The sequence below is a fragment of the Dermacentor andersoni genome, chromosome 5 (assembly GCF_023375885.2).
Source record: "Dermacentor andersoni chromosome 5, qqDerAnde1_hic_scaffold, whole genome shotgun sequence".
In the NCBI taxonomy this organism is placed as follows: Eukaryota; Metazoa; Arthropoda; class Arachnida; order Ixodida; family Ixodidae; genus Dermacentor; species Dermacentor andersoni.
The window spans coordinates 59,129,198-59,273,376 of NC_092818.1; the positions used below are offsets into that span (position 1 = coordinate 59,129,198).

The 144,179-nt window shown below is 45.1% G+C and overlaps 2 long non-coding RNA genes across 3 annotated transcripts; both read right to left on the bottom strand.

Annotated features, from left to right (window-relative positions):
• Positions 1–3,047: 3,047 nt before the first annotated feature.
• LOC129384625 (uncharacterized) lies at positions 3,048–18,497 on the bottom strand. Of its 2 annotated transcripts, none has more exons than XR_011894736.1 (4): positions 17,978–18,497; positions 16,174–16,279; positions 13,595–13,664; positions 3,048–6,231 (listed from the first exon to the last, which is right to left on the bottom strand). It is a non-coding gene; the product is annotated as an uncharacterized lncRNA (long non-coding RNA). The 2 variants fall into 2 exon arrangements; XR_008612326.2 differs by lacking the exon at positions 17,978–18,497 and adding an exon at positions 17,109–17,368.
• Positions 18,498–32,554: 14,057 nt separating this feature from the next.
• Positions 32,555–87,446, bottom strand: LOC140218345 (uncharacterized). Its single transcript, XR_011894619.1, has 4 exons — positions 87,277–87,446; positions 87,110–87,209; positions 69,173–69,385; positions 32,555–32,835 (listed from the first exon to the last, which is right to left on the bottom strand). It is a non-coding gene; the product is annotated as an uncharacterized lncRNA (long non-coding RNA).
• Positions 87,447–144,179: the final 56,733 nt, after the last annotated feature.

The window sequence follows — 144,179 nt, forward strand, 5'->3', positions numbered from 1 at the left end:
CGAGGAGGCAAGGGAGGAGGTCTGCGTCTAGCCATTGGCTGAGTGCCGTCAGCTGGCATTTTTTGCGCCATTTTCTCTATGTATTCTTTTTTCCGCGTCTCGGCGCACTCGTCACCATGACAGTTGACTGTCGAGCTTACGCGGCGAGGCTTTCGCAACGGATTTCGTATGTTTTGGTTAAGTTTCGTGGCTAACCGCGTCATTGAAAAACTCAGTTTTTGTATTGTGTTATGTTAGGGATTAGTTTTAGGAGCGCTGGAGGTGCAAACGCGTACAAACGGAGCTTTTCTCTTTGTTGACGGGGTACGGAGCTCAGGCATGGGTAAGCTTATGGACGGGTGCTATTCTCGCTGCTCGTTCAGATTTGTTTTCCTGATCACGCAATCCTCAACAGGTGCCTGAAGCCATAGGCGGAGAGTTATCATTTTCCGGCCGGGGCTGGGGCCCTACCAGCTTTCCGTTCCGAACCCCATGTACATATATACATATATCAAGTAGAGCATCGCACGCGTAATGTGAAGACGTGGGATCGTTGCCCACCTGCAGCAAATTGTTTTTTCATTCATTTTCAATCCTATTAATCTATAATTTCTTTATTTCAATTAGTAAGCACAAGTAATTTCCCCTGTGTTGTCCTTGGTGTCTTTGTTGGCTTCTTATGATATATGTATATATATTTCTTGCACTTGAAGAAACTTCGTGTGACCTCGAAGGATTGAGCGCTGAAGCGACGGCGTTATGTGAGTATATACAAGACATCATAGTAGGAGACCGGTCAACTTCACAGCCTTTGTTTTCTCGGTGGAGTAACCTTCCTTCGTGTAATTGTCGCGCACATGGCTATCACTAATACTGCATAGCCTTTCTGGCGGAACAGCAGCCTCTCTCTCTCTCCCTCTCTCTTTTTTCTTTTATTCCGAGTACAAGCGCTGCTGCGCATGACTGCTGTTGATTCTTATTTCGAGTCAATTCGGCTTGACTCGGCAATTGACTCGCCGAGTCAATTCGGCGAGTCAATTCGGTTATTGAGGGAATTATAGAGCGTTCCCCAACTATCACGCACCAAGACTTAAAGAAGAGCAGTTACATTACTCGAAGAAAACTTAGTGCATATTGTGTCCAGCACAGCGAGTAAGCGCCAGTAATTATTTGGTTACTGAGATTTACTTCAGTAATTGCAATTAATTATATAACACGAGAAGTACTGTCCTAATTTTCAAAGTGTCAATTAGGCATTTGTAGGCCCCCCAAAATGGCATTTAACTGCGGTGTTTTCAGTAATGGGTGGTCCTCAGTTTTTGCGCATGTACACGCGTTTGTTTGTTCGTGTGCGTGCATGTGCTTACATGTAAAGCAACGCATCATACGCCTGTAATTTCCTCGGGGCAAGCGTCCTCAAGCATTTGGGTATCCTGCTACTCCCACCGACTATTTCTGGACACCAAAACAGACATACTTAGAAAATGAAATTGGTGCTTCGTTACATATAGCATCAAAACCCCAACTCCGCAACTTCATTCCAGTTTCGTGACTCATATGCGACATCCAAGAGACATCGACGGCTTGCAAATCTTGTTACGTTTATAAGATCTTTCTCGAAATTTCGCCTGTTCTTCTGGGGCCGATCACGAGGCTTTTCTTTCGTAAGTTCCTCATCCAGTTGCACGGCCCGGCTTCGCTAATAACAATCCCTCTATCGCAACTAGGTGACAGCTGCTCTTACGAGCAGGTCTAGCATGTGGTGTGCACCTTTTTGTAAGAGTTATTTCATGCACCCTTCATAGCGCACTTATAGCAACGGCCCATCTTTCGACGCTGCCTCTCTGAAGTAGGTGTTTTAGGCCTTTTGAGCATCAGTTGGCGCTAAGACGGTAGCGAGGACTCTTCTGCTGCTCCGACGGCAGCCTTTATACAGCTGCTTTATTATGGTGGCGGCTTAAGAACGAAAGGAGTGTCGCGGGCCTTTCCTGACATGCTGTTTTACAAAGCGTGGTTGTACCATCAAGTAAACTTTTTTTTTTTTTACCAGAGAACTGACGCCAGTTCATAGAATGCTCCCGACGTCTGTTGTCACGATCAGGATATGCGAAATAAAGATGAATGCGATTTCCAGCCAGGGCGGACGGTAAAGCTTTGTTGATATAATAATAATGCATTCTTAACAAGAGCGAAGTCCTATGTCTTGAGCGAGCAAACAAATTTCCGATAGACTTTTAGCAGCGACACATAGAAATCTCCGCACTGGCGTCACGTGACAATTTTTTTATGTCTGCTTGGTGTTGTATGTTTAGTGACAAAACCAGCGCTACACTGTAAACAAGAAAACACCCAGATGGGCGTTTTTTGCTTGTCCTCTAGCGCATTCCCTTTTGTACATCTTTTTGCTCCCATTGAAAGGGCGTACGATAAAACTCCCATTGACGTGGGCATTAATTGGGCACACAACGGGGGTACCTAATACGCCCACTTCACCCCCCCCCCCCCCCTATTTGACTGGGAGGTACAATGGGAGTATTGTGAAGGAATTAAAGGCATTTTAGTTTAGGTGCGGCAAGCTCGTAGCGAAATGCATGGTGGCGCGGGTCACGCGCTTACGCAGTACCAGACGGAACACCGCAGGCCGAAATGTCGAACGCCGGCGATCAAGGCTCAAGGGAACTCGGCCGTCCGTGAGCTGCCACCCGAGCAGGCGTCGCACCTGCTCGGAGCGAACGCCGGCGTCCGACACCTTGGCCTGCGGTGTTCCGTCTGCTGCTGCATAGGCGCGGCGTACCGCCACGAAGCATTTCGCCGCGGGCTCGCCACACGTGGTCCAATCGACGGCACAGGGCCACCGCTGAATCGACCAAGTCACGCGCACACGTGGTCCAATGGCGAATGAACCCGTCACCGCACGTCTTCATTTTTTTTCCCTTTCGCTGATCACAGAGCCCCTCTTTGCAAAGCTTTTATACAGTCGTCCTAGCTTATCGGCAGTGCCTCCGAGGCCAGCAAACGCCTTCGAGAGCAGTTGCTACTTGCTGAAAGGAAAAATGCACGAGACACACTGACAGTGAAGAAAATTTATTTTACACCAAATGTAAGAAATATAATATGTTCACTTCCGGGCCCAAAAGAAAGCACATTTCTGCCCCAGTAAAACAATTGTCTGGATTTTAAAAAAGAGCACTGTACGTTGTAAGCATGCCAGTTGCTAGTATTCTACATGTCCTAACACAATGAAATTAGTAAATGAAAGAAATGCTAAGAAATCTTATCTCCTTTCATACTGAACTGTAACTACAGAGCCATGTGTTTGAACTGTTACTTTGTACTGACACTCCACACTTTTGCACAGACTATATATTGAGCTCGCTTGACTAAGAGTAAAACTTCATTTGGCCTAGTTGGTACATAATTCTGAACTTAAAACTTACAGCGCAAACACCTAAGACGAACCGCAAAAGGCAGATACGACAGACGCTGGCGCTAACTGACAACTTCTTTATTTCTTCGTCGTCGATGCATATATATGCCCTAGGCTATACAACTGCACAGGCGCACACATTACATTACAGAGATCTCCCAAATTATCACATATGCAAACGTAGGCACTCAAATTCAGATGGGTGCAGGGACAAAGCTATGTCACTGATGCAATTATCATTTTGCCTTTTTATGTGGTAGGCCTCTAAGGCGCAAGCTCATTCATGCTTTTGCCAAGAATCGACGTCCCATCAAGTCGTGCCTCACAATTTTTGCAAGAGTTTATATGCGCAACAATGTGCACTCTTCTATCTACATTTTTGTTTACTTTTTGTGCATGTTCCCTGGGCGGTCCCTTAAACACATAAGGTCATCTATCAACTCAAGAAAATTGCTTGCAGGCATAGTGTTCCTTTGGCGTTTTCTGCACCGAACAAGCTTTTAAAGCTATGCTCCCGCACCTGCGGAGAGGGCAGAGGAGGATGCCAAATTCGGCATGATGCTTCATACGTGTTGTGCGCGGTCGGCGTGGTTTATACCATTCACTCTCATGTGGTAAGACATAGCTTGGCTAGATAGGGCATTGCGTCAATGAACGACTCAGGGAACATGCGCAACAAGTAAACAAAAATGTAGATAGAGGAGCGCACCTTGGTGCGCATATAAACTCTTGCAACAATTGTGAGGCACAACTTGATGGGACGTCGATTCTTGGCAAAAGCAAGAATGAGCATGTGCGGCTTGCCTTAGAGGCCTACCACAAGAAAGGCAGGGCGATAATTGCATTAGTAAGATATCTTTGTCCCTGCATCCATCTGAATTTGACTTCCTACGCTTGCGTATGTGATAATTTGGCAGATCTCTGTAATGTAATCTGAGTGCCTGCGCGGTAGTGTGGCCTAGGGTTTATATTGCATCGACGACGAAGAAATAAAGAAGTTGTTAGCACCAGTGTGTGTCGTATCTTCCTTTTGTGGTTCGTCTTAGATGTTCGTGCTGTAAGTTTAAGTTGCTTGACTAAGCCATTCCTAATTAACAGTGGCTGGTATAATGAGGCCGATCAGTTGTATTTTGCATGGACTAGCACACAAATATGATAAATGTCAAAGTACTAAATTAAGAAATTGGGACTCATCACAAACGAGCTACATAATTTAGTGCTGGATTTCTGAGCAAGCTATTAAAAATTATTGTCTTTTACGAACCAGAACCCACCTTCTGATTATGACACATGCCATAGCGAGTAACCCCGAATTAATTTGGACAACCTAGGGTTCTTTAACATGCACCTAAGTACATGGGTGCTTTTGCATTTCGCTCCCACTGAAATGCGGTTTTGTTTAAGACTACATTTACGAAAGTTCCAAACACGATCCCCCCTATATTTTTACAGTGGGTGCTCTTTAAATGGAGCCGCAAGGTGCCAGGGAAATTGGTTCCATTTACCAGGCATTATATTTACTGAGAGACATTGCAGAGAGCCAACCAATTATCAGGATGGTGTCCTATTTAAGCGGCAGTTTCGAAGCGATTTTCGTTTATTGAGGTTCCACTGTAGTCCATAATAGTGGATGAGTTGTGTTCTGCATGGACACATTAGCATGGCTACCATGTTTAGTTGAATATTGTGCAAGCAGCAACATTTCACTGTACCCAGTGCAATATATAAAGCCAGCAATGTAACATGTTGCAAATGCAGCCACGAACAAGTACCTTCCCTGATCATATCCAATAGCAGCATCTTTAGACGAAATTAGTCATGCTTTCTCCCGTTTAAGTGCCTTGTTTTCAGAAATCAGATCCTCCTTATCACATTGACCTCCAATTGTGTCATTCCCCGAGCTGAGGTCATTTGAGATTGCATTTAATTGCCCTTCAAATAGCATATTGGTCTTATTTAAAAAGCACATGGCATCACAGTGACCACCTAGACATAGAATTCGAGCTGCAACACAGTAGCAAACATTCTGAGGTAGAAGCCTAACTATTCTTTTGAATTTGGATGCATGCTCAAAACACTGCTATGCAATTGCAGACAGGGCTGATAGTGTAGCAACCAGGACAGATTTAACGGACATAAAGGAGCAAAATTGTGTAAGCTTCGAATTATTATTCTCTCCGAGGAACCATGCTGTCCAATTATAAAACGGGGATCAAAATAAAGTAATTGGATAGCAAATCTGCATTTCATTAAGTAAATAAAATACTGTTCATGCTACCTTCCAGGGTGCACACTACATTCCCTTTCCTTGAATGTGAATTTGCTACCTTTCCATGGGTTACCAAATGTATAGGTGTATTGTTGGTCAAGGGTGGTGGAATGGCTATAGGTCTCAGGCTAGAGGAAATATTTCGAGAAGGAGACTTGCCAGGTTGAACAACGAATGTCTCAGGCTGGAGCCATTTGGTTCTCTTGCAAAGATGTTGCCTCCAGCTTGAGACTTCCTTTGTTGGACAACTGTTGATGACTAATTTCGCCATCTTTTCATTTACCCTCGTCTTATTCAACCTATTGCTCCACGCAGGAGCTGCACTTTCTTTAAAAAATAAAGATATTAATGAGCTCAAAGGCTTTGTGCATGGCTGCATCCCCAAGTGCAAAAATTTGTTTTCAATGAATGACAGAGTTGGTACCTTTCTTGAGAATTCAATAGAAAGAACCAAAAATTAAGCTAACAGACTGGTTATGACGACAAGTAAACATGAATTGATGTGGAGTGCCATTTCTTCATTTTGCACCAGGCTTGGGGCCAGCCAGACTTCTTCCTAAAATTGAGAAAATTTTTCTAATGAAATACATATTAATAGCATTCTCTTCATAATCTGAAAATTTAAAAACATGGTTATTTGGTTATTCATATTTAGTTGGGAACAGTGCGAAGGACACTGACGAAGTAAGGGCTTATGCAGTAATGCCACATAGTGCTGGCTGAGAACAGATTCAATTTTAGAACAGACAAACAGTTAAGTACTTTGGAATGCTTCCTAAAAGCCATAAAAAACCAAAGCAGGAAGCAGTTGTACAAAATAATGTATGTGCATGAAAAATGCATCTGATCATCGGTTCGCAGACATGTATGACATTTGCTTGTCAGTTAACAAAACATGTGTTACACTGAAACATTTCTCCTACAATTTGGCAATTCTGTGGGCTTTCATTATTGCTCGGGTCAGTTGGTTGCTGTTGTTACTGCTACTAGTGTACGGTGAAGTGTAATGTAGATGGGCAAGTGCTACTGACAACTATGAACATTGGCAAATTTTGCTGCACCAGGATAACGCATGCATTGTCCCACTGCAGCGAAACTTTCCAGTAAACATTCACAGTTGTCTGTAGCACTTTCCCATCTGTCTCGCCTCACACTGTTCCATCTATAGCGCTTCACCATACTGTAATATGCACCACCTACACACAATTCTACCCTTCTGAAGTTCTTACTGCTACTTCGCACTCGTCACATTCAGGCCGCCAGGCGTACTGAGCCCAATGCATAGACTGGCAGCTCCTGTCATGGACTTATTCTGGTGTAATGGCACCACAGAAGCAAACGAAGACAAAGACATGCAGGACACAAGTGCCTAACCTCAAGTCTCGCTTTAACAAGAAAACAGACATCATATACAACACATAGTGACAGGAAGTGATGTCATTAATTCAAAAACAAATTCTTTGTGCAATGTAACTGAGAATGACTGATGCATTTGTCCTTTTCGTGCTAATCTGGCAAAGCTTAATTATCTTATGTACATCTGCTCATAATTTCTGGCTACGAGTTTTGATGAACACAGGAACGAACCAATCTATTTTGCAGTGCATCACTATGTGCGAATGAGAGTTATTCCACACAAACTTCATTAGCCGCAATCTCAAATTAATACAATGTGTGTATGCAATGCAAGCATGACTGGATGGGAATGGCTGACTGTACATAACCTCCGTTGCACAGTGCACCGCCTGCAAATTGTGCTGCATGCAACAAATTAATTTGTTTTCCTGGCTTGTCTTTTTTTCTCATCAGAGCAAATCTCTCATCACATGTTTCATACAGAAAAAAAATTTTTGCCCGTAGAGACCAGCTACACAATTACCCATGAAAATTACAAATGCATACGAAACAACTGCAACCACTTTTTTACTTCATCTCATTCATTATATTCCATATTCATGCCTAATTTAGTTGCGCAAATCATTGTTTTCTCAGGCCCTTGTTAGGAGAGTTTTGTGCTGTAATAAAAGGCAGAAGCCAAAAAAAGGAAAAGGTTGGTTGTGGTTGAAGCACAATATGCATCTAGTGAGCTAGGCCGCAAGCGTTGTGTAGTCTGCTGCCATCATAAGGCCGTGCCTACATTGGACAGATGGGATGCTCTATTAATGCGAAATCAGGGAAATTGAGGGAGTATGAGTCATCCGTGTGAAACAATCCTCCATCACACAATGTTGAATACTGCAAAGAATGTGACTGCGGTCCTGTGTTCCACAAAACTTGCGTTGTAGCCAGGTATTACGACCTGACAACATGCAAGGTAATTGTGGCTTGCAACATTTAAAAAGTATGACGAATGTATCAGTGATCCATTAGTTGCACTGCATAAAGAATTTCTTTTAACAGATATCATCACATCATGTCTCCACCTGTTATTAAATATTGCCTGTTTCCTTATTTTAAAGCTTGAAGTGAGATCCGGTGCTTGTGTCATGTGCGTACATATCTTTGTTTACTTTTTGTGGTGTCATTACACCAGAATTTATATAACCAAATGGCCACACACTGCTTTTGTCACGTTATAGTGGTGCTTGCAAAGCCTCCCAAACAGCAGCCTATTTGGTAAAAACATGCTTTTGTAAATATGCTCTTCCAAATAGAAAAGCTATCAAGAAGGTAACAAGAATCAAGAGCATTAAGTTAAATCCACTGCAATGCTTTACTTTTTTGCCTTTATTCCTTACACCTAAGTGGATAAGAAAGAGTGTGAATGTTACAAAAATGCACTAAATAAGTTGTTGAAATTACGCAAAAATGTTAACGCAACTAAGCATAGATTTATGTGCAATAATAGACACCAGTCTCAGTTTTTTTCCTTCTGACACAAACATAGTATATCTTATTCCTTTGGCATGAAGGAAAGCATATGTAGACCAGACAAGCTTATATTTGAATGAGAGCCTTCACGATTAAGCACCACTATAATGTGACCATAAGAGTACATACACTGTAAACAGTGCAGATGACAGCCCAAATTTCATAAGTGCAACATGTTAGCGAAAGCAGCAACCATTAACCCAGAAACTAATCAAATCCCACAAAATAACAAGCAAAAAAAAGAATAATGTGTCAGCGCAGCACCTGTTCTCAGAAGTTACAGAAAAGTGGTATGCTTGTTAACAAACCTGAAACCACGGCACATTTGTATCTGACCACCCCCTGCCTCTTTATGTGCTTTCGTGCCTTTGACAAGGCATTACTGGATATTTATTTGCTTGTCTGTTGCAAAAGCACATCAATTATTAGTCAGTGCACATTGCACCATGCCATTTATCTATGTGGACTCACTTTGTGTCCTTAGCACTGCTCTCACCTATTCAGAACTAAGGATTGCAAAAAGACTTGTTCTACTTAAATCTACATGCCTTAATATGTGGGTTCTGCAGTTGAAATAGGGTAATTATAAGTAAAATGCATGACATGTTCTGATGAACTTTGTTATCATAATCTAATTGTTTATTTGGGCACATAACCAGTCAGATCATTTGTACTAAAACAAGAAAACAAATTCAACACACTGGTTTATACTGGTTGGTGCTCTATTGACTTTAGTACACACATTGAACAAACGACAGGCAGTGAGGAATACCAACAACCACTAACTTCCACACGGCATTATTGGTCACATGTGCACAATATAGCTACAAAAACCCAAATGAAAGTAGACAAAGAAAAAAGTACATTTTAACAGAAAAAGAACAAGACAAAAAAACTTCTTTTGGTAGCTAAGTCACAATCAAGGTGTAAATGACAGCTATAGTTTGGCAAGCACACATGTAGTTACTTTGCTCAGTTCCTCGATATCCCAATTTCTTGTTTGACAGCAACACAAACGGGACATCTACGCATATCTATTGCACATGCCATTTTTGCTCGCTCCAAAATCCTTGCGTGGTTATTCATTTAGTGCCTGCTTCGCCTGTACTGGCATTGCAGGGGGGGTATACATTCTGTGTAATGTAACTTACATTCAAATCAAGCACACAAAGCAGGGAGGGAATTATCTTTCAAAACTATGCAAACAATTGTAGGCTGAAAAACCTTGCAGCCCCTTTGGTCCAAGGAAAAAACAATGTGAGGCATCACCTATAAGTAAAAGGAAATTAATAAACCTTTTTAGTGTAATCTCTTTCTTGTGAGGTATGATGATAGCCTGATATGAATTTCTCTATCTCTACATGTTTGGAACAGTATATGCTTGAAATAATTTTAACTGAAGAGATTTCCCAGTCTTTTAAATCCTGCCATTGCAGCTTACCCTTACTCTCAGTAATACAAAGCCTTTTAGTATGACTTCCTATTACAAATCTAACTGCCATATTTTGAACATTTTCAAGCAGACCAGCTGACGCAATATTATGGGGATTCTAGCAAACATGTACTTATTTGATTAGTGAATGCACATAAGCAAAATACAGCTGTTCTTTGAGGTTTTCGGGAAGTCAACAAAATGTGTATGGGTGGACACACGACAGCTACTACACCGATAAGCATCGTGGCCAACCAAAATTAAGTTTATTCCTATATGGACGGGCACGGCGGAGTGTGAGCAGACAATGGTCGGCTTTTTCTGGAGTCATATACAAAGGAACCCCAACATAACGAATGCACTAAAATCAGCGATTTGGTTTGTTGTACTCAGATTCGACCGTTTAGTCAAATAAGTACATTTGCAAATGGATTGTTTTCCCACGGAAAGGGCCGCAGTGAGAAAACACAAATCTGAATGAGAAAAAAATTTTGAATTTGAGAGTCAGCGACCAAAGATACGGTTTCACGGTGTGTTAACGATACCTTCACATAGGTAGCATGAAGCAAACCCAGCCTTGCTTTCGCATCCACCCTGTCCTCTTTGATACTGCCACACACAGTGGAACGACACTATCATGAAAAGTGCTGGCAGTGGAGGCGAATGCTTTGTCTGTCTCAAACTTCAATGCATCTCTGAAACTACAGATTATGCAACCCCGTGTACTAAACACATGGGAAGACTGTGCACATAATACCACGCCATATCAGCACGTCTAGTCTTTCCACACGCAGCAGATCACCTCTAGAACAGGGTGTGCAGGCTGCAGATGTGCTCAGATGCGCTCACAGCCATGGCGCTAGAAAAGAAGACGCACGGACTGGGCCCTTCTGAGGGCCCCCTTAAAAGCTCAGTTTGTCATTTTTTGTTTCTGTAATAGGCTAGTGATAAAAGTGAATTTGCTTCATGCCTATTAAGAAATGTTGTACACATGGTAGAAAAATTATGAAAGTAGAACATTTTATTACTTTTCACCCCTCTCAGTTGGAATATCGTACAAATGCATAAGCAGCCATTTTTGCCTTGTTTCATCTAAGATGTTTTTTTCATGCTGAAAGAAAGGCATGTGTTTAAAAAATAAGCTTGGTTGCAACATGTAAAGGAATTGTGTAATGTCACAAGGGTTCCTGAAATCAAAATATATTTGTGATTTCTTTGCGACTGGAACACTCAAAAGAAAAACGACCTTTTAAACAGACTAAAACAAAGCCACAGCACATGCACCCATACTAAGCCAGGGACTGTATCAAGCTGATATGAGAAGACTTTCAAGAAAGAATCTTTCCCGGTTTGGTAAAATTCTTAAAACAATGGTTAATACCTGGCCCCACGCCTTAAATCTAGAAGGAATAAAGTTTTTAAGCTACTCTGTGTTCTTTCTTGAACCCAACAAATGTGCCTAGAAAAATGGGTCAAGTCTACATCTTGTCACATCTGTGGCAAGGTGTGAACAAAAAACTCGCTTTAGCTGGCTGCAGTGCTCCCTGCGATGAATATTCAGGCAGAAAATTGTTACCCCAGTGTGACTGTGCACCCAAGAAAACAAAATGTGGTAGACTACATCAATGCAAACGGAAAAATCTTTAGTCCATGCTTGCTGGCAACCTGTGTCTGTATTGGCCTCTAGGAGAATTGTGGCCCCCACGTGCTGGAATATTTCCGTGGAATAGAAAACATTGTGTGATACCAGCTATCAAGTGCTACCACCAAGTAGCTACCAGCTACCAGCTATCAAGCTATCAAAAGAGCTATAGGCAATTTTGCTGCAATAACAGTACTGTTTTTATAGCATTCGTTGTGGGGAGTGCGGCTTGCCCCTTTTGCCGGAGTTCTTGCTGAACGGCGATTTATTATCAGTTTGTTATATGTGGAACTTGAACAGCTTATATTTTTGTCTCCTCAATCCACACTTCTGCTGCACTTTTGTCAGCATCTCTACACAGGGTGTCTTGACTGAGGTCATACCAAGTAAGCACGCTACAAGCCTTGTGTGCATCGTTTTCATGACTCTTTCGATGACCAAATTTCATTTTCAGTGACTTCATCAACTAAGTATCTAGCGGCAGCTTGAACATGGGTACTCATGAGAACTCGCACCAGGCTTGGTCAAATACGTCCAGCACTGCAGCACTGAGTAGTGAACCATGCTGTAAGAGTTGGCAACTAAATTGCCACCTTGTGATTGAAACTTTTCATCCTTACAATCAAGGCTTCAATTGCCCAGCCAGCGAGCTGCAGCAAAGGTGTGAACTATAGTCATAGTCATCTGATGTCACATTCTATGTCATAGCGATAGCAGGTGATCCTTCCAGTGGTGGCCCTTAAGGCCAACAGGCATCCCTTTCTATGCACGTGCTTGTGTAGGACTGGGGAGATGGTGCCAGTTTGTTCTTCAGCATTAACACTGTTCATGCTGTATCAGGAACACATTTTCTTACTCAGTGCAATAGCCCTTGAACCTACATAATTGCCAATGAGTCCTTTGTCGACCAACCTTTCCTTTGCCATGTCATTTGCTTCTGCCTTGATGTCACAGCAACTTCAGCTATATGAAGCAATGATGGTGTTTGAGTACCCACACAGCCTTGCAGCTTTCCAACCTGAACATTGCTTCATTAAAAGCTGACATGATTTGGTCTCAGCAGACAGATCAGAGTTAAAAAGAAGCCTTAAACTTCTTTCAAAGTCATTCTAACCTTGTCAATAATCCCGTGCCTTTTGATGTGTTATTCAGCATTGTCAAAAGCAAGTCGGCTCTTAAAAATCAAAGTAACAACTTTGTGAGGCCACCTACTAGGCTACCACTGTCTCTTCAGCCAGCCTGAAGTGTCTTGCAGCCATAAAAGCTGGAGTGCACAAAAAACGACAAAGAAAAGTGTGGCAGACAAAATGCTCATGGAAATCCATATGTTTATGGACTGTTACACTGACTGAAAAAAATGGTGGCTTCCCAATACAGTCTTGATGTACGTAGCTGTTTCAGTCACGAAGAAACAGCCAGTTGCACAGTCCTGCACAAGCACAGTGTACAGATGCCCATGGATTAAAATTTGTTGTGTGTGCATGTGGTACAGTGTACCACATTTCATGTTCCTGAGGCTGCAGTACACTGGGAAGACTGGTTGCAACTTCAATAGTAGGCCCTTAGAGTATTGCAGCCCTTTGTTCATATTTTGCTGCAGATTGTATCAAATGCGACTGCAAACTGTTTTGCAGGACACGTCAGTTCAGTTCAAGCAATTAGACAGAGTAACCCAAGAAATAGTTTAAGCCTCGAAAAGGTCTTAATACAGTTTCTAGTTTAGTACAGGTTTTCGCCTGATGTTTTGGCTTCTTCTACGGTATAATGCTGTTGCTTGCTAGGTACTGGTGGTGTGATGTACACACTCTCTTGTGTTGCTATAACGACAACTTGTAAAAAAGATTTTCCTTCCTAACAAACATTTGGATACAGTGCCTGTGAGCTCATCTTTTAACCTGTTTTTCATTTGATCTGTGCATTTACATTGAACGTAAACTAGAAAATATCAGTACTGAGAATCACAAAAGAACACACCTGTGTAACGATTCCGCCGAGATCGTTGGAGTGGTCCAGCCACAGGATGCAACGCAGGTAGAAAGGCCTCCTGAGTTAAAGCAAAATAACAATCGTTGTAAGATGCGAATAAAAAATTTTATTCTGTGAGGCTTTCGGCATGTATACTAATTACCACATTTGTATGTAAAATAGTTTTGCATAATAGCTGAGCAAGGTTAACGTCTCGCCCTGTGACTGTCAGCCAATGCTACTCATGGCAATGGTGGCAAATATGGCACATCCTCTCAAATGTAACTTTTGTGGGTTACATGAATTTAAAAGAACTTAGGTTTACATAATACATAACACCTGTGGTTAGAAGGATGTCTTGCATGCAGCACCAATGCCACAAGTGGCACTGCTTAACACTTCCAGGGCCAGACTTAGTACATAAACAATACAAATGTGCAACAAAGTGAACAGGTGGTTAGCTGCTGCTATAACTCCAAGACTGCATGCATCATGTAGATGTGAATGCAGCTCCCATCAGGAGCGAGTTGCCCTTTAGTGCACTTCACTTCTCTTCCTCTTTTGTCTTCATTGCATGTTGGTGCCATATGGTAATAATGAACAAAAATTAAGCACTTCAGTTCCCATTCTTGTTTTACTACATGCTGTAAAGTCATCTAAGTGCGCTTAATACTCTTAAGAATGTACTTTAGCCATTTTGTCAATATTTTTCGCTTGGCTTCACTACACCTTAATGTAGTGCAAATTCTAGACAATGCTTACAAAAATACCTACTCCACACAATAACACCTCCAATTAAGAGTACACAGTCTATGGCTTCGAGATGTGTACATACATACTTAATACATGGTTACAATGAAAATATAAGTGGCTGTTCTAATATGCACACTTAGCATACTGCATAACAGTCACCTGGTTCCAAAATGGCTTTTTGTTATCACACATAGGACGGCCACAACTATAAATTTAATTCTGGCAGTAACTTAAGCCACGGCCAAAACCTTCATAGTGCAATCAATGAAAATTTTCGAATTTAGAGCAGTTAGACATAAACAGGGCAAGTAGTTTTAAAGTGTTAAATAATGAACTGTTATGGAATATGGCGGTAGAAGGCCATGCGCCTGAAACATAGGTATTGTTTATCATATAAGCACATTCTTATATTTTTGCTTACTTCCCTAGGGATTGCATCAAACAGTTTGCTTGTGTAAATTTTGCTACGTGGCTGTATCGTATTAGCCCTTATCTTTTCACATTTGGCTTACTGCAGCTTTATGCACATGCATAAAGCTACTACTGCTGCCACTCTACTGCTACACTACTACCTATTACCTACACTACTACCTTCAGCTGAAGGCCAAGTACTATGCTGTCCAACATACATGCATTTAACAACACCGAACAGTAGACAGAGAATGAGCAACTCTTTTAAAAAGTGCAGTTCTTTGGAGACACATTGATATATATCTGGAAAACAGATTTTTGCTAAAATTATAACTTAATATAATTGGTACTGAGCATAATGCATCTTGCAATAAACTTGCATTTACCGGACACCACTATACACACTGCGACCTCTGCAGCTTCTCCACAATCTGGCACAATGTGCTCAAGCTGCCTGTAAACCCTGGAAGGGGTCTATGATAGTTTAAGAAGCTTAGCAAACATGAGAAGGACCTAAAATGAAGGTCAGAGAAGCAAAGCAAATTTTTAACCATTCCTCTCTATGTTGCTATGAATGTCAAGGTTCCAGCAAATGATGTATTTGAACTGTATTTTTAATTGTGCAATACTAGAGAGCACATTTTTGCAATAATAATGTGACAGAGAAGAATGACAGAAACTAACTTAATAAATATTTTTCGAAACTTGCATGAGGTTTTCGTCATTATGCTGATGCACACACCTGCATACCTCTACTGTGAAGTCTTGTTTCAGTTTATTTTATTGTCACATAGTAATTTACACCATACACTTGTCCTGAAATACATCACGTTGGGCTCCTTCAGTATTTTTTTCTTACTGGAAACACACATGCCTATACAGGGCAAGCACTCAATACATGCAAGACTGCCACGGGAATGGCCACTCGAGGTCGACTGTTAGTACAGCGCAAGAGACGAGGACTGAAGGAAGAACACAACACAGGCGCTGTCACACAGAAACATACTCAAGGCACTTTGCGAGATTCTCAGGCTTCTTTCATGCTCTAAAAACACATTATGTAGCACATATTGAGCCACAGATAGCTGTACTGGGAAATTTTCACGTTGCTCTACAATTTTATAATTAAGACTTTTTATCTAATTACATTTGAGAAGTTAATTAATTGATTAAGACTAATTAGGTAATTAGGCAAAATGCAGCAAATCCAAGTATTTCCAAGAGACAGGAAACAACATTACATAGGTTCTGTGCAGCTAGGTGGCATATTCATATTTTTAAAAGTTTGCTAAAGTTACGTGGGATAGCCTGCATACCTCCTATGGAACAGGTGTCACACCAATCACTCTAAGTAATGCCGCTAAACTAGCCATTGCGCTCAAAACATACAGGGTAAAAAAAGCAAACTCTAGGTAAGAGCATACCAAGGCCTCTATTGCTGAAAAGGGAAACTGATGGGAGGCACCCGATCTCCGGCCATGAAGCTGCTTCATCCTCACAGTTGGCAATGAAACGACCGCAGCCGCAGTCCTGAAATAAAAATGAAAAATTTGACACTACAATGATCACACAGAACACAAAAAAGCTGGTCACAAGCTTATCTTGGAGAACATCTGCTGCTACATTAGGTTTTGTATATTCGTCAGCTTATTGTTAAACTAAGCTTGCCAATATTTTATATCTTAATGGCTTTGCTCTTTACAAACCAATACCTTTGCCCAACTCATGCACATATGCACTACTTAAGCTATGAGATGTTTACTGATCCCTTACAATGAATGGCTTCTAAGACAAATTATTTCACACAAAAGGATGCATAACTTATGAGTGTTACTGACATTGAATACCAAGGTAGTACCTTTTTTTATAGACAATGGCGGATTTGAAGCACATTTTTCTCACAGATACAGGTTGATCGGTCTGCCTTTTTTTTTTCACCAGCAAGAGAAATTTTGTTATTAATACTCGTGCAATATAGGATGACGCTGTGATGTGTGATATGATCCTGAGTTGAAAAGCGCAACTTCTTTGTGTGAATTTGGCACCTAGAATTCAATACTAAATATCTGTACCCAATACGCAGTGGCACAGCAGCAAAGTAATTAAACATTAAACAAGTTCAGGTATCCAGAGCACAGCGCCAGCTGTTGAATAACAACATTGCACAAGCATCGACTATATAGATATAGCCTAGTAAGTGCACCGCAGGCGTAGTGGCGGCCTCAGCAAAGAACACAGGCATGGAGCGACGCGCCCGTATGACCTATCACCGGCAATGCTATCGCGTAAATTGATATATCTCGTCACGGCACGGGCACAGTTTTCTGCCCGCCGAGGTGCCGCCGCCACTGGTACTCACCTGCTCCGGCCGCCGAGGTTCAAGTGACGGCGTATCCAGTAATCTGAACCCAAGCAGGACACCTGTTACCGCCAAGCAGTACGCTAACAATAAAGAGGTTCTTATACTCTGACCGGCAGCTCATGCGGCGTTCACCCGTAGTGCCGTTGGAAGCTCACCACACGCTTTTAATACCACAAACGCGCCGCCGACATTTCACGCCCGTAGATCAAAGTCGACGGGCGCAGGCTCTACATGCTGCGTGCCGCAGTCGCGCACTGCCTGCACAATCAACGACGTGGGTGCGAAGAGACACAGGCGATAGAAAGGAGCGTACTGGCAAATCTGCACAATGCGCGCTAAGTGGGCGACCTACTGCACACAATCGCACGAGCTAGGGGATTGGCGCCACGTACGCGCCAGCTAGCAGATACCGCGCACAAAGAAGCGCCGCCGGTTCTCGCTCAAATGATCGCTGTACAAACACTCACACACGCGCACCGCAGTAAACCCTTAACGAGCCGCCACATTTTCAGGCCGCGGTTAGGCGGCGAAGCTTAGCTAACCTCGCACTGCACGTAACTATTGTGGTAGTGGCTTGCGCTTCGGGGATCATGTCGAATGCTCACATCCGCCCAATTAAAGACGCGGCAAAGTCCCTCATTATATAAAATTCTAATTTTTAAGTACACTCGCTTGACTCTGAGCACTCAAGTCGATTCGATTACGACAAAGCTCGAAGAAACACAGTGATCGTGCAAAATGGTTCTGGACGGCCAACTGTCGCACCATGTTGTACCGAGACCTTCAATAAGTCATATCAGCGCGTCTCCTCACTTAGAACACATGCACACTCATAGAACATGTAATAATCGTTCAAAGTCACTTACCGTGGAGTCTTGGGGGTTCAAAGCAGTGAGAAACATCAACCACGGTAGAAGAATGCGCCGTCGCTGGCAAATGGCTGCTCGATCGCAGCTTTCAACGCACGCGCGCGCGCTCCGAAGGCTGGTGTTCCTCCGCGCGTAGTTCCGACTTCGGCGTCCTCTGCAGCACCAAGGCGCGGCTACTCCGAACAGAAAAACAGCGCCGACACACATTGCGCGGGATATTTCGAATCTGACTGCAGAAATAATCCTACTGAAATTGTCGCTGCGGCTGACTGCCTTGTTGGTCATGGCTGAGTTATTCCTTTCTCTGTTTGGCTCGTCTCAATTTCCCCTACGCCACCGTTATTCCTTGAAAACCCCCATTTTACAACCGCAATGCCCCATCAAATGGGGTCGGGGGTACAATAATGGTTCTAGCTTATTTTACTTCTTCTCGTGGGAGTACTCATTTTAAGCTAGGGGGGAAAAATGGCATATCAACTGTTAAAACGCCCATATGGGCTCATTTGTGTTTACAGTGTAGGTCGTATTCAAAAGTGTGCACTCAATAAACTTGGGTATTTTTGAACACTTCGTTAGCGGACAGACCAAACGACAAAAGCTGTTACGTGTCATTTGTCTTTTTCCCGCTACGGTTATTATTCAGAACGGAAAAAATATATAATGCTTCTGCTTCATTTCTGTATTCATAACCAACCGTCACTTGTGAAATTAATCCAGATTCACTTTTGGAGCAGCAATCTAAATGTCCGCATAATATAGAGTGTCTATTTAATGCACCTGTATTATGGGTTTGGAGAATGGAGTGATGGCGAGAGCGGCAAAACCTTGTAGTACTGAAGAGTTATTATGTCTGGATAGTTTAACTCAATAAAAATTGCGCGTGCGCTTTTGTGGGCCATTTGTCGCTGCAGAAATTGGTTTCTCTCAACAAAAGAACCAAGAAGGTGGCACCGCAATTTATTTTCACAGGCCACATCGAGGAGGAAAATATCGGTAATGGCTCCGTCGCAGGAAAGTGCTTGACTTGTGGCACACGTCATAATCGGTTAGCCGGGCATGAAATTGCTGGGCCTGGCATGGACTTATATGCCTCTGTATTTGAACACGTGCGCAACAGGGAGCCTATTTCTTTGCGGCCGTTTTGCCTTTCACTAAGGTTTGAACAGCCTGTTTCCCATTGTTCTTATTTAACTTGCATTAAAGAGTCAAACGAACAAAAGAGGTGATCGTCTGCTACCGTTGGGTGCGCGGTGTTAGGGCGAAGCCAATTTTTATTGAATGGTTTCTTGAGTCAGAATAAGGCTCAAACGTCAGGGTTCTGCGATATGTTTAGCCATTTGTTGGGCGAAAGACAATAATGTTTGCAGATTGAACTCTAGTTGTAAGCTGCGTAATGCCAAGGACTACACGAATCGTCGGAGGCCGAGAAGCGCACGTCCATCAGGCTGGTGGGTCCCAAGCAGCTCAAGGCGCGCTTTGTCATTTTCCTATTTCCAATTTCTGAAGACGTCGAACGAACGAATGAAAGAACGAGCGAGCAAGCGAGATAATGAAAGCACGTTTTCTTTTCCGAGCCTTCCATTACCGCTTCTAAAACTTCGCACACATCAAAGCTCACGCGACGCCGGAAGACAAGGCGAAACATTACGCTAACTTCACCTCGCTATTCGAGGCTACGCCTTGACGCCACTCACATTCAAAACTGGGCTTGTTCTTCCCCGTCATCCCAGGAGCAATCGCTAACAGAAGCATCAGTTGCTTCCCATCTTTGACTGCCGATAGCGTTAGTTATCTGATCGTTGGCCCACGAAAGCGACGAGATAGGACAAACTGGATTTACTTGGAGAAGGATGCTTCACGCTAAACATGTCCGCCTTGTCACCGACACTTCCAAACCACTCTCACACCATAGGGTTACTGGTGTCGCTGTCTTGAAGGTGTTGCGCATTTTAGTATAACTATGCATAAGATATATATAACTACGCATCACCCCGCGCATTTTTCACCGATCACGCTGCCCTTGCTGCTACAAGGCCGCCAATACGCAGTGTAGTCGATAAGCGTCACTGGGCGGCGTGGCGGGAATGAAAAAAAAATTATTGGGTTGTACGTGCCAAAACCACTTTCTGATTATAAGGCACGCCCTAGTGGAGGACTCCGGAAATTTAGACCACCTGCGGTTCTTTAACGTGCACCTAAATCTAAGTGCACGGGCATTTTCGCATTTCGCCCCCATGAAACTGCGGCCGACGTGGCCGGGATTTGATACCGCGACCTCGTGCTCAGCAGTGGCGGGAATAAAGTTTTCTTGATCAGAGTACAGTACGGATGATTTGACGTCTTATTGGTTTGCACCAAAACGGTAGAACACGAGCGCTCATTATTGAGGGTAATTCAATCGGTCCTCAAAAAACGTACCAGAAATCGTAATTGACAAGATGGCCTATTTTATTTGGCGCCGTACAGCTGCTTTGCGTCGCCAGAAGAGCACTGTGAAGTTAAACAAGGACATAGGCACATGTTCCATATCACAAATCTAGTGCTGCACAACCAGTTCTCTCAACGGAATGACAGTACTACAGGAATGAAAACGAGCACAGAGGAGCGCGCAAGACACACGCAGGCACTGTACGCATGTTCGCGCTTTTTTTGATCGCGTTGCAATGAACGAACAAGGGGAATTCTGAACACTCACTCACATTTGATGGGGCTGAGTCGTAGGTAATCATGGTGATCGTCGGGGCAAAAAGCCGCAAATAAAAAAAAGCTAGCACAAACAAAAATATGAAAAGGAAGTCGCAACTACGCAAACAGCGCAGAAAAGTCAGGCAAACCACACGCACCAACTACAGCAATGCACCGATGATTCGACAGTGCGAACGCGTATTCATACAAGTAGACGCACGGAAATACACGCTTACATTGACATTAATCGTACAACTTATAAAAAAGTTATATAATGTTATTTGTTAGCAATTGCTGCGATTTGCTAGTGTATGAAAGCTTTCTGCTTAGCTTCTTTGATGGACTATTTTCTTCATTGCAATAGCGCAGTGCACCGGCCAGGCGCGCACGGACTGTGCGGGAAACTGTGTAAATTTCAAAACATCGTAAACGTCGTGCCATGTGCGCGCATACAGTTTTCATCGTTTGTATTAAAAAAAAACAGAAAGAATAATACGTGCAGCAACCGGCGCGAACTGAACTATTGAGCAGAAAAGTACAGCACTTTCGGTGCTCGTGCTTGCTATTTCGACATTCTAGTACACCACAGACCACGATACACCACAGATGGTCTGTCGTCCCATTCCTTAAACATTTGTGCGTGTGCTTCTGCACTACATTTGTTACCGGAGAAGTATAACAGCGCAGATTGTGCTTGGCGGCCAAGCAGTTTTCCAGCACATTGGCCCGCAACCCGACTACGTCATAGAAATGACCCTGGTCTCCAAACAAAATACGTATTAAGCTTTACTGTACATAAGGGTTTAGTTGGCGGGAGTGCCACCACGTGTCGTAGTCAACTTAACTTTTCAAACTTCGCGCGGCGACCTGGTGATGACTTCAACAAAAAAAATAATAATAAAAAAAAAATAACAGCTATGCCTGTGCATTGAACTTCACCAAAAAGTTTGTCCCACCGGCGTTATCAGCGTTCTTGATAAACAGTGGCCGCTCGTCGGCAGGAAATTACTTGTCATCCTAAGAACGTTTAGTCGCGACGAGGCAAACCCAGTGGTGATTGATTCCGCACTTTTCAGTGACTTCCCGAAAGGCAGCCATGGTTTTTTTTTTCAATGCTGCGGAGTCAAGTAGCTGGGATAATCGTCGGAAGCACTTCGTGACAGCTTTAGGTCTGGGCGGACTCCTATATCGCCTATTCAAATACCTGTAAAACGTAGAAACGCTTTCCTGAGGTAACCACTGGGCCGATTCTAATGAAATTTATTGCCTTTGAAAGAGGATGTTAAATTGTAGTGAATATTGGAAGTGGAATTTCGGATTATTTCTTGATAATTTAGAAGGAATATTAAAAAAATGGTAAGCTTGAAAAAAGTAGAAGCAGGACGCTGAGAAATTCGCAGCTCTGCACCTAGCATATATGTCGCAGTTCTGCAAACTGTACCCATGAAAACATCGAAAGCGGACGAATTTGATGTGGATTTACATATTACGTGAATTTATTACATTATTTACAAAGATATCGCAAATATTCTACTCGCAAATTAGTGGTATCTTTTAGGGTCATGTATAATAAATAAATTTTCTCCGGTTTAGATTTACCTTTAGGTGCAATTGACGAAATTATGATATCCTTTTTGATTTCTTAGTTACAGATAGTTTCGTTTTCTAAAAATATGTATCGTTTGCCAATTTTTGTAAAAAAGGATGACCACCGAACTGAAAAATTCGCAACCAACATTAACTATATTTAAAAGTCTTTCCTTTAAATGCAACAAACCTCATCAAACTTGGTGCTGTGGTTGCCGAGAAGAACAATTTCTCAATTTTCGTGAATTTAGACAGGAGGCCCGAGCAAAAGCTTTCGCAGTGAAGCGCAGAATCTACGAGAGACATCAATGTGGACAGCCTTTGATGTTAACGTGTCGGTTTCGTTAGGGTACCCCGTATTATTTCCCTAGCAAATTTGCTTTCCGCACTGATGGGCTACCGCAGCAGCTGGAAATCGAGAAAAGATGTGCTTAGGTATTAAGATGGACGAATGAATAAGTTTGTTTTGCACGTTGGGGCAAAATGTATGACAGAATAATTGTGCGATCTGTTTCTTTTTCGTTGTCCATTAGCATGTCATGGCCGAAGATGCTCACGATATAATGTCACATTTACTAGTCGCGGGGCAACGCACACCTTTCGGCATGACACATACAGTACTTGCATTTAGTTGTCAAAGCACTGCCCTGCCCCGTTATTCACGTGCGTGAAATATGACCATTAATGAAGATTATTGTGCAGTAATATATGCAGGATGTGTCTGTTGTCCGTATACTCAACTATGATGTCGTTCTGCACTTAGAGCCGCAATGCAGACTAGCAGATATCAAACGCCAAAAAGGCTGCCCGCGTACTCAAAGGCCTCGCGCACAACCCCTCACACTTACTTGCATTCAAGGGTTGTGCGACTGTCGAGGCCATCATTAAGCAATGCTGGCAGTTCGAGGAAAGTGACAGTCGGCACAGGAGACAATTTGTTCGCATCGATATTGCGTGAAAATCGTATGAGCCTTCGAATAATGACACCGTAGAGTGCAGTTTAATTAATGCAATGATGTCCACGTCCCAAATTTCAGACCAATGCCTCACCTTACAAAGACTCACCCAGTAAGAGTGAGGTCAAAGCATTTCGCTTATATGTGTAGTCACCCGATAGTTGCCGGGCGCTGGCGTCGGCCATAGGACCCACTAGACCTCTCTTCAACAGTTGCCGCCATTCTCGCCTTATTCTCTTTGAACAACCAATTTATTTGTCTCGAAATTCTGAACCTGATCGAGCGATCAAGGCATCGGTTCATCAGATTGGAATGCTAGAACATTGCAGTGCAATGTAAGACGCTCAAATGTGATCTAGAATGCACACTAGTATTCGCTGCACGCACGCCAACTGATTAGATGACGTGTTTTCGCTATTGAATCTGTGACAACACTCTGGATATTGGAACTACATGCAGGCGCATCCTGAACTAAACGATAACTTTGGAACAGTGGTTAAACGCCAAAGAATGTTCCCCCAAAAAAGTAAAAGAAAAGAATTTTGCACAGTTGCTTTAAATATTAGCTGACACATAGTGCTCGTAGTAAAAGGGCCCCCAAGACTGAATAACGTCGCCGATATGCCCCAAAAATTCAAGAGCTAAACATTTTCCGATTACTGGTATTTATGAAACCAGTATTTCGTGTGCCAATGTAGCCGCACAGTTCAGGGACCAATCCCACCATGGGCACTGTGTCGGAACTCATATTTCCCGTGATTGTACGTATGTAAGCAATAATTGTCACAAAACCACATTATTTTATTCTTTGGGTCTTAGCATTAGACAGCCGAAATTTGTGCAACAAAACCCTCATCATAATGCTCCACTGCTCTTCGTTCTAACGTGCATGTCCACGCTGCTCAATATGTTGCAAAATATTGAAACTGTATCCAAGCTTTACCCCCCAGGCAGCTGTTTTTATTCCTAATGAGGCCAGTTAGCCAAGCCTGATGTCAGCAACGCTCAGAAATCTAATCGTGAGCGCGCACCTTGTGTGATTTACTGTTCCCTTGAGGTGCGTGTATAATACAGGAGAATCGATTTTGAAGGCTTAATTGTAAACGCATGTGCACGGTTGGACAGATGCGTTTAAGTTCACGAACTTGACTTGCGCGAACAAGACCAGTCTGAGCTTTCACACCTGCATTATAAAAAGCCTACTGCATCTTCAGTATACCGGCTGCTTTTAACTGCACCAAATAAAACATATTGAACCAATCCAAATATTGGTGACACCGTTCCCTCACTCGATTTTTGAGATTGGAAACCTCTAGATACGGAGTAAGTTGAGAATTATTGCGCCTAATTAATGAAGCTACGTTAATTACCTTTTCAATAATTGATCTTAGGTGGCTAAAGCAAATGAGCACTTTGGAGCCCGTCTTCGAGATTATGTAGCCGAGCGAAAAAGTTTTGATTGAATATGCTTTTGTAAGAGCTATCCGAAGAAATATTTTGCAAATAAGCGCTCTCTTAAAGCGTAACTGACACGGAAAAGTCACGTCTGTAAGGTAAACCTCACAGCTCTCTGCCTTGTGAAATATTGCCACCAATACTATAGCTCCGCAATGATGTACCTTGGGGCCGGTCCGCTGTTCATTTTTGTTCACGTTGTTTTTTCGAAGGCAAGCCATATAAAGTTTCAATGTCAATATAGTAGTGAACGTGTGCCGCAGACAGTTTGCTTGGTCGCAGAAGCGATGCATGACGCAATGATGAGGCAGATTTACCGCGTTGCTAGCAGCAAGACTGCGCTGCCGCCGAGGCAAGGAAGATAACGAACGTGAACAGCTAGATAGCTGCTCACGGAGCCGTGCCGATGGTGATCCATCGTGCCATCGTGACGAAATCAGGGACGGCGATATTGATGGCTGAGGCGCTTCTTTTTTTTGCGTCGATTTCGCTTTCAGAAAGAGATAATGCTACAAATGCAGTGTCATTCGTTCTTGTAGATGTAAATATGGGTTTAAATAACCTCTATAATCCATTCGTATTGGAGAGTACGTGTAAGCAGGGAAATGCTCGCTCGCTCACACATGCACACCCACACACACACGCACACATATACACACGCGCACATATACACATACACAGAGATACGACACAGGTTCGCCCATATACACATTATCACGCGTCTACGCACGCATGCACACGCAAACGTGCTTAAGATCGCTCGCGCATATACGCACTCATGCACGCAGATTCAAATACGGATAATCACGCACGCGCGCTCGAGGCGTGCATGCTATCTCTCCTCCACTGCTGCCTCGGAAAAACATGCGCGTGCACACACTGAATGACACTCGCTCTCCAATTACCGTTCACACTCCAGCTGTAATAAATCGCTTTACGGTTTAAATTTCGCAGTTCAAGTCAATGTGTCCTCCGCTGAGAGCCCGCAAAACTATTTGCGCCTGTCGTGTGGCATAACCGCCCATGCCTGAGCGAAACACTGTTTTAACGCACCACCGATGTTTCGACCAAGTGCCATAAGTGCATATCTTTTTAAAAGGGACTACCCTCTTCGCGCAGTCGGTTGAACTTGTTCATACTCGGGTGCTATATCAAAGTAAAATTTTCTATAATTTTGCCCATTCATTTACACATGTTCGTTGCCATGAAGGTACACAGAATGGGGAAGACGTAATCTCTAGAATTCCAGAGTACGTCCGTGTTACAAGGTACGATAGTTTTTTTTTTTTCATTTTTTAAGGTAACACAAAGACATTCGCATGCTTATTATGTTGTCCAAGGAGTAAAATCTGATTATAAAAGTGATGACTTCATAAATCAGCAACACACTACTCCCTTTAGGAAGGAAAAACAGAAAATATAATATTTGAAGAGCACCGCTGATAAATCAAAACCGAAACCAAATGTTGAGCTTGGTGTTGTTGCCATCTAGTGAGAGGATGTGGCATTACAGGGACCCTGAAAAGATTTTGACGATTTTGTACAAATGTACTGAATCGTTAGAGTAGGTCCTTCTTATCATTAATTGACGCATATAAGTGCTTTGCATAAAGCGTGTAATTTATTATAAGCTGTTAAAAACGTACATCGCTGCCGTTCGCAGCACACTGCTCGGCGGTCGCATCGTCGAGCAGCACACTGCTCGACGATGCGGCCGTATGGTGAAGAAGGCCAGTCCCTAGGATCCTACTTGTCTAAAAACTCGCTTGCACTATTCGCGATATACGGGTTTCGCTCGCGATAGGTAGGATTTGCTGGGCTTTGCTTCACCGCGATAGGTAGGTCGTTATTGTTTGTACATTTTATTGCCTCTGGCCGTGTCAAAATGTAGGAGAGAGAAAAAAAATCATTAATAAAAAGAGAGGCCATAGGTGGGCCATTTAGGTCCGTATGATAAAGCGACATAGCCTCAAATAAGTTTGTGGGCATAATAAATTATTCTGCTGCAAGCAATACACAACACGGTGTTCCGCGCTCAGCTCCCCTGCTATGTCCCCCTTCGCGCGCAGTTTTTTTTTTTTTTTTCGCGCATAGAGCAGACCGGAACGCACATACTAAGCGCACTCTAAAGCAGAAAATAATTAAGACGGAGTAGTTCACTGAGCTTCGCGTGACGGCATGGAAGACTGATAACCCAAAGTTCTCGCTTGTAAACCGATGCACTGCTTCATCTTAACTTGTATTAATTGCAAATACTGTATTTACAGCTGCGGAGCATTTCATTGATCTTCGTACCTTTCGAAATTAAAATTGTATTGATATGCATATGTATTTTTATTGTGTTGTTGTGTAGCATAAAATAACAGGTATTTGACAACTTTCTTCATTCCCTGTACGCCACCCTGATGAAACTGCTCGGTTTTCATTTGATACTGGATTAAAACCGAACCCGAAGAGCGGAGGACTTTATGTGTATATCCATTTCGTTTGCTTATATTTGTGCGATTCCTGTTAGATTGTTTTCGCTCTTTCTTCTACACTGAACCCACAGCTGCGGGTAAAAAGAGGTAAAAATACAAGGTGCTATCGTTTTGTATGCGTTTTATATTTTAACCGTGTAGTTCTTTGTTCACAAGCGTTTATAAGGAGAACTTGCGACATGGATGCCTTTGCAGATACAAATGTGCAAATCTAGGGAGTAATAATTGTCATGCGCTGAAAATTTAGCTTCAGGCGTTTGTTGTTTTTCTTGTGTGTGTGCACATTGTCTAAAATTATCAGATGAAGGGCGCACATAACTAGTGCTTATATAAGCTATTATAGAGCATTTAGCTGCACTAGCCGTGTTGCTAAATGCATTTAGCTGCACAGTGCAAGCAATTCACGGACAGAGAATGTTCCATGAATAATATAAGCCTAACGTCTCATGAATTGATTTGCATATAATTATAGAAAGCACAATATCCTTCCTTGTCTTTCTTTTTTTTCTGTCTTCCATGTTTCTCTCCCCTTCAGAAAACACTTCCAAAGTCACTGACTGCCTGGGACCGCAATTTCACATGCAGTGGAAACGACGGTAATTTAAGCGTTTTGATAGCAGAAGCCTTTCCGTTTAGCATATTTTTTTGTAGACTCGTAATCTGCTGATATCCATGCGTAATGCGCGGCACGTAGTAGATTTTCCTAAATCGGATCAGTAAACCAAGCAATTGGATCATATTCGCTCGAAACGGTGCGTAAGTTACGGTTAATACGAAGGCAAATTTCAAAATGTGTGAGTCAATCTGTGTGTCTGCAGTAGAACAAGTATGCAAGGTCTTCTAAATATTATAAGACTGTTTTACTAATGGCGCATAATTTAGACCGCCATCCGTAGAGAAGTTGAACTGCCACCCACAACAAAGTTGCTGAAAACAAGAAATTCTTTATAGCTAATCTCCATTCCTAAGTAAATCTGCGTGTGTAAATTAGTGTCTGTAAGAAATTCCTTCAATCCTTCAATCACTGATGAATATGGTCTTTTGGTTGTTATCCGTTATGCTATACTAGGTGTCAAGAGAACGACACTTAACACCAAGGTACTATTTCCGGCAATTTGAGGGCATATTATGTACAATGTGTGGCATCGCCTCTATGTTTGGGGATTAATTCGTATATTTGCAACAACTCACTGAGCCCTCCTTTTATGTCAATGTTCATGGGTTATTTCATTTTATTTCAATTTATTTCCTACTTCAATGAGCAGTCGACCTCGGGAAAAAAAGCCGTGGCTTGACAAGCTCTCGAGGTCCACAAGGTACGTTGACAATGACACCATCGAGCATGCGACAGAAAGACGGGATGCAGAAACATGAAGCATGATTCACATTTTAGTAAAAAATAGAGTACTTCTGCATTATTAAACAAAAGCACCAAATAAGGCAGCCGTATAAGATACACACAAAACGACAAGTAAAATACAATATTAAGAACTTCAAGAAAGCAACCTTAGAAGAATATATACAGGGATAACAGCACTAATTCGATTGCAGCAAATGCATTAATTGTAAGGTTAGGTAAAAAAGAAAAAAGCGATAACAAGGTTTTAGATACACAAGTGTAAAAAACCTAAGCAGTATCCAAAAGCATAGCGAGACACGCCCAATTCATGTTGCGTTTCAATGCACAATTCCAAGAAAAAAAAATGTTAGCACACATGATCAAGATATGATGTTTACGTACCCGCAGTTTGAAGACAAAAAAAAAATGTTAGCACACATGAACAATATATGATGATTACCTACAGGCAGGTTTCACTACATATTTACTCAAGCTACGTATTTCACTATTAACCGGTACTTCAGCAAGAATCAGCCAAACCGTATATAAAATGAAAAGAAAACACTTATAGAAAGAACGCACGGAGGTCGGCATTGCTGCAATATGATGGCATTCATCATAGAGGCGGTTCAATAATGCTGGAAGATAATATTTAAGCATCTGTTGCCCACAGTCAGTCCGTGGTGTGTTAAGAGTGCAGTGTCTTGGAAAGAGTAAAGGTGTGCCGGCAATAGTAGTTCTAGATTAGTTCTGACAGAGTTGAAACGTTGTCCTGAATTTCTTGTTTGTAGCGTAAACACAGACGTGTATCGAAAAGACTGAATATTCGCGGTACACTGCTGTCGTGGATGAAGTCTGCGGACAGGTAATCATAAGGTTGCTAGAAGGCAATTCTTAGAGCCTTCTTTTGAAGGAGGTGGATTTTTTGAAAAGTAGTGTACGGAGGAGTTCCCCATACTAGGTTACAGTAACGCCGATGCGACAGGAAACAAGCTTGAAACAGAACCAGTTTAATTTTAGGCTTGGAAAAAATGACGATACCGAGAGAGTATGTCAACAGCACGAGCAACCTTAAGGCATACATGATCTACATGGGTATCGCGGAGCAGTTGTTCGATAAACGAGATTACTAAAGATTTAAAACTCTTAACAATCTCTGTTGTACTCGAGGCATAGCAAAGTTTTGTGGAGAAGCTTAGTAACTTTCCTTTCGATCGAAAGAACATTGCTTTCGTTTTTGAAGTGTTTATTTGTAATGCATTGCATTTTACCCACTGGGCAAGCACTGAAAGAGTTTGATTTGCAAGGGAAATGAGGTCGTCTGGGCTGTTCCCGTTAAAGAAAATGCTCTTGTCGTGTGCATATGTTATAAAGTATGCATTCTTATTAATATCAATCATATCATTAATGTATAAATTAAATAGAAGTGGGCACAAAATACTTCCTTGCAGGACGCCGGCCTTAATTTGTGTCATGCGCGAATAATCCCCATTGATATCACCCTACTGATACCTGTGTGATAAATAAGAGCGCATTCGCTCCCGAAATTGACCACTGGTACCACCTCTGAATTTTGGCAAGAAGAGTGTGATGGCTAATGCTGTCAAAAGCCTTTTTTGAAATGAATGAAGACACCAAGCACAATCTTTCTAGCTTCAGATTTTTTCTAAAATAAGTACTTACTACGCTTCTAATGCAGTTTCAGGTGGAAAATCCTTTTTGAACGCCGTGTTGAGAACGGGTGATAATACTATGGTGATAAAAAAATTGGTGCGGACGCTTAGCGACTACTTTATCAAGTCCCTTGAAAAAAACTGGTAAAAAGCATATTAGTCTATAGTTAGCGATATTGTTGCGATCCCCTTTTTTCAAACATTGGTATTAATCTAGGTACTTACTGTAGTTGCATTTGCGTGGAAAAAAATGTGACATTTGAGGCAAGGATTAAAGATGCGAGCCAATGGAGGTGAAATTACATCTATAACATACTTAACAGGTGCGATCTTAAGCCCATTCGAATCACTCTAGATACGATTGTGTAACCTCATAAAAACAGATTGAATATCTGCGTTGTCAACTGGAGTGAGGAAGGCACTGTAGGAGTTGTTGCGATCGAGATATTCAGTCGCTTTCGGGTTACATGGTGAAGGCGAATTATCAAAGAATGATTCAATAAATTCATTAACCAACTCGGACTTACTTATTTCAACACCAGTCACCGTTAAATTACCAGGAGCTTTTGTCGCGCTAGAAGGGTTGATGTTGGCCCGCTGTTTCCATATATCAGTACGGCCACTACTACTCTCAAAAATGTCAGTGTAGTATCTTTCCTTAGCAGTTCTAATATCACTATTTAATTTGTTGCGATAAGCTTTGTAGTGTATCCAATGATCAGGCTCTCTCGTTTTAATAGATGTCCAGTATGTTTTTTACCTCAATACGACGCAGCATAGAAACTGAAATCCATGGTTTTCTAATTCTTCGTTTTCTTCCCTTCTTAAAGGGAAAAATATTCTTATACAAGGCTGTAAACTTGCCTAAGAGAGTGTCATATGCGTTGTTAGGACACATTATGGAACAAATGTCGACACATGACTCATCTTCTACTGCTCTGCGGAAATTCTCAACTCTATTCTCCCTGACTACTTGACGATAATAACCCTGATTAGGCTATCTCTTCGCATCGTGCTTTTCTTTACGCATATAAATGCCCACATGGTCGCTGATGTAACTGCAGATCACACCTGTTTGAATGTGTGCCACGTCAAAACTAGTAATAAAAAGATCAAGTAATGTTGCCATGATGGTGGAAGTAGCACGAGTGGGCTCTGTTATTACATTTGAGCAGCCATTTGAGGCAAGAACAATTTCAAAATTTTTCCTAATAGCATGATTACCCAGCATATCAATGTTAAAGTCACCGTCCCATACAATATTACATTTCTTGTGATAATTGAACTGAAATGAGGTTAAGCACTCCAAAAAACCATTCTCAAGGAGGACAGCAAAAAACTGAAAAAGCAGTACAGCTGCAGAGAACTGTCAAGACTTCACAACAATCAGTAAAGAAGCTTAGGTCCGGCATTAATTCCCATTTCGTAGATGATTCACGAGCAGGGACACGCCACCACCTTCCCGTCCATTTTTGACGATTTAGGAAAAAATTTTTCATATGAGGGCAGCGTGAACACATAGTCGTTCATATACCAAGTCTCAGATTTTATGACCACTTCAATGCCGAAACCAAAGCTTTCCGGTAGGGTAGAAAACTCATCAAATATATTGCAAAATTAAAATGAAAATATTTAAATTGTGCGTTGGACAGACATGGAACACCAAGGTTAATTTTTAAGTCGGCAAGAAAGGCTGAATCAGGCATGTTTGTGCTTTTTGAAGTTTTCAACAGTTGTCACCCAACTGGTCTCAACATGAGTCTTGATCACTACAAGGCGCAATAAGATCCTAGTCATGCACTAAAGTTATGCGTACAGCCGTTGACGACTCACTTTGCTTTGCAAGAATTTTGCCATTGCTTGTCCGGACGAACCTCCAACCTGCTACTTTTTTACGGGCAATGGCCGCACCGAGCAACTTATTCGCTTGAGTCAGGTGTTCGTTAGCGAATACTGACGTGTTAGGGCCATCAAATCCAAGGGACATGTATCACCTTTGGTGACCTAAACAATAAACTCAGCTTATATTTCGTAGAAATAGGCGGCAGGATATGGGTGTTGGTTAGGCGAAGTTTGAAGTTGTAGTTCAATTAGAGTGCAGTATTTGAAGGGGGGGGGGGGGGGAGTGAGGGCTTGCTATCCTGCGAGAATTATAAGCGCCGTTGAGGGAAAATTTAATAAAAAATAGGGGGAGCATAATGGCTGATATTCATGTGAAGTTAAACGTGCGAGGGCGAAGTAGGGCGTTTGTTAAAAATTTCGCAATCAAGTGCCCCAAAACTTTTTTATGCGGGTGAGTTTGGGAACGGTTAACTAATAAGAGAGTAAAGATATAAACAGCGTGCTTTAATTGCGGACAACTGTTCGATGAGGCAACTTTGCTGCCAAATGGGCTGCGATTCTGCAAGGTCGCACAAATGGGCTGTGCTTTCTTTTTGCATAGCTGGAAAGTGACATGCATTTTAAAGCGAATACCTTTCTTTGTCTCTTTAAATCACTTTTGTAGTTCTTCGATGGTTAAACTCAGTAAGAAAAACGTCCCTTTGTTCTCTGGTGCCAGCTTTTCGCTTAAGTTGACAGTCATCTTCTTATGCTTCTGGCCAAGTTATAATGCGAATCACTCTTTGCCTCATTCTTGGCACTTCGCGGTAGTAGGCTAGTAGGTTCCGGTCTTGTCTCGCTGTAAGAAAAGAATGCAATTGTGTGACCGACGTAAGAACCGAACTTCTGCCCTCAAACACAGCAGCCGGGAGCTCAAACCATTAGGGCACGGTCCTTTCTTTCTTGGTGTGTATTTCTGCCACATATGACTTCCGCGGGAAACAAGCAGATAAATGAGCTAAGTCTCTTCCAGTTGCAGAGCGATGAATGCCCGGACAACTAGCACCATGGAGTTCCTCTTCATTATTAAAACGCGTGGCTCAAGTTTTGGTAAATTTTCACAAGAAACACTAAAATGGTTGTAAAGATAAGCACATTACCTATACAGAATATCAATCTGGACAACATTCACTTTTTTGTATAGATAGTTTGCTTGGACGATCGTTTGAAGAAATTAAGCCGCTGATAAAATTGTTGGTTCAGAATTTCTACCCAACATGCGTATTTTCTGCTTGCTATGTGTTGCAATGAGTAGAAAAATGTCAAATTGTAGATTGCCACAACTAGTTGGCACCAGATGGCGTTCGGAATGAGGATTTATATCAATGTTCTTGTGACGACGTCGTTGAAGCTTATTCCAATATAAAATTCATCCCTGCATGCTAGGAAATATAGATAAATAGTTTAAGGTACATCATACAAGTTAAAATTAATGATCGCCATGAAAATATCTCTTGATAGTCAAGCCCTGACAGGCAGTATTTATAAATTTAATAAAAAGATTACGTTTTTTGTAGATGAAGGGCTAGGCAGGTTACGCACACGACCTCGTACAACCTCTATTCGTAGGCCAAACTATATTGAGCAGTATAATGGTGGCCCCCCCAAAAAATAGATAATAAATGTCTGTACCGATTGTTTCGTAATATACACTGCAAATATTTCTTCGAAAACCTCAATTCAGCAAACGAGACCAGAAATACACTTTTTTATTTTATTTAGAAAATACTGCAGGCCATCAGGAGGCCCTAGCAGGAGTGGATATAAATACAGTCAACTTATAGAAAAATACATGCAATTCAGATGGATCAATACAAAAACACCAAGTATTGTAACAGCAACAGCAATAAATAAGGTGGAAAGTGTGATAACAAAAACAAAGTAAGAGAGGGTGTTGTTACACCCATATAGGCTCTAAAATAAATAACAACGCTGAAGACCACTACAACTCTTCAAGCACACAAAAGTTAGGTTAGGCTATACAATGAGGCTCAATGACATGGTCGCAAAAAAAAAATTGATGAAACCACTAGGATAGGTGAAACATACCCGAGTTGATCGGCAAGAAACCTAGACCTGTAGCTTGAGAACTGTAAAAAAATAGAGCTGGCGAGATACCGACTGCCAAACGTAGAGATGTACTAAGCCCTACCCACTTGCACTACCCGATTTGAAAAGATTATCTCGTCTCATAGCTTCACAACTTGCAGACCATGTGAAAGTCGCAAATACGCGGTGAAAATGTTGAACCTAGGATCTGGCACAGTGTAGCACATGCAATAGGTGAAAAAAGTTTTGTTGCGCAGAGCATGTAGAGTGTCTCAGCTTTGCTACAAAGTGAAAGACTATCCAGTACAAAGGATTTAGCATAATGTCCAAGGGCTGGAAATCTGCCTTTTCAATAGTGCGTACTTCTGTGCATTGCATGGAACACCGACGTAATTAGAGGCACCACAGATAACTCTTATCTAGCGAATGGAGTAGGTGTAGGCCAACATCGCCCAAATTACAGACGGGAAGTTTTTAATAGTTCATCTCTGCTCAGCAAACAATAGGCCAGTGCTCCATAGTACGTACAATTTGTTCAATGCTTGGCTCATCTTTTCAAAAAAAGCCATATTGTCTGCATATGCTAACACCGGTATTAGCACGTTGTATGCATGAATGCTATCAGATGAAAGAATGCTCAAGCACGGCGGATCTAAGTGAAGAGAGAAAACAGGAGGTGTGACACAGAACAGCTCTGCTTGACCGAGAAATGGAAAGATATAGGCTGCTAGAGATGGCGATTCACAATCAAGAGGACAGAGCGATGTTTGTAACAAAGTTGCTTTCCTTTTAAGAAAGCGTAATCAACATCAGCTTCTAGAAGAGAAAACATACGCGTAAATGCATGGGAAACAGGATCAAATCCTTCTCGAAATCAACTTGAAGTAATGCGAGTTGCCGCTAAGCGTTTTATCAATAATCAAGAATATTAGGAGATATTCGGATATTAGTATACAGCAGCCCTTTAGTTTACACGTTTGTTATCGTTCAATAAGCATTTACATAACAAAATGCAATCTAATGGACAATATTTTCGCAAAGGTGTATAGTCTATATTGCACACCGCGATGAACCTATAGCCCTCAGCATCACATAATTTATTTAGATCGGTACTTTTTCATTAAACATTGTGTGGCTTTTCTCTAGGGACTGTCGTTTAGTGTTGCTCTTGAAGCCCTCGGTAAAAATTCTCAATAGTATGAGGCAAAACGATTCTTAAAAGCTCTGTAAAATTCTCCTGAAGCCCCACCCGGACTTGGTGTTTTCGAGATAGGCAGCTGATCTATAGCAAATTCCACTTCTGGAGAGCAAGAGGACCGCTTACTCTGGAATTGTCTTCACCTATTATTTGGCTAGTAGAAGAAATGAAATGGTTTTGAAGTTCAATTTCCTCGGTACGTAGATTAGTGCTATACAGTGCATGTAGTGATTCTGAAATTGGATCATATTATCATCATTCGTGCTTGTTACCAAAGTGCCATTATAGTGTATTTCCGAATTGGTTTCTGCCTGTGAGGGTTGATGCTCATCTAACAATGTCTGATGGTTTGCTTTCTCGCACAGTTGTTGAGCGAGCGAATAACGGCACCTCAGTAACATTCGGCGCCATGTTCTTGAAACTGACATTTAACGTTGGCGATTTCGTCACTGAATGAACCTGACCCCTTGCACTCTATCTCGTAAAGACTCTTAAGACTATTTACCAATATTTCGTCTTCGTTCTTCCTACAAAATGACCTCATAGAGCCTAGTTCTATAGCGACTGCGCGCATCTCTCGCCTAAATAGGTCCCGTGTAGCAAATAAAGGCAAATCATCAGTAAAAAAGTCATGAAAAGATTGCACACAGTGCCCAATTCTTTATCACTGATGTGTGCTAAGTTTCAAAAGTGCCTAATGCACTCGGAACCTAGTCAACCTTGAAGCGCGAGGCTGTTAACTAGCAAGTATCCCATAAGCACAGGTGTTCCACCAGGTTTAGGCAAGGAAACAATAATTTCAAAGAGTGCAACTCTCTTCGTTACATCATTAAAGGCATAAACATTTACCAAACGTCAGGGAACATCATACAGCACAAAATCACAACAGGTAAAGCACCCTTTGGCGACAACTTGATAGGTTAAGGTAGACTGTGGAGTGTGGCGTTTAAGAAGCAAAAAGCAAGCCACCGAGACACCAACAGAATGACACACAGGTGGTATAATTAGGCTGAAAAATCTGCATGGCTTTCTTAGCCTCTTCATCAATGTCGATCTTTGTCTCCTGAAACGCAACAATGTCGAACCATCTGCTGGGAAGCTATAGGCGATGTTGGTCCTTTCTCTGGTAGGATCTAGCCCCGTCATAAATGCAACGTAAGAAATGTGAGGGCGACGACGGTTTTATGCCACTATTTGATGCGGTCTAGTGTAGCCCACCAAGCAGAAGCCCCCCTTTCACCAGCACCAGGTCTTCTGGATCCATGACGCCGACATCTCCCTTTGTGTTTAGAACACCGACGGTGACGTCGGTGTCTTGAAGCACTCAGCTTGTCGCTTTTCTCAGACGAAACCGAGGTGTTGGTGGCATGGCATTTTGGAGTCGTTTCCTCTAGACTAGTAAATGCACCATCGGCACGTACGGGTGTATGGCCTTGACTGTGTGGTTGGTCATCTATGCTGGTCGTGGCACTAACAGCTATTTTGGTGGCACTCTGGTTGTTGGTTAGGTTGACATCCGGATTCCCCATGACGCAGCGGCAGCTGCTCACTCCGACACGTTCTCCTTGCTCTTCTCAGATGATTCGACGCAGGTTGTCGATATGTCAGCTGGCAATGGCGTATTTACTCTGCTTGGCTCCACAGTGTTAACTGTTGGAAGGTCACCTCTAGCATCAAGGACCTCTGTGGCTTCCTCGATATGCTCGTGCACAGCATCATCCTTAGGTCGAATTCGGTGTCGTAGATTCTCGGCGTACGTCACTACACGTTCCTCAGGGAACGTCCGTAGTGGTGGCAATCCTCACACGGAAGCCTTCGCTAATGCCTGCGGATATATCAAATCCTATGGCAAAAAAGATGCAGAGGTGGTCTAGCAGGGATAAAAACGACGTTCTGTATGCCGTAAACAGTCAGCAGATGGGGAGTGTATCGCGACGGTGACGCCCTCGGCAAGTGAAAGCACATTTATATCAAGCGTCTTTATGTCGTCCATATCATCCCATCTGCCAACTTTCTCCAGTTACTAATGTAAGTTTCCGAACCGCCAGAGTGCTTCGCGAACGTATACGTCTTCCAACCGTTCCTGATGCCAGATGAGCGTCATCTTAAGCTAAGCTGGATCGACATCTATGACGACGCAGTGGCAGTTTTCAGCCAGCACTTTCACGAGCGCAAGGAGTTTGGCCTTCGCTAACGGTGACTTGCACGTGACCCTTCAGACGTGGACAGCTGTAACAGACCAACTGCACTTATTTCCTATTGTCTATAGGATTCCGTAGGGCATCTCGAATGTCGACCTCTGTACGGGCCGACACCAAGGTTAGCTTCAAGAAATACGGATTCCAAGACGTGGAAGTACGATGCGGTAACGATTACTGCTGGCGGGAGTCTCAGCAGTCCTCGGCTAAGGGCCGATAAATGCCCTCTATCGGAAAACAAAGAACACGACCATTCAATACGTTGTTTCGCATGCATGCTTCTCTGAATTCAAAGCCAGCCAGCTCTTTGAAACACTGGGTGCGTGCCTCCCGTACCAATCTGTCTTCTTTCCTTGTGACAGCTAGCGCTTTGAGAAGTCATGTTTGACTGCACAATTTTTGGAACCAGCCCACTTTGTTCAGTGCTTCCCTCGTAGTACCTTACGCTACGTAAAGGCAGTGCGACGCTGGACGGACTTCATGATCGCACAGGTTATAGCATTTCTTCGCCGAGAAGTGCCATCGTCTTTTTAGTATTTACCCTATGAAGTAGCTAATGTACGTACGATCTTATAGCACGAGAGACTGATGACGTCACAATACACACTTCTCTCGCTTACGCTCATTCATTATGTAGAACCCAACAATCGCCATATCATAGGCTCGCTTCGAACGGCCGGTGTAGAAATCATGTCATTGCCGTGATACTATCATCTACAAAGAGGTTGCAGTAGTGCCGCAGTCGCCACACACATGTACGCTCTCGATCCACACACGCCAGCACTCAATTTACAGGAACACGTTCGCCCCCTAGTATCGCTTTGGGGAACCCAAAACAATGCTGCAAAGCAAGGCACCTGCAAAATGCTTCGAATAACATAGATTTCTAGAATGCGTGGAATCTACCCAACTTTTTTTTCTTCCGCAGCAGTACACGCTTCCTGCACCTCGATATTTACTACTCAAGGCCAATGGTGAAATGACAAGAAGCAGTGAATGCAGCGAGCATGGGCATTGGAATGGGCGCGCTCATTTCTTGAGCCCTCCAATGAGCTCCATGAGCCCTCCAATCAGTTGCTTTGTCTTTTCTTTAGTTTATGACTTCCTTTTTTGTCCCTTTCTGTCTTCACTACTACCGATTAATTCTACAGAAAAAAGAAAACAAAAACGTTTTCAAGGACACTGCGCGAGCTTTCTTTTTAATTATCTCTTTTATCTCAAGGCTCTGCTGAGCAACTGCGTTGCCGCAATAGCTTTCTCAACTTATTGTGCACCGAATTGGGAAATTGAACGGGAGATAAAATGCTCTGTTTTGTACGTCGAACGCACGTCCTTTTCTTCCCTGTTTCTCTCATGTTGGTATTGCACAATCTTTATAGAACTATTACGGGCCCCTCTAATGGGTACTTCATTGTCAGTTACACAATCAGGCTATTTCTCCGATGATAAAACGGCTATTGACGAGGTGGCATGTGAGGCTTATACGGAGCAAAGAAGAAAATCCCCAAACGCTGCGACATCGGTCACTCAATGATCATCCCTGAACACATTTCTTGCCGCGTTTGTGGTGCAAGCATCGTATTGTCGCAGGGATCTTTCCCCAATCAAGTTCTGAGTACCGTGGTGCGCTTTCATGAGCTTTATCGCGTCTCTGTGAAGATAGCACCGGGGCCTAGAGAAGTGCTTGCTGAACCAAAGCTGTTGTCTCTCGGAAGGCTACAGTTATGTTATTTTACAAACTGGGATACAGCGCTTAACTTCCGGGGAATTTCACCCACAATAAATGAGTTTGTGTGCTGTCCTTTGAATACTACTGCTGCGATGCCGTTTTATTGCGATAGCAATTACGTGGACAGTCCAGGCGTATTGCTGCCGTCATCATCACCATGATGTTTCGTCTTAAGTGCAAGAACGACAACATCGTCGCCATGCGCCAAATGCTGAGTGTGCGAGTGAAGAGAGACAAAGAGAAACGCAAAGAAAGAGAAGGAGGTTAACCAGAGATTATCTCTAGTTGGCTACCCTGTACCGGGGGAGGGGCAAAGGAATGCGATAGGTGAGAGAGAGCAAAAAAAAAGTAATTAAGAAAACGATACACCCACGCACATACACGCGGCGTGAACTGTTTCTATGGGCACTGTCACGCAGTCTGCGAAAGCGTTCCTAGTGTTACTCAGTGCCATCGTCCAATCCTACCTCACACAGTGTGGTCACAATTTGTCAAAAAGTCTCGTGTCGTTTAAGCAACGCAGCAGCGCCTTCATAGCGAATCACCCTGATGTTCACGTAGGCCAGTTTACAAGGATGTTGTTTTCCGTTATTGGATGCTTGTCCAGTTGGTCTAAGGTGGCTGACAGGGCTACACTTTACGGATTGAAACGAGGGCACTCACAAAGAAGTTGCGCGATTGTTTTGTTGCACCCGCGAAAGTAACGAAGGGGGTTGTTGGCCATTCCGATCACGAAGGAAAACGCATTTTAATGTGTTACTCCAAGTCATAGACAGACTAGAAGGGTGCAGTTAGGACATGGAAGGCCGGCTGGAATACAGTTATGTAAATTAGGGTCCAGGTTACGGAGGCGTGAACGTGTGAATGTGAAGAATAAAGGCGACGCGTGAAACTCGTTTGTACTCCACCGCGTCGGATGTGCACAATGCCCTTTGGAGCTCTCTGGGCGTCTAAATATTTTAAGGCAGTTTGTCGTGTGCGTATCATGGCTACGCACGCTTATATCGCATTCCGTTTCTCTACCACGGGTGCGCTTTAAAACCACGGCGCTGCAGTTTTTGATTTTCTTTCCTTTCTTCTTCTCCGCCCTTAAACTGGCTCTCTTAACTACTACACGCAGAGACAAAGCAACAGAGCGCGCATGCGATCCCATATATATATAGAAAACTATCAGTCATAGCTCTCGTAGCATAGCCCTCTGGGCCGTTTCCTTTTTTTTTTTTTCTTTCGAAAGTAGTCCTATTAGGGTTATTATAATTACACGAAGGTATTTCGCCGTCGTCAGCAGCAGTCCTTGGTATAGTTATTCTGGCGGCTAGCTTCCCACGCTATGCGTGCCGCCATCGCACCTGGTTAAGCTTTTCCTAGACGCTAGAGTTATGCTTTGTCCGCGCAACCTTGAGCGATCGGAAAGCGCGTTTTCCCCTCTTGGCCGGCGGAGAGGGGATGCTTCGTTCCGGCCGCGAAGCTCTCCACATCTCTGTAAGGTGCCTTGGGGTGGTCCCGTGCTGAAGATGCCCTCTCGGTGAGCGCATATTTCCCCCCTCATCTTTTAAGAGGTTCAATACATACAAGCATTTGTCTCGCAAACCAGATTTTTTTCAAGGGAATTTTCCACGTCTCAGTAATTTCTCTCGTCGTATTCGAGTGCTGATTGCCGTGTTATAGTTTGTTTACGAAGCTTTCCCTCAAGTCTAAATATTTTAAGGCAGTTTGTCGTGTGCGTATCATGGCAACGCACGCTTATATCGCCTTCCATTTCTCTACCACGGGTGCGCTTTAAAACCACGGCGCTGTAATTTTGCTTCAGAGACTTTCCTTTTCTTCCTTCTTCTCCGCCCTTAAACTGGCTCTCTTAACTACTACACAAAGAACAAAGCAACAGCGCGCGCATTAGATCCCATAGATGAGATGCATATTTACAATTAGTATTAGGGTTATAATTATATTCGAGTGCTGATTGCTGTGCTATCGTTTGTTACCGAAGCTTTCCCTCAAGTCTAAATATTTTAAGGCAGTTTGTCGTGTGCGTATCATGGCTACGCACGATTATATCGCATTCCGTTTCTCTACCACGGGTGCGCTTTAAAACCACGGCGCTGCAGTTTTTGATTTTCTTTCCTTTCTTCTTCTCCGCCCTTAAACTGGCTCTCTTAACTAGTACACGCAGAGACAAAGCAACAGCGCGCGCATGCGATCCCATATATATATAGAAAACTATCAGTCATAGCTCTCGTAGCATAGCCCTCTGGGCCGTTTCCTTTTTTTTTTCTTTCGAAAGTAGTCATATTAGGGTTATTATAATTACTCGAAGGTATTTCGCCGTCGTCAGCAGCAGTCCTTGGTATAGTTATTCTGGCGGCTAGCTTCCCACGCTATGCGTGCCGCCATCGCACCTGGTTAAGCTTTTCCTAGACGCTAGAGTTATGCTTTGTCCGCGCAACCTTGAGCGATCGGAAAGCGCGTTTTCCCCTCTTGGCCGGCGGAGACGGGAGGCTTTGTTCCGGCCGCAGAGCCCTCCACGTCTCAGTAAGGTGCCTGGTGGTGGTCTCGTGCGGACGATGCCTTCTCGGTGAGCGCATATTCCCCCCTCATCTTTTAAGAGGTTCAATACTTACAAGCATTTGTCTCGCAAACCAGATTTTTTTCAACGGAATTTTCCACGTCTCAGTAATTTCTCTCGTCGTATTCGAGTGCTGATTGCCGTGTTATAGTTTGTTTACGAAGCTTTCGCTCAAGTCTAAATATTTTAAGGCAGTTTGTCGTGTGCGTATCATGGCAACGCACGCTTATATCGCCTTCCATTTCTCTACCACGGGTGCGCTTTAAAACCACGGCGCTGTAATTTTGCTTCAGAGACTTTCCTTTTCTTCCTTCTTCTCCGCCCTTAAACTGGCTCTCTTAACTACTACACAAAGAACAAAGCAACAGCGCGCGCATTAGATCCCATAGATGAGATGCATATTTACAATTAGTATTAGGGTTATAATTATATTCGAGTGCTGATTGCTGTGCTATCGTTTGTTACCGAAGCTTTCCCTCAAGTCTAAATATTTTAAGGCAGTTTGTCGTGTGCGTATCATGGCTACGCACGATTATATCGCATTCCGTTTCTCTACCACGGGTGCGCTTTAAAACCACGGCGCTGCAGTTTTTGATTTTCTTTCCTTTCTTCTTCTCCGCCCTTAAACTGGCTCTCTTAACTAGTACACGCAGAGACAAAGCAACAGCGCGCGCATGCGATCCCATATATATATAGAAAACTATCAGTCATAGCTCTCGTAGCATAGCCCTCTGGGCCGTTTCCTTTTTTTTTTCTTTCGAAAGTAGTCCTATTAGGGTTATTATAATTACTCGAAGGTATTTCGCCGTCGTCAGCAGCAGTCCTTGGTATAGTTATTCTGGCGGCTAGCTTCCCACGCTATGCGTGCCGCCATCGCACCTGGTTAAGCTTTTCCTAGACGCTAGAGTTATGCTTTGTCCGCGCAACCTTGAGCGATCGGAAAGCGCGTTTTCCCCTCTTGGCCGGCGGAGACGGGAGGCTTTGTTCTGGCCGCAGAGCCCTCCACGTCTCAGTAAGGTGCCTGGTGGTGGTCTCGTGCGGACGATGCCTTCTCGGTGAGCGCATATTCCCCCCTCATCTTTTAAGAGGTTCAATACTTACAAGCATTTGTCTCGCAAACCAGATTTTTTTCAACGGAATTTTCCACGTCTCAGTAATTTCTCTCGTCGTATTCGAGTGCTGATTGCCGTGTTATAGTTTGTTTACGAAGCTTTCCCTCAAGTCTAAATATTTTAAGGCAGTTTTCCTAGCCTCTAAAGCAGCTCGAGTTCGCTCTTCTCCTCGAGCGGCCATTTTTCCTAGAAAGTATGCCTTCCAACCGACTATCGCGGACAACATGAGTCTCTTTCCACGTAAGTGTGACGCTCGGAGCAGGAGCTGTGGCGCTTGAAAGTACCCTGGGGCCTGACGAACCAACCGACTGAGCTATCTTTCCGGGCAACACCGAAGGGTCACGAGTTCAAATCATCTGTTATGTTCCTTTTTTTTTTCGCCCCTTTTTCTTTCTTTTTTTTTCTTTCTTTTAATGTCTTTTCCTTTATTTTATCACTGTACGGGAACCCTCCAAAAAAAAAGAAAAAAAAAGATATACATCTTCAAATATGTATGGCCTCACATGTGCAGGTCATAAATACCAGGTTCTCTAGCCGAGTGCCATCCATGTGGTATAACCGAGCTCAGATTGGTCCACCTTGACTGATCAAATAGGGCACCACTGTAGGTTAAATGAGGCGTACAACTCCTGCGGGACCCGCCGTGGTTGCTCAGTGGTTACGGTGTTAGACTGCTGAGCACGAGGTCGCGGGATCGGACCCCGACCACGGCGGCCGCATTTCGATGGGGGCGAAATGCGAAAACACCCGTGTACTTAGAATTAGGTGCACGTTAAAGAACCCCAGGTGGTCGAAATTTTCGGAGTCCTCCACTACGGCGTGCCTAATCAGAAAGTGGTTTTTTCACGTAAAACCCCATAAATTAATTTTTAATTTAACTCCTACGGGGACGGTAGAGTATCCGTCTCCAGTGCAAGAGGACCGTGATCCAAATCCCGGTGCCGCGCAATTCTCCACCGGAAAATACAAAAAAAAAAAAACCGTGTGTTGAGAAAATTGCACAAACAGGCCTGGAGTGCGGCCTGATCCCGGTGACTAGAACCGGTAACGCACTCTCTCACCAGAGCAGGATTGGCCACCCTGGTGCAGTACTTGGCCACAACCTCCTATATGAATACAACAATCGAACCCCGGCCCTCAGTCCCCAGCAGCCGCGAAGCAACTGACCACGGCGGCGGTCAGATCTGTGACGCTGCAGAGGGTGCTAAGAATACCTGGCTCCGGACAGGCCGCCATTGGAATCGGAACCTGGCAACGTTTAACGTTAGAACGCTATCTAGTGAGGCGAGTCTAGCAGTGTTATTGGAGGAATTAGAGGGTAGTAAATGGGATATAATAGGGCTCAGTGAGGTTAGGAGGACAAAAGAAGCATAAACAGTGCTAAAAAGCGGGCAGGTACTGTGTTACCGGGGCTTAGCGGAGAGACGAGAACTAGGAGTCGGATTCCTGATTAATAAGGAAATAGCTGGTAACATACAGGAATTCTATAGCATTAACGAGAGGGTGGCATGTCTTGTTGTGAAACTTAATAAGAGGTACAAAATGAAGGTTGTACAGGTCACTTCCTGGTCATGATGACCAGGAAGTCGAAAGCTTTTATGAAGACGTAGAATCGGCGATGGGTAAAGTCAAAACAAAATACACTATACTGATGGGCGACTTCAATGCCAGGGTAGGCAAGAAGCAGGCTGGAGACAAGTCAGTGGGGGAATATGGCATAGGCTCTAGGAATAGCAGAGGAGAATTATTAGTAGAGTTTGCAGAACAGAATAATATGCGGATAATGAATACCTTTTTCCGCAAGCGGGTTAGTCGAAAGTGGACGTGGAGGAGCCCGAATGGTGAGACTAGAAATGAAATCGACTTCATACTCTGCGCGAACGCTGGCATCATTCAAGATGTAGACGTGCTCGGCAAGGTACGCTGCAGTGACCACAGGATGGTAAGAACTCGAATTAGCCTAGACTTGAGGAGGGAACGAAAGAAACTGATACACAAGAAGCCAATCAATGAGTTAGCGGTAAGAGGGAAACTAGAGGAATTCCGGATCAAACTACAGAACAGGTATTCGGCTTTAACTCAGGAAGAGGACCTTAGCGTTGAAGCAATGAACGACAATCTCATGGGCATCATTAAGGAGGGCGCAATAGAAGTCGGTAGTAACGCCGTTAGACAGGAAACCAGTAAGCTATCGCAGGAGACGAAAGATCTGATCAAGAAACGCCAATGTATGAAAGCCTCTAATCCTACAGCTAGAATAGAACTGGCAGAACTTTCTAAGTTAATCAACAATCGTAAGACAGTGGACATCAGGAACTATAATATGGATGGAATTGAACAGGCTCTCAGGAACGGAGGAAGCCTAAAAACAGTGAAGAAGAAACTACGAATAGGCAAGAATCAGATTTGTGCGTTAAGAGACAAAGCCGGCAATATCGGTACTAATATGGATGAGATAGTTCAAGTGGCTGAGGAGTGCTATAGAGATTTATACAGTACCAGTGGCACCCACGACGATAGTGGAAGAGAGAATAGCCTAGAGGAATTCGAAATCCCACAGGTAACGCCAGAAGAAGTAAAGAAAGCCTTAGGAGCTATGCAAAGGGGGAAGGCAGCTGGGGAGGATCAGGTAACAGCAGATTTGTTGAAGGATGGTGGTCAGATTGTTCTAGAGAAACTGGCCACCCTGTATACGCGATGCCTCATAACCTCGAGCGTACCGGAATCTTGGAAGAACGCTAACATAATCCTAATCCATAAGAAAGGGGACGCCAAAGACTTGAAAAATTATAGACCGATCAGCTTACTGTCCGTTGCCTACAAAGTATTTACTAAGGTAATCGCAAATAGAATCAGGAACACCTTAGACTTCTGTCAACCAAAGGACCAGGCAGGATTCCGTAAAGGCTACTCAACAATAGACCATATTCACACTATCAATCAAGTGATAGAGAAATGTGCAGAATATAACCAACCCTTATATATAGCTTTCATTGATTACGAGAAAGCGTTTGATTCAGTCGAAACCTCAGCAGTCATGGAGGCATTACGGAATCAGGGTGTAGATGAGCCATATGTAAAAATACTGGAAGATATCTATAGCGGCTCCACAGCCACCGTAGTCCTCCACAAAGAAAGCAACAAAATCCCTATAAAGAAAGGCGTCAGACAGGGAGATACGATATCTCCAATGCTATTCACAGCATGTTTACAGGAGGTATTCAGAGGCCTGGAGTGGGAAGAATTGGGGATAAAAGTTGATGGAGAATACCTTAGCAACTTGCGATTCGCTGATGATATTGCCTTGCTTAGTAACTCAAGAGACCAATTGCAATGCATGCTCACTGACCTGGAGAGGCAAAGCAGAAGGGTGGGTCTGAAAATTAATCTGCAGAAAACTAAAGTATTGTTTAACAGTCTCGGAAGAGAGCAGCAGTTTACGATAGGTAGCGAAGCACTGGAAGTGGTAAGGGAATACATCTACTTAGGGCAGGTAGTGACCACGGATCCGGATCATGAGACTGAAATAACCAGAAGAATAAGAATGGGTTGGGGTGCGTTTGGCAGGCATTCTCAAATCATGAACAGCAGGTTGCCACTATCCCTCAAAAGGAAAGTGTACAACAGCTGTGTGTTACCAGTACTCACATATGGGGCAGAAACCTGGAGGCTTACGAAAAGGGTTCTGCTGAAACCGAGGACGACGCAACGAGCTATGGAAAGAAGAATGATGGGTGTAACGTTAAGGGATAAGAAAAGAGCAGATTGGGTGAGGCAACAAACGCGGGTAAACGACATCTTAGTTGAAATCAAGAAAAAGAAATGGGCATGGGCGGGACATGTAATGAGGAGGGAAGATAACCGATGGTCACTAAGAGTTACGGACTGGATTCCAAGGGAAGGGAAGCGTAGCAGGGGGCGGCAGAAAGTTAGGTTGGCGGATGACATTAAGACGTTTGCAGGGACAACATGGCCACAATTAGTACATGACCGGGGTAGTTGGAGAAGTATGGGAGAGGCCTTTGCCCTGCAGTGGGCGTAACTAGGCTGATGATGATGATGATGATGATGATGATGATGATGATGATGATTATGCGTGACTCTCTTCAGAAGCATTGCAGAACCTGCAGCCCTTTTCTTTCTACTAAGATGCGAGTCCATTGGGGACATAGATATAACTGTAGAGACGAGGGAGTAGAAGAGGCAGTTCCAATACAGGTGAGGGGTAGGGGTAAGGGGACGTGAGACGGCAAGGAAACCCTAATACCATATGCAAGCGGTTGCGGGGAAACTGGATAAGCTCAAGTTCAAGGTACGCACGGTACAGTACGTTGCTGCTATTTCTGAAAAATAAACTCCATGCAAATATGTCAAACGGATAAACTACGCCTGGCCTGCTGAAGCAGAGCCGCATTAATTAAAGCGCACCGCAGGGTCCATGCGATGCTATGGAAGCGGTCGACCTTCAAATCAACACTTCTGTGCCCGCCAGGGTAGCTCTGCGGCTATATCATTGCTACAGGCCGCGTGTTTGATCCAAACCGCGGCAGCCGCATTTCGACGGGGTGGTAATAGAAAGCGCTAGTGCACTTAGATTTTGGGACACGTTAAAGAACATCATGGTGTCAAAATTAATATGGAGTCCGCCACTACGGCGTGCCTCATTATTCGATTGTGGTTTTGGCATGTAGAGCGCCATAATCCAATTCAAGTTTATTACTTCTGCCACGGTGGGATGTGTCATGTGAGGCGATGACAATGCTCAATCCTCTCAGAGCTTATAAAATATGGCGCGCAACAACGCCTTAAGCAAACAACTCTCCCTGTGTGATGTTGCCTGCGCCGATAACCAATAGTAGTGCATGCAAGGTAGCGTTTACCATCAACTCACCACACTCGTGTTAGGTTAAACGTTGAAGAAATTAAGCTTTAGCCGTCGACATCACCGCTAATTATCCTCAGTCAAAGCATCCACCACGGAAAGCTTCGCTTATATCGATTTCCACAGTGCGTGGGAGCTGCATAATTTTATAGTAAATAAACATAAATAAAATTCATTGAAAGCAGTATTTTAACACAGGATGCCTAGCACATCAACTGATGCTCCTACCTTTTATATCATGAGTGCTTGTCCAGTAGACCAAATAGAACTTCCTTAAGCCTTTCTGGTGTGTAAGGGAGCCGGTTTGGGCGCTTAGCGCCTTTTGTTGTAATATTATTAGACGGACACTGCATGTAATCATTCGCCGTCGTCGATAATTCCACATAACAGTACTGACTTTAATTTTAATACGTTTTTGGAAGAACTGCGCGCTAGCTGTCTGCGTCAGAATTTGAATGCCCGATCGCGAAGTATGTGTAAGCTTGTTTGTGTTCCAGTCGCACAGACTGGTGCAAAGAAGCAGCTGTATCTAAGATCTCACGCCAGCCAGATTTGCTTGCTGGAACTAAATGTAACGCAGCTATGCTGACTCTGCCAGTTCGTTCCATTATGTTGGCACACGTTGTCGCCACGATAGTACCTCTCGATGTGAGGGTTCGGTAGTGAAGGACAGTGTCCCTCACATCGCACAAACATGCCTCCGGTGGTAATTGTGAGCACTCCGGCTGAAAAGCTCTTGTGTAACGCGAATCGCACTGAAGCAAGGAGGGCCCGCGTACGCGCCAAGGCCACTCCGCGGTCCAGGTGCAAGAACAGCGTTCTGCTGCGTGTGCCGCGCACGCTGCTACTGATGCCATTCAACGCCGAGGGCGCCCAGACGCGGCGCTGCGGGAATAGGAGGAACCAGACTAAGCGACAACGCCAGCAAAACCCTGCGGTTCAAAAGCGATAAGGGGAATGCACGTCCTGCCCGCCACGGACATGCCACAGTACAGGAACGCCACGCTAACGGCAATGTGACAACGCCGGCAAGACCCTGTAGTTCTAGCCGATGCTGCTTGCGGTCTTCCGAGTTTTCACTGTAAATGTGTGTATGCCCACATCACGCGATGTGCGTTTACTTAGCGTGCTTACGTTTGCTGCAATTCATACTGCTACTGCAGCTAACAGCCTTACTTCGGTTATTGTACTGACATGTTGCTGCCGTATTCATTTTTTTCGCACTTATGGAGAAATTTTCCCGTCTGAAATAAATGTATCACTAAAATTGGCCAATGACCGGATGAAAACAGAGGACGTCTAACAGAGAAGCCTGATACTGTAACCAACACAAAGGGCTCTTTTCCCCAATAATGGCGTTCCCCTAATCTCATAGTAACTTTCACATGTTAAATCCTGGAGATTGTTTCAGAATAGTTCACACGTCACCTTGCGTGAAAATGTCCGCTGATTCCGAAACTAGCGTAGTAAAAATTTGAGTCCGGTGATTCTGCTACTCGCCTTACGCGAAGGGTGACGCGACAAAGTGTGGTGTGCAGTGATTTCGCTGCTACCTCACCCACAGTTCACTCAGAAAGACTGCCTTTCATCTACTGCAACTGGAGGTTGAAACGTCTTCCAACATTTTAACGCGAATATGTGTATGATTAAGGAAGGAGGAAGGAAAACTTTATTTGGTCCTGCAAGTAGTGATAATTAATCACTAAGCGGGCCGCTCCCACGTCGGGACCGGAAGGCCAAGCCTCACGGCCACGTCGTGAGCCTGCTGGACAGCCCAGAATTGTTCATCCAGGTCCGGGCTGCGAAGTGCAGCCTCCCACCTGGACGCATCCTTGATCGCCAAGTCTTCAATTCTTTCGCAAGACCAGAGCATGTGTTCGAGCGTGGCTAAAGCACCACAATCTTGGCAATAAGGCTCTGTATACGTCTCTGGATAAAACATGTTCAGTCTCCGTGGGCAAGGATAAGTACCAGTCTGTAGTAAGCGTAATGTAAGTGCCTGAGCCCTGTTTAGTTTAGGAAGCGGCAAACTGTAAACCCTGCGATTAAGAAGGTAATACTTCGTGATTTCATTGTATGTGGAAGGGGAGTCTCTGTTCTCGGGGAGTACCGCCACGCCGTTGCGCGGGGCAGAGCGGAGGGTAAGATCTCGCGCTGCCTCATGAGCGGACTCATTGAGATTCGGAGGGGCTCCCTCGATCATCCCGAGGTGAGCCGGGAACCATCATAAATAGTGTTGAGAGATCTCACATGTCTGCATAATTTTAAAAGCAACCTTAGCCACCGAGCCCTTCTCAAAGGCCCTAACGGCCGACTTTGAATCGCTATATACAAAAGGCCTGCGCCTGTCAACCAGGGCGAGCGCGATAGCCGCTTGCTCCGCGACCTCTGGCCTATCAGTCCGAACGGTAGCAGCGTTAACGAGACTTCCCTCATTGTCCACGAACATTATGGTAAGCACCTTTCTCTCCTCGTTAAAAGAAGCATCGACGAAGCCAACCTTCTGATTCCCATCATGAATGAGTCTCAGCAGGCAAGCTCCCCTGGCCTTTCTTCTACCAACATTTCGCTCCGGATGCATGTTCCTGGGCAAAGGCTTGACGTGATACCGATTACGGACCTTCACGGGAATACCGACATCAAGCTGCGAAATATTCTCCTGAGGAACACCTAACTCTCTCAGAATCTGCCGACCCATGCTAGTCGTAGAGAGACGCACCATCTGCATCCTCTCCTGAGCCTCAGCTATCTCATCCAAGGTATTAAGAATTCCCAGCTGGAGAAGTCGGTCGGTGCTGGTGCACATTGGCACTCCCAACACTTTCTTCGTGATCTTCCTAATCTGCGTGTCAAGCTTCTCCTTCTCCGATGGTTTCCACTTGTGCATGGCCGCCACATAAGTAAAGTGATACAATACAAATGCGTGAATAAGTCTAATGAGACTATCCTCCTTGAACCCCATCTGCCCGTTGGCCACCCTCTTCACTAGGCGTACCGCATTTTCTGTCTTGGCAATGATCTTCTGGATCGTCAGCGTGTTGGCGCCATTCGACTCAATAATCATCCCCAGAACCCTGATCATAGGCGCAGCGGTGGCGTACACTGTAGAACACCCGCCTCGCGTGCAAGAGGTCCATGGTTCGAATCCCGGTGCCACGCAATTCTCCACCGGATTAAAAAAAATCCGCGTGTTGATAAAATTCCATAAACAGGCCTGGAGTGTGGCCTGATCCCGGTGACCAGAACCGGAACGCAACCTCACCAGAGCAGGACTGGCCACCCTGGTGCAGTAATAGGCCACAACCACCTATATGAACACAACAATCAAACCCCGGCCCTCAGTCCCCAGCAGCTGCGAAGCAACTGACCACGGCGGCGGTCAGACCTGCGACGCTGCAGAGGGTGCCAAGAATCCCTGGCTCCGGACAGGCCGCCATTGGAATATGAACCTGGCAACGTTTAACGCTAGAACGTTATCTAGTGAGGCGAGTCTAGCAGTGCTATTGGAGGAACTAGAGGGCAGTAAATGGGATATAATAGGGCTCAGTGAAGTTAGGAGGCCAAAAGAAGCATAAACAGTGCTAAATAGCGGGCACGTCCTGTGCTACCGGGGCTTAGCGGAGAGACGAGAACTAGGAGTCGGACTCCTGATTAATAAGAACATAGCTGGTAACATACAGGAATTCCATAGCATTAACGAGAGGGTGGCAGGTCTTGTTGTGAAACCTAATAAGAGGTACAAAATGAAGGTTGTACGGGTCTACGCCCCTACATCCAGTCATGATGACCAGGAAGTCGAAAGCTTCTATGAAGACAAGGAATCGGCGATGGGTAAAGTCAAAACAAAATACAGTATACTGATGGGCAACCTCAATGCCAAGGTAGGCAAGAAGCAGGCTGGAGACAAGACAGTGGGGGAATATGGCATAGGCTCTAGGAATAGCAGGGGAGAGTTATTAGTAGAGTTTGCAGAAGAGAATAATATGCGGATAATGAATACCTTCTTCCGCAAGCGAGATAGCCGAAAGTGCACGTGAAGGAGCCCGAACGGCGAGACTAGTGATGAAATAGACCTCATACTCTGCGCTAACCCTGGCATCATACAAGATGTGGACATGCTCAGCAAGGTGCGCTGCAGTGACCATAGGATGGTAAGAACTCGAATTAGCCTAGACCTGAGGAGAGAACGGAAGCAACTTGTACATAAGAAGTCGATCAATGAGTTAGCGGTAAGAGGGAAAATAGAGGAATTCTAGATCAACCTACAGAACAGGTATTCGGCTCTAACTCAGGAAGAGGACGTTAGTGTTCAAGCAATGAACGACAAACTTATGGGCATCATTAAGGAGTGTGCAATAGAAGTCGGTGGTAACTCAGTTAGACAGGATACCAGTAAGCTATCGCAGGAGACGAAAGATCTGATCAAGAAACGCCAATGTATGAAAGCCTCTAACCCTACAGCTGGAAGACAACTGGCAGAACTTTCGAAGTTAATCAACAAGCGTAAGACAGCTGACATAAGGAAGTATAATATGGATAGAATTGAACATGCTCTCAGGAATGGAGGAAGCCTAAAAGCAGTGAAGAAGAAACTAGGACTTCGCAAGAATCAGATGTATGCGTTAAGAGACAAAGACGGCAATATAATTACTAATATGGATGAGATAGTTCAAGTGGCTCAGGAGTTCTACAGAGATTTATACAGTACCAGTGGTACCCACGACAATAGTGGAAGAGAGAATAGTCTAGAGGAATTCGAAATCCCACAGGTAACACCGGAAGAATTAAAGAAAGCCTTGGGAGCTATGCAAAGGGGGAAGGCAGCTGGGGAGGATTAGGTAACAGCAGATTTGTTGAAGGATGGTGGGCAGATTGTTCTAGAGAGTCTGGCCACCCTATATACGCAATGCCTCATGACTTCGAGCGTACCGGAATCTTGGAAAAACGTTAACATAATCCTAATCCATAAGAAAGGGGACGCCAAAGACTTGAAAAATTATAGACTGATAAGCTTACTGTCCGTTGCCTACAAAGTATTTACTAAGGTAATTGCAAATAGAATAAGGAACACCTTAGACTTCCGTCAACCAAAGGACCAGGCAGGATTCCGTAAAGGCTACTCAACAATAGACCATATTCACACTATCAATCTAGTGATAGAAAAATGTGCGGAATATAACCAACCTTTATATATAGCTTTCATTGATTACGAGAAAGCGTTTGATTCAGTCGAAACCTCAGCAGTCATGGAGGCATTGCAGAATCAGGGTGTAGACGAGCCCTCTGTAAAAATACTGAAAGATATCTATAGCGGCTCCACAGCCACTCTAGTCCTCCATAAAGAAAGCAACAAAATCCCTATAAAGAAAGGCGTCAGGCAGGGAGATACGATCTCTCCAATGCTATTCACAGCATGTTTACAGGAGGTATTCAGAGACCTGGATTGGGCAGAATTGGGGATAAGAGTAAATGGAGAATACCTTAGTAACTTGCGCTTCGCTGATGATATTGCCTTGCTTAGTAACTCAGGGGACCAACTGCAATGCATGCTCACTGACCTGGAGAGGCAGAGCAGAAGGGTGGGACTAAAAATTAATCTGCAAAAAACTAAAGTAATGTTTAACAGTCTCGGAAGGGAACAGCAGTTTACGATAGGTAGCGAGGCACTGGAAGTGGTAAGGGAATACATCTACTTAGGACAGGTAGTGACTGCTGATCCGGATCATGAGAGTGAAATAATCAGAAGAATAAGAATGGGCTTGGGTGCGTTTGGCAGGCATTCTGAGATCATGAACAGCAGGTTGCCATTATCCCTCAAGAGAAAAATTTATAATAGCTGTGTCTTACCAGTACTCACGTACGGGGCAGAAACCTGGAGGCTTACGAAAAGGGTTCTACTTAAATTGAGGACGACGCAACGAGCTATGGAAAGAAGAATGATAGGTGTAACGTTAACGAATAAGAAAAGAGCAGATTGGGTGAGGGAACAAACGCGAGTTAATGATATCTTAGTTTAAATCAAGAAAAAGAAATGGGCATGGGCAGGACACGTACTGAGGAGGGAAGATAACCGATGGTCATTAAGAGTTACGGAATGGATTCCAAGGGAAGGAAAGCGTAGCAGAGGGCGGCAGAAAGTTAGGTGGGCGGATGAGATTAAGAAGTTTGCAGGGACAACATGGCCACAATTAGCACATGACCGGGGTAGTTGGAGAAGTATGGGAGAGGCCTATGCCCTGCAGTGGGCATAACCAGGCTAATGATGATGATGATGATGACGATGATGATGATGGTGATGATGATGAACCCTGATCTTATCAACCCTAGGTATGAGACCGCCATTTCTTGTGCGAAGCTGAATGCTCAGCTGGTCCACGGGGATCCATCCATCCCGGGGTTCTTTTTTTTTGTTTTCGTCGCTAGAAAGCTGCCACCAGGCGCTACTGCTACTAGGCGCCCGCCACGTGCACCGCAGGGTTCACTGCAGCGCCGCTAGATGGCGCTCGCATCCACGGCCGTGGTGGCGCCGGCCGTCCAGGGCCAAGAAAAAAAAAGAACCAGGAAGCTCCATTAGGCACATGGCGTTCGCCAGAACCGTTTCCCGGTAAAGATTACGGTAGTATGGGGAACCAGCGCTGTCTAGGAGGCGCTACGGCAGTTTGAGTGTAACTCAAATATGGTGACAGCGTCCGGCAGGCAGGCTACAAAGATTGCACGGCCTACTTAACGATAACAGACGTGCACCTGTATCAATGTTCGCTTAGATCAATGCGCCCAGAAGTTCTGTTCCTAGCCATACGGGTTGCGAGAAGCGCATGCGCTGCTACGTTCTAGCAAGTCGCTACCCAGACAGGTCAGAAGCTGGACACATGTGCTTCAATATGATTCTGTGAATTTGCTGATGCGAAATTGTAGCATTGTGCTACTCTAAACTTAGGCCACCACTCGCTAGGCTGTGTTACGGCGCTGCTATTGGAACGCGAAGTTTCAGCGCTGATTGCTCATACGCTCCAGTTGCCGGGAAGTGACAACAGTAGCATACCAAGGAGAAAGCGGCCTTACTACCCTTTCATATGTAACTTAGGAACCTGCCTAGCGACTGATTTCGTTTGTGTTGCGATTGCGCTATGGGAAGACCACGCACAGTTAGGGTTACCGAAGAGTAGTGTGAACAGGATAAGCGGCTACGGGAACAGCAGCGTCAATATGGACAACGGCTTCGTGCTCAGGCTAGGCAGGATGTTAGGGTTCCTTCCCAAAGCAAGCCACCCACAGTTAGGATGCCTGAAGAGCAGCGCAAATACGATGAGCGACGGAGAAAAGAGCAACGTCAATATGCACAATGGTGTCGTGCTCAGGCTTGGCAGAACCCTGATACGTCAGATTTTGACGCCAAAGCTTTGCTGGCCAACCACCTTCGCAGAATGTACTTGAGCCCAATTTTTTTTTTTGAAATTAGGCTATGGAACCTACTTACCTACCTACAGAAAAGTGCCAAGAATGATGCAAATTTTCATCGTCATCAAACTAATTTTATATCCGCTGTCAGGAAGAAGGCGTCTTCCAGGGATCTACGATTACCCCTTTATTTAAACATGCACCTCAAAATTTTCCAATGTCCTCACCCCACATAACTTACGGCCGGGGTCGACAGCGCTTCCCTGACATTTGCACTTATTGTGTAACTCTGCTGGTGCACCGGTTATGTGCCCTAAGCATTAGTTGGCCTGCCCAGCTTCATTTCATTTTCTCCTAACGTCAACTAATATATCGATTACTTTAGTTTGTTATCGGATCCATACTACTCACTTTCGGTTTCTTAAAGCGACACCATAGGCGAATACTAACCCGCTACCCAGCCGGAGAGTCGTAACGTTGATTACGCCATCACCACGCTTTCAGGCCGTCACTGAGTGAAACGGCGCCCGACAGACGGTGGTGTAGTGGTTTGCAGAAAACGTAAAATCGCCAGGCCGTGCAGAAGCGAGCCACGATAGGGTGGTGGATTCTCCGCTGCAGCTACATTTGGTCAAGGGGAGTGGACCTTTCGCTCATCGCGCAGCATCACATGGAAGTGGCATTCTCTGCTACTTGCAGTTTGTGCGAGTTTCGCGAGCCAGCGAAACCCGCGCAGCATTACGCGATAACAAAACTACTGAAAAGCGAAAGCGTGGCTGGCACATAGTCCAGCGAGAACGAAACCTTTCGACCGACCGGCGTCGTTGTCAATGGTAATGTAAATCAGTTATTTGTTATAGAATTTAAATCTAACCGTGTACTGTAGTTACCTCAATATCTCGACTACTAATATTATCGCAATTACTCGTGATAATATTGACGCCTTAGAGATTATCGAGCACTAACTTATCTACCGCTTTAGCTTAGCTTAATATTTGCCTTTAGTGTCCCTATAACGCTTCAAATAACACTTTATTGCGATAGCAAATAAATGGACACTCTCGGCGAATTATTGCCGTCGGCATCAGTGTCACCGTGAGGTTCCTTATATATTAGATATATGATGCTATATGCCATGCCATGCTATATGATATGCGGCATGTGCGGGTTATTTTGCCACACCACTCTAGCAATAAAGTTGCTCATACGAGGCCTTACATAATTGAAGAAATTATTCCACAGAATTTTCAGAATGGCAACCCGCAAACAAATGTCATGGAATAAAACATTGACAGCGCATGCGTTTTATCTGAAATCTTATCATACCTAGGAATAAAAGTGCGAAACAATGACAGAACTGGAACCTGAAAATGATAAAGTTTGATTGGTGCGTCTGTGCACTACCTCCGGCATCGGCCCAGTACATAACTTTGAAACATACCCGGTAGGGAAAAAGGGGTGGTAAAGTCGTGAAGACGGATGTTGGCTTTAATTAACAGACAAATGGAATCGTCCGATGGCAGGATTCACACAGAGAAACCCTGCAACAGGAGCTCGTTTTTACTTAGCCTACGTTGACTTCAATTCATATTGCCACGACAGCTACGAATCTTACACTTTGTGTAATATTCTAACATGTTGTCATTGCATCCTTCGCTTCGCCCTTGTGATAAAAACTGTGATCTGTCTTTTTTTTTTCATTCCGTCGTTGTTGTTTTTTTGCGGCATCCTTAACTTGTTCTCGGGCTTCTTTGTTAACGTGAGAGTTTCTGCCCCGTATGTTATCATCGGTAAAATGCACTGACTGTACACTTTTCTTTTTTAATGACAGGGGTATCATCGCAGTCAGAAATTCATGATGCCTGCCGTATGCACTCCAACCAATTTTAATTACTACGTTAACTTCCTTCTCACGATCAGGGTCTATTGCGAATAACTGATCTAGATATGCCTTTCCCCACACATATATTCTAGAGGCTGGCTGGCGATGGTGAATTGTAGTTTCCTTTCCAGGCTATTGAATACTTCCTTTGCCTTCTCTATATTAATCATGCAGCCAATCCTTACAATTTCGTGGATAAGATCATCAATCATTAGTTTAAATTGATCTCCAATGTTACTGAACGGGACAATGTCATCTGCCAGCCGAAGGTTGTTGAGATATTCCCCGTTGATCCTCATTCCTAAGCCTCCCAAGTCTGAGAGCTTGAATAGTTCTAAGCATTGTTACGTTTCGCCTACAACGCGCGGTAATGCCGGCGCGGATGCAACGGACGCCGGGGCTTCGTTCAAAGCGGCGGACATTTTGGCCCGTTCGACGCCGCCGCAACGCCTCCCCGCCAAGCGTGTCCAGGCGTGTTTCAGTGCCACGTGTCTTCTTGTGTGCGTGTGTGTGTGTGTGTGCCCACGCTTGTCAAAGCGCGGCAACCGGGGAGCGGAGCTCCCCAAGTGAGGAGCCAGCAGGTCTGTCCGTCGGCGGGTTGGCGATGCGTCACTACACTCGGTTCAGCAGGTCTCTCGGCTCGACCGTGCGCGCCGTCGTGGGCTCATGCTCCGCCGTGTCGTGGGCTCATCCCGTGACCTTCCTTCTGGCCCGCGACGCCGAGAGTATAAGAGCAGCTGCCCCCGGACGCCAGGAGAGAGGCTCCGATTTGTACTGTTGAGTTACGTGCTCTCCCGTCTCTCCACTTCGGTCGACCTGACCGGCCGCTCTTTTGCGTTGTTAGAATAAACAAGTTGTTCTGTTACCAGTCTTCTCATGCTTTGCCGGGACCTTCAGATGCTTCCAGTGCCCCAGGCCGCCAGGCCAACGCTACCCTTGGGGCTTGCGACCCATTCGCAATAACGGGCGCCAGCACCGAGACCCCAACAAACTGGTTGCCAGCGGTGAGATCGCGACAACGGAGGCCAGCAGCGAAGAGATGCGGTTGAATGTATGCTGAGCAGCACAACGACCATCCGGGAGCAGTGCAACGAGCCCTGTGTGATGACTGGTTGCCTGCAGCGGAACGACTGCGCTGAAGTCTTGGCTGCGAGGTTTGGTGAGTGCGGGACTTTCTTCTTCTGAGTTTTGCCAGGCTTTTGTTAGTGTTAGAAACAGAGCTGGTAATTGTGGTTGTCGTTGCTGCCGTGTTAGTTTGCGGCAAGACAATAGTAGGCAGTAGAGAAAGCAGCATTCAGAGCAGCCATGGATTTGAAGTCGTTGCGCAAACCGATATTGCTGGAGCTTGCAAGAGAGTTGGGTCTGGATGTCTCAGACAAACTCAGAAAACCAGAACTGCTAAGGGCTATTCTTGAGTTAGAAGCTGAGGATGACGAGCTGTCGGAATGCCTTGAGACCATTGAGGAGAGGGAGCGTGAACTTAAAGAACAGAAAGAGAAAGATGAGCGTGAACTTAAAGAACAGAAAGAGAAAGATGAGCGTGAACGAAAAGAACAGAAAGAAAAAGAAGAGCGCGAACACGCTTTGGAAATGAAGCGTCTCGAGGTAGAGATGGAACGCGCTCGTAATGGAAGTCAGGCACACGGTGCAGGAGAACGAGTATTGTTCAAAATGACTGACCTGATGCGGCCGTTTAAGCTTGGAGAGGACATTGGTTTGTTCCTGGTTAACTTTGAGCGAACGTGCGAGAAGCAGGGGTTCTCTCGGGAAACGTGGCCACAGCGCTTGCTCACTTTGCTACCCGGCGAGGCGGCCGACGTAGTCGCTCGCTTGGAGAGAGAGGAGGCAGAGGATTTCGACAAAGTGAAATCGAGTCTGCTAAAAAAGTACCGGCTGTCAGCGGAGGCGTTCCGTCGGAAGTTTCGGGAAAATGAGAAAGGCAAAAGTGAGTCATATACAGAGTTTGCGTACAGGCTTATGTCAAACATGCAGGAGTGGCTCAAAGAAGAGAAAGCGTTTGGTGACCAAGAGAAAGTTCTGCAGTGTTTCGGGCTAGAACAGTTTTATAGTCGGTTACCTGAGAACGTGCGGTACTGGGTCTTGGATAGGCCAGACGTTAGTACGGTGGCTCGAGCCGCTGAGCTAGCCGAGGAGTTTGTGACGCGTCGGGCTCGCGGAGCTAAGGACGGTCAAAAGGGTGAATTTGGCTCCAAGTTTGAGAGGCCGAAGTTCACACCCATGAGAGCAAAGGGGGATACACGTAGTGCGGATGCGAGTGAAAGCAGTCCGACCGAACGTACGGAGACGGCGGCAACCGAAGCCGAACGCAGAAAGCGGTTCGAGATGAGGCAAGCGCGCGTTTGTTATACGTGCCAGAAGCCGGGTCACTTTTCGGCGCAGTGTCCAGAAACAAAACCAAAAGTCGTGTTTTTGTCTTTATGCAGCACTGACGAGAACATGAAGCTTCTCGAGCCTTACATGCGAGACCTCCTCGTGAACGGGAAAGAGTGCCGAGTGCTTCGCGATACCGCAGCTACGATGGATGTCGTTCACCCCTCTTACGTAGAACCCGATATGTTCACGGGCGAGTGCGCATGGATCAAGCAAGCAGTGGAAGCTCATAGCGTGTGTCTGCCGGTAGCAAAAGTGCTTATTGAAGGACCTTTCGGAGCACTTGAGACGGAGGCCGCAGTGTCATCTATGCTGCCCCCCCAGTACCCGTACCTATTTTCGAACAGGTCCGATGACCTCCTGCGCGAGAAGGGGCTTTTGTTTGGTGAGGCTAGCGTTCAGGCCTTAACCAGATCGAAGGTTCGGGAGCTCGCTGCAAAGGCGGTAGTTGCGGGACCGACGTTGTCAAACAATGAAAAAGGGTCAGAGGTGCAGCAAGCTGATATTCAGAGCACGCCCGAACTGAATAAAATTGAGCCTGTAGCGTTAAAGGCACCAGATACTGGAGAGGAAAATCCCGACACGGGAAAGTTAGAAGAGCTGTCTCCAGATTTGCTCATCGCGCCTACGTCAGACGGACTAAACAGGTTGCTAAAAGTCAGCCGGTCGGCTTTGATAGCCGAGCAAAAGAAGGATGGCAGCCTAGAAAACATACGCTGCATTATCAAGGAAGGTATCGCCAAGAAAAATGCTCGCTTTGTGGAAAGAGGTGGGGTCCTGTACCGGAAGTATCTAGACCGCAGGGGAGTGGAGTTCGATCAGCTGATCGTGCCTCAATGCTATCGTCAGGATCTGTTGCGCTTATCGCATGGGGGTTCGTGGTCCGGACACCTAGGAGTTAAGAAAACTAAGGACCGTCTCTTGCAAGAGTACTATTGGCCAGGGTGTTTTCGGGACGCAGACCACTTTGTGAAGACATGCGACACCTGTCAGCGGGTGGGCAAGCCAGGGGACAAATCGAGGGCGCCGTTGAAGTTGGTACCTATCATTACGGAGCCTTTTAGACGGCTCGTTATTGATACAGTGGGACCTCTGCCAGTAACAGCCACGGGGTACCGACACATTTTGACTGTGATCTGCCCAGCGACAAAGTTCCCTGAAGCAGTGCCGCTTAAAGAACTCAGCTCAGTTGAGATAGTCAATGCACTACTGTCCATATTTGCGCGAGTTGGTTTTCCTGCAGAAATCCAGTCAGATCAGGGTACAGTGTTTACTAGCGCTTTGACGACAGCCTTTCTCGAAAGGTGCGGGGTAAGGCTGTTACACAGCTCAGTGCACCACCCCCAGTCGAATTCCGTTGAGAAGCTCCACTCCGTCATGAAGCGCGTGTTGAGAGCATTGTGTTTTGAACATCAAACTGACTGGGAGCTGTGTCTGCCTGGAGTGATGTTTGCATTAAGGACCGCGCCGCATGCGGCTACGGGGTTTTCGCCAGCTGAGCTGGTGTACGGTCGCTCGCTGCGATCTCCGCTTCGCATGCTTCGAGAATCATGGGAAGGCAGGGGCGACGACCCAGTCGTGGTAGAGTACGTGCTTAAGCTCCTCGAACGCTTAAGAAGGGCACAGGAGTTGTCAGGTGAAGCAATGGCAGAGGCCCAGCAGAGGGCCAAGGTTTATTATGATCGGACAGCCAGGGCCCGTCGTTTTGAGGTGGGCGATGAGGTCATGATATTGCGCACATCGCTAAAGAACAAACTCGACGTGCAGTGGGAGGGCCCAGCATGGATTGTTCAAAAACTGTCGGACGTTAACTACGTGGTGAGTCTGCCAGGAAAGCGGAAAGCACAGCAAGTTTACCACTGTAATCTGCTCAAACCCTATAAGCAACGGGAAGCAGTGGTGTGCATGATGGTAAACGTTCCCGAAGAGCTTCCGGTCGAGCTTCCGGGACTAGGCTCAGTGACGAACAGGAAAGACACCGATCAAGTCATTAGTGACTTAATAAGTAAAGCATCGCTGTCGCCTGAGCAGAAAACCGAACTACACCAGCTCTTACAAGAGTTTCAAGGTCTGTTCTCTGAGAGGCCTGGTAGGACTTCTGTCCTTACTCATGACATAGAACTTACCTCCCCAGAGCCAGTACGATCCAAGGCGTACCGGGTGTCACCCCGCCAGAGCGATATTATGGAGGCTGAGGTAAAGAAAATGCTACAGCTCGGTGTTATTGAAGCAGGTGAGAGTGATTATACCTCCCCTTTGATTTTAGTTGAGGTACCGGGCAAGGAACCTCGTCCTTGCGTCGACTACCGCAGGCTTAATTCCATCACTAAGGATCAAATTTATCCGATCCCTAACATTGAGGAGCGCCTTGAGAGAGTGAGTAGCGCTCAGTTTATTTCCACCCTAGATCTTGTCAGGGGTTATTGGCAGGTTCCACTTACAGAAGAGGCTAGTAGGTATGCGGCGTTCATTTCACCAATGGGGACATTCCGTCCTAAAGTTTTGAGTTTTGGTTTGAAGAACGCGCCATACTGCTTTTCAAGCCTCATGGATAAAGTGTTGCGGGGACAGCAAGAATTCGCTTTACCGTATCTAGACGACGTAGCGATATTCTCCGCATCCTGGCCGGAGCATATGGCCCACTTGCGGGCAGTGCTAACCCGCCTGCGCGATGCGGGCTTGACAGTCAAGGCTCCCAAGTGCCAGTTAGCACAGGCCGAGGTTGTCTACCTCGGACACGTGATTGGTCGGGGTCGACGCCGCCCCTCTGAAATAAAGGTGGCCGCTGTGCGAGACTTCCCGCAACCGCGCACGAAGACCGATATTCGGTCTTTCTTAGGTGTCGCCGGCTACTATCAGAGGTACATCCCCAGGTACTCTGATATCGCGGCTCCCTTGACGGATGCTCTAAGAAAGACAGAGCCGCAAACAGTCGTCTGGGATGAGACGAAGGAAAGAGCTTTTAGCGCCCTAAAGAGCGCCCTAACAAGCCAGCCTGTGCTACGATCGCCCGACTACACAAAAGGGTTCGTTGTTCAGTGTGATGCTAGTGAGCGAGGCATGGGCGTTGTACTGTGCCAACGGGAAAATGGAGAAGTAGAACACCCCGTCCTGTATGCTAGTCGTAAGCTGACCAGTCGTGAGCAGGCGTATAGCGCCACCGAGAAAGAGTGTGCGTGTATCGTGTGGGCCGTTCAGAAATTGTCATGTTACCTAGCTGGCTCGAGGTTTATCATTGAGACGGATCACTGCCCTCTCCAATGGCTGCAGACCATCTCTCCCAAAAATGGCCGCCTCCTGCGCTGGAGCCTCGCTTTGCAACAATATTCCTTTGAGGTGCGTTACAAAAAGGGGAGTCTCAACGGTAACGCCGATGGCTTAAGTCGAAGCCCCTAACGTGGGAATCAGCCTCAAAATTGCTTGTTACTGATGTTTTTCTTCCTGAGGCAGGATTTTTAACCTATTGCTTTCGTGTAGTGTTTCAAAGTGATGATGTGCTTTCTAGTGCAATTTTCCGATTTGTGGACGCGTTCTGAGTGCTGCTAAACTACTGTAAGGAACTAGGCAGCAGTATAAAAGGGGAAAGAGCCTGGCAGGGCTTAGTGAGGGTTGTGCCGTGCTTGCTGACTGAGCGGTTGACTTTCGGCGTAGTTCTAATGCTTGCCGGAAACGAGAACAAAAATGTCAACTCTCCCGAAGTCACTTTGCAGTGTCCTGTGTGCACCTGAACGTGAGAACGAGGCCTTCTCTGTGCGCTGCGCTCAAGAAACGCCAAAGGACGCCCGACTTCGGTTATGAGCATCATCGAGCGACATCCCTCCGGACAGCGGATGCAGTCCCCTGACCATCGGGATCTCCTTCCCCCGGCGGGGCGGTCTGTTACGTTTCGCCTACAACGCGCGGTAATGCCGGCGCGGATGCAACGGACGCCGGGGCTTCGTTCAAAGCGGCGGACATTTTGGCCCGTTCGACGCCGCCGCAACGCCTCCCCGCCAAGCGTGTCCAGGCGTGTTTCAGTGCCACGTGTCTTCTTGTGTGCGTGTGTGTGTGTGTGCCCACGCTTGTCAAAGCGCGGCAGCCGGGGAGCGGAGCTCCCCAAGTGAGGAGCCAGCAGGTCTGTCCGTCGGCGGGTTGGCGATGCGTCACTACACTCGGTTCAGCAGGTCTCTCGGCTCGACCGTGCGCGCCGTCGTGGGCTCATGCTCCGCCGTGTCGTGGGCTCATCCCGTGACCTTCCTTCTGGCCCGCGACGCCGAGAGTATAAGAGCAGCTGCCCCCGGACGCCAGGAGAGAGGCTCCGATTTGTACTGTTGAGTTACGTGCTCTCCCGTCTCTCCACTTCGGTCGACCTGACCGGCCGCTCTTTTGCGTTGTTAGAATAAACAAGTTGTTCTGTTACCAGTCTTCTCATGCTTTGCCGGGACCTTCAGATGCTTCCAGTGCCCCAGGCCGCCAGGCCAACGCTACCCTTGGGGCTTGCGACCCATTCGCAATAACGGGCGCCAGCACCGAGACCCCAACAGCATACAGTGAATAACATTGGCCTTTCTTGATTGGTGATTTTCTACTTTTCTTGTGGTGAAGCAAGGTAGCTGTGGAATCTCTGTTGACATTCCCCGCGGTAGTTACGTATGTGTCCTGTACATCTCGAATACGAAATGCTTCTATCAGTGCTGGTATCTATATTGAATCAAATGCCTTTTCCTATTCTGTAGAACGACAAATAGAATGGCACTTTGTTCGATACGAATTTCTCTATTACATTGTTGGTGGCATGGTCGTTATCTATTGTAAAATATTTTTCCTGAAGCTAGCCTGCTCTCTTCGTTGACCGAAGACAAGTATTGGTCTGATTCTATTGGAAATTATCTTGGTGACTATTTTATGCAATACTGAAAGCAAGGTAATCGGCCTATGATTCTTCAATTTTTTAACATCACCCTCTTTATGGATTATAAAATTCTGGCATTCCATACGGCCAACATTGGTTTACACTATCGGTGACGCATTATTTTGTTTTATGAACGCGAAGCGAGAGAGGAACCTACTGACCTACCTGCCCCGAAATTCCAATCATAACGCAAAATAAAGTGTTGCATTAAAAGGTGAAAGCAAGCCGCGTGACATAAGGGTAATACAGTTCCTCGGTTCCTCATGGAAGAAAGCAAAGAATAGTCATTGCTTGGCGGACGCCAGTCTGGACAGAATTAGAGTTTCTACAGTGTTAGTGATGCCGACCTCATGGCCGTATGGCGACGTGACATTTCAACTTCGCCTACCTCCACTAATAAGGAAGTAATCTGAAAAAAAAATCCTTCCATCCTTTATGGTTAAACGGCTTGCCAGAGTGCAAATGACAGTGTAAAGCAAAAATTTCCTATGTGTCCTCATGCTAAGCCCTTTAAGTTGCCGCAGCTTCAAATCCTGTGTACGTTGCTTGCCTTCCATTGCTTGTTACCTGAATTTTCGGTCATGGAGCAGCTGATATACCAACTATTCGAATGTTTGGTTGCTTCAAGCCACAGAACGAAGTGCAAATCATCCGTTTTCAGTGCAACATTCTTGTTTCCTTCTCCCAGTATGTGATGAATAGTGGGGAAAACAAGGACGATTTCCCTTTGTTCTTACCTGTCTACAAAGAGCAGATATGCCGCCCCATCACGCAAATCCTCAGTGTTGTTTCAACCGTTGAACTTGCTGTTTCGAAAGGACCAGGGAATCAGCCCTGCGATTCTATCCAACTTTTTGCATTGCCAGGGCTCCATAACGGTGCTTAGATGATCAACAAATAAGAACGAATTCGGCGTCTGGCACGTAAAGGGCATAGAAAAGAGCAACTGCCCGCCTTTTCATCAGTTACTTCTAAACTTTCTTTCACGCCAGACGTTAGCAGACGTCACTGTGGCCATAAATACGATGGTGCGAACAATTCCAATGTGTGGGGGAACGATGCACTGGAGGAGGAAGGGGGGGGGGGGGTTGTGTTACTGCCGGAAACAGAACAAATCCTTCGTGGCCACATTCCCGGAGTGCGGTTGTTGTCAAACCTCGATCGCAAATGGTTGGCGATCAGTTGGCACCGGCTGCGCCTGATGACGGCCGGAGCCCCCGCCGCAACAGGCGAACAGGCGATTCTTGCTACATGCAACCACCTGGCATTCTTTATCACACTAAATTCAGTACCTCGTATAGAGGGTAAAAATCGTTTTGGCTTCAACGTTCATTACCCGTATGTTCATGTTAGATGGCAAGTACGATGATGTGAAGAATAAAGGCGCAATAAACCTTCGTTGAATTGCTAGATTTCAAGCAAAGGGCTGCCACCGCTGTGAAGGCGCTCTGATATGTGCGCTGAATAAAGGCAGCTAAAAGCCAAAATTGGTTTCGCAATAGCACGATAGAAAACCCTTGCATCACGCTAACACACCTTCCTCTTCTTGAAGTTACTGTTCTTTGCAAATTATAAGTTCCACACCATGGGCGCTGAGCCACCGCTGCGGGTCCTATAAAAATTCAATTGCGAGCGAGGGCCAGTTTACGGTCAACCACCGCCATTTATACTTTGTGCGCCGTTACTTGTTTCCCATGTAGTACCAACTCGCGTAGCCTTATGGGCTTTTCTACGTTGAATTGTTCTCTTACGATATTTTCTAGGAAAGTAGTGATTCAGCAATTTGTTCTCACTTGGAAAAAGAAAAATTTTAACTTCAAAGTCACTGGAGGTCTGATTTCGACACTAGCTATAGCTGGTGTCCAATAATGACGACACTTCCAGCACTCGTTGGAACTTCGGGTAACCGCAGTATGGCAATACTAGGCCTTCTAGCTCCGGAGGTGCAATTCGTGATTGTGAGTTGCGCGATTTACACATGTACTATAGCAGATTTAGTTGAGTTCTTCATCACAGTGAGCATCTAATATATTCTTGAATTTTTTCCAAAAGGAAGTACGCGCGTAGGACTAGAATAAATGCAGTATGCCGAGTATTTCTCGGGCGCATGAGACCTGTGAAAATGAGCATATTTTTTTTTTTCAGAATGTGAACGCGTGCGAGAACTAATGCTGGTAGCTACACCTACAAACAATAACATAAATGGCCCATAACCCTCAAGCAAGTTGCAACGGTTGTTGTAAGCAAACTTACATTCCCTGTTGCGAAAGGCACACGTATATGAAATTATGAATCGCTTTACTTTATGCGCATACGCCAAATAAATAACGCTGGATTTGTAAGAACGGCTTGTGGTCGTAAAAACGAGGCATCTCCAGCCAGCGTTCATGTTTCGCACACAGATGAGCGGCTTTTGAGACTAGACTCTGTGAAAAAAGTAGATGTAACATAAAAACCGAAACAATCGGAACAATGCGTGGATGCACGTATTTGTTTCCTTTCTTGTCTCGTCCTCGCGCAGCCGCCTAAAAGTTGATACAAATATATTCGCGTAAAAGTTCCCATGAATCATTTATGCTGTTATAAAAAAACACGGGAAAAACAAATCTGGCAGCAGCAATACTTAAGTGGTATGAGTCGAAATAATAAATGCAACACTATGTTCGCAAGCGCAATATTGTGCTTATTTGCTGTTTTACGCTCCACCGAGCACTCCGCTTGAAACTTTTTGTCTTTATTTTTCTTGCATATTTTTCTTCTTTATTCTTGGGGGGGGGGGGGGGGAGGAGAGAAGGGGCTCTCGTTTTCGCAACTCACATCTTGTTTCAGAGCACTGACCCAAACAAAACCATTGTGACACGTCAAATCCGACTTGCCACAGTGAGCGCAGAAAATCTTAAATGCTTTTGACGTTCCCAGCAAAACAATCGATGGGCGATAATGCGTGCAAAGAACTGATGCAATACGAAGAAGCCATGCGGAATACTTTTCTGCAACGTCGGCTGCAATAGAAGTGCGCTAAGACAAAATAAATGTCTCGTTTCTGAATGCACTAGACGCTTTTGAGCAAAGAAGCACACCGCAGAAAAACAAAAAGATCTATCCTGACCATTTTCCGGTGACAGTCATACAATACATGCAAGACCCTGTTGAACAGAGACAGCTGAAAAAAGGAAAGGGCAATGATTAAGGCAAGAGTAAGCTATCGCCAATCACTTTTGCGGAAATTGTCAAGGTAGAAGTTTTGTGGAATGAAATACATTTTTAGATCTACGTTAAGGCCCCATCCACCTTTTAAGAAAGACATTTGCCGCAAGCAGGACACACACACAAAGGAAGAGGCATTTACGTCGAAACGGCCCCCAATTCCAACGAGTATATTTAGGGTGTAGACCCAAGAATACACAGACAAAACTCGCATGAGCAGGCAGATCATAATACTTTGGACATACAGTGGTCAAATAATCTCCCCTCTCATTCATAAAAAGAAGCGATGTGTCACTTATATAGGTAGTTTTCCTTTTGTTGTATTAAGCTTCAATTAACTCACGTATGGCCTGATCAATGCGTCTGCCGAGAATATTTATCTCACCGAAACGGGGTTGGCACATACAGGCCTCTCAGTGGGCGGGCAATGCGCCACGCCATTTTTTCTTAAAATACATGCCAAGTGGTTATAACAGCCAGTCGCGCGGAAATTTTGCGTGCATTTGCCGGCCACTTTCACGATCGGAAAAAGTTTTTACGTAGCAAGTATTGAGGAACAGAAAGCTGGATCGTGAGTTTTTCATGCCGCTCTACAATGTTCTCATTGGCACTTTTCATCTATCTATAATATTTGATAAGTTGATTAATAATTTAGGACTAATTATCTTATTAGACGGAATGAAAAAAAGATACTTTCAGTATCTCCAAGCAAATTCAACAGGGAGAGGCGGGCTAGTTGGTGGCCGATATTGGAATGCGTCATGTAACCGCGCAAACAACAAAGGACAAATAAGGAAACACACAGGACAGGCGCGGACTAAACGCTTTTCCCTAAACGCCTGTCCTGTGTGTTTCCTTCTGTGTCCTTTGTTGTTTGCGTGGTTACATGATGCATTCCAACATCTCCAAGCAAAGGCAAACAACATTACCTTGGTCTTGTCCAGCTACATGACATTCGCTTGTTTTTCAATTCTGGCTAAAATTAGCTGGGACACCCTGTTCAATTTGTAAGGTTACAGGTCACACAAACACTGCGCTGAAAAACTGGCGCGGAGGGTCGAGAACATTGCCCGTCCTGCCGAGGACGTGGCCCTCAATGCCGCCCATTTTGCCGCCTCCCCTAGCCCTGCGAACACGTCACCATCAACAATAACGTGAAACGACATTACTGTCAGGAATATTATAGAACTCACCTATTTTCGCTCGCCGCCCTGGCAGCCTCCATCCTCGCTTTATGGGCCATTTTGGCGCACTAATTGCGCCAGCGGCAGGTCGTTTTCACCACAGGCCCCTGTTCATTCGGAACCATCGCAATGTCGACCCGCAGCTCGTTTACTTTGAGCAGCACTCATACGTGGCGAGAGCTCTGGAGAAGCCCTCGCCAGGTGTGGAGGCTGCTCGACAAAGTGAAGAAGAATAGCCGCCTGTTCTTTACATACTCGTGGACCTTGTGTCCACATTCCGTAGCCTTTCTAAAAATCTTTAAAATTTCAGCCGGGCCGCAACACAATAATATAATTAGAGGCAAACATTTGTCTTTGCTTAAAGCCGACGTCAAATGCTCACTTCGATTTTATTACTTCATGCTTTAGCTTTTTATACCGTTAATGTAAAAAAAAGTCAAAATTGCGCTTACATTACCGGTGTCGCTGCTTCGTTCTCTTAAGAGAACCGTCAGTCCAGGGACACCTGACCGAAGAAGGGTTACCGTCGCCGTGATCCCTTTGACGAAGCTGTTGTTCTATCGTGGTGTTTCCCTATTGAATGATGCTCACTGCCTTGACAGTTCTCGATCAACTGTTTTAAAAATTTTCCTCCGGTGTTATTTATGATTCTTCTTAGCTCTTCTCTAAAAAAAAAGGATCACACGTCATACGCTACATGCATTAATATAACCGTCACTGTATAATAAAACCCAGGGTAACCACATAACAATGCTAGCACTAAACGCGCAATATTTACTCACCTGACTCTTGCACCTCATGCTTACCGGAAGAAGCGTCTGAAATACTTCTCAGACGATAATACTGCAGTGTAGGTCACAATTAGTGGGGCTGCATTACGGACTCGTCTACACGCTCGGTGATCAGCTGTTCGTATTTAACAGAGGCCGCCATTCTGCCTGCGCTGAACGACGTGGATTGGCAGCTGATTCGACAAATATGTGGCTACTGCTTATAATATGGGAACACTTGCATTTGCTTTTCTTTGTGCTACCGTGGTTTTTGCGCTGTAAGTTTTGAAAACAAGTTTTTTTTTTGCCCAGCATTGAAGTATGCTTTTTTTAAATGTCTTTTTACAACATAAATTTTCTATACAGCCGCGGGAAAAGAGAAAAAAACACGAAAGAAACTTCTAGACAACGGAGGGAGATTTTCATCGGACTATTCAAATAAACGTTGTGCACACGCACCCACCAGTTTTAAAAGCGTTGACGTCACTCGAAAAGGCATTGGCATGAAAAGAGGCATTCCTAGAAAATCTCACCCCACCATGCTGCTCATTTTCAAAGGTACGTGTTTGGTGCATGCAAATGGAGCATGTGCCTAAATCATTTCACAAAATTTCAGACGTTTTCGATGTGAACAAATGTGACAAAATCGATGACATTATCTATGGATGAGCGCCCACGCGGGAGGCAGCCATGGGATCTGGGCGCACGTTGTAATTTTCGTGTTACCATTACAGGCGCGAAAAAGTTAATGTTTCTGTAATATGAGGATTTATTATAAGACACTATAGGCGCAGTCTGGTTGCACCGGCAGTACACGAACGCTGATCGCGCGCACAGCCGACAGAAGAGCGTTTTCTTCGTCCACCTATTCACTACATTTCAATTATTTTCCCGATGCAACTGGCTAGAGAGATGGGGCGATACGATGGAAAATCTAACTGTGCTTTACCAACTTGGAGAATTGGAACCAAGCGGCTGCATTTTCATTAACGTAGAGCCAAACCGTTGTGCCAATACTGGTTGCAATGGTTTAGTAGCATGAGTCGTGCTTTCTGCCCAAGATTTCCGAGTGCCGCATAAGTAACGCCGTCCGACCCGAGTGACGAAGAACATCTCCAAGTCGTCAGTGCCGCTTGAAGCTCCTCCACCGAAAACATTATATCCATGCGGGAGTCCCGAGGCAAAGGAGTGACACATGGTGTAAAGGCGCGTTGGGGCTGCTAGCTTGCAAGTCTTGCAATGTCCATTTCTGTTCCACCTTGGCGCAAAGCGAGAGATTTGAAAGGACCACGCTGTTGCGGTGATATTCCAAGTTCACGCACGCTTCTCCACATCTCAGATAAGCGCTGACGTGGATCCAACGACTCACAGAATCATTTCCATCTTTGAGATTGTAGTGCATCACTGCGGTGTTGGATCTTCTGGTGCATCTGTCTTGCCTCTCTCAGATCGTGGACGAACTTAGTTAACCTGCACGTTCTTTCAGCCCGCCGGCGAATCGATCACAGTCTTTGCAGTTCAGCTTCAAGTTCTTCATATTTCGGGAAAGGCTCAAATCCGCGCGGAGCCTCTTGCATGGCTTTTTGAATTTCATGTTCCATATAGAATTGTTTTCTTCCTAACATACTTTCTCAATGTATGACAGAAACGACGTCCAGTCAAGTCGTCGGATAGTCGTGGTGGAGTATTTAAATAGTTGCTTGAGCTTCAAGTATGCACGAATATGGTCGCTTCCATGTGATTCCATGTCTGGGAACCATTTCATGTTTCGTTCAAAACGCCGAAACACCATGGTCAAATTTAGGAAGCTGTTACATTTAAGCCCTCGTAAATATGTCGGACTATAATTGTTGATGCAATAAAGACCTTGCTGTGGGGCAAAGGATGCTAAGTTCCTTCCCCCGTAGTCCATCTTCGAACACCCTTAAAACGCATGGTGAGCAGTAAAATCTGCAGTGAGAATCGTAGGGTCGCGTGTCGCTGATAAAGCGTCCTGTAATCGTTTATAGTCAAAGTGACTTCAAGGAGCAATGTAGACAGCGACCAGCGTAATGACCGTAAGTTTCTTCATTATTACATGTAAACAAATGTACTGGTTGCCGTCTTGAGGCGGTACTGGGCGCAACAGGTATGACAGTTAACATCTAATATGGACAATGATCTTGCCCACATCCACACACGTAGAGGACATGAATGCCTCAGAGCGAGATGATATATTACCCGCCGTGGTTGCTCAGTGGCTATGGTGTTAGGCTGCTGAGCACGAGGTCGCGGGATCGAATCCCGGCCACGGCGGCCGCATTTCGATGGGGGCGAAATGTGAAAACACCCGTGTGCTTAGATTTAGGTGCACGTTAAAGAACCTCAGGTGGTCAAAATTTCCGGAGTCCCCCACTACGGCGTGCCTCATAATCAGAAAGTGGTTTTGGCACGTAAAACCCAATAATTAAAAAAAAAGATGATATTCTTAACGTTCGGTTCGCAAATTACGGGGATGTGAAAAAGGTTTTCGAAGACTAATTGTCTAAAATCTGAAATTCTTGATTTGAGGCCGCGGGCATTCCACCTGAATAGAGACGCTTCTTGGCTTCCTTGTGGAAGTGCAGCGAGGGTGGGCCATGGCGATATGCGAAGCTTTCTGAAGCACTGTATTTAGCGTGTCCAATACTTGCAGGGTGCTATACGAGCAGCCGGAGTGCTCATGATTGTTAGTAGAAGCATGGCATTCGTGAGTGACTTCAGCATAGGAATCAATTGTGAATCCTTGTCTCACACGTCGTCAGCTGCAGCTACATTGGACTTTAAGGGTCAAGTCATGTGCTGTGACTCTGGTGTTTGGCATGTCTTCCGCAGCGCTGGCCACACATCCCTTGATGAAGCATAAATAGCATGGCCGCTTTTTTCGCTGACATTCGTGCTCTTATTGGCGACAGGTAGAACAGGAGGCGGCGTTGCCGGACGAGGCATCTCTCTTGAACCGGAATAGGATTTTGTAGACATTCGTTTCCGGGAGCGATGTCGCCCTATTGCAGCAGAATCATCTCCTTGTGGTGAGCCGTCGCTGGCCATTTTCCTCAACATCTTCTGCTCTGTCTTTAGGCGTGGACAGTCTTTTGACGATGCAGCGTGCGAGTCACTGACAATTATGTCTTCAAAGTTCAAAAAAGATGTATTCCGCGATAACAGCAGAAATTTTAAACGAATGCGAATACGCCCTTTTCCCGAAGGAGTCACGCTTCTTGCTGGGAAATATATTACGGTATAACGTCTCTACGCCAGACGCACTGCGTGCAACTTACCGATTATGGCACGTCATTTCTGTATTGCATCAATGATGAACGCGCCGAACCACCACTGCAACTTCACCACGCTGCAAAAGAAAAGGAAAAAGATGATAAGAAGTTGTTACAGATCCCACGCACTGTAGGAACCTATGTTATGTGAAGCACTTTGCATGTACCTGGTTATGCAGCATTTCTTGAGCTTCCGCAAGACGATATCAGGTGAACCAATGAGTTCCTGTAAACGGAGTAGTTGTGCGTGTGGGTCGCGCGCGTAGGTGTGCGTGACAACAGCAGCGCGAAGACAACCAGGTTGTAGACGATCCTATGACAGCAATAACACGATTTAAACGCTTTACGTTTGACTCGAGTGTACGCCATGACGATTGTTGGGTGTTATGTAGGCAGTGGACAAGCGTAGGTAAGCGAGAGAAACATGGATTGTGACGTCATCGGCGACTGCGTGTTGCACAATCGTACTTACATATGGCTGTTTCAAGTGATGTACGTGTTAAAACTACGATGCCAATTTTACTTCGGCAAAGAAATGTTAAAATTTGACTGAATTGGGCAATTAGTAAGCCTGTGCAGCATGTTATCAGTATTTTAGCGCGTGGTGCTGGTGGAGAAAACTTTATTTTTGTCCAGCAATTTAATAGGGTGGATATCACCCATCCTGGGCATCTGCCACGAGCCCTTCGGCTCTGGCTGTGTCATCGGCCCGTTTTACTGCCCACAGTTGATCTTCTCGGGCTGAGCGGAGCAGCGCAGCACACCAACGCGCACGGAGGCTTTCGCTAGAGGTTGTCTCCTCGTTGCTACTCGTGAGCCCATTGCATTCCCAGAGCATATGCTCAAGAGTTGCTCTTGAGCTACATAACCTACATTTGTTTATCTTGTATATATCTGGACAAATTATATTGCGCATTACTGGGTTACAGTATGCACTTGTTTGTAATTGCCCCCACTGGAAAGACTGCGATTTACTTATTTTTTGATGAAGGGGTCGATAAATGCACCTCTGCATTTTGATATGTATTGCTATGTCATTGTATTTGGTTGATTTTTCTCTTCACTCCCAATCTCCGCCCTCTCTTTCTTCGGCGGCCCCCGACTTGACGGCACCAATGTCTGCCGCAACTCGGTCGGTTAGCCTTCGATCAGCGCTGTGTGCTGCCTCGTTGCTTCCGCCGTCCCCTGGTGAGGTCGGAGTATGCGCGGATGTCCATAGTAATTGAACGTTTTGGTATTTTGTTTTTCTAGCTCCTTTTAATAATATGTGCAGTGCCTCCGGGCAGATTGGGCCGTTTGCGTAGTTGCGAATTGCTGCCTGCGAGTCACTGATTATTATGTATGCTTCCGTTTGCGTTATCGCTACTGCTGTCGCCATTTCTTCTGCTGCTTCTGCATATTCTGTCTTTATTGTGACGCTTGCTACACGTTTCTTTTCGTGATTGACTACGAGTATCCTGTCCTGCGTTTGAGTCTAGCTGCGTGTAGAAAGGCTGCGTGTGCAAGAAATGTTCAAATTTGAGCACCCATTCAGCTACATTCGTTTGCATCTCCGGCATTTCAACGAAACGGGACACAGATGCTCAAAACTATTCGCGGTCAGCTCTAAGATAAGTATCTTCATTGTCCACAGCCGTTTAACATTGTCACATAAAAATAAAGGTGATCGTGGTGCTATAGTTAGAGCACCCGGCCACTGTGCTCGATAGCAGATATTCGATTGCCACATCAGTCACACACTATTTTGTATCACAGTGAAGCTGTCAGCTTCTAGTCGGTCGGCCACTGTGCTCGATAGCAGAGATTCGATTGCCACATCGGTCACACACTATTTTGTATCACAGTGAAGCTGTTAGCTTCTAGTCGGTCGGGATTTTTCGTGTCCGTGTGCTCAACCTTGGCTCACCGCAAAACGTCGGACAATCCGGAAGACAGTGCAAAGCGGAAAGCGCATAGTGTGCTGTTTCTTCAAGAGGCATCACTTGACGTCATTAGGTTACATCACCTGTCGATGATGTCGCCTCGTGAAGTCACATTTAACGTGAAGGCGTCATCACGCCACCTTCGGTGTTATCATGTCATTATGGAATGTTTGAGGTGATAAAGTGATCATGTTTCGGTCATCATGTCAAACGTTACATCACAACTTGGCGGCATAAGTTATGGTACCATCGGATGTGAACGCCGGATTTCTCGCTTCATGGCCATCTAAGCATTTTGTATTTATATAAGATACCCTCCACAGCTTCGATGAACATCAACTTCCGCAGGGCCCGGATGACGAGACATCTTTAAAAATGTCAAAGTCTTTCTTAGCGAGTTAGCACTGCTTCCCTGAATCAGGTATGTCTAGCCTCCTATTGTGAGCCGATACCGCGGATAGTGCAGCCTAAAAATATGGGCGGATATGTGGCCCTGGGACTGCTCACCTCCGTGATGTTCTGTGTATATAATAATAAAGGGAAGCTTTCTTTGCGTCTTCATTGGGCTTTACGGCTGCTGCTGCTGTCCGGCACACTGCGTCTGCGGAGTTCAAGTCAGAAAGGAAAGGCGACACGTGAAACTCATTTGGACTCCACCGCGTCGAATGTGCGCAATGCCTTCTGGAACTCCCTGGCCGTCGCCACATTAGCCTCTTGACATCTCTAACTATCCGTGACTCCCCTCAGAAGCATTGCAGAAACTGCAGCCCTTTTCTTTCTACTAACGAGCGAGTCCACAAGGAACATAATGGAACTGTAGAAAGGGGGATGGAGAAGAGACAGCTTAAATACGTGGGAGGAGGCGGAAGGTGACGTGAGGAGGAAAGGAAACCCCAATACTATACGACAGCGATTGCGTGGAAACTGGATAAGCTCAAGTTTACGGAACGTACGGTACAGCACGTTGATGCTATTTCTCACAAATAGACTCCATGCAAATATGTCAAGCGGAAAAACTACGCAAGGCGTGCAGAAGCAGAGCCGAATAATTAAAGCGCACCGCAGGGTCCAGTCAACGCAACTGATGTGGTCCACCATCAGATCAACACTTCTGTGCCCTCCGCAGTAGCTTTCCGGCAATGCCATTGCTAGAGGTCGCGGATGTAATTCCAACCGCGGCAGCCGCATTTTGACAAGGGGCGTAACAGAAAACGTACGTGCACTTATATTTAAAGAACATCACGATGTCAAAATTCATCTCGAGTTCACCACTACGGCGTGCCTCATAATCCGATTGCGGTTTTGGCACGTACAGCCCCATAATCCAATTCAAATTCAATATTTCTGCCGCGGTGGGATGTGTCATGTGAGGAAATGACAAGGCTCAACGCTCTCAGAGGTTTTAAAATATGGCGCACAACAACGCGTTAAGCAAACACCGCTTCCTAAGTGCTCTGTGTACTACGCAGCCAAAAAATAGTGGTGCACGCAGAGTAACGTTCACCGTCAACTAGCCACACTCGTGTTAGGTTAAACGTTGAAAAAGTTAAGCTTTAGCCGTCGACATCACCGCGAAAAATCGTCAATCAAAGCATCCACTACGGAAAGCTTCGTTTACATCGATTCCCACAGTTGGTGGAATTTGCATAGTTTTTCAGTAAATAAACATAAATAAAATTCTTAGACAGCAGAATTTTAACACAGGACGCCTAGCACATCAGCTGATGCTCCAGCCGTTCGATCATGGGTACATGTCCCAGTAACCGGAATAGAACATGCTTAAGCATTTTTCGTGTGCAAGGGAGCCGGTTTAGGCGCTTAGCGCGTTTCGTTGTAATATTATTAGACAAACACTCCATGTAACCATTCGCTGTCGTCGATAATACCACTTAACAATACTGACTTTATATTTATTACCTTTTCCGAAGAAATGCACGCTATCCGCTTGCGTCGGAATTTCAACGCCGGATGGCGAAATATTTGTAGGCGTGTTTGTGTTCAAGTCGGACAGATTGGGGCACAGAAGCAGCTGTATCTGAGACCTAACCTTAGACAGCTTTGCTTGCTGGAACTAAACGTAACGCAGCTATGCGCTCTGCCAGCACGCTCCAATATTTTGCCACACGTTGTAGCCGCGATAGTGCGTGTCCGCGTGAGGGTTCAGTAGCGAAGGACTGCGTCCCTCACATCGCACAAAGATGCCTCCGGTGGTAATTGTGTGAACTCCACCTGAAAAGCTCTTGTGTAACGCGAATCGCACTGAAGCAAGGCGGGCCCGCGTACGCACCAAGGCCATTCCGTGGTCCAAGTGCAAGAATATCGTGCTGCTGCGTGTGCGGCGCCGAGGGCGCCCAGACGCGGCGCTGCGGAAACACAAGGATACAGGCTAAGCGACAACGCCGGTAAAACTCTGCAGCTCAAAAGTGCTAAGCGGGATCACGTCTTGCCCACCATGAACATGCCACAGTGCAGGAACGCCAACCTAACGGCAAGGTGACAACGCCGGCAAGACCCTGTAGTTCTAGCGGATGCTGCTTGCGGTCTTCGGAGTTTTCTCTGTGAATATTCAAATGCCCACTTCAAGCGTTGTGCGTTTAATTAGCGTGCTTACGTATGCTGCAATTCATACGGCTACTACAGCTAAGAGCCTTACTTCGTTTATTGTACTGACATGTTGCTGTCGTATTCATTTTTCTTTTTGCACTTATGGAGAAATTTTTCCTTGTAAAATAAATAAATCACTAAAATTGTCCAATGGCCAGATTCACACAGAGGACGTCTAACAGAGAAGCCTGATATTGTAACCAACCCAAAGGATTGCATTCTCCAATAATGGCGTGCCCCTAATCTCATAGTAGTTTTCACGTGTTCAATCCTTGAGATTGTTTCAGATTATATCACACGTCACCCTGCGTCAAAATGTGCGCTGATTCCGAAACAAGCGCAGTAAAAATTTGAGTCCGGTGATTCTGCTACTCGCGAAGGGTGACGCGATAAGTGACGCGAAGAGTGACGCGATAAAATGTGGTGTGCTGTGATTTCGCCCCTATCCCACCAACAATTCACTCAGAAAGACTTTGCCTTTCATGTACCTCAACTGTGGGTTGGAGTGCCTTCTAACGTTTTTCCACGAAGATTTGTATGGTTAAGATCTAGGGATTTCTTCGTATTCGTCGACAGAAAACTCGAGCAATCACAGCACAGACGCACGCCCCATGCGCAACTGAGTTCATCGCAGCGCCGCCAGATGGCGCTCGTATCCACGGGAGCGGTGGCGCCTACAGCTCAGGGAAAAGAAAGAAAAAAGAAGCAGAAAGCTCGAGAAAGCCAGAAGAGCATGCGCTGCTACGTTCTAGCACGTCGCTACCCAGACAGGTCAGAAGCTGGACACATGTTCTTCAATATGAGCCTGTGAATTTGCTGATGCGAAATTTTAGCATGTGCTACTGTAAACTTAGTCCACCACTCGCTAGGCTGTGTGTTACGGCGCTGCTGTTGGCACGCGAAGTTTCAGCGCTGGTTACCTATAAGCTCCAGTTGCCGGGAAGTGATAACAGTAGCATACGAAGAAGAATGCGGCATTACTATCCTTTCATATGTCACATAAGAACCTGCCTAGCGACTGATTTCATTTGTGTTGCGATTGCGCTATGGAAAGACCACTCATAGTTAGGGTTCCCAAAGAGCAGTGTGAACACGATAAGCGGCCACGGGAACAGCAGCGTCAATATGGACAACGGCTTCGTGCTCAGGCTAGGCAGGATGCAGCGATTCCTGCCCAAAGCAAGCCACCCACAGTTAGGATGCCCGAGGAGCAGCGCAAATACGATGAGCGACGGAGAGAACAGGCACGTTAATATGCACAATGGCGTCGTGCTCAGCCTTGGCAGAACCCTGATACGTCACATTTTGACACCAAAGCTTCGCTGCCCAACCGTCTTCGCAGCGTGGATTTGGGCCCAATTTTTTTCTTGGAATTAGGCTATACAACCTACTTACCTACCTACAGAAAAGTGCCAAGAATGATGCAAATCATCATCGTCATCAAACTAATTTTATTTTCCCTGCTAGGAAGAAGACGTCTTCCAGGGATCTATGATTACCCCTTTATTTAAACACGCGGCTGAAAACTTTCCAATTTCTTCACCCCACATAACTTTTAGCCGACGTTGACAGCGCTTCCCTAACATTGGCACTAATTGTGCAACTCAGCTGGTACACCGGTTATGTGCCCTGCGCATTAATTGGCGTGACCAGCTTCATTTCATTTGGCGGTTGAGCCGGTTTAGATTGTCGCTAGTAGCCACAGGCACGAATAAAATTGTGTGGTCCGATGACTTTCGCCTCGGGACCACAGTTGTCTTACTTGTGGAAGGAGATGTCCTGACGAGTCTTCTCTTTGCTTTGCGCTTTGCTACATCTGTATAGCTCAAGGCGCTTGTTCCGGCTCAGATAAAAGATGTAAGGATCAACGCCTGAAAGAACATTCTCGCTATAGATGTCACAAACCGCAGCGCACTAGACGTTCTGAGTAACGTTAAGGTGCTGGATAGCGTCAACGTACGCTGCTACAAGCAAGACGGTCGTGACTCTACGGCTGGTGTGGTGTATGACGTCGACAATTCCATAAGCGATGCTGACCTGCATAGACTCACTAAGCTAGCGACAGAGGGAATTGCCATATTGCAAGCCCGTCGCCTGGGGAATTCTCACTGTGTGAAGTTAACATTTAAAGGTTACAGCCTACCGTCACATATCAAGGTCGGGCATTTCCGACCCGTAGTACGGCCTTTTGTTCCAAGGCCGCTTCAGGGCTGGAAGTGTCAAAAGACAGGGCACGTTAGTGCGGTTTGCACAAATGGTGCCGTGCGCTCACGATGCTCTGGGTCGCACAGCTCCGATGCATGTCGTGCAGAAAACCAAAAGTGCGCCAATTGTCAAGCTTCTCACGATGCGTCTTCAAAGAATTACCCACGTGTGAAAAATGAGCTTAAAGTCTTGAGGCAAGTGGTCAGAGATGGTTCGTCACACAGGGACGCTGCCGCTAAAGTGGGACGTTGCCGTTCACATTGCCGGAGATCTAGAAAACCCACTGCTATTGCTAAGGATGCACCGCGTCCACTGACAGTCCACAAACTTCCACAGACAACTAGCAATACTAGCAACCAGCTTCCTAAGCAGAAAGTCTCCAATAACATTGCCTCATGCGAGGAGTGGAATAGCACACCCTGACAATCACGGCGTACCGTATTTCGTATTTATTCTATTTCTACTTCGCGTGCTTCTTTCTGCGAAAATTGAAGTCGATATAGAATAAATGCGCTACGTCGTGTATTTGTCGTGCGCATGGGACCCATGAAAATTAACATGTTTTTTTTTTGTCAGAATGTGAACGCGTGCAAGAAGTATTGCTGGTAGCTACACCTAGGAAGAGTAACATGAGTGGTCCATAACCCTCAAGCAAGTTGCAATGGTTGTTGTAAGCAAACTGATATTTCATGTTGCGAAAGGCAAACGTACGTGAAATTAGTTCGCCTTACGTTATACGCCTATGCTAAATATATAACGTTGGATTTGTAAGAACGGCTTGTGGTCGTAAAAGAGAGGTATCTCCAGGTAGCATTCATGTTTCTCACACGGATGAGCGGCTTTTGAGACTAGACTCTGCGAAAAAAAAGTAGATATAACAGAAAAAGTGAAACAATCAGTTCTTGCGTCGACGCACGTGCTCGTTTCCTTTCTTGTCTCGTCCTCGCGCAGTCACCTAAAAGTTGATAGAAATATATTTGCGTAAAAGTACCCATGGACCATTTATGCTGTTATAACAAAACACGGAAAAAGAAATCGGGCAGCAGCAATACTTAAGTGGCATGAGTAGAAATAATACAAAACTATGTTCGCAAGCACAATATTGTGCTTATTTGCTGTTTTACGCTCCACCGAGCACTCCGTTTGAAATTTCTTTGTCTTTATTTTTTTTTTGCACTTTTTTCTTCTTATTTCATAGGATGGGGGGGGGGGGGAGAGGAGGGGCTCTCGTTTTCGCAACTCACATCTTGTTTCAGAGCAGTGACCCAAACGAAACCATTGCGACACGTGAAATCCGACTTGCCACAGCGAGTGAAGGAAATCTGAAATGCTTTTGACGTTCTCAGCAAAACGATCGACGGATGATAATGCGTGAAAAAAACAATGCAATGCGAATTATTTTTCCGCAACATCGGCTGCAATAGAAGTGCCATAAGACAAAATAAATGTTTCGTTTCTCAATGCACTAAACGCTTTCAGCAATGAAGCACACTGTAGACAAAACATTAAAAAAATCTATTCTGACCTTTTTCCGGTGACAGTCATACATGCAAGGATCTCTTGAACGGAGACAGCTGAAAAAAGGAAAAGGCACTGAATAAGGCAAGAGTAAACTATCGCCAATCAGTTTTACGGGAATTATCAATGTAAAAGTTTTGTGGAATGAAATACATTTATAGATCCACCTTAACGCACCTTCTACCTTTCGAGAAAGACATTTGCCCCAAGCAGGATACACACATACAGGAAGAGAGTTTTTAAGTTTGTAAACAAGGATAAGTTGCCACAAAAAGGCTGGCCAACGTTTCGATAGCAGGACCTATCTTCGTCAAAGGCTGCCTTGTCATCCTCGGCATGTTAGTTTTAGAGGGTTAGTGCAGTGACGTCACGTGTTCCCTGTTAACAAACATTACACCAGGGTGTGCTATTCCATCAGTCAGCCCCTTTCTTGATTTTGGACTTCCATGCCAGCTGACGATGACGGAACAAGGTAAGTGACCCTTATTATCCTTTGCCCATGTAGCAAGCCTTGGAGACAATCAGTACAGATACCTGAAGCAACACTTTCCACAGGGCCCACACGCGCCATACATAAGATACCTGAGTGGCGCGCAAACATCAGATATTCTCCCGCTAGTTTGTGATACGCCAGTTGACACCACAAACTTCATTATCAATGTAGGCACAAACAACCTCAGTACACAAAGCGCCGCGGAAACGATCGACTCCATGAACGTCGTATTACGAACTATTCAAGCCGCTCGCCCAAACGCACATATAACCCTAACAACTGTCGCTCCCCGCCTACAAAACAAACACCACCCACTAACCCACCGAACTGATGCACTCATTAGGCACAATGAGGATATTAACAAGCTCAGCTCAATAATTTTAAACTGAGAACACTTCCACAACAACGTTGACACGATGCACCACTCTGAAATACACGAAGCACCACACGGACACCCAGCTTGGGACGGTTTCCACCTAAACCGCAGAGGAATAAAGCTAGTTTCCCAACACATAAAATCCTTTATTAAGGACAAGTACAGAAAAACACGCTTTAAATCCACCTCAAATACCACCCCCACCGACTCTTCCGAGCGTGCCACCGCGAACAACGCAACTGCGACATTCACCTCAAGAACACTCGGAACACAGACAGCGGAATGTGAAACAAGCCACTGCACAAGTGCAGCAGCCACCTCAAGAGCACTCGGAACACAGACAGCGGAATGTGAAACGAGCCACAAGACACACGCTAACTAAAAACGACATCAACCACAGTGCAAATTGACAGAACTCTAACAAACAACAGAAAATCCACTACCGAAGTTTTCACACAGACCCCCACACGCCTTCCTGCACACGTACAAAGTCAAACAGAAGCCGAGCTCGAATTAAGCCAGGCATGCGGTAATAAACCGGCCAAACAGAAAAACGCCCCCCGTAAATCTACCCGCAAAAAAAAAAAAAACAAATAAATGACACACATCGCAAATCAATAACTTTTCTCTGCCATGAAGCACCGAATTCCTACAGGCTAGAAAACCTACCAAAAAACACGCGAGCTGCAGATCCCATCTGAAAACCTACACAATCTGCACAGAAAAAAATAGATTCCCCAAAGGTCTAACACTGAAAGCTGTACCAGCTCTAGGAACACTCCCACCACACCGTCGTGCAAACTTGCAAACAACATTGCACAATGCCTCACTTTCACTTTTGAATATCCTCAAGGAACAAACACTTCGAAGAACAAATCGAAAGTTTCAGCCACAGACTTCTGAACATAGCTCTGACACCAGATGAGAAGAAAGATTTAGATCGTTGCGACGAAAAACAGTCTAAAAAATTGGTTCAGGAACAAAGGAAAAATGCAAACATTAATAAAAAAAACAACCTTCCAGGCAAACAGCCACCACACGCCGACAAGAGGGACCTCGAGTTTAGAAGCACCAGACGTGACGGAAACTTCCACAAAATTAAACCACTCCAAGGTTGTAGACATTTCGAAAACATTAGGTAAAAAAGAAATAGGCGCTCCCAGCAAGGGCGTAAGCTTTTGTCCCACGAACAACACAATAAATGAATTCGAGCTTCACAAGGACCATTCAGAATTTTCCCGACGAATGTATATCACACACTTTTTCGCAGACAACAACACACCAGACACCGGGACGACACCACTTAGAGCCGAATCCACTTGGACTCCCGAACCAGAACAAGCAATAGAACATGACATATACCTGAAAACTGTCACTAAAGAAATTATAAGCCAATCCAAGACATCTAAGCGACCTAAAAACATAACTGCGTCCGAGAGTCATATCATTTCAAATCTTAGTTGCCGGAATGACATTGTTATTAAGGAAGAAGATAAGGGTGGAAGTATAGTTATTTAGCGACTAGAAAAATACAAGCACGAGGCTTACAGACGACTAAATAACCCAGAACATTACCGTAAGCTAGATAACGATCCGACATTATTCTACACAGCGACAATTATCTACAGGCTGAAAAGGCTTTTGGCTGATGAATTGATAATACTGTCAGAGTACAAATTTCTTAAACCAAGCAACAATACTGCAGGGCATTTCTACCTCCTTCCGAAAATTCATAAACTTCCATCCACTGAACTATACACCGCTACTATCCCAGGTCGCCCGATAGTATCAACCAACAAAACCCCGGCAGAGAGCATCTCCACATTCCGTAACCACTTCCTAGGTTACTTGCCAAAAGCACTTCCATCATTTGTACAAGATACGTCCCACCTGCTGAGAATTATAGAGGATATTAATACTAAAGGCACACTATCCCGCAACATAATTCTCGCAACTCTAGGTTCTCTAGAGGCCACGGCCCTGTACACCAACATTCCAATCCTTGATGGTTTATCTTCGATAAAACAAACGCTGTCTAAACACAATGCACAACACTCTACTGAAGTCTACTTGTCTCTCTTTGAATTGGTTCTAATACATAACTACTTCGAATTTGAGGAGGGTTACTTTCTACAGATACATGGTACAAGCATGGGCACGCCTTTTGCACTAACCTAAGTGAACATATTTATGGGGATTCTCGAAACAGATTTCCTGTCATGCTGCACTGACAAGCCCCACACATACCTACGATACATAGACCATATATTCATAATATGAAGACATGGTCAGGACTGTCTAAGTAAATATGTATCATTTCTAAACACTTTTCACCCAACAATAAAATTCACATCAGAATCCTCAACTGAGCGCATAGACTTTCTGGACACAACAATATATATTTACAATGAGGCGCTAAAGACAACGCTGTATAGGAAACCTTTCGACAAACAACAGTACCTAGAATATGCGAGCCACCATCCCGGACATTGCAAACAAGGCATCTTTAAAGGCCAAGCCACACGACTACGTCGCATTTGCGTTGAAAACCAAGACTACATAGATAGACTCGATCACCTTAAAGAAACCTTATCAAACAGGAACCACCCAAACAGTCACCTTCAAGAAGCTACAGCGCTGCAACAAAACTTGATCGAGCCGAGGTCCTCAAGCCCCGTCTGAGGATCACAAGAACAACAACGCCTCTTCTTACTACTAAATTCTGAAACGCACTCCCAAACGTGAATAGCATCCTCAGTAGAAACTACCCAATTCTCACCAGCAACCAGAAACTTAAGATTTTTCCCGACCAGCCCAGAGTAGCCTACAGACGCAACACTATTTTTAAGATATTCTTGCGCATGCCAAACTAAGGAAAAAGACGAAGTTGGGAACTGGTCCCTGTGGCCGCCCCAGGTGCTCTACATGCAATCATATTCAATCTACTACTACAGTAGTAGTAAAAAAAGTACAGCGTCGAATTACGCACACAAGCTAACTTCGGCTTTCACCTGCACATCAAGCAACGTAGTCAACTGTCTGGAATGTGCAGCTTGTAGCAAACAATAAATAGGTGAGACTGGACAACAAGTTCATACAAGACTCAACGGTCACCGCGCGGACACAAAACACAATTTACCTAAAGCAGTAGCCAGCCCCTTTAATGAACATAGTCATATATTCGACAAACCAAGGCTCTATGTACTACAAACAAGTTTCTGTTCACCTCACGAATGGAAATACACGGAATCATACCTCATACACAAGTTTAAGTGCCTACACCCGACGGGAATTAATTGGGCACGTGCAACTTAGAATCTTTGAAAGCGGTAACTTAAATCTCAAATTCTGATATCATCAGCCAAGACACAAAACACATTATGCCACTAGCTAACCTTAATTCTTAACCTCACCTATTCCTCCATTTCGAAAATTTTTCCTGCCTACTACTCAATTTATTATACTCTCGAGTTTTTACGTTGATATCAACTGTACGACCACCTTTTCCCATGTGCACCTGCCCCCTCCCGCTTCTGCGCACATCCTTCTCTCATTTGTTATTCCGGTTTCGGCTCCCCCCCCCCTCTCTTTTCTTTTTTCGTCTATTTTTTTATTATACGTTTTTTGAAACACTACTTCAAGATTACTAGACGCATTGCTGCTATGCTACTAAAGTCACTCTTTCAACACATCTTTTCTTTTTTTTTGGTGGGGGGGGGGTTCTTTTGTGTTGCTCGCGGAGTGACCGGCTGACCGGCTCTTCTAATGCCACAAAAAAATGCCGCCAAAGTTACCCCTGAATGCTCCCTAACCTATCGTTTCCTAAACGCCCTCCTATACCCCATTCTTTCTTTTTTCTGGTTCTTTCTCCCTTAAGTTTTTTCCACTTGGTGTCCCCCCCCCCCCCCCCGTTTCTTTCTCTCCTTTTCTTTCTTTTTTTTTCTCCCCTAATTCCAAGTCTCCCGTTCTTGTCCCATCGTCTTGGGAACCACGCTCCCAGACGTCAGGCGACTCATTACCTCTGAAGTCTCTCCCTTTATAACCAACCGCCACCGATAACAACCGCACGTGACGTCACTGCACTAACCTTTTAAAACTAACATGTCGTGGATGACGAGGCCGCCTTTGACGAAGATAGGTCCTCCTATCGAAACGTTGGCCAGCCTTTCTGAGGCACCTTATCCCTGTTCGCAAACTTTATACCACAGTGTGCTATTCCATCTGTCAGCCCTTTTCTTGATTTTGGACACAAATGAAGAGGCATTCACGTCGAAACGGTGTCCACTTCCAACGAGCTTATTTAGGGTGTAGACCCAAGAATGCGCAGACAAAAACGCGCATGCGCAGGAGGATCATAATACTTCGGACAACCACTGGTCCAATAATCTCGCCTCTGATTCATAAAAAGAAGCGATGTGTCACTTATATAGGTATTTTGTTTTTGTAATAAGCTCCCATTTGGTCACGTGCGGTCTGATTAATGCGTCTGCCGAGAATATTTATCTCACCGAAACGAGGTTAGCACATACAGGCCGTGCTCGCAAGCTCACATAAACTCCGAACTGGACAAGCGCAAGCTTGAAAAAGCAATCCGGAGGGAAGAACTCGCTCCCCAACTCTGGGCCGTCCAGCAGGTCCACGACGCCGCCAAGAAACTCAACCTCCCGGTTCCGTCGTGGGAGACGCCCACTCCATGAGAGACCAAAGCTCTCGTGGCCTGCAGGACCTTGAATAAAGTTGATTTCCTTCCTTCCTACAAGCCTCTCAGTGTGCGGGCAATGCGGCGCACCGTTTTTTTTTCTTTAAATACACGCAACGTGCCTCGAGTGGCCTGTCACGCGGCAATTCTGCGTGCGTTTACAGGCTACTTTCACGCTCGGAAAAACACTTTTATGCAGCGCGTATTGAGGAACATAACGCTGGATCGGAGTTTTCTCGTGTCGCTCTACAGTTTTCTCTTTGGCACTTTTCGCCTATTCATAATATTTAACAAGTTCATTAAATAATTAGGACTAACTATATGATTAGACGGAATGAAAAGAAATAATTTCAGTATTTCCAAGCAAAGGCAAACATTATCGTGGTTCTGTCCAGCTACGTTGTATTCGCATATTTTTAAACGCTGGCTAAAATTAGCTGGGACACCCTGCCCAATTTTTAAAGTAACACGTCATACAAAGCTTGCTTTTTACATCCAGCTGCACGTACTTCGCTATCCCCGAAAAACTGGCTCGGAGAGACGAGAACACCGCCCATCCTGCCGAGGACGCGGCCCTCAATGCCGCCCATTTTCCCGTCTCCCGTAGCCCTGCGAATACGTGAACAGCAACAATAACGTGAAACGACGTTACTGTCAGGACTATTATAGAACTCACATCTTTTCGCTCGCCGCCCTGGCAGCCTCCTTCCTCGCTTTATGGGCCATTTTGGCCCACTGATTGCGCCAGCGGCTGGTCGTTTTCACCGCAGGCCCCTGTTCATTCGGAACCACCGTGATGTCGACCCGCAGCTCGTTTACTTTGAGCAGGACTCATACGTGGCGAGAGCTCTACATAAGCCCTCGCCAGGTGTGGATGCTGCTCGATAAAGTGAAGAAGAATAGCCGCCTGTTCTTTACACACTCGTGGAGCTTTTGTCGAGATTTCGTGGCCTTTCTAAAATCTTTGAAATTTCAGCCGGGCCGCAATACAATAAGATAATTAGAGGCAAACATTTATCTATGCTTAAAGCAGACCTAAAATGCTCACTTCGATTTTATGACTTTCCGTTTTAGGTTTTTATACGGTTAATGTAAAGGAGTCAAAATCTCGCTTACATTTACCGTTGTAGCAGCTTCGTTCCCTTAAGGGAACCGTCAGTGCAGGGGCACCTCACCGAAGAAGGGTTATTGTCGCCGCGATCCCTTTGACGAAGCTAATCTCCTATGATGGTGGTTCCCTATTGAAAGATGCTCACTGCCTTGACAGTTCTCGATCCACTGCGTTCTAAAATTTGTCCTCCGGTGTTATTTAAAATTCTTGTTGGCTGTTTTCTAAACAAAACAGAGGGGTCACAAGTCAAACGATATATGCACTAAAGGAAACCATCACTTTATAAGGAAACCCACCGAAACCACACAACAATGCTAGCACTACACGCGCAATATTTACTCACCTCACTCTTGCACCTCATGGCTACCGGAAGAAGCTTCTGAAATACTTCTCAGACGAAAATACTGCAGTGTAGGTCACACAATTACTGGGGATGCATTACAGACTCGTGTACACGGTCGGGCATCAGCTGTTCGTGTTTAACAGAGGCCGCCATTCTGTCTGCGCTCAACGACGTGGATTGGCAGCACATTCGACAGATATGAGACTACGGCTTCAAATATGGGAGCACTTGCGTTTGCTTTTCTTTGTGCTACGGTAGTTATCGCGCTGTAAGATTACAAAACAATTTTCCTTTACCTAGCATGGAAGTGTGCATTTATTAAATGTATTTTTACAAAATAAATTTGCTATATAGCCCCGGGAGAAGAGCAAAAAACATGAGAGAAACATCTAGACAACGGAGGGAGATTTTCATTGGACTACTCAAATAAACGTTGTGCATACGCCCCCACCAGTTTCAAAAGCAATGACGTAAGGCGAAAAGTCATTGGCATGAAAACAGGCATTCCTACAAAATCGTACCCCACCAGGCTGCTCATTTTCGAAGGTACGTGTTTGGTGTATGCTAATGGCGCATGTGCCTAAATCATTTCACAACATGTACGCAAACAAGGGCTCCAGAGATAACGGCGGTGCACTGTAATTGATACAGTTAGCGGCTTCAGTTTCTGGGCGAAAAGTAGCGAACTGCTCGTCTAAAAGCTGCGCCCATTGTTGGTGCAAATGTGTCTGCTTCTCCCTAACCCACGTTCCCTCTCCGACGCGTTCGTCCAGTGACGACAATTGCACTTAAATTGCTTCGATGGCACGATAGCTGAACTGAAGACATTTTAAGCAATTTTATTGTGATCACACTGCTGATGTTCTTCGAGCTTAAATGTGGTTAAGTCAACTTTACAGGTGACAATCAATATTAGTTGCTTTCTTGCTGCTAGAAGAAATGGAACTTGTTATGGCTTAAGTTTGCAATGATACTTTTCCAGGCATTACCAATGGTTTAATGATGTACTTCGAATCACTTGGCGAAGGAAGGGTCTCTAACAATGGAGCCCCGAAAGCGCTATTGCTGTTATAGAGGGCTCCGCTCTGGCATATCTGCCAAATTTTGCGTCCCGTGCACGACGTACGCGGTGTCTCGGCGTGCAGACTGGGTTTTTACGACCGTCCGCGGACCCGATGCTTTCGGGCATAATGAAATCGCAGTTCCCGTGGTGGCTAACTTTGTGAAGTATGACTTCAATAGAACTATTGGAAACTTTGAGTCAAGAAGTCAAGACAGTAATCAAAGAGCGCGAACCGACTTCCACACGTTCCTGTTGAAGCCTATTGACCCACAGTTTATCATTGGCTGAAGCCTTTGATTGGACCAACTAGACGCCAGCTTTGAAGTGAAGTTGGTCCGCGAGTTGTTGGCCCACCGCCTTCCTATTACGCGTCAAGCGCCCAGTATGGCGTTCTATGCGAGCTGCCGGCAGAAGCTGTAGAAAGGAAAGCGGCTAAAAGTTTTGCAGAATGGCTATTCAAGCATGTCCAGCTGCCAGCGCTTCTCAGAATTTAATCATCCGATAGCAATAGGCAATGGGGCCAATTACTGGACGAGTGAAATTCAAGACTCGTCGCTTTCAAGCCCCATCCGTTAATTAGGCTCGATTCGGCCCGCACGACTCAAACGCCGACAATTCGAATGACTAGGTGGTCCAAGTGGATGGAATTAGGCGCCACAGCATGTTGTCGCTTAGTGCCGTGGTCAGTTAGTTCTCCTCGTAGTGTGACTTGATAGCACAAGAAAAAAAAATCTAACTAGAATTATGAGAGACACCGAGCGCGCTGATGCGGAAGTTCAACCCAAGGGTGCTCTAGAAGCCTGCGCAATTTCTGCGGAAGTCGGTAAACGATAGGAACTCAGTATGTTGTTTACCAGAAAAACAAACTGTTTTCGTAAACGTAGTCGGAAATCAAAGGTGCCTAGCGTTTACTGAACGCTGCTTGGTTTCATGGAAGGGGAAGTTTTACTTACCTACTCCAACGCGTGATTTAATGTTGTTATTAAAGCTCCGCCTTTTCTGTGTGCATCTCTAATGATCACGTTCAAGGATAACAATATTGCCTACTTTGCCGCTATCAGAACTTTCATCATCCTAAGGTTTGCTTCCATTTTGCTTTTTTGATATGTGTAATTTAAGACTCTGGGCCTCTATTCACAAATTTTTCTTACGCTAGAAGTGTTCGTATCAGAAAATTTCAACCAATTCTGATGTCGAACATGCAAGACCGAAATGCAACACCAACTTACGAGCGAACAGTACTGTGAATTCAGCCCGCGGCACTTGTCGAAGCGACAAATTTCACGGGGTTGACGAAACGCATGAAACAAACTAGCATGTTCGACAATCCCACTGTTAATACGAAGCCAGCTCACATCGTTTCCACACTCCCCACAACGAAGGAAGCGTGAAAGGAACGATGTGATGATAGGTTTGATTGCATAATATGATAATGCATGTTATGGGCTTTGTGAAATACCCCGTTGTCACTCTATCTGTAGTAAGAAACACGTAATTGGACATCTAGCTTCGCTAAAATCAATCAGAGTTGAATGTCCAAAGTTAAACACATTAGCCTGCATTGATGGTTTGTTTTCGTAGTACGCTTTGTCCAAATTAATACACGGCGTGACAGAACACACCACGCCGTCGAAAATGCTTTTCTGGTAGTTCAATATGATTTCCCTTGAGTCTGACTAAACGATGAAGTTTGCAGCCTCTGAGATACTTTCTTGAAACCTACTTAGTGCAAAAATTGGTGAGTTATAATTGTGGCATAAAAACAGAAAGACGCATAATATGCCATGCTGCACAAAGCATTGATGTGCTTTTCTGGACAGTTATGGTATTGAGATTATATATTTCAAGCATGGGCTCTTCCAGGACTATTGCGCATAGTAGCTGTCTCTCTTGACTCTCTTTTCAGCATAGCAGCTATCATTAGGCCTTGATAATGGAACGGCAAGCCCAGTAACGTTTGGCACTTTCACTGGATTTTTAGCACTTGGCTGCGGCGATTACTTGCAGTTACTGAGACCAAGGGCCCTATAGCGTAAAACTATTCCAATATGTTTTTGTTCCAATCTGCTGATGTCAAATTTGCGTAACCGCTGACGCAAGCATCGGGCAGTCACCCGCAGGGTTCTCTGAACAGACCATACACACTTTCTTCTTGTTCGTAGGAGTTCACTTTTGTTTGCTTGAGAAACGAATAACATCGCCTACACTGAGCGGCTTCTCTTATCTAATTGGCTGACAAGAGGCGAGGAGCTCTCTCAAGTGGACAGAGACTCAATGGGGCCGAGTCACTGAACTGAAAATCGACAACCGGATGAAGAGGGTGGGGCCAGCGTCTGCGACTGGTACGCTTTCCCTTACTTAGTTTGCGGTGGCGGGTCGAAAATCGCCGCGGCATGCAACGGAAGCTTAAAAATGACGCTAAAACGGATCCTCAGCAAAGAAGAGTTGGCAGAGTGAGGTCGTAAACGTGCCGAAAGTGCTCCAAAACGTTACACGGCCACGCAAAAAGCTTTATTACGCGCAAATAAACCCAAGCTCTCCGGCAGGGGTGAGTAGCCAGTGCCTGAGCAATCGGCGGCAGCCATCTTTTATTTCTTCCGGAATGGGGCAGCCTGCGACTATTCAGAAGAAAATTCAGTTTTGTTCGGCACATTAATGCACCGTTAACGCGTACGCGTCAGTTTGACGCGGTGAGTTTTCGCGGTTTTGAGACGTCGCGTGACAGGCAGGTGGAGTGGGTGCAGCCCGAAAGCTTTTGACCAATAGCAGAGGGCTAATGGCGAAAAGGTGTCGAATCAGAAATAACTGTTTTTCTTTTGCACGGTCAAATCATGCATAATCAGTGTGTATGCGTCATATTATGTGGGGAGCTATAGCGGTTTTCCTGACGTCCCGTGACAGTCGGATGAAGTGGGGGTGGTCCAAAAAAGTTTTTACCAATCACGGAGGCCTGATTGCAGATTTGGAATAGAAAAGTTTGGACTAGTTTTACGTTACAGCGCCCCAAGATGAAGGTAGATAACCCGCGCGGCACCGTGATTACCCGTGGTGACAACGTTTGGTTCCAAATCAAAGTCCAGGAATAAAATGTGAGTTTCTGTTTGCCGGAGCAGTGTATGTAGATGCAGGACACTCGTGAGAAATTATTAACGTTGCGGGTGCTAAGGTTTCACGCATCATGGTAGCGGCAACAGATATTGCGTCGCGATGTACTCTTGGTGAGGACTGTCGTTGTCTTTTGTGGTGCTGTGAGAGACGCTGGCACATTTAGCGGCAAAACAATTTGGCGGCAAGATACCCAGGCAGGCAGAAAAGAACGGTAGCTGCTGTCACTGACTACATGGGCAGAGAAATCATTAGCGCCTCCACTCACAACGCCCCTATCGTGGAAGCAGAAGAAATCGCAATAGCCCTTGCTATCAAAGCGACAGAAACAAACCAACAACAAATAACCATCCTATCAGACTCTCAAGCGGCATGCAGAAGCTACCTCAGGGGTCGAGTATGAACCGCAGCCTATAGGATTATGCAAGATAAAAACCCCGAGCCAGATTTCACCTTTTATGGGTACCCGGTCATGAGGGAATCAGGGGTAACGAAGAGGCTGACAGAGTAGCTCGTGCGCATGCTACACACCACGGGTGCTCACAGGACGCCTCTGACAACCCAATCCCGATTGACCAGAGCTAGCCTGCAATTTTAAACTATCACAGAGGAAATATAATGAAGCTACCACATCCAGATAAGAATCTCAGTAAGGAAGAACAGGTTATATGGAGAAAGCTGCAAACTTATACATATAACAACCTGCACATTCTCCATAAAATTCATCCCGAAATATATACGGACACATGCCCATGGTGCGGAGCCACGCCAACCTTAGACCACATCTCATGGGCAAGCACGGCATATCCGCAAAAGACAAACATAGAAATTACGGAGCATACATAATGGGAGGCGGCGCTGTCCAGTTCACAGGAAGAGGTACAAAGGGCCATCATCCGACAAGCAAGACGGCGCGTGGAAGCCAGTGGGGCCCTTCTCTAGGGGCTCCACCCATTGAGCGTTTTATTCAATAAAATTGTTCTTGCCGCACACAATGCAATTACTCGCGAGTGGGGGCTCCGGAGGATGACATGCCTTCACGAAAGAAATAAAGGTCTATGAACGGCACCCCATCAGTTGTTGTCTCTCAACGAATATTGCTTACAGTAGCATCCACAGTGCATCCCAATTGCCGGCGACGGCACAGTTTTACGCGCAGCAGAATATAACGGCATAAATGGGAAATTTTGTGCGAAAACATTCGGAGAAACTGATGAATTGATTCATTCATTTATCCCTTTACTAAAAGACAGACAAACAGAAAGACGGACAGACAGACAGACAGACAGACAGACAGACAGACAGACAGACAGACAGACAGACAGACAGACAGACAGACAGACAGACAGACAGACAGACAGACAGACAGACAGACAGACAGACGGACGGACGGACGGACGGACAAACAGACAGACAAACAGACAGACAGACAGACAGACAGACAGACAGACAGACAGACGGACGGACGGACGGACGGACGGACGGACGGACGGACGGACGGACAAACAGACAGACAGACAGACAGACAGACAGACAGACAGACGGACGGACGGACGGATGGACGGACGGACAAACGGACAGACAGACAGACAGACCGACAGACAGACAGGCGGACGGACGGACGGACGGACGGATGGACGGACGGACGGACGGACGGACAGACAGACAGACAGACAGACAGACAGACAGACAGACAGACAGACAGACAGACAGACAGACAGACAGACAGACAGACAGACAGACGGACGGATGGACGGACGGACGGACGGACAGAAGGACGGACGGACGGACAGAAATCCTTAGTTATTTATTTCTTTTGTATTTGATATTTTAACAGGAGGTAGAGGAAAAAGCCGCTGAATGGTGGCTTTTTTATAATGGTGGCCTCCTTTATATAATGATACCGCGAACGACAACACAATCTGCCAGTGCTCAATGTTCTTCAGCTGCATATTCTTCTGACGAGTAATCAAGGCATAAAAGGGATTATAAACGAAAAAAAAAAGACCGCAACATGTTCTACACTTCATTACGATATTGCCTACCTTAAGCTACAAGAACGAGCTGCTAAGTCTGGTACACTTAAACGAGACGCATCTATTCCTCAGCCATTGCAATGATTTAGCATTCGTGAAAGACTGCATTGAGGTATATGAAAGGCATATTTGATACGAAAATAAAAATGGTACTTTTCACACTCATGTTTTTCTTGCTTCATGCTTCTCTTTTCTAACAATGATTTCCCATGGTCATGAAGGTGAATTTTGATAACATTGGTAAACATCTACGATTCTGCAATTGAAGTTACTTTTGTTTACTTTATTAGGCAATAATACACAGTCATGGAATCAGCTGCATAGCTATAAAGTAGCGATTATACATGTTCACCGCCACGATGCCTATACTCTGTCTCAGAAGTTCCGTGCAGCACTGCGAAAGCTACCACCACCTCAACTAAAAGGCGAACACATCGAAATGTATCTGTGCCCACCTTTTTCCACTGCTGCCGAAGCCGCCGTCGACGTAAATAGTGTCAGCCGGGTCCGCAGCGTTCATCGTTTCGCTAAACTGCGCAAATACGACGCAGGAGCAGACAATCGAACTATGATTTCGTCGGACAAGCATGTGCGTTCGCAAGCTTCCCAGCCTTGCCTCTACTGTATGCAACTTATGAGACAGTGTATAACCATTCTTAACTGCCCTTTGATACACGCACGGTTGTGAGCCATATAATGCAAACAGTCGACGCCAACCTATTGTGCAGGTAAGTATGCACGCCCAAAGCTAAACAACAGTGCAAATAATGAACGCTGTGTAAACGCTGCTGGCTATTATTTATCACATGGTGAGCCGTTTTAGAAAACGACAACGATGAAATCGACGTGCTAGTTGCCATTTTAACTAGCTCGGGAATCTCTCAACATCGTTCCAACCATTGAACTTGACGTCACAAGCATGAACCACTCGGCAACTATGACCACCAAAGGATAAGCGACCCGCAGACTACTATGGAGGCTTCGTCTAAGGGAGGAATGATTCGTGTGTCGTCTCAGAAGACGTCAACGATTACGAGCACGCGCTAGTTGCACAAACTCTTAGACACGAGTGCGTCTTTCGCGGCGAACGTCAGCCACTGCTAGTTCCAACGCCTCAGCTACTGTCCGCTTATATGTTTCTTCTTTCGTGTGTTTAATAAATTGTGGGCAGCCAAACACGGCAATACAGACGCAGCATTATCAAAAAATGGTTCACCGAGGATGTCGAAGCACCTGGGGCGTATGCAGAGCATGATAGCACACCATGCATCTGGCATAGTTATCATAATTTTACAATTCCTATCACCGTCTTAGCATCCGCATCCTCATGATTCTAAATTTTCTCCAGCCTTCAGCCTACTTACATACTAAAAATGTTATTCATCCGTCTTGATCTCTACCGCATGGGCCCACGTCCACCTCACGTAGCGCCATCGCAACCAAATGTGTGCGTATACGTGCGATCACTACACATTGCCAAGGAGTTGCGCGTTTGTTTCTTACTTCTTATTTCACCAAATGAAACAGAATTATACCAGATTTTTAGAGCATTTCAAAGATCCGGAGCAGCACTACCTACTCAATTCACTGGTCGCTTCTCTCGCTTTTGCAGCGTACCACTTCTATGTTACCCGCGAAGGTAAGTGCAGGATTAACTTCATATTGTTATTTGAGGCTCTCTTGTTGCTTTAGATTTCTTTAACTTTTCACTCTCTCCCAGCACCATACTAGATTTGCCTTCAAGAAATAAGTCATCTTGAATGGGTTATCATCGCAGGGCCTTTCCTGTGCCTACATCTATTGTGCTTTCTTAAATGGTTTTCAAACCGAAGCAAGCAAAACCGAAAGTCCTTGCGGAGAATACACTTGAGCTGATGAGTTCAGCCCAGTGTTTACTAATCTGTGTCATTTATGCAGCAGTAAGGCTTGCAAAGGATACTGACTGGCCTGCACAGATTTGAGTTTGACTTGCTGACGAGGCAAACTAGCGCAAATAAAGAAAGACGACTCACGCAGCAAGAAAACAAGCACGCACGTGCCCTTTAATGCTCATCCATATACATCCAGAGGAAGATTACGAAGTGTATTTCCGTTTAAGCTGTGCTGTTTGACGTCGCTCAGCCTCTTGTAATGCTTACAGAGTCTCGGCAATAACTCAGAGGCGCAATTTAGTTGGTGCTAAGAAGCCACGGAGAGTGCAGGAATAAGCAGGCTAAATGGCTCTTCTAAGCCCTGCAGTACCATTTAAGCAAGCGTATCTAGGATGCAATGCGATTTCCACAATCGTGCCAGTGTACCTCTTTCTTTTTCTTCATTTTGTAAACAGTTCGCGAAACAAGGCGCGTTAAATAAATAACCGTAATTGCTCCTTTCAGAGTTTCCATAAGACCTTCGTGCACTATACACTGCTACGAGAGAGATGTTTTGCGTGCAACACACTCGTAGGGCGGAATGGTGCAATTATTCTGCCCCCACTCTGCCTCAGGGGCAAGTCGGTATAATTCCTCCATCACAAACACCGTTTTATTTTTTCGGCTCTCCCCTTTACTTAAACCACGGGACTTTTTTTTGTGCCACAGGTCGGTGCTGGTAGGAAAAAGAGTAGCAGACAGAACGATCGCCCTCATGAGTGGAAGCAAAAAGAGACCCTAGTGCTTTCGGATTCAGGTCATTTCCGAGGCGGCTTGTGCTTCATAAACAGGTACTTATATTCGTCGAACGAGAAGCGTAGGTCTTTGTTTTTTTACTCACAAATCAGGTCGAGGGTGTTAGAGTTTGGCCTTCTGTGGTCTTCTCTCGTCTAAAGAGAGAAAATCAGTAGGCATGTCTATTATTCAATAACATTGCAGCACAAACGACAGGTTGGCAGACGCTACGGTACAGCTATATTTGTAATATTTATCGAGCCTCAAATATAGAATACAGGCAAAAACTGTGTTACTTTACTATCAGCGTCAAATGAAACGTGAACAGTGGAGCACGCGGCCTAAGCATTAGTGCAGTCATAGCGATCGCCGACCGTTAATCGGCACTGACAGGGACGCACGTCCGCTTTCGCCGCGCAGCCCAATCCCCCTATAGTGAGACATCTTCGCTTCTGTTGTGGTCTTTACATTTAGAAGGCGAAAATAACAAATGAAAGAGAACACAAGCTAAATTTTGCTGTTTACGGCCAGCATTGTCGCACAGTTCGCGACGAAACCATGCCATCGGCGCGAACATGTGGTTTGCCGCCTGTGATTCTTGTCATTCTTTCAATAGGCAAACTGCGCGGCGCGGTTATCGCTGCAGTAGCCCCGACTGTGGCCGGCGTGGGCGTGCCGAGCGCTTTTGGTCGTTTGCTCGACTCCCAAACGAATGCCGTGCGACAAAACCGGATGTACGCGCCTGTCAATGATGATGGCTGGACGGCGCTCACTGTACCCCCAGTTATTCCTGGGCGACGCGCTTTACTGTTCATGTCTAATTTGACGCTGACAGTTCATGCACGCTCATTATGGAGAATCTGCAAAATAAGACACGAAATATGTGAAGCGGCGCGGTGGTTTCGCGTTCGCAAAAATATGAATCAATTTCTGCACCGTTTTTCATTTTATATGGCGGGCGCAGTAAAAGCAGTGTGTTTGTTAATGTTGCCACGTGTAAATTCAGTGATAATTTTGTGCCTGTCACAAAAAAAACAGGGTACATTGTCACGATGACACAGCAACGTAACTACAATAACCGATTTGGCATTATCAAAAACACGCGCCAATAGAGCTATCTTGTCACAATCGAATGAAGAAAGTACATTGATAAAACATTTTAACACTGACCGTAACAAACAAAATAAACATTTTTTAGGCATATTTGCAAGAAATTACCACGCACATTTGTTCTGTTACAGAACAAATAGGCGTCGCTACATTTGCATTTGTAGCAGCTACAATACCTGGTACAAATGCAGGGGAACATGGAAACTCAGGAATACATTGGAGTCGTTTCGGACTTGTTCATGTTTCAACTTTTGAGCACTGCATAGGGATTCCTTACCTTCTGCCATATAGGCGCAGGATTTTTTTAGCACCTCTTTCAGTGTGTTATTCGAATATTACCTTTATCTCCGAGTTATAGGGAAGATCGCGGAAATCAAAGGCACAGTGACGACCACCTCAGCGCTGTATATTTAACAAAACCGCTATTTCGCAGCCGAACGAGTTTTTGGACATATCAATGGAAAAATACGAGAAAATCATGCACAGATACTGCTTCATGTTTCACTACTTCGCGTTGGTGCCGGTTTCCAAAAAAACATAAGCTTTCTTTCCGCAAGGCTACAGAAGAACAGTGCACACGATTTTCACTCGCACTTCCAATTTCGGCTTACCCTATATTTTCTCAGGTAAGTTCAGGTTTATTGCTGCAAATATTCCTACATTATTTGAAGGCAACTTCGCAGCGCAGTCAACGCAATGCACACCAAGATCGTATTTAGTCACGTGGTTAACAATATATATGTGTCTCTAAGCCTAAAGAGCCTCTAGGAAGACTCTAGGAAAATAGTTCATTCACCGTAAACAAAGAGATCGACGTGAACAAAGAGATGCTATGTCGTAGACTACACATTGCGTGCGTTATGTGAAGCGCTGTCGGGAATTTCTTTTTTTTTCCATTCGTGCTATGCGTGAAAGGCTGCACAACCTTTTCTGCAAGGCAATGCCAGTTTTCTAGGTGAAATAAAAAAAAATTGCACTAACGCACGCTGATCTACCTTTTCCTGCCTCGCGCAACGAAAGACCTGCTGCCTTACAGTTCAGCATATTAAAAAAAACTTTAAGAAGAGGGATACTTTTCGCTTGGATTGAGTCCCTGCTTCGGAAAGCGTGTCCCCAACAGATGCTTTCCTCATTTAACAGTTTACTGAGCAGGCATTTGTCGGCTGGCTTCCCTCATAAGGTCTTTTTACCCGTTGCAGGAACCCCGCTACAGTAATTAGAACAAGGAGCAAACAATAACGAGCCTCATTCTACGAAACTGAGGCCGGAAGTGGCACCCTATTTGCACAGGGCAAGCCACAGCTTTAAGAAAGGTGGCGAGCTGGCACGGTGTTCTCTTTCTTTTTTTGTTTTTGTTTTGTTTCTTTTGCCACAGTGAAGGCTGTCGAAGTTGTGTCCCCGTATCTGCCGCATAAGAAGAGTGAAATGGTGATGTGACGAGACACACGGCACGTGTTTCACGAAATGTTCCACAGGAATGGTGTACGAGACACCTGTTGTCTTGGGGCAAGATATGCAGGCACAATGGGACGCCAGGTCAATGACCCAAGAATCGATGGGTCTTTTTATAGGTGATAGTGTGTCCATCAATGCAGATTGGGCATGGCGTCATAGGTTTACGGGTGAATGCAATCAATGCGCATTTCTCGGCCGATACAGTCAAACGTTGTGCTTGAAGGTACGCTGATGATATAGTTGCTGCTCGCTGCAATCACGCGCGAACCTGAAGGCAAGTGACTGCAGAAGTCCAAAGGCAGATGTTCTCTGCAATAATCATAATCTGTAATAATAATAATAATAATAATAATAATAATAATAATAATAATAACATTATTATTATTATTATTATTATTATTAATATCATTATTATTATTATTATTATTATTATTATTGAAGGATGGCAAACCAAATTTCTGCTTCTCTCTCTCTCTCTACGTCAATGACCGTGTGAGGGAGAGTGGGCAGAATCTAAGATACCTGGATGGTGTGCAAATGGACACGCGTATAAATATAATTGTGCCTGTGAGGCACGATTTCATAATGTTAGGATTTTCAGTTAATGCAAAGATGGGGCTGCGAGAGAAGCCCTGGGAATGTATAGCATCGACAAATTGGGATGGAGGTGCGTCAGCGACACGTCCATTTCGTTATGTGGGACTATATAGAAACCTTTTATATAACGCGAAAGATTTTTCTATACTGGCGGTAGTACTGAGACAGCTCCAGACCGGATCGCTACCGAGCCCGAAACTGATGAATCGTATGTACCCCGAGACATATCCGACAGATATGTGCAGAGTCTGCCGGAGGGAGACTGCAGACTACACGCACGTCTTGTGGGACTGCGTCAATTATCCAGAAGATTCAAAATCAAGAACACTCCCACCGCGGCTCGAGGCAGCCGCGAAGAGCTACGACCGAGACGATCAGCTCTGGGCCGTCCAGCAGGTCCTCGAGGCGCTCGAAAGGAAGGGAACCAGTGAGCCGGCAACGGCGAGCGGAGACCCGCGTCGAGTAACGGCGACTTCGAGGATGACGTAGGCCCTCGTCGGGGCGCGCGCGCGCCCAACTGCAGGCATAAATAAAGTTGTCTCCAATCCAATCCAATCTGTACTTTTATTTCTAGTGTCTGGGACCTCCGGCCCCACCCCAATTATGAAGGTGACTCATGCCCCGATCACGAATGTAATGCATGCACAACTACTATGCAAAGGTGTGTCCGATGAAGTACAACTTCAGTTGGTAGTGGCGTTCTGTTTGTCTATCTCCCATTTTTCTTCTCTGTACGCTGCATTTGGATGTGTTTGCTGTCATTGAAATGCACCAACCCGCCCAGCAACCGGCCTTCCTGACTTCCACAGTGGGCGATATATAGAATGACGAGAAAATTAATACAATGTAAAATTACCGAAAAACTGGGGGGAAAAGGTTATGGCCCGGAAAATTCTATGATTTTTCTTTTTATTTCACAAAAACGTACAGTGTCTGATTTAACAGATGCCTTAATAGAACAAAGTAGAAAAACACATCGAGCGTACTCAAATGTGTGTTAAGTGAAAGTTGATTACCCGCTTTCGTATAGGCTCAGGTACCAATTAGTAATAAAGCTCAAAAGTAATGTTCGACTAATGCTCAATTGCAGCTCAAATCATTCGTGGCTGCGAAGTCAATTAAAAGTTTCGACACATGATTTTTTAAGCGGTCTGCGTGTGTATTTAGGAATCCGCAGCAGGAAAGGCTTTAGCACATGAAGAGAAAGTTGTACGCGTTCGCAAACAAATTCCTGCGAAGTTGATGGTGTCCGCGGTGAGTTGGTGCTACTGTGTCCGTAAACTAGGGGGAGGGCGGATGCTGCGGAGATAACTCTACTGTGCAAGTCCTATTTCACTTACTACCCGGCAGACATGACTGCAGCATTTCGTTCTCAGTTTAAAATTGACTAAAAAGAGGCAAAAAGAGAAAACAACGTTTAATGACCAGACACGGCAGCGCGCGCAGCGTCATATTTTGGCCCAAGACTCCGCTAGTACGGTGGAAAAGTTTTAAGTGCCTAAGCTGGTGCGCTAAATGGACTTCAGGATTAATTTAAGCAAGGCCCATATTGATCCCGCTCACTGTGGGTTGTAAATCTCCCTCATTAGATTGCGCTGGCGCTCGATTGAAATTAAATGCGGTTTCCGCCGCTGGAGAGACTGTGGCGTCCCCTCATTCTCTACGTTCTATTCCCCACCGCACAAGCAGAGGGCTTCGATCAGTCACGCCGCGCAAATGCGGCTGAGCGGCGTCAGGCGGTGCGATTCTTTTCTCCCATTGCAGTCGGTTGCGGTAGCAGCTGCCAGTAATGGCGATGAAAACAACAAAAGACACCGAAACGAAGCACCGAGGCCGTAGCTTCCTTTTGCCGTTTTGATTCCACGTATTTGATGGTTTCCTGAAGCACCCACTTTGTCGTTCTCTACGACCGCTGCCTCATTTTCAAGCCACATATTCAACACACTTCCCAGAAAAAAAAGCGGTAATGTTACTGCACATTGAAGTGGCGCCACTACACTTCCCCGTTCGCTCGCGCGAGGTAGAGGTGGAATATGCGGAACGGCGTGCGCGATAACCAAGAAGCATAATGCTGTGAGGCACAGTTGAGGCGGAGAAGGAAGCCACGGGGCACCGCCATGGAGCTAAGTAGACCGAGGTGCGTAGTTGGCGCGACATAACCGCTTCTTTTTCGGTGTACTGCAAGAAATTTGAGAGAGACCACGCACTTTTCACGAATGCTAATGACGGCGTGTTATAGAAACACAAATTGAACTTCCAAAAGTTAATCACACCATGGGCTAGGTGGAATCCATGTGGTTATACCAGGCGTCCCCGCTAACTTAAACCGAGATTTAAAAAAAAGCACGAGAGTCTAGAGAAATCGTACCGACAGCATATTAGCGGCAGTCGTGTGTACTTGCAACCAGCATTTTTTTCATCGCATAATTAATTATTCGTTTCAATTTCTTTAACTTTTTCAGTATTGCTCGAACCTTTAACGTGTCAAATATAAAGTTGTAGGGTGTTCAAAAATACCTGGGATTCAAGCATCTTTTTCGTTATAAAATTTGCCTGATTTTTTTTTTTTTTTGCTAGAAAAAACAAAATACAAACACTACAAAAGATAACACGTAATGGGGTGCTTGCGCGACTGCTCATGTGCTGCGCTCAAGCGTTCAATCGGTGAACAGGCACAACCGCAGCCGACTGTGGCCACGTGGAAGTGACATGGCGTTGCGCCGGTTGCAGGGTTCTGGGCCTCCGGCTCTTGTCGCATAACGGCGGAGCAAATGGATGCGTACTGGCCGAGCCCTGCCGAAGCGATAAAGCATCCTAGACTGCGAAAGAGGAGGCACCGGCTTTTTTATTGTTTCTAGGAAGGAAAGGGGTGAAGCGCGGGATAACGATGGAAGGTGAAGACTGCTATAGTCATTTTACCGTTGGACAAGAATGACCTGATAAGTTTCTACGCCGGGCGACGTCATCCAAACGAGAGAGAAAGAGTAAGTTTTCAAAGCCGGACTGAGGCCATGCGTCTTCCTCCCGTGCACGCTTGAGTGTAGCACAATAGCGGTCACACAATAGGCCCATCGCGTGTTTTTTTTTCTTTATTTTCGTATTTCGCGGTGTTTTGTTTTTTTCTGGCAACACTACCCCGGGAAAATTTTAGCGCGATAAATGCTCAAATGTGAGGTTGTTTGAGACAGTACAACTTGATAATTGTCATGTTAGAGATTCAAGCAACGAGTAAAAAGTTGGCAACATAAAAACTATTCATTAATTATTACGTAGTGATTAACAATACCGGTTGTAAGTACACATGACTATCGCTAATATGCAGTTCATGCGATTTCTGAAGAGTTCTGTTGCTTTTCTAATCTTAGTCCAAGTTAGCTGGAACATCCGGTATGTATCAGTGGGATGTTCATTTTTTTATCATGCCGAACATTCATAAATCGCCCGTGGCAGATAGCGAAACCCTAGTCATTGAGCTGGATTACTCAAAGAGGCGGACCTTACTGGCATGACAAACTAAAATGCATAATGGAGCAATAAAAACATTTATTTATTAATTTTAAATAATTTATTTGCCACACTGCCATATACGAATTGCAGCAAGTGACTTCTCAAGGCGTATCGAATAGATGGAATTTTCAGGATGACAGAAGTTTCGAGATATTCATTTGCAAAGTTTATGCGACGAGATACGTGAACATCCCAGTCACTTTTGTGCTTCAATGCGTAAAGCGAGAATTTCAAAGAAAAAAAAAGAGGGAAAGAGAGAGAGCCCAACAAAAATGCATTCTTACTGTCAGTTTCGCAATGCATGTATCTCGCAAAACTGGGCCATCTGAAAACTATTTAGTTGTATTTTATGTAATCTGCTGTATTTGAAGGGCATCTGCAGAGTCTTCCGGCAATATGCGATAAGGTAATTTGTCGAGTGCTGTTGTTTGAGTTGTAATCTTTTTTAATTTTTTGCACGCCGTATTAACGCCGTAGTGAGAGACTGGGAATAATTACTACATGGGGTTCATCAACGTGCACTAGATGCACTGCAGAAGGATGCTTTTTTCATTTCGCAACGGTAGAAACTTGTGCCGGTTTGTTGATGGAGCACAGTTCAAATTCTTGAAGACGAAGTATCCATAAAAGAACGACACATGCTGTTGTTTTATGTGTAATTCGTTTGCGCGCTGGTATAATCGCGAATTTTGACTTTGTATTTACCCCCACCAGCCGCCATGGCCATGGCCATGATTTCATCCCACAACCTCATGCTTGTTGAGCAACAATAAGTGGAAGAAATATACCTACATTTTAGTTTGTTGCGGTTTTTTTTTATGCCGTATTATTTACGAATTATTTTTCTGGATTCCATTCGTTTTGTGTCACTCGTCGCAATGAGTGACCGATGCCAAAAATAGATAAAGCGGGCCATCATGCCAACCAGAAGGGTAAGGAGGAAGCGATGGAAGAGCAATTGTCACATAATGCAGTCTCCAAAATTGTTCTTTGTTTTGACTGATATCCCGAAAAAAAAAGCACTGAAGCCGATTGATGTGCGATGCTGTACAGTTGGCTAGTTTTACCATTTTATAAATGTACAAAACAAACTGCAAACGACGCGAGAAGCATTCTCTGATCCTCATTTGTTCCTATTGCGTCACCATTAAGAGCCTTGTACATAATATATGCAAATCATTCATACCATTTTAGAAAAGCACTGCTGTATTTTCTGAAACTATGTGGTAGCTTTTCTGGTGCGCAGAAGCACGGCGTTACTTTCCACGTTGGAGTGAAATACGTACGCTATGAATTTATTAGTTTTTCGCGCACTTGTTCTTAAACGGCACTAAAAAAATTCCGGCAGAACATACTTGAGGATGATGTCGACGTTAACGTGATTATCATTTAAGCAAGGTAGCGATACACTGCTTTGCTGAGGACACCGTTATTTAAAATCTGCAACGGTCTGCGACATAACTTGTCGCCGGGATCGGCCCACGTCGTCGACACTTGTTCGCCACGGTTGCTCATGAAGATGACGGCAGTAGTGACGACTCTATGACGACGACATAATAACTGCAGTGAATAACTGTGCTTTTTATGTCATACTTCGTAAGATACACACACGCGGTAAAATGGGTGTAGCGAAAATTCACCTAAAGAACGCAGTTCAATGGTCAATCAGTGGATGTTAGCTTACTAACTTCCAGTGTGGTTCACTATGAGTTATTAGCAGTATTACGTATGTATTGCCAACTAGCCCGAACCAACGCTTTGCTCTTGTTCATTTGACAATGTAATATTTGCCTCTTTAAAACTGAAAATGATTCTTACGTTGTTCCTGTTTATTATCGTTAAACAGCGTTCTACTTGAACGGGAAATCAGTCGGTTGCTAGGCATTTTGGCTGCTTTAATGACAACAAGCGGAACTAAGAAAAGACAAAATAAGTACACGCAGAAGTAAGCAAAAGAGATATCTAAATTATAGCACGGTAAATAGGCCTAAACCCTGAAGACAGCATTCGTATGGCAGGCTGTAGATAAAAGCCATATCAAGACTTTGAAGCGATTGATGGTTTTCTTCAGCCACTCTGAGAACTTTAATCAAATTGTTACACAGCATAATCCAAGTGAGTCTTCTTTGTAGAATAAGGAAGCCACGTAGCTGCCCCGTTAGTTCTCCTCTCTGGTCTCCAGAAATGCACTCTGACGTAAAATTACCTGCGACAGCGGAAAGCCGGGAAGTTCGAAGAAGCCTCTAAGTGGCAGCTGGCGAGCGAGGCATCGCATATGATCAAAGAGTAAGGGCTAGATAAATTGTCGCCAAAAAAACATACTTGAGAGAGGGGCGAGAGAGTGCTCTATTGTTTTTCATGAATTGTTCGTAGACACTGGCACGTCTCATACTTTACCCGTTCCTTGTAAATCTAGAGGTGATCTTTTTTTAAAAAAATCATTAAAACTTGTTTGTGCTGTAAAATTTAGGGGTGAAACGGAAGATAATAAACTTACTGGTCCTGGAACACACACAAAAAAAGAACACCCAAGTAAACCACAAAATGACCTTTCTACACGAAGACCACGAAAATAATTGCCGACATGGAGGTTTCAGGGGTCGTTATTTTAGTGAGACATTGCACACAGGTGTTGAAAAAATAAAACAGAGACAGGTAACTAAGCTTGATTGTGTAACAGAGTAAGAGGGATGCTTCTAAAAGTGTCAAATGTTAAAAATACCATTTGGCAGCTACCATAGTCAAGCAATCGAAGGCATCAATCACTAGCCTAGAGTTTCCTGTTGCTGCCGCTCACCATCTTTATCATTAGCACCATTGCCACGCTGATGGCAGCTCGTTATTGCTCAGCATTACTTGGCTCATTCCCCATGTTTCATTCGTATGGAGCCTGAGTAACCTCAGCCACACAATAATAAAACAAATTGCGTGTCCGATGAAGGGCTTCGTCTCCCTCAGTGAAGCAGCCCGGTAGTCAACCATGCAAAAAGCACAAAAAAAAAGATAGCGGCATTTATTCTTTGGAGATGACTGACAACAGTAATGCAATCAACATTCTTTCTTACGATAGGTGTTTCATTCGTGATTATAGGTGCTGAATTCTTCTGACGGGGAATAATGAGAGAGACAGAGTTGTTGGCATCTTCAAGTGGAGTTTGTTTGTCTTCACATATTCAGTTTGCTGTCTGTATACGTTCTATGTCGAAGCTGGACTAACGGCATTGCACGACGCTGCTTTCGAGCCAGGAGTATTCTACTTGCTGTTCGAGCTCCCGCAGCTGCTTGCAGTTGTGGTCGGTTTTCCCCAGTGATATGGGGCCCAAGTTACCAAGTGACCCATACAGTGATCAATATACTGTCAAAACGTATTGCCATTATCTAAACGACTTATGTGTGAGGCAGGTACTGCAGCCGTCGACAAGAATAATTCCAGTTGTTCCAGCACCTCAACGTGCTGCAACAACTAAAATTCTATATTTCATCTAAAACAAATCGTACCACCAAGCTTATCTTTTGCGGGGATTTCAACCTTTCAAGCCGTCAACTGGCCTACTCGTACTGCAGGAAGTTCCGATTCAATTACCTATGAGGCACTTCTTGATATTGCATTGAATTTCGATTTACCACAAGTGGTTAAAGATTATACGCGAGTAACGGACCACGGCATATCGATTCTTCTGAACTTAAACTTACAGTGCAAACACTTACGATGAACCACAAAAGGAAGACACGACACACACTGGCGCCTGCGCCTGTGCCTACGCGGTCGTGTGGTCAAGGGTTTATATATGCATCGACGACGAAGAAATAAAGAAGTTGTTAGTCAGCGCCAGTGGGTGCCGTGTCTTCCTTTTGTGGTTCGTCTTAGGTGTTTGCGCTGTAAGTTTAAGTTCAGAATTATCTACCAACTAGGCCCAAATGAAGTTTCACAGAAATGGATTCTTGATCTGTTATTTTTTTATGGAAACATTTCTGGAGAAATTTATTGTGAATTGGTGACGTGTATTTCAGAATACATGGCAGACGTCGTTGAGCTTCGCTTGCTGAAATAAAGAAAGCTTGAATAAATACACGGGCGCGCCAGTTTTCGATTCTGCTGATGATTGGCCATTCTAGACAAACTAGAGATAGCGTATAACGAACTCTGCCAAACTGTCATTTTGGGTTTGAGTTATAATAACGCACTATGTTTAAAATATGGGAGCACTGCGCATGCGTGCATGGCTCTGTTTGTTCTTTTCAAGCAAAAGAAGGTACAAACCCAGGAGCCCCAGATAACATCGGATATATTCCGCCTTAATACAAAAGTTATTCGATTTTAGAAAGTACTAAAATAGAGCTTGAACATGGCAACACACACTCTAACCACTGACCTGTCTGGCAAACTCAAGGATAAGATGAGAACGAAATAAAAGAACATTACGATGCGAGGTAAAGCAAGATGATGAAAGAATCACCTTCTCACTTTTGGTGATTCATATGACCAAAATCGTCAAACATAGACATGATTGTTATAAACAATATTTGCGCATCAGACAAAAAGAAATTGACGATGCACTTAACGAATATTTCGCGCCAGTTTTTACTTTTGACGACGGAGACATCCCTACATTTATTAAGTTTGATAGACGTAAGTCCCGTTAAAAACCTGGAAATCACAAAGGCCGCCGTATTTGACCTATATCTGGCCAAGATGACCTACCAAAGGTTCTTTTTTCATAAAATACGTAAAATTTTTACCAAAAGTTCTTTCTTACGGATATTTGTGATAAATCACTTTCCAGAGGTGCCCTACGCCATGGCTAGAAATTCTCCAAGGGTAGACCTTTATTCAAACGCGGGGACAAACAGCCGGTTTGTATCTACTGTCCGATAGCCTTGATTTTCGTGTGCTGTAAGGTATTGCAACACGTAACTCATCAGCACATTTCCCTATTCCTAGGCACTCATTCATTTGTTTCTTAATCACAGCGTGGTTTTAGGGTCGTGGTTCTTCTACAACTAATTGAAGTTGTCGATGACTTTCTCTTAGCCATAAAGAACCGGTCTCAGATAAATGCAGCTTTTTAGACTTCGAGAAGGCATTCTAAAAAGAATTTCTTGCTCTAAACTGGCCATGAAACTACGGGAAGTGTTGAAAGGCCCGCAACTTTCTCATTAGATACATGTTTATCTTACATCTAGTAGCATCCACTAGCAGACATGAGCGCACTAGCTCAGGTCGACCTCTCTGTCCTGCCTGTCAACAAATTCTATTCTATTCACAATACACCTAAGAAACAATGAGTTGTTTTAATGAATCCTCCTCAAAAAAGCCGCCTGTAGACTTGGATTTCCCCCAAGTATCAGTTCTGGGGTCGCTATTGCTCCTCCTTTTTTGATAAATGACGTTGCAGGTGACTGCGGTGTTAAAATAAAGCTATATTTTGACGACTGTGCGGTATGGTATGGTATGAAGAACTTTATTTAGGTGCTGAGAGATCAGTCTGGGACTGATGCGGGCCGTTTCCACGTCGGAACAGAGAGGCCGAACCCCTCTGCTCTCACACGGGCCCTCTGGACAGCCCTGAGTTGGTCCGCCAGCACTTCACTGTGCAGCATCCGCTGCCACCACTGTTCACCTCGAGAACCATCACCGGCCAGCGCCAAGCAGCGCCAAAGCATGTGTTCTAAACTGAGCAAACCCCCACACTTACTACAATAGACTGAAACACCGCAGTCCGGATTAATTTTATTCATAATGACCAGGTTAGGGTACGTTCGTGTCTGCAGAAGCCTTAATGTGACCGCTTGTGGCCTAGTTAATTTAGAATGTGGCAGGGGGAATGTCCTGCGACCTAAGTAAAAGTGCTTGGTGATCTCGTTGTAGGTTAACAGTTGGTCCCTGTACTCAGGAGCGGGAGATCGAGCCCCTTCAGGGAGTACACGGCACACTAATCCTCGTGCCTCCCTGTGCGCCACCTCATTGAGTTTACGCGGGGCTCCCTCCACCGTCCCTATGTGCGCCGGGAACCAAGTAACTGTACGCGAAGTGATATCCCTACCCTGCAGCAGTATGTTAGCCGGTCCCGCAACAAGTCCTCTTGAGAAGGCTTTAATCGCAGATCGCGAGTCACTAAACACCAAAACTCTTCTTGAATCAATTAGTGCTAGAGCAATAGCCACCTGTTCAGCGACCCCCGGATTTTTGGTATAAATGGAAGCGGCAATTCTAACGCTCCCTTTGCCATCTACCACCACCACCGAATAAGCATTTTCCCCATTAATCCATGCGACGTCAACAAACGCAGACTCCTCCTCCTGATGCTTTGCCTCTCGCAACAAAGCCCTAGCTTTCGCGAACCGGCTCCCTACATTGTGCATGGGGTGCACATTCCGCGGAAACGAACGAACCATGATATTTGCCCTAAGGTTCACGTTCAACTCGTGTAGGGGTACCCTATCGTTCGACACAGCCACCGATTCTTCGATCGACTCTAAAATATACTTACCCGCTGGTGTACCTAGCAACCGCTCCCTCTGTGCCGTACGCTGAGCCTCGGCAATTTCATCTAAAGTATTACGCAAACCCAGTCGTAACAACATATCGTTGGACGTAGTCACAGGTAGAACAAGCGCAGCCTTGACGGCTTTTCTGATTTGTGCTTCCAATTTAATATTCTCCCCCCTATTCCAATTTTTAGCATAGCTGCCACATACGAGAAATGACACATAATAAATGCGTGAACTAATCGCATCGCACCTTCTTCTCCTAAACCCATATGCCTATTAGAGATCCTTCTTATGTCTTATGGTCTCCTCCGCCTTCTTGGTAATACGCTGAATCATTCTAATGTTCGATCCATTCGCTTCAAGTACAAAGCGCAGGACCCTGATTGCTTCAACTTTGAATACCAACGACCCTTCCCTAGTATGGATTCTAATGCAAGGCTCAACATCTGGTACCCGACCCTTCGACCTACGACCTAGCTTTTTAGATTTGGAAATCAACTCCGACTTTTTAGTGGAGCACTTGAGCCCCATGAGACCTAAACACTCCTCCATAAGCGTTACCACCTTCTGCAGCCTAGCCTGAAGCTCTCCATCACAACCACCGACACTCCATAGAGAACGTCATCTGCGTAGATAGCATAGCCATTATCCTGGACAGTATCCAGTGTATTAGCCAACTTCTACATCGCCAGATTGAATAACATAGGCGAGAGTACGGATCCCTGCGGAGTACCACAGCAACCCAATTTAAAGACTTCCGCCTTTATCTCCCCAAACCTTAGATATGTCCTTCTATCCATAACGGAAGCCTTGACAAAATGGAAAGCCGCTGCCCCACATTCAAGTCCGATAGCACCCGTAGAATGAAAGAATGTTGGCTTTTATCGAAAGCTTTTTCCACATCAAGTCCAATTGGTGCCTTAGTATCCCTTGTCCGCCGGTGAAGGAGCTGAAGTTTAATCCTGATCATACGATCCTGAGCCGAGCGCCCGGGCCGAAATCCTATCATCGAGTGCTGAAAGACCCCATTGCCCTCTACATAAGGCGTAAGCCTATTTAAAATGACATGCTCAGCGACTTTCCCCGAACACGATGTCAGGGAAATGTGTTTGAGATTTTCTAGCCCTATGGCCTTCACCGGTTTTGGTATCAGAACAGTAGTTGCAAGTTTCCACTCTTCCGGGAAAGAGCCTTCCTTCCCTCGGCTATTGATCTCCCGCGTAAGAAACTCAATTGACCCGTCGTCTAAATTCCATAACATTTTATTCGTAATGCCATCTGGCCCTGATGCCGATCGACGATTAAGATTCTGCAGCACCATCCTTATATCACTTTTAGTAAATTCCTCATCCATAGCCGAATTTCCGTCCCCACTATATTCCAAAATCATGTCATGTGTATCGTGCCAGGTCTCCAACGGAAGGTATCTCGCAGCCAGATCCTTCAGCAACTCCTGCTCCGTGGAGTCCCCACACGCCTGATGGACCAGCTTACCTATCTTGTCCTCTGATTAGCTTTAGTGTTTGTCTCATCTAGTAGATGCCTGAGCAAACTCCAGGCCCCTCCCCTCTTAATGCGACCATCAATATAATTGCATAATTCATCCCATTGCTGACTGCATAGTACCCGACAATGGTCTTCAATATCCCGATTAACCACTGCTATACGCTTTCTAAGCCTTCTATTCAATCCCTGACCCTTCCATCTCGCTAACATCGACTGCTTCGCTTCCAACAAATCCGCCAGGCGACTATCCATGTGTTCCGTGTCAATATCAGTCTGAACCTCTTTAGTGGACGCCTCAGCGTCACTTTTAAGCTGACTAGTCCACTGTTCCAAGGTCAAATCATTTCCCTAATCTTCGGTTCTCTGCGCTCTTCGTTTCCTAAAGGCATCCCAGTCAACCATCCTGAATGCGCGCTCCTTTTTATTAGCCACTGCCAAAGTAATCATAAGTATTTATTGATCGCTACCAAAATATATATTAGAATTGGACCAGAACAAATCCACCACCCCTCGAACAAAGGTAAGATCAGGTGTCGAAGGTCTACGCGTCGACGTGCCACATCTTGTGGGTTACGAAGGGTCTGTAATCAAAGTTAAATTGAAGTCTAGTGCCTGCTGCCATAGTCTCTCCCCCTTAATAGTGCTATAAACATACTTCCACACATGATAGGTTGCATTGAAGTACCCTCCAATAAGCAACGGCGCATCCTTAGCCAGATTGGTTGCCTTGGTCAAGAGAGATTTGAAACTCGGCTTCGTGTCCCGGGTACAGGGTACCCGGTACAGGTTAAGCAGGTAAACGCTCCTCTGACATGACCTTTGCCGACCTAAAATAACCTCCACCATAATATATTCAATTTTTCAATCTGCCATGTGAAGATCATGTCTAATATGCGCCAATCTCCTATTAATGAGAGTGGCGAGTTTTCTGCCCTGTTCATTATCCTTAACTTCCACTTTGAAATCTGTTAAGGTCACGTTAGACGTCAGTGTTTCCTGTAACATAACTTGAGGTTTCACACCATGCGTTCTAACAAACTGCTGCAGAGACGCCTTGTTATGATTGAACCCCCTGCAATTCAACTGCCAAATACTAAATGAACTATTTAATGGAGCCATCTTCACCACGGAAATTCGGTGAACTAGTTTTGAGCTCAAGTCCACTCGGTGACTTACCCTGCTGGGGTAGCCGCCGAGTGCACTCCCGCTGCATAACAGGGACCACCGCCTCGTTTAGATATATTTCAATTTTGCCTAATCCCTAATCCGTAATATTTTCCCGCTCTTCTATCCGCTCCAGTCTACTACTGATCCGAGTTACAATTTCTTCCAATGTCGCCATCATGGCTTTAAGCTCGGAACCGACTTTGCCCTGAATCCGCACCGTCGAGGATAGGGCCCTCTTTTTCGGAGCAGGCGTCTACTCGTCCGCCATGTTATATTCTGCGACCTCCACAGACCTCGGTACCTCAACCGGGTCACTATGTTTCCTAGCCTTTCCTAAGCTATCGCTGTTATCGGAAGGTAAGCCGTTCCTAAGTTCAGCTATCTTTTTGATAAGCCCGTCAGTGGCTGCTTTTAAGCTATGATTCTCTCTCCAAGTGCGCAATCCTATCCCTATCCCTATTACCATCCACAAGCTTCTAGCGCTGCTCACGCGCTCGGCCGGCGCTGATGCCGCCCTTGACCTCGTCAGCCCAGGTGGTCTGGCCTCCAGCTGCGCCACCGCATCCACCAGCTGCAGAAAAGCGCACCCGCGCCCCCCTAGAAACGGGGCGGCTTCTGGTCGTCGGAGTCCCAGACGATGGCCGTTGCCTCGACCTGGAGCTGCTCGTAGAGCGCGAGCGCCCCTTATGCCCCAACCACTGGCACGCGCCGGAAAGCTTCGGCGCGCGCCGCAGAGTCAAATGCGTCAAAGCGTCGGTCGGGAACACGGCGAAGCGGAACGTCGCGCAGCGATTACGTCTACTGCCGATGCTAGAAGTTTGCCGACGCGCGGCGAAGCTGCGCCGGCGTGCACCAATGAGAGGCTGCGACGAGTCGCAGGCGTCAACCAATCGGAGGCTGCGGAGCCTCCTGCTGCTAGGCCTATCATGGCCGCCCGTAGGAAGGCGCCGGCACCAACGATCGTCCGAGTTCCTTGGGCGTACGACGCGCGCGACAGTGTTCCTGAAAGACAGTGTTGTAATAGTATGCCGACGACGACACGACCGACAACCGTGGGTTGTGGCAATGCAACGTGGATCCGAAGCGACCTCGAACGACGCCGACTAATCCAACCTGCCCACTGGGTTCCGCCGGGCTCAGTGCGATCGTCTGCTAAAACAGCCAACCGAATCACGATTACCGCAACGTCTGTGCTTGTTGTATGTGTATTTTGTTGTGCTCAAAACGAATGGAAACATGTTTACGAGTTCCGAAGTCTGGATAATCAGCACTCGCCTATCGCCGATGTTGTTTACGTTACGCGTAGGCCTAGCGGGTCCATCGAGTTCGTAACTGGCGAGTGAACGAGGCCAGCTAAGAAACTCTGTCGAAGGAAGTGAATTTTCAGGTCCGTTTGGTGATGCAGTGATTTAAAATGTGGCACTCCTGACTTCGTGTGATGTGGTGAATGAACCGTGTGGAAGTTGGGTTGGTCAACCGCGGCGTGTTTCGTGTAGTGTCGGTTGACTCAAGTTTCACGGGAAACTCTGCGCTGTTAACAGTGGTAAAGATAACTTCCGAAAGCGAAATACACTAGTAGCCGAACTATTGGAAGTACTTACATAATCAGCCGTGCCGCCTATTTCAGCTGACACTGCGCTCTTTTATCTGGCATGTGAATCCAGTTCAGTACAAGTTCACTGTACTCATTCACTCACTTCTTTCAAGTGCACCCGTCTTTTGGGCTAGTTGGGGATAATTCGCTCGTGTAGCAATCAAGAACACTGACGCACTGAAGCATACGTGACAACGCAGTCATGTTTGAGTCAGTGTGTCCTTATAGTTGAGCACTGCAAAAAGAAATTATCTGTTTGCAACGTGTGCCCTGTGTGCAGTGCATAGCAGGACCTGCATCATGCAAGACCTATGCATGTAGCAGCGTATCCCACGATTGCCTCGATGGCCGCTTCAGAAGCAGCAAGTACTGAGTCAATGAAATTGTAATTTATTTTTTATCTCACTTTTTGCTTATAGAAAGTGTAGATGGTGTGAGTGCATTGTGGGGAAGGTAAAAAGGTGTCATCAGTGTTTTGTGCAGTCGGTATGCTTAAACTGCTGGAATCCCTTCAGCTTCTACTAAAATGTTTCTTGCTGCGATACTATAAATTTTAGTCAGGACAAAGATCTACTCAAAACCAAGTTACTAAGGCATCTGTGCAGAATGTGTTTAACAAGTTAACACTTCCACAACAACAATATGCCGATGCACAGCATATGTGCTTACAATAAATACATTCCGTAAAGCTGAACGACTGGGCCTACAATATAAAACTTTGTAGTAGCACCGTAAAAAGTGCTGCCATGCGTATCAGCCACAACGAAACTGCTGCACGTCCAACCTTCTTCCTTGGAGGCACCTTTATAAAGACTGTTCGGGCCCTTCCCATTCTGGGTGTAACATTTAGCTCTTCTCTCAACTTTTCCGCATATGTCACCAGCACTGTATGTAAGTACCAGCCCATTCTCGGGTTTGTGTCCCGTGTCTCCCTTCCCTGATGACCTAAGGTTTTCCGAGCACTCTGCACTTCTGTCATTCTGCCACGACTTGAGTACTGCTCATCAGTATAGTTCCCGTACCAAACTCGCGACGCTAACAAACTTAAGCTTGTTCAGCGCAGGACAATACGCACCCTTTACTCCCGTCTTGTGTTGTGTTGTCTCGAACACTGCTGATGCCTTTGCAGAACATTGCTGTTTGCTATATGGCGTGAAATATGCTTCAAGTAAGCTTCCTTCTCAGTCTGGCACAGTGTATGCTATCAGTCAATGAAAACCTTGTTTCCAAGAATATGAAGTGCCTTAAACCTTGCCTTAAACTTTCCCTTTCTTGTGGTGTTGATGGTATTTCCTCCGCAGAGCTTAACCCTTTGAGATGCTGTCTACACAATTGTGCGCAGCAGGAGAGTGCATCAATAGCAAAAGCACTGATGAAAGTAGTGGTATCTAAAATGTGTTTCATACATCTTGAAACACCTATTATTGGAACTGTGCTGCAGTTTTGAATAACGTGCAGAATGTTTTAACAAAATGAGTGGGAAGGTAGCCGGCTGGGTGTTTTTACTCTGTGCCAGTATGTTGTATGTAGCAGGTTCACTTCTTTCATTGTTTTTTACAATGTCGTGCACCAGGCATAATTTTCAAGTGGCTGGATAAGTGCTTTTCAACCTTTTCAAAGCACGAAATGGTACATGTTCTCATATTTTGTGTTCCTGTAGTGAGTTTTCGCATGGCGTCGAAATTTTGTAAACTTGACAAAACTCGCTAAACAATTGAAAATTCTTTATATTTGCTGCAGCTGTACACTTTCTACGATTCTGAAGATGCAAGAGATGTGGTGAAAGCAACTTTTCAATCAACGGGATAAAGTGGTGTCTGAAAGGGTTAAGACGCATGGAACCATACTTGTTCCTCGTTCTCACAAGCATCTTCAATAGTTCCTTAAAGTCTAGTACCTTTTCTAGCACACGGAAGGTAGCATGAACATTGCCCATGCACAAATCAGGTGCTAGACGTGCAGTTACTAACTGCCGACCTATATCTATCCTCTTGAGTGCGTCAGGTGTTTCAATCGATATTTGATTCCTCGCTTTCTGTTAGTGCTAAGAGCATTTTAATAAATGAACAGCATGACTTTGTGTGCCGACAACTTAAAACTATTTCAGACTGTCAACAGTGTTCACCACTGCATCGACTTCCAAAAAGAAATTTTTTCACTCTCAAACTGGTGCAGAAACAATAAGTACTCTTAAATGCTTCTAACACTATGGCATTAGGTTATATGCACAAAACGCACCATGTGAAATGTTGATACACCCTACGTGATGCTCCACTCCTTAGGGTCGATGAAATGAAAGATCTAGGTGTGTACTTCGACAAAATGCTAAGCTTTTCTTCACATAGATAATTACACAAGATGCCCTTCACGCTCTTGGAATTGCATGATTTCCACTCACCTGTTGTTTCTGAAATTCTGCTGTGTGCCTCCAACTACTGGAGTATGCCTCTGTAGGAGGAGGGTGCAATGGGCAAATCTAATTCTGACCTCATTGAATGCATCCAGAATAAATTGATATCTATCTTAAAGCACCACTTTTGCCATTCTGGCGACCACAGTTGAGCCTTCTCAAATATACTTAAACTCGCACCTCTAGATTCAAGTCTTAATTAATCACACCTTTTGTTCCTGTATAAGGTGGTCCATGACATTATACATTCCTTAAAGCTTCTTGATCATATGCATTTGTTTGTGCCGCAACAGTATACCAGGTAGCATTCCACATTCGTTGCCTGGGCTTGTTACAAGATTGTGCTAATAAGACTCGACTCCAAAACATACTTCAGAGTTCATTTCCTGTGTTTTGTGTATCTGTAGATAATCACGTAGGATTAACTCCCTTTTACTTTTCCGCGTTTCCTTTTTTCCCTATTTGTTTCTCTATCTTCCATTTTTTTTGTCTACTACATTCATGTTTTCTGTACATTTTGTCTCACATAGTGCTCGTTAAGTGCACCAGTACAAAGGCTCTCTAGCTGTTCCTGGGCACTACAATAAAATTTGAATGATTGATTATTATGGTAGTATAAAATTGTACTTTTTAAGTATGTACTAGTATACTATTTCAGTGCAGTAGCTTTTGTGCAATTAAAAAAAGGGCATGAATTAAGAAGAGAGAGAGAAAATGATAAATGAAAGGTAGGGAGGTTAACCAGGACTGAGCCCGGTTGGCTACCCTACACTGGGGAAAGGGAAAGGGGGACGGAAAGAATAAAAGAAGAGAAAGTCCTCTGGGGATATCAGTCGGTCACTCAGTCCGCATCACAGACGCTGACTCAATCCGGTAGCTTTCAAATATCGCAGCAGCGCTTTTGTGGGCTTTTGTAGCTGCGATATGCGAGGCCATGGTCCCAAGATCTTGTTCAAGGTGAACGGCTTTCCATCTAGCTGATTGAGAGCTGTGCAGAGGTCTTGTGTTTCATCTTCAAAAGGTGGGCGGTAGCACAGTAGGTGTTCTATGGTTTCCTCGACACCGCAGGCATTGCACTCGGCGCTGTCAGCCATTCCAATCAAAAATGCATATGCATTGGTGAATGCGACGTCCAAACGTAAGCGGCACAGCACTGTTTCCTCATATCGCGAAAGACCTGGTAATAGCCGCAGTTGCATAGAGGGATCGAGGGAATGCAATCGTTGTTGAGTGAATTCAGGTGTGTGCCACTTTTTCAATGTCAAAAGAGTGTGCTAGCTTGCCTAAGTGTTGGGCTGCGTCGGTTCGCGATAAAGGTATAGAAACAAGGGTTGCTCCTTCGTGGGCTTTCCTAGCAGCTTCGTCAGCGAGGTCGTTGCCGGAGATACCGCAATGACCAGGCAGCCACTGAAACACGACGTCGTGTCCTTTCATGATCATGTGATGGTGCATTTATCGTATCTCCGACACGAGTTGTTCACATGACGCGCGACGAAGAGATGACAGAAGACATTGTAAGGCCGCCTTTGAATCGCAGAATATTGCCCACCGATTAGCCGGTTGGTTATTAATATAATCAACGGCACCTCGGAGGGCAACAAGCTCCGAACCGGTCGATGTTGTCAAGTGAGAAATCTTGTATTGGATGCTTAGTGATCGTGATGGTATAACCACTGCGCTGGTGAAGCTGGTCTGAGTGGAAGAACCATCCGTATATATGTGGATTCGATCAAAGTAGAAAGTGTGCAAACAATCCAGAGCTGCTTGCATCAAGGTTAGGGTAGGCAGGTCGGTCTTCTTTCTTATCCCTGGAACCGTAAGACGCACTTGAGGTTGTTTTAAACACCACAGAGCTGAGGTTGAATGTGGTGAGGGTGTGAAGCCCGATGGTAAGGAGGCACGATGGATGCTGACCTTGTTGGAGAAGGACGCCTGTGGTCGTCGTTCTGGCATGAATTAAGAAAGTGCAATAATATGCTATGTGCCTGATCATATGCATTGGGCTATTAATTTCTTCTGAGTTTTAATAATGGCTGGCTACTGTATGCAGTGTTGTGCAATAAAATAATATGCCACAGCAATTATTGCGTGCCTCGCAGAACAAATTGAATATATCTTTCTCAGTCAAAACATCATAGCAGGCTGAAAACAATAAACTGCAATTTTTCTTTTTGTGGTGACGAAGTGTATAAATTGTGAAAATACCCTGTTTATATATTTCTTATACTATGCAAATTAGCTGCTCCCATACATTCGAATAAGTGCTTCAATAGTACGACTTGGCAAAGGGCAACGAAAGACTCCTATTAAAACCCTCTAATACTCAAGCTTGTATTATCTGACGGTATGTCATTTCATTAATGTAAACAATGGCAAACTGGATATGTGGAAACCAGTTACAATAGAACATGGCCCTTACACTATGAAAATGTTTTGTAGCAATACACTCAATGTGGAGGCCTCCGGATGCGATGTTGATGCATCAAAACAACCTAGAATAATAGAGGTGCTCCATGGGCTAGATTTGGCAGAATCAAGAATTGGGGGGAGACAAGATACGAATTACATACATTTTAGCTATTCTAGTTTTTTTTTTGTGAGTGCTACAGGTGTTTCAATTCTGTTGTGCTGATTTTCTCAAAACCCACTTTTTCACGTTTCTCTCATGCACCAACAAGCATAATTATATTGACAGGGATGCTTTATCTGTATCCGGTTACCGTATTTCACCGGCTAAAAAATGTTAAACGTTATCGCTCGGTGCAGGATGCGCCTGAACGTATCGGAAGTTTCGCGAATGTTATCGATGGTTCTGTCTGTTGTCGACGAACCTTGCTAATCTGATTGCATACGCGACAAGAATTGTGTTGTAGTTTCTGGAAGGCGCGCGGGCACCAGCGAATAGGCTGTAACTTTCGACGACTGACGTATGCAAACCGACGCACTTGACCCGGAGATGAGATTTTCTACGATTGCCAACATGCTGCTGGCCGCTATCGTTGCGATTGCGCCGGCACTATATATTTATCGTCACTACTACGTGGCAATATTTCCAACACATATTTTTTTCAGCTATACATTGCACGCCTAATTCTTACATAGTTGGCTGTGCAATAAGCTACCAAAAAATGAAATGGTACAACAGTTTTTGATATATGGCATCGTCGTGCAGGTGTTGATATATGGCATCGTCGTGCAGACAGACGACGCGCGAGCGCTGATGTCGATATTTTGTACACTATTGTTACTTCAAAAACAAACTGTTGCGGCAGGTGTATATTCATTATTCAAATGTGTTTTTTATATCTAAAAGCACATACAGATCACTAACTTATTGTTTCAAGCTTAGTTTACAGCAGGCTGTTTTAGGCCGGACTTTGACGGATGAAGACGGAATAGTCCAGCAACAGTGCGCCGCAGCCGAGGAGCGAGCTTCGGCGCGCGTCGGAGCTTGTCTCCAGTGGTTGCGCGCCCTTTCCCTCCAGCCGAAGCGAAGCGACGCGTTCGCTTGCCAGCGCGCGCCGAAGCTTTCGGCGCGTGCCAGTGGTTGGGGCATTAGAGCGTTGGCGGGCGCTCACCAGCTGCACCATCTCGGCTGCCTCATGTTCCGCCGTTAGCTCCACCCTGGCTCTCTCCTGTCGTCGAACACGCACGACGTAGGGAAGCTGGTATCGTTGTCTGCATTGTTTATCCGCGGCCAGTTGTCGTCCGCCACAAAGCTTGCAACAAGGCACACAGTTGTGATCCTCTTCAGGGTTCCGAGCCCCGCATCCTCGGCATTTAAATCAATCGGACGCCGGACAGACATCCGCCCGATGTCCAAGCTCGCCACACACATAACACACATCCAACTGCTTTCGATACAGGAAGCGCCGGACCACGGTTGGCCCATATTTGACGACTGTGCGGTGTATACTATGATAAAGTCACCTTCTAATCAAAAGAAATTAAACTGTGAAATACATAAACTGATAGAATGTACAAGACATGGCGCATGTTGGTGAATTACCATAAATGTGCCGTAATCACCATAATTAACAAGAAGTTGCCTTTTGCATACTTACACAGCCGACAGTTAAACATTAAGTTGTGCCAATGAGTTCAAATGTGTGGTTCTTACTATAGCCAATATAATTCATTGGGATAAACATGTCACTGCTAGTTCTAATAAGGCAATGTCCAAACTTCATTATTTAAGAAGATATCTCACAAGTGAATGTAGCAACTCCAAATTTGTCGCATACGAATCTATCGTACTACCAATTCTAGAATACGCGAATGTTATCGGGGCCTGTTTACACAAGTCAACCTACAGAAATGACAGGGAGTTGAAAACAAGGCTTGCATGATTTATTTTTAATAGTTACGGTCCCTCCTCTACAACACATTTACTTAACCGAGTAGACTAAAAACGAATAGCAGAAATGAATAAGATATCTCGCCTAAAGTTTTAGTCTAGAATTTCGAATGGCATGTATACAGCTTAACAGCTGACTACATTGCGTTTCCCTCTAGACACTCCACAGCATAACGGCAACCCTTTTCATTAGTCCCATTTCACTGCGTAAATAATATTTTTATACATTTTTTTCCGCGAACAGTTGCAACGATCTTAAAGTACGCCTAATGACGAAAGTTGACACTGATGAATTTTAGGTTGGTATTGGGATGTAAAACACGATATGTGCGCGACCAAAAGCTTTTCTGGGTCTTGATGTAAAATGTAAGATTGTAATATTCATGTAGCATCTAAAAGTCTGTTTGTATTGACTGATGTTACGATATGTGTGTTTGCCAGCACCACTCTGCAACAACCCCTGTGATTCGAGTTAGCAGTGTTGATAAATAAATAAATAAATAAATAAATTAATTAATTAAGTATACATCCGGTGCCGTCTAGTGGCACCGCTGCGAAGCCTTCGCGTGGCCTTCGAAATGCATGGAGCGCCGGTGTGTATGAATGCTCAGAAACACGTCAGGCTTCCGGGCTCCTATCTCGCGCTTTTTTTTTTTTTTTTTTTTGTGGACATGCTATGCCATCTAGTGGCACGCCGAGAAGTGCCAGCGTGGCATCTGAAACGAGAAGCGCAGCGCCCCAGTACGTGTGAACGCTGAGAAGTGTTCCGTCGATTGCCACGCACCCAGTGCCACGAACACAGCTACCTAAATTGGTGAGAGGTTAGTTGAAGAGCGGAACATGCTCACGTCATAGCAAGTGGAGCTCACTAAAACTTTGCCGTGAAAGACTCATTAAAAAGTGGCACACACTCAGTGCATTTGTGGTACAGCCTGATAAAGCGTCGGTTTTCTGTCTTTGAGGAACCCTTGTCACTGGAGTGTTATTTCGCCTAGCATTGGATAAATTTAGAGGACCTTATTATCAGTGTACCGAAGTACACACAGTATGGCACATATCCCGTGACCAATACTGTCATCCAAGATGTCTGTTGAAGATTGGCACAGACGTATTGCCACAAAGCGAATATTCCAAGCCGGGGTCGAAGATTTTCATTGAAGAGTGGCACATAGTCAGTCTGGCATCTGCAGTTACCCATATCGGCGCGAAAGGGGCTCGTTGAAGAGCCGCACATACGTATACAATGCCACATACTCAGTCACTGAAGTTGGCCCGATGGTTGAATCCGAGCCCTGTTCCCTCAGCACAGCACCCTGATGCTCTAACCAGTCCACCATGGACTACAGAGTGACCCATATTTTCGGAAATACGGTTACATACATACATAAATACATGCATACATACATACATACATACATACATACATACATACATACATACATACATACATACATACATAAATACATACATACATACATACATACATACATACATACATACATACATACATACATACATACATACATACATACATACATGCATACATACATACATACATACATACATACATACATACATACATACATACATACATACATACATACCGTACGGAATGTCATTGATGTACCCCGAGAATGCTAACTCATATCGAAGGATGACCTCTGAATAAGAATCACTTTATTTAAGGGCAAATGAGACATCCACCCAATGGTAGCAAATGCTAAAAAGGAAACCAATGCGGGTTCCTCGAAAGAAAAGCCTCGCAGTTGGAAGAAAAATTCGTCCTGGTCCGGGTTCGAGTCCCGGACCAGGACGAATTTTTCTTCCTACTGTGAGGCTTTTCTTTCGAGGAAACCGTATGGGTTTCCTTGGTAGCATTTGCTACGATTAGGTGGATGTCTCATTTTCCCTCAATTAATTACTTCTCTCCACCTTGGGGGTTTCCGCAGAACGATTGCGTCAAACTCTTGCCCTTGCTTCGAGTTGTTGATAAATTTGACTTCACCCTGCCATCTTCTAGCCGCCTGGATAGCTCGGATGGTAGAGCGGCTGCCCTGGAAAGGTGGTGGTCCCGGCTTCGAGCCCCAGACCAGACGAAATTCCTTCAACTGCGAGGCTTTCCTTTCGAGGAACTCGTATAGGTTTCCTTTGTAGCATTTGCTACGATTGGGTGGATGTCTCATTTTCTCTTAATTGCTTCTCTCCGGCTTGCGGGTTTCCACAGAACTATTACGTCAAGGATCACTTTATTGCATGTAACACAGCCTGGCCACTCTGCTGAGTGCTTAGTATATACATGTCAGCTAAGCGAATGTGAACCTTTTTTGAACATAAAAGCAACGGTATTCATTTCTTAAATCTGCGATTGAACGACAATTCAAAGGTCTAGGCACGCGCACTAAACCAGATGCCCAGCTTCTAATTTTTCTTCTCTTCGCCATTTCATTTGTGCACAGCAGTACGTGCTTCGATGCTTATAGTAGCAGTAACTAGTAGTTCTTTCACCCTCAGTCCCGAATTAGCACGCTGCATCAGTAAATGTGTGAAAGTTTCCTAATTTTTTTCCAGTAATGATGTAAACTTAGCTGAAAGACGGTTTAATTGGTAAGGTGCATAATATATTAAGCCTTTATAATAGGAGCGGCTACATGTTTATCGAGTCTTCAGAGAGTCACGTTCTATATTTTTCAAAATAATTTAGATCAATGGTTAAAGTGCATGCCCAATTTTTATCAATTCACGTGAAACTGTTGTTTTTGAATACATGCGAAAATACTGTGTAGTGTAACATATATTCCATAAATATAAAACTTAAAAAGGCAAATAATGAAACGTATTATATATGAACAGTGCAACGAATAATGTAGACTTCCTTAGTTGGGTGCTAACACTGTCACTTGCCTCCTCCTTAATGAAGGTGCCAATTTTCGTAGAAAAAAATACATTGTTGCATAATAGCTCGGGTACCCTGTATATTTTTGCTGGAACCGCATATACAGGGCATGTGGTTTAACTTCGAGAAGAATGTTAAAATAAGGGACACAACATTTTTGTGTGCAACTACTCTAGCATCGAACTATAAACTCTAAACCAGTCAAATCAAGCATATATTAAGATAACAAACGGATTGATGTGCTATATCAGTGCTTGAAGATTCATTGTTGAGTGGGCAACACAATCACCCAAAACCTCAGCACTGGTGAGGAAGTGAAGGTGCCTAAACAAACCAATGCACGCAGTGACTCCCAACAGTGCCCCCTTTCGCGCTCTCCGCTTGGCGTCGGAGGCCTGCGTTCGCAAAAGGATAAGACGTCTTGCATTGCTGACGGTGAGAGTGGGAGCACTTCTCTCATCTCGCGCTGTCCTGGTGGCCACTTTCGGGATAGCGCGAAGGCGATGCTTTGTTCATCGTGGAGGCATTCAGAGTCGCCACTCGATCGTTGGGCACATCATATAGGGAGCAGCTCAAGAAGCAGTGGTCGAGGTGAAAACAGCCCGTGCTGCCTTCTCTCTCTCTCTCTTTTTGTCGCTCTGTGCTTCAGCGAGCACTGGGTGATAGGCGAGTCGCAGGAGTGGTATATGATCAGAGTGAGCGCTCTCCGAGCTCCATAGCTCGCGGCGACGCGATAAGGCTCGAGCACCTCATTACGGACCTGCCTTCTGCGCGCGAAGACGCGCAGTTGTGCCACTGCAGCACCGCGCTAGGAAGATATGCGAGCGACAAAAGAGTGCGGGGGCGCTCGCTTATTTCGCGAGGATTACGTTGCGCTTCCTCGCTGACGACGATGTTTTCTCGGCACACTCTTGACCCAAGCAGTTGCACGATTGTGGGTGCTACAATATCCCGGTAGCATTACTCTAGGTATAGCCAGATGCAGAGACATTGCGAGTGCGTACCTTTGTACTCAAACGCGTAGATTGCGACACAAGTCATGATTAGGGCTTACGCAGGCGCAGCAACAAGCCTTTACCTGATTGCATCTACACCTGTTTTAGGTGCAGCTCAGCTGGTGTGGAATGATTTGCAGGTTAGATTCAACCACATGAATCCAATAGACAATAAAGCCAACTAAAATACACGGTAAATTACTTGTTTGTTCAGGTGAGATATAAAAATGATGAGGTAGAAATTAATGGAAATAGTACATACAGTACCACGCATGCTTTAACGACACGTTGCATTGTAATTATACTGGTTGATGAAACCATCAAGATGTTTGAACGACCAATATTGACCACGTAGATGCAGCAGGATTCAAAGGTTTGCCGGAAGAGGGTTGTGGTGGATTTCAAGTCCTACAGAAAGAGTGTAGTATCATGAATAGTATGGGGCGGTACTGATACGATAACAGCAGTCGGAGGTCATTGAAGGCTATTATCCCTACACAAACAAAGTGATCACCACTATGGTATAAATACTCTTAACAAGATCAAAATAACACTACACTACAATGCGAAGGTTCCAAAGTTGTGACATTGGGAAATTTGATTAATACTCGTAATAAATGTCCGAAGATATTACATGGGGCAGATCTTAGTTTGATGTGACGATAACACTAAGCAAGTCATTAAGGAGTACAAATGCAATACAAGCGTAGAAAATCGTTTTGAGGGAAAAACATGGGTGTAATATTCAAAAGAACGACCGACTTATTACCGAAAACTTAAAAGCAGAGACAAGAAAGAATACTAGAAATAATTTAAATACATTCAAGAAGGCGACATTGTAAAAAGTTTAGGCAGACAGTGAAGCACGTTTGAAGGAGTAAAAAATAATGTTTTTCAGCTATATGAGAGGAGTGGCGGCGATACTTCAGTCAGTGATGACAAGATCTTAGTAAACGAAGGAGGCTGTATTAATACAAGTGAAACGCACGTACCAGTTATGGGGTAGGTTAGTTACCTTTCAGGAAATATTTTACCTTCCTCTCCTTGATCTTTATCTCTCGTACCATCCGTAACGAGAGATAGAGACTGATGAAGCATATGCGCAATACACGACGGCTAAACTGAACAGAACATCCGGTTACCTACCTCACACAAAGAAAAGTGGAAGTTAGGTAGACATATAGTCAAGGTTTCGGTGAAAATTCGTCTGGTCAGCCATTGAAGTGAAAAAGGTTTGCAGTCACTGATCAAGGCAAACGAAAAGAAAGACGTTTCGGAACGTCTAGGCAGACATGCAATAACAAAGTATAGATAAAGAGGATTGAGCCAGAGCGCACAATCCCAGCAGCTCACTATTACTGCATGCTATAACAGCACAGGATCTTTTGTAGCACAACAAACATTACGCTAAACCATTTTTCCATGTCAGTTTCGCGGCGATGAACTTTATCAGTGCCGTCAGCTCCCTTTGCTTGAATCGTTCCTCAGCTCGGAAATCCGAAGGGGCTTGCTCTAATATTATCGTGACAAGAAAGTGGGCTAGCGTAGTCGCTGTATCTGTCCAGTGTAGCGAGGACTGTCTCTCTCCTTACTAACGTAGCCTATGTTCACTGTAGCGAGAACAGTCACCCAAACTGTGTTCAAAGTTCCCCTTGCGATTACATTCATTACAAGTACCATTAATGGTCATTCCAAGGGCAAAAAGCAAATGGCTTCGTAAAGACCGCTCTTAGCCGTAGCTGGCAAACCAAGCTAGTCACGCGTCGGCAGAGCGCATTTGGGATGCGAAGACGAGGCGATCGGTGCTGAAGGGGCACGTGGTTGTTTTCCAGTGCAATGCGCTGGTCTCAGGCCCAAAGGACGATGCGAATTGCAGAGACCATAATAGCTGGCAACAGTGTCAACTTTTGTAGATTCTCTCTTCGCCCTTGTGAAGCGAAGCCGTTTTCCACCACCCAAAAACATATTATCGCCGAAGAGTTTACACTGATAAGTATAGAATAGCAACAACATATTTAGTTAACCTTATTAAATTAAGTGAAAATCGGCGCCTACGTTATTTTATTCATAGTATCTTACAGGCTCCTTATCGGAGCATAGTATAAGGAGAGTTCTACATGGGTAATTGTAACATATGGTGACAAGCACAGAAAAAAAAGACATATAAGATACACATGTGCGGTAAAAAGGGAAGTGACAGTGAAAATACACGGTATCATTACACGCGAAAAATAACTAAGGACATGCGCTAAACTTTGTAGGGAAGAAAACTTATAATCACAATGCTCACGGTCAAGGGAGAATGTATATGGATAGATTAAAACAAGTTATACAATGTTTAACATCAAATTAAACTCAACAGTGAAAAAGAAAATAAAGGTGCGAGAGACCACGTCAAAAATAAGTAAACTGGGCAATTCGACAAGTACTAAAAGGTTGGAACGCTATTTACGCACGCGATGTTCGTGCAGACGGTCATGGTGTGCTTCGCGATCTGAAAAGGAAACGATATCGCCAGGGAGGTTGCTCCAAATGGAAATAGCATGCGCCAACGTTGCTGAGCTTAACACTTGTGTTTTAGCAAAGATACGCTTGATGATAGCGTGATCATACAGCCGGCGAGCTGGGCGCAGTGGGGTTTCCAAGCGTAGGACAGGGGGCCCGCTGTTGTTAATGTATCCACGAAGCAAACGCAAAAGGGAAGCTGAACGGCGAATTTGACGAGGGTGCAGTTACTTTTTAAGTTTTGTTTTCGTAACGCTAGACCTGTGGTCATAACTTCCAGAATTGAACCGGACAGCCTTGTTGTGGACGCGTTCCAAGTTAGTCATTAAACAATCTTGGTGGGGGAAACCACGTGAACAACGCGAATTACAACTGTGGGCGAACGAACGTTGGGTACGCAAACTTGCGAATGTCAGATGGCGATATACGCAGATCGTGACGAGTGTGCTCAAGCGTTTGGGAGGTTTCAGCATAGATAGCAGTAATGTTGGGGGACCGTGAAAAATTGTGAGTCGGGTGTACGTCTACGTACTTGTATGACTGAACACAACATCTGACAGAGTTGCTAATAAAGTAGAAGAAATCTCGTTTAGATTGTTTGCAAGTGAAAGAAATCAGTTTGTATTTGCCCGAATTTTAAACCATTTCTCATTTTACAACAAAATCTTCACCATATCTTCGTGCAAATCTGAGGAATGAAGATTTATACGGACAGCGTCACTAACTAGCGCTTGTTGTCTGCTACGGAATGCAACTACTGCTTATTTTTCAAGTGCGGCACAGCTCGTGGTTAACGAGAGCTGTATATCGAGGAAGAAAGCAGCAACGAGAACGCTCAAAATGGGGAAAAGGAGCAAAGAAAGCTCCGATTTAATATTCAATTGAGTGGGGCATAGATGTGACACTTGACCGCGGGCCGGCGAAATCGTAGGTTCAGTTACAATTACTTAGATCCTGCACATACACAATTGGTACGCAAAGACCTTGGCCGATCTAACAATATCTTCACGAGTCACCAAGTTGTCCTTGAAACTGTCAAGCAGCAAGAAATACTGATCTCAGTGCACATCAAACGAATCAGAAGACAAGAAAGGAGTGATGACTGTGAGTAAAGAGTGCCATACCATCCACAAGGGAGTGGAAATGAGAAACGGGCAGGATGTACAATGTCTTTTCTAATGTAACATGCAGATGATGATGATAATGATGATGATGATGATGACAATAATAATAATAATAATAATAATAATAATAATAATAATATTAATAGCATTTTCAGTCACGGTGTCTGCACATGGAGACGCGACTTTTTTTCATTGCCTTTTCATCAATATGCGAAATAGTCACGCTGCACGTTGGTGCCGCGAATAATAGAGACATAAACAAACCTAATGAATGTCGTCTGATACGAAGCAGCAAAACGCTACCAAAGAAAAAGATGTTTGAAGACGGACTACTCCACATTTTACGGAAGCTCATGTTCGTCGCTGCTCAAATTTCTCTTTTACAGCAGCCTCAGTCGTTAAAAACAGTTAGAAGACCCTGTTTTATGTAAAGACAAAGCTATTTTTTATGTAAAACGGTTACTCAATACCCAGGGTTCTGTTACTGAATAGGTTTTACGCTGTTTTCGTCCGCGTCTCCATATGGAGACAGCACTTAATAACTCGATGTTTACTACACCCACAGCACATAGGCACCGCGTGAAACTGTAAAGCTCCCAGCACTTTTTGGACTTGATGCACCGCCTAGTTCCCATTCAAAGAATTACATATTGTTTTTAGTATTCCTTGTGGTTTCAAGTGGCGGGAATTTATATATGTGCTACAAAGATCGTCGAATGCCCTGTTTGATCGTGACGATGGTATACACTCACGTTTCCGGGCCATCAAGTGAACGACATTGGTCCGGTAATTACATCGCGTCCTTTTGTGGCTGTCGCGATATCAGTGAGCCCTAGCTTGATAACAGGTCAACAGAATTTCATTCTGGTGAAGCTGACCCACAAAAGCAGCACGGACTGTTGGTTTTGTATTTCAGAATATCATACGAACTGCAATTTAGCATTGTTTCTTTTAATGTCATTACTCAATAGCTCATTTAAGTCGCCCTCCTTCCTCTAGGCGTGATGCGTTTGCGAGGTACAATGCAAAGGACTGTTGACATCAGCAAGTTCAGTCGCGGTTTCCGCAGCGGTGCAAGTACGAGAAGTGTGTGGCGAACACCAGGGCCAGTGCCGGAAATGCGATGTTTTGCTGCGAGTCGCAGCTGAGAAGGACTGTTTCTTCCAATATGAGAACCTGCGAACCCGTTGATACACCACTCGCATTACCTTGAATAAATAATTTTCCTACTTTCTGCAGACTTCCACAGCGCACTCGGGGAAAAAGAAAGAGTTAGTATTGAGTCAAGATGTCTCCCTATGAGGACTCGGTCACATTTGCATCATAATGATCTTAGTCAGGCTATTTTTTTATTCACACTCTGGGCACCCAAAACATGAATACCTCCATGTTTTAAAAGTTTCCCTACAGAATATGATAATTTTTAACTGAAGAGGATAAGTATAGTCAACATGAAGGGGATGATGAAAACGAAGAGTCAGAGTTACTGTTAGACAGCTAATTATAATCCTATCAGCATTTTCTCAAGTATAAATTTATATTACTGTTTAGATACCGTTAAAGCCGAATAATATCAAGCTACAAAATCAGATTCCTTTCTAGCGTACGAAGAAGGCAGCTTTGTTCACGGCGTTGGCCGAGTGAAATGTCAGTTCAGTAGTTCGTTTTGCATATCACGATGACATCAGTAAACGTTGGATCATTACATATCATAAAAAGGGGGGAAATGAAGGACTTATATCCTCATCAGTTTGCGATGTCACTGTATCGTGAGGGGCAATAATAGATGCACCGAGGTACCGTGGCCTGTTTCCACAAAGCGCACACAGGAAGGTAACTGGATCCTCAGAGGTTTTCAGCCTTGTTCAGCAGCAGAAGAAACACGGCTACATGGTGATCACACAATTTTTGCCAGTATCTTTAATTTTCTATTGGTACATCCCTCAAAGGAACATTCAGAGTATTTTGTTCCTTTCAAAGTGAACTGAGAAGAGCCGCGAACATTCGCTTCTCCTGCTTTTTCTTTTATTGAACTCTTGGAAAGCAGATGTTTCCTGCCCAGATGGCTTTGTCGATAGCGCTCCCTCGGAGCTGGCAAACGACCTTCCTTCCCCATACTTGCGGTATAAAACCGATAAATCGATTTCATTGTAAGCCGTTGAAACAAAAGGTGAAAGGGTGGGCGATCGTGAAAAGCATGGCGAAAGCCCAATGGGGTCAATTGACCGATTTTCTTCTGTCCGCGCCGTTAGCTTATATCTGTGCAAAAGAATATGGGCTTGCAAAGTAGCATGTTTCAGCGAAATTCACCATATTTTTAAAAGAGTAGTTGCAGAAAGGGAAGAAAGTTCTGAGAAAATCAAAACACTTCTTGATGCCAGGAACTTGTGGTGTATAAATTATTACCTCGGAAATATCGATTGATAACGGCCAGGGTTATCGCTGAACTGTTGCAGAGAATATGAAGAAATTGTTGCATCATTGCCGAACTAAAGCACGGTGCTTCGTAAAGAGATGTGTGCAGCGCTATGTGACGTGAAAGAAGGTTTATGGAACCGTACCCAAGAAGTAATCCGGCAAAATGTCTGTCGCTATGAATTCACCACTGAAACGCGTCCTTTGACTTATGCCATTGGCTCTCTTGCGATACATACGCGGAAAAGGAGGTAATCAATATTCCTTCAGGATTCGTGTTTAAAAGGGAACAGTTCTTTCTGCTTTTTTCTGTACTGCCTTGCGCACATCATACTTTGTAAATCGTGAGAGTACTCAGTAAAAAAGAAGATGGTAATGAGGTATGTAGGGAACTAGATTTTATGGGCCAAAACAAAACACTAATTTATGGTAACCGAAAAAAAAGAACAATACTGAGCGAAGAGGGGGGCCGAGAAATTGAGCCAGAAGAGCGAATAAAAGACCAAACGAGAGGAATGAATGCGAAAGATCATAATACAGTCGTGAAAAAAAAATAGGTAAACGAGATGCAATAGGATAAGCGGAAGCACGAAGGAAACATTTGATTTCTGGAACATGAAAGATGACACAGTGGAACGAATATCAGGAGGGATAACAATCTAGTAGCACACGCTAAATCGCGTTTCCTTTCGCTTCTTCTACTCTCTTACCATATTTCACGCGCAATGGCGATCCTGCCCGGACCGGTTTGCCGTTATCAAGCTTGGAGTTTTCTTTTTTTTTTTTTTTTTATCCTGCAAGAACTCTGGCACTAATGTGAATGGCATCTGAAAGCGCGGTGAGTCAACCAGCTCAATAACGACCGTGAGCTCGTGTAACTGCCTCTAATCCTCCACTGGGGCTTCAGATGAGTGTTGTGACTCTTCAGATTGATCACGTTAAACGATACATTGCCTTGTAAACGCAATATTTCGCATAGATTATTCACGTGCGGAGACTCTCACGACCTTCTGCGTTTCGAAATGTGCTATCGCTTCGAAATCGATGCCAATAAAGGCAGATATAGCCACAATAAAGTCTCAAGTAGCGAGCACAAAGACAAAACCAGTCCAGGTACTAATGGCAGCAGAACGAGCGCAGCGCTACAGTTCCCTCTAATAATTTTTGTAGAAAACTCGATGCACACAAGTGACGATACGGTAGCGCCTGGGCTTTTCTGCATTTCAAGCAATTGCAAATGTAAACCACGATTACTCCATTTGCTTTAAAAAAAAACCAATCCACCTTTTTAGAATGGCGTCATAACGCTAGATTATCAACTCCGCCGCTGCAGTAGTGCTCGTGTTGACAGAGAAATAAGCAAATTTCCTTAAGCCTAGAGCTATTCACGAAGTAGAGACCACAAATCGGTGTGTGGTAAATTTACCCAAATTTTTGCATTCACGTGAAAAACATCACCAGTGTCCCTGACGTCTTCTTCCTTACTCAACCTTTTGTTATCGCTGTAGCGGAACTACATTCCACGACGATATGCGGTAATTAGATATATCAGATTAAATATTTCACTGGCTTGACTATGCGCTCTTTCTCCGTATTCCTTACAGAAATATGACTTCTGTATACTGCGCTAGATTTTATCATATATTTCAAATTGACTCCATACATGACGTAAGATATACGCGTGTTATTTTTCTTTTAAAGGCGCCAGCATTTCATGCCTTTCTTCGCCCGTTCGCGCGCTCACTCGCTCGCTCTCTCGCTAGCTTCATCGCTCTATCGTTAGTTCACTAGTCCGTTTAACCAATGACTGTAGTATAACGGTGATCAGCCGCGGTTTTGCAATGGCAATATGTCGGTACCTGATGGGGAGCTCCATGCTAGTGCTGCGTCCTGCAATTCAGAGGATAAGTAACGCTGTGGAAGTGTAGGCCAATAATCTGCCGCCGGCGCTCTTCATGCATTCGTTGTTCAGATATAATTATTGTATTTGGTACCCTTGTCCTTGGAGGGAAGTCCGTATGGCCTGAGTGGCAACGAAGGAGGTGGGGACGTATTACGGGGAACGTGCGCACCACAACTCCTTTGTTGCTGCTGCGGATGCCCTTCATGAACGCCGGTGAGGACATCGGACCGGAGCTGCGACGTTTCATGGACGTAGAAAGGAGCTTGAATCACCTTACAACTTCCTCGTCCGCTACGTAGAGCCGAATTCCTTTGGGAATGCGTGCTTCGGTCAACCATCTCTTCGGGCGTCGTATGGCAAAGCGAAGATGAGCACAAGGAGCGAGTGAGCGTCGGTCTCATTCAATGCCGCTCCCCCGATGTTCTGAAATTTGCCTAGTTAGCTTGTGCGAGTGCGATCTAGTGGTTCTTGTTGTGCAGAAGGCAGAGTCACTGCTCACTGCAGTCGGTAGCATCGCCCCTTCTGTGAGAGTAGTGGTAGGAGCTCAAGACTTTAGGCTGCACTATTATCTTCGCGATAGGCTCGCATTTTCGGACTGCGCTAACTCCATGAGGGGCCTACGAAAGGAGTTAGAAACACAGCCGATACGGTAAATTGTAGGTAACTCGCTAAGAAATACATCGCCTTCAAAAGGCGAATTAGTCGGGAGCTGAAAGACACAGCTTCTCGCAACACACTTCATTCTCCTTCCCACAGCGTATACCTATATCCGGCGGCAACTTTCTGTGGCAGCGCAGCTAAAATTACAGAGCCGAAGCACAGCTTCGTTTTGTTTTTCTTTATTTTACGGAGCATCTGCATGCAGTCTGCGAATGCAAGCAACTAGAAGCTACGTAGCGTAAAACAAATCGTACGGATTACTATTTTAAAAATTTTCGTACAAGATTCACTTCATAACAAATAAAAAGCTTGCTAAGGGCCATGATTTTCGTTGGTTTCTGTTCCTTGTTTAAATTTTCTCGTGTCCATGTAGGGTTTTTCTCGTCTTGTAAACCACCAGCAAAACGTCGGCAGTACTTGGCACAGTAACCCAAGAGCAGAAGCTCCGCACGTGCGAGCGCGTACGCCTAGCTTTGGTTGTGCTGCCACACATAGTTCTCGTCGGGTATACATAGATACTGATGGCAAGATGTCTGGCGGGAAGTGTCTTGAATGCATTGTACCTCTCTCACTTAATCGAAACGCGGGCAACAAACGCGTAGCTCGCACCGTTAGCTCGATTGGCGCGAGTGAACGCGCGGAGCATTCCAGCGCGTATGCGCCGCCACACCGAATCGCCACCCTGAAGAACGCAGGGGCAAGGTTAGGTCAAATGCGTTTTCGCGTACTTTTCTCAGCTGTCGTGTGTATGCTGGTTGCCAAGGGGTCTGACGTGCAGTGACGTGCAAATCAGAAAGTATTTGGCACTGTTCTTTAGTCAAATTTCGACTGCTTTGCGAAGTCAACATATACATTCCCAGCGGTTCACCTTTCTTGGACCGGCCCGAGCTTATCTGCCGGTAGCTCCGCGGCACGGCGCCACTGTCAGTTGTTGAAGACGCGGTTGTGCTTCACACGTCGACGGCGCACGCGCAACGAAGTGCGGTTCATTTTCTATGAAACAAGGGATGAACGCCCATCGAAGTCCACAGGGAAATGCAGCCCACGTATTCCACGCTGTCACGTCTGCTGCCTGCCATCAGCGAAAACGCTGGCAAATGTGTCACGCAATCATTCATTAGATTTCGTTCGTAATCCCTGGCTCGTTCACTAATGCAGCGTCCAGTCTGTGCGATGTAGGACTTCCCGCACTCGAGGATATTTCCTACACGGGGATGGTACACCCTCAGTCAGAGCCTGCAAAACAAGCGCACTCATGGATCAAGTGCGTTAAGATAAGGAACTTTCAACAATTGGTTTTGCAAACTCAACTGCGTCTAGGGAATACAAGATTTCCGGAGCGCGTATTCGAGCCAGAGTGAAGCAATTCCGCTTTTTCACAAGGCTTTTTCACTGGCTACAGCTGGGTTCCCTGCTTCGCTTGTGACTGGGGTTGTCCTTGTTTTCCGAAAGCTTCTTGCAAAAAATGAATAGAAAAGCTATGAGAGTTGGGACAGAGTCCCTCAACAATAGCTGAGACCGGTGGCCCTGCCGTATGTGCACAAGTTGGCCCACAATTGAAGAAGGTTGCGAGCACGCATGCTGACCCGCTTGTTTTTACAGCTCCTAGGAAGCTCGGATGCCTTTGCTCTCGGATAGGAAAAGGAAAGGAAAAAGAAAAACAAACAGGCGGTGCAGCCAAGCATGGGCGACAGTTCATGAAATGTGCCGAAGGGGTTGTGTACGAAATTCTCCTCTCCCGTGATTGCTCCTATATAGGACAGACTGGGCGCTGTGTAAATTAGCGAATCAGGGAACATGAACAAGACATTGTGGAAATAAACAAGGCCCTAATATACCTAAGCATATGAGAAACTGCCCTACATGCTCTTGTGAGGCACACTTTTCTGACGTGCGCATTCTGCCCAGAAGCAAAAATACAATATACAAATAATGGAAGCATTATATATAAGTAAGAAAGGTAGCTTCTGTGTTAGTCAACCACCCTTATCAGTGTATAAGTTCCTTGTCTTACCGCACTTGATGCTTAAGTATGCTTGTTGTGCAGGCGCTGACTGAAAGTATATATGTACGCGTCTTCTATAAAAATAAAGTAGCTGTAAGTGGCGCTCTCTCCCGTTGTCCTCTCTTGTGCGGTGTGTGTTGTTTTTTGGCGCCTTAAATATAGGCATAACGAATCAATACCAAGTTGCCCAGCAATAAGTTCTCTTAAGCCATATTTCTAGTACAGTGGACGCTTCTATGTGTGTGTCACCTCAATGTTTCATTGACGAAAGGATTTCACGTACCGTAGTTATCACCTGTCGCGGAAGGAGCATCGCTTCGAGCAAGAAATGCGCCTTCTTGAGGGAGGTGACTACCGTCGCAAATCTAGTTACCAGAAGCCTACACGGCGTACGGAAATTTCAGTAAGAGGCATTGTCTCATTGTTTAGCAATACTAGCCTAAAGCTTCTTCAAGCTCATAAGGAGGGCGAGTTTGTTGTTATGTCGGATGATAACTTCTCCGAAAGAGGAGCTTAGGCGATTGAAAAGAATATCTCACGCGTCGCAGTAAAGTCTACAAAGTAAAAACGAGAGCAGTAGTGCTGCGTGAGCGTTTGGGTTTGACTAACCTTGTTATAGGGGTTAACAAAAGCAAAAGTAGTGCGCTGAATGTGGTTGTTCTTTTCGGTGAAAACGCACAAGGAGGGCTTGTCTTTCAGAACGATTTTACTGAAAAGGGGTTGTAACAAAAGGAGCTTAGCCTTTACTTCTTGAAACACTTGAGTAAGCTTGATATACAAGATCCCTTTTTAACGATGTGGTCCGATGAGTCATGTGAATATCTGACAACTGATGGTTACTTTAGCCCCGCATTTTCTGTGGATGTTGTCGACTTATTGTATTCCGTTTCCCATGAGGCCTTATTTGCTGCAGTCAGAGAGTGTATTGAAGGAATTGACCCTGTTTCTTTTCAGAACTCTGCCGGTATTTTTATTGGTGACTTCTTAGCCTTTTTAAACGCGTTTATAACTTTTGCCGAGCGGTTCTTTCTACAGAAAGCATTCATGGGCAATTGTCCTGCGTCGCACCAGTGCTATGTAATATATTTCTTTCACACATGGACCACCTTCTGCCGCAGGTTTTACGAACTAACTAGGTTTTTAAAATCTTTAGATATGTGGACGATTTTTTGATAATTTCGCCAAGGATGAAAGCTTGAACTTCACAGAAGCCATGGGCCATTTTTTATCCCTATTTGGACAACATGGAAAAGGCTTGGACTTTACGAGTCAACTGCTTGAGGGTAATTTTTTACAGTTTTTTAGATCTTCAAAACTGAGTTCTGTTCAGATCGCGTCTGTTGGGGTTATGCCCCACGTGCAAAGGAAGGGCTTCTGCCATTCGACTCCTCCCATTTGAAACTGGTAAAAAGAGGAATCGCTTCACTCTGCCTTGAAAACGCGCGCAGGAAATCTAGTACGCACAAGATGAAGTCGAGTTTTGAAAACCCGTTGGCCAGGGTGGCGTCAGCTTAGTTCCCTGGTTCGTTTGTGACGGGGGTTGCCGAAAGCCTCTCGTAAAAAAATGATGAGAAGGGCTGTGAGAGCTGGGGCAGAGGTCCCCCAACGATAGGTGAGGCCAGTGGCCGTGCCGTATGTGCAAAAGTTGGCCACAATTTCAAGAATGTTGTAAGCAGGCAAGGTGGTCCGCTCGTTTATACAGCTCCTAAATAGCTCGAAGGCCTTTGCTCTCGGATAAACGAAGAGAAGGAAAAAGAAAAAGAAAGAAGCTGCGAAACCAAGCATGGCTGCATGACCGTTAATGAAATGCGGCGTATAGCGGTAGTCTATGAAATTGGCCATCTCTTGTGGTTGTTCCTATATAGGACAGACTGGGCGCTCTGTAAGTGAGGGAATCAGGCAACATGAACGAAATGTTGAGCAAATTAAGGAGGGCCCTAATATACGTAAACGTCTTAGAAACTTCCCGTTGCGCTCTTGTGAGGCATAGTTTTCTGACGCGCAGATTCTGGCCATAAGCAAAAATACGAGATTGAGGGAAATAACGGAAGTACATATCGGTAAGAAAGGTGGCTTTTGTGTTAGTGAAACGTCCTTATCACTGCATAAGTCAGAGAAAAGGTTTGCTGAAATTTCCTTATCTTACCGCACTTGATTCTTTAGTGTGCTTGTTGCGTAGGCACTGACTCAGGGTATATATGTACGTGTCTTCTATGAAAATAAAATAGTTGGGAGTGGCGCTCTGTCCCGCTGTCCTCTCTTGTGTACTGTGTGTTGTTTGTTGGCTCCTTAGAAATAGGTATAATGAATCATTACCAACTTGCCCAGCAAGGAGTTCTCTTAACCCTTTTTGATGAACGGAAGATAACAACGGGTGGCCACCGTTAGCAACACGCGAGCAATGAAGCGTTAATTGAAAGCTTAACAAACTCAAGCTGGCTCGTAATACATTTTGTAACATGGGAAACGTTAACGCATGTGCATGGAGGTTGAGTATGTGCCACTCGTTATGGAAATCTTGTCCTCGTTTTCTGCAGTGTTACCGTCGTTATGAAGCACTGCATACTGCAGCTGGCCATGTTTTCTTTCTCCCTCTCTCTCTTTGTTCTTAATTGTTTGTGTCTTTATTTATTGATATCTTTAGGTGAACATTAGAAATGGTCTTAGGGAAATCTGCTAAACCACACATGAAACTAAGCTACACACATGTTTTTATGCTGTACAATACATATTTCATAAAAAAATGAAAATGGGAAAAGAAAACCTTGCCCCGTAGAGTTCGCGAAGAAGTTTCTGAAAAGTTATGCTACAGAGCATTAGTCACATGAGATTAGCATCACTGCAGCTGTCGAAGCGCAATTTTTTTTCTGTCAGCATTTGTTCTCGGGGGAGCACAATATTTGGCATAATAATTAGCAGTTTCTCTCCAAACCGGAGATCGAAAACGGCAGCAAGGTTTAGCGAAGTGTTCAAGCCCCTAGCAGGGTGTAACAACACACAAACGCGACATGGCACGAAGCATAGGCCATGAGACAGCTTCTGCTGCCCAGTATAAACACCGCCCTTGCAGAGACAAGGCGTCTCCCAACGTGGCACGATGATGAACTCTGGCAGCGGCTATACAGTCGTGTAACTTTTGTTTTTCACAAGAAGAGACCACTTGAACCGATGCAGCCGCGTAACGAATAAATAACACTATTGCCGCTCTTAGCTCGCAGTTCCCAAACAAGAGGGCGGGTGTGGGGCGGATAGGGAAAAGGTGGCGTGAGAAGGCAAGCCAGCGCAACTACTGCAGACACGACAGTGGTTGTAGGCAAATGAGATATATTTATTCAACCTAAGGTACGGTACGTTTCTGATATTCCTGAAAATAAAAATAAACACCTTGCATATTTGTCAAGCGGACAACTTACGCAGGGCGTGCAGAAGCAGAGCTACATTAAAACGCACCGTAGGGTCTAGGTGACACTACGGAAGCTGTCGCACGTCAAATCAATACTTCCGTGCCCGCCATAGTAGCTTTGCGGCTATGGCGTTGCTCGAGGTCGCGCGCGGGAGTCGCATTTCCACGGGGGCGAAATAAAAAAAAAAACATTCATGCATTTAGATTTAGGGACACTTTAAAGAGCAACACGGTGTGAACTTTATTCAGGAGAGAGAGAGAGAGAATGAAAGAAAGAAAGGCGAGGAAGTGAACCAGACTGAGTTCAGTTTGCTACACTAAACGTGGGGAGGGGAACAGGGAGTGAATGAGAGAGAGCGGAGACATGAGTCTATACCGCACTTTCACATGCACTAAGTTAGGTGAAGGGTGTCTATAGACGGGCACTCAAGTCTGTTTTCAGGAGCCTTCCACTACGGCGTGCCTCATAACCCCATTGTGCTTTTGACACATACAGCCCCATAATTCCACTAAAGTTTAATGCTTCTGCCGCGATTCGATGTGCTTTCTGAAGCAATTCGTATGTTCAAACCTTTCAGAGGTTATGAAGTGTGGCGCACAACAACGCCTCAAGCAAACGCCTCCTTCCGGGTGTTCTTTGTAGTACGCAGACAAACGTCCGTGTGCGTGCACGCTAACGTTGAACATCAACTTACCGTTCTCGTTTTGGACAAACCGTTGAGGCAATTAAACATTCGCCGTCAACATTACCACTAATTATCGTCAATCAAAGCAAAAGCACAGAAAGCTCCGCTTCCATCGATTTCCACAGTGAGTATAAGCCGCATAATTGTTCCTTCTTGTGTGTACTTGCACACTACATCGAAATGAAGCGTTACCAACTCGCCCAAGCTTCGCTCGCACGCTTACTCTTAAACCAAAAAAAAACTCACCCACGCGCACGACACACGCAGTGCAGTCACAGCGTAAGCTGGGGGCGCGGCTCCTTATAACCTCCATTTTCGGCAGCACGCCATACACGTATCTTCGTGTCGTTTTCACGGGAACGATATGAAATCTCCGCCATGTGTCGACGGCGAGCTACGGCTTGTGTCTTTGCTCTGCACAGTGGTCTGCTGAGTCCAACGTTGCCCAGTTGAAGCCGCGCGTTTAGCTCTACGATTCGCTTCTTCAGCAGTGGTTCGTACTTCGCGAGGAGGCGCCGTAGCCTGTACCGAAGAGTAAACACAGGTATCCTGACTAAGCAGCGCACATGTCACATACAGTTGACCCTTGGCAGGATGCGATGCTGTTGTTTTCGTTGCTGTTGATGATGATTTATTGGTATCCGCTTTGAAATGGGCCGGTGACAAATAATCACCTAGTCTCCTTGAGTTAACCAGGTGCAGCTACTTGCAGCATGCAAATGCTGCATGCAACTGCTACATGTCGAGAGACCTGTTTGATTAGAACGCAATTGCTCTGCAAACTTGAAAAAAAGGGGGTACCAGCGAGACACAAAGGACGCGCACACAAGGAAAAGGCGTTAGACACCGACGTCGCCCGTCCTTTGTGTTTCGCTGGTACCCCCATGACTGCACATGTAATGCGAACAGCAGTTATGAGCTAGGGACGGACGCGGTCTTGTTAGTTAGTCAGCGTGCTCGTCTGTTCGTCCCCCTAGATTTAGACACGGCCATGATAAGGCACGGCCATCTAGCAACGCAAGGGTCCGCACGAGAATTATACAACTACGGGCTATGACTACGACCTAACGCAGTCGTGTCGTGAGACCTGTTTGATTGTTTGACTGTTTGATTTGCTGTTTGACCTGTTTGACTGTTTGACCTGTTTGACTGTTTGATTTGCACACAAGGAAAAGGCGTTAGACACGGACGTCGCCCGTTCTTTGTGTTTCGCTGGTACCCCCTTTTTTCAAGTTCATCGTGCACAAACTGGCCCAAGAGCTTGCGCTAATGCTATGCAAAGTTTGCACGTGTGGACCCTACGCGGCGCGCATATCACATTGCGTGACAAATGGCAAGATACGATGCTAATGAAGATGAGAGTGATTTATTGGAATTTCTTTTGAAACGGGGCGGTGGGAATCAGTCACCGTACCGGTTTGATTTAATCGGGTGTGCTACGCATTCTTTTTGTTCTAGCATATTTTGTGCACATCTCCTTTATCTTCTTTTTCTTTCTCAAACATTCTCTGACTACCTGGTACCACTAGCTATGCAACTGCTACATGGCGTTCCACCTGGTGTAATAATGTACAACTGCAACACAAAGTGTGCACATAGTCATGCTAAGCGGCGCGCATCTCATATCGCGTGAGAAGTGGCACTATACAAAGTTAATGAAGATGAAGATTATTAGGAGGAGGAGGAGGGTTTATGGGGATCGCCTTTGACACGAGGCGGTGACAAGCAGTCACCTAGCCTGCTTGATTTAACCAGGTGTGCCATACATGATTTTTAGTATATCCCGTAATATCCGCAAGCTTCTCTTTATTCCTCAAGATTTCTCTATTTACCTTGAGACGGGGCGGTGACATAATCAACTAGTCAGCTTGGTTTATTGAGGTATACGATACAACTTTTTTCATTCTAGCATTTTTTGTATTCATCTTAATATTCTTTCTCTTCCTGAAATCTTCCCTATCTACGTTGTACTGCTACCGACGCAACTGCCACATGACGTGCCGCCTGGTGTACTAGTATGCAGCCCCAATACAATGTGTGCACGTATCGACGCTACGCGGCGCGCATGTCACATTGCATGTCTCGTCGCGCACTAGCACGCGTTTATGGGACTTCGTTTCCACTGCAAGCTAGCAAGCGTTGGCGTAGCTCAGTGGTAGAGCGCGGCTGAATCTCGCCCAGTGGGCCCGCGTTCGATCTCGGCCTGAACTCTGTGTGTTTTTTTTTTTCTCATTGGCGGCGATAGCTGCGACGGACACTGGTGGCGGACAACGTCGCCAACCGAGACGGCTATTGGAATTAGCCCATAACAACTTACGCTGGAGAAATTCGACAGTAAACATTCAAGGCCATAGCAATGTTTACCGTTGCACGAGCTCATCGGACGGTGTTTTAACACGCCACGGCGACATGCTGGTGCAGCGTAACAAGTGAGGCAACTTCTGTTGAGCAGTAGAAACAGCTCCGGCGCAGCTACTACGCTTCTCACAACTTTGGTGGAATACGGAGCGCCACTTCCGGCTTTACAGACGTCCCGCCCCGATGGTCCACATGCATGGGCACAAAATGAGATGGAAGGAAACACGCCGGCGCTTTTAGATTGAAGTTTACTTTGTGTTCCGCTTTGTCCACTGTATGAACCACGGTGTGGTCACAGCCGCCCTGGAACGCGTGCTCTGGCGTGCCAGCGTGATCGCGGTGGGGTATACGCACAGAGGGGATCAGCAGGGCCTTGAGCGTTGGTGCGCACAAGACTTACCACACTAGAGGGAAGCAGGACGATGCTCTGGCTCCGTCGCAGATCCGACTGAGCGTAGTGTTAGCGGTGGGTAGCCGTTTTTGCTGCCAAACGCACGGTACGTGTCTGAGGACGCACGCAGGGACCGTGCATCCGTCTATTATGCCCGTGCAGTACGAGGGCGGTACGAGCCGCGACGACGCAAGTACGCTTGGAGCATGCGCAGAAATGGAATTGCAGTTTAACTTAGTGAGCACTGCACAGCTCACACCATGTGTCGAACCTCATGACGAGCTATTCACAGGCCGATGCGCGACAAATTCAGCCTTGATTGGGCGGTCAGCGGCATAGTTTACTCGTACTGGATAAGTACACCCGCTTTCCTCATGTGATATTAATTACGGCATGCCTGCTTCACCTAATCAAAGCCACAGACTGCTTGTGGGTGGGCTGGCAGAGCGTTTGCATCAGGTGCAGCCAGACACAATAGATCACGCCCTATGCTCTACATACGCAGTCTGCGTTCCCAGGTACCTTTTTTGACTCAAAGCTGGGAGGCACTTGCCTCGCAACGTACAGTAATTTACCAGAATGCTCCTAAATGTAAAATGAGAGGTTACGAATCTTGAAAATTAAAACAGCATGACCTTTACATGCAAACTCGCTTTCACTTGAGAAAATGCCAAATAATACGTATTTTATCAGTTCAACTGCAAAGCTGATCCTGAGAATGCCTAAAGTGAATCCGGATACAGTGTAATCTCTTGGTGCCGGAGAGGCAAAGATAGATGCACATTCTGCGTGCTCTAATGAGCAAGTCAAACTTTCGTCCAGACAGGCGCAATTATAGTTATCCTAGCGAACGAAAATAATGGTAACCCCTCCCCTACCGGGAGGGGTTACCGGGAGGGTGCTACCGAAGCTCGTAATCCGCGGCTCTTTGTTGTAACGCCCACGCTTCTCGCTCGAGCGGGTGTCCGGCGGCATTCGGCCATGATGGCATTCGGCCCGTTCTTCGGCCGAACGCACGACGCGCGGCCCGCTGCCGTTCCTTGTACGCAGGCTGCTCTTCGGCAGAACGAACCAAATGCAGCTTCCCCGTCTGACTGGCGGCCCTGCACTGGAGGGAAAGGGCGAGCACGAGGTGAGCGACCACGTGATCCCACCCTTTCCCTCCTGCGGAGGTAGGGGACCCCTGTGAATGGCTCCCACCTTGCGCTGCGTCTACTTCTTCATGCATATAAAAACACGCCTTAAAGGGCTCGTGTGATGAACCGACAGTGATCTACAAAATCCTGCTTTCGCGAAAGTGCTGCTCATGTGAGAAGTGTGTACGCGGCGCAGGAACCTGCGCCAGACTGGACGCCTCTGTTTTGAATGTGTAGTTGTATCCGCTCTGTAATATATCTTCAGTTTTGTTTTCCATGTAATAAAGAAAAAAAGAAACGACAGTGGCTCAATCGATAAGCGTGGTGACTTCGCAACCCCGACGTCGGCGGTTCGAATCCGCACTTTACCAGGGAAGAAGTTTGGGCGTGTTGGTAGTTGAATAGTAAAATGGAATCCGCAGCCCGAATCGAATCCGCAGTTATATCGAATCAGCATCCCGACAAGCAATTTTTCTTTTCGCGCGGCTTCAGTTTTTCCGTACAGCAACGCCAACGTCGACACGAGTGAGCCAATACAAGCTTCGCTTGGATACAGTTCGTCTAGGTAGCCTGGCATTTCCCCATTGATCGAGAGCATGACATGGCT